At 40.5% G+C, this 115,635-nt stretch overlaps 5 protein-coding genes and 1 long non-coding RNA gene across 10 annotated transcripts; 3 read left to right on the top strand and 3 right to left on the bottom strand.

Moving 5' to 3' along the window:
* Positions 1–8,184: 8,184 nt before the first annotated feature.
* On the top strand, positions 8,185–17,053 carry LOC131109349 (glucagon-like peptide 2 receptor). 2 transcript variants are annotated; one of them, XM_058061266.1, is made up of 13 exons: positions 8,185–8,630; positions 9,945–10,041; positions 10,407–10,511; positions 10,653–10,774; positions 10,876–10,982; positions 11,644–11,800; positions 12,720–12,879; positions 13,237–13,297; positions 13,372–13,438; positions 14,012–14,100; positions 15,273–15,411; positions 15,494–15,535; positions 15,961–17,053. In XM_058061266.1, the coding sequence occupies exons 1-13, from the start codon at positions 8,538–8,540 to the stop codon at positions 16,324–16,326; spliced, it is 1,605 nt and encodes a 534-aa protein (XP_057917249.1). In that variant the 5' UTR covers positions 8,185–8,537; the 3' UTR covers positions 16,327–17,053. The 2 variants fall into 2 exon arrangements, with proteins under 2 accessions (XP_057917249.1, XP_057917250.1); XM_058061267.1 differs by having other exon boundaries at positions 14,036–14,100.
* On the bottom strand, positions 15,151–19,304 carry LOC131109354 (uncharacterized). Its single transcript, XR_009120733.1, has 3 exons — positions 19,278–19,304; positions 18,084–18,672; positions 15,151–17,185 (listed from the first exon to the last, which is right to left on the bottom strand). It is a non-coding gene; the product is annotated as an uncharacterized LOC131109354 (long non-coding RNA).
* Positions 18,085–22,765, top strand: pts (6-pyruvoyltetrahydropterin synthase). The gene is made up of 6 exons (XM_058061271.1): positions 18,085–18,296; positions 20,565–20,644; positions 21,157–21,179; positions 21,636–21,692; positions 21,899–21,969; positions 22,298–22,765. The coding sequence occupies exons 1-6, from the start codon at positions 18,217–18,219 to the stop codon at positions 22,419–22,421; spliced, it is 435 nt and encodes a 144-aa protein (XP_057917254.1). The 5' UTR covers positions 18,085–18,216; the 3' UTR covers positions 22,422–22,765.
* A 2,354-nt stretch (positions 22,766–25,119) lies between these two features.
* On the top strand, positions 25,120–56,260 carry LOC131109347 (myosin-16-like). 4 transcript variants are annotated; one of them, XM_058061262.1, is made up of 23 exons: positions 25,120–25,305; positions 29,407–29,562; positions 34,132–34,359; positions 35,307–35,393; positions 35,483–35,628; positions 37,952–38,042; positions 43,141–43,197; positions 45,665–45,751; positions 46,709–46,954; positions 47,063–47,180; positions 48,412–48,539; positions 48,662–48,858; positions 48,933–49,065; positions 49,143–49,359; positions 50,189–50,325; positions 50,417–50,520; positions 50,750–50,942; positions 51,011–51,214; positions 51,860–51,985; positions 52,063–52,233; positions 54,034–54,234; positions 55,019–55,165; positions 55,517–56,260. In XM_058061262.1, the coding sequence occupies exons 1-23, from the start codon at positions 25,237–25,239 to the stop codon at positions 55,667–55,669; spliced, it is 3,396 nt and encodes a 1,131-aa protein (XP_057917245.1). In that variant the 5' UTR covers positions 25,120–25,236; the 3' UTR covers positions 55,670–56,260. The 4 variants fall into 4 exon arrangements, with proteins under 4 accessions (XP_057917245.1, XP_057917246.1, XP_057917247.1 ...); XM_058061263.1 differs by lacking the exons at positions 25,120–25,305; positions 29,407–29,562 and adding an exon at positions 29,597–31,648; XM_058061264.1 differs by lacking the exons at positions 25,120–25,305; positions 29,407–29,562 and adding an exon at positions 31,702–32,831.
* Positions 56,261–56,925: 665 nt separating this feature from the next.
* On the bottom strand, positions 56,926–93,864 carry gas7b (growth arrest-specific 7b). Its single transcript, XM_058061268.1, has 14 exons — positions 93,509–93,864; positions 82,303–82,420; positions 75,954–76,031; positions 75,095–75,171; positions 73,217–73,270; positions 69,540–69,629; positions 67,602–67,717; positions 67,324–67,398; positions 62,551–62,629; positions 60,531–60,659; positions 60,101–60,224; positions 57,926–58,005; positions 57,530–57,628; positions 56,926–57,433 (listed from the first exon to the last, which is right to left on the bottom strand). Exons 1-14 carry the CDS (start codon positions 93,686–93,688, stop codon positions 57,320–57,322), a joined length of 1,413 nt encoding a protein of 470 aa, XP_057917251.1. The 5' UTR covers positions 93,689–93,864; the 3' UTR covers positions 56,926–57,319.
* Positions 93,865–94,074: 210 nt separating this feature from the next.
* On the bottom strand, positions 94,075–113,326 carry LOC131109346 (myosin heavy chain, fast skeletal muscle-like). Its single transcript, XM_058061261.1, has 38 exons — positions 113,007–113,326; positions 112,792–112,935; positions 111,216–111,372; positions 111,122–111,149; positions 110,925–111,039; positions 110,750–110,842; positions 109,611–109,674; positions 109,438–109,536; positions 109,260–109,363; positions 109,059–109,197; positions 107,959–108,077; positions 106,879–107,028; positions 106,629–106,799; positions 106,249–106,555; positions 106,085–106,170; positions 105,918–106,005; positions 105,001–105,118; positions 104,712–104,835; positions 104,122–104,258; positions 103,794–104,049; positions 101,983–102,225; positions 101,737–101,913; positions 101,514–101,659; positions 101,352–101,442; positions 99,904–100,293; positions 99,688–99,814; positions 99,502–99,620; positions 98,104–98,300; positions 97,846–98,029; positions 97,609–97,774; positions 97,386–97,510; positions 95,988–96,296; positions 95,710–95,913; positions 95,487–95,612; positions 95,235–95,405; positions 94,966–95,166; positions 94,758–94,889; positions 94,075–94,668 (listed from the first exon to the last, which is right to left on the bottom strand). The coding sequence occupies exons 1-38, from the start codon at positions 113,208–113,210 to the stop codon at positions 94,651–94,653; spliced, it is 5,829 nt and encodes a 1,942-aa protein (XP_057917244.1). The 5' UTR covers positions 113,211–113,326; the 3' UTR covers positions 94,075–94,650.
* Between the last annotated feature and the right edge of the window lie 2,309 nt (positions 113,327–115,635).

Consider the following 115,635-nt stretch of genomic DNA (forward strand, 5'->3'; position numbering starts at 1 on the left):
CATCTGGTATAGGCACATTCGGAAAGATGCCGCATTTGGGACTACTGACTTTTAAAAGCAGCAGCCCGTTGGTATTCATTTGGCTAAAATTAGACAGTTTTGGATCGTATGGATTGACAGGTAAAGGTCCATATATTATCAAAAAGTCAACTTCATCATCCATCATCAAACTTGATACTTTTCTTCATCTTGAGTTGTCTATATGTCTTTTTGTCCTTTCGTAACGACGTGTGATTGGTGAGCGTGAGGAGTGATGTTGGTAATTATTCCGTATATCACAGAATGCATATCTTTGTTCCACAATTGCTTCCAATTCTTTTGTTTGCAAAAATGTGTCTGTCATCTCCATCTGGTTTCCAACCTCGGTTTCATTCATTCATTTTCTACCGCTTTTTCCTCACAAGGGTCGCTGGGGTGCTGGAGCCTATCCCAGCTGTCTTTGGGCGAGAGGCGGGCCAGCCAATCATAGGTCACATATAGACAAACAACCATTCACACTCACATTCATACCTATGGACTATTTGGAGTGGCCAATTAACCTAGCATGTTTTTGGAATGTGGGAGGAAACCGGAGTACCCGGAGAAAACCCACGAATGCACGGGGAGAACATGGAAACTCCGCCGTGCAGCCAAAAAAGACCATCATACCAACACAAAAATATGGTTGTGGTAGTGTGATGGTCTGCAGCTGTTTTTGCTGTTTCAGGATCTGGAAGACCTTACTATGATAAATGGAACCATGAATTCTGCTGTCCGTAGGTCCATCCGAGGATGGAATTGAACCCCTGGTCTCCTAGCTGTGAGGTCTGCGCGCTAACCACTAGACCGCCGTGCAGCCAAAAAGACCATCATACCAACACAAAAATATGGTGGTGGTAGTCTGCAGCTGTTTTGCTGTTTCAGGACCTGGAAGACCTTGCTATGATAAATGGAACCATGAATTCTGCTGTCCGTAGGTCCATCCGAGGGTGGAATTGAACCCCGGTCTCCTAGCTGTGAGGTCTGCGCGCTAACCACTAGACCGCCGTGCCGCCCCTGTTTCATTCAATGCAGTCAAAATGACCTCATTCATGTCTGTGCTTTGCTCCTTGTCATCCATTCTCCGATTCATTTGCAGTATTCGCCCTGCATTAAAACTCATAAACAGCACCGTTAACTTCATCGCTCTGGTTCCGTCACTGCGATACAGCAGCTTGTGTAGCTTTATTATCTCAAGCTTATTTGAATTGTTTAATACGTTAATAAAAGCAAACTCAGTAAACTTGGCTGACTCCCCCCCCAGCCCCACCGCCATTTCTATTGATTTGAAAATAAACTCTGAGATACAACCCTTCCAGCCCTGCTTGACGTTAAGACGACACCACTGTCATTCTGGTCCATGTCACTGTAAAAAGCTACTGCAGCAGAGACGCTCCATAGTGACGCTCCGGTTCCATCCCTACTGTGTGTCTGGGATGCTTTTAATCATTAGCATGGAACCATCTGCTGGGGCTCTGTGTACATCGTATACGGCTACTGTTTGTGTATGTTTAGCTCAGGGCAACAGCTTTATATGATGCAGGCCTCCCTAGAAGGACACGTGTGGTCCAGCCAGACAATAACGTATTTGGCTTGTTTTATTCTAGGGGAAACTTTCTTTTATGGCCACATTAAATTTATCTTGTCTTTTTTTCATGGACAATTGAACATTTTCAATGGTAACTTCTTTGTTTTATTCACCGGGGGCCACGAAAATGCTCGGTAAGGAGAGTCTCTGCAGTGTTAGATCGATAAAAGATATTCTATTTTATTTTCAAATAAATAATAATTAATTATATATAAGTAATAAATAAATAATAAATAATAATTTTCAAATAATATTTTAATCAATTGACAGTCCTAATATTCATATACTATATTATATACCCAACCAGAAGCATCACCTGCAACTGTGCTAAGTTGTGGACTTCCCCAGACCATCACACTACCACCACCATATTTTACAGATAATATGATATTCATTCATTTATGAATTTTCTACCGCTTTTTCCTCACGAGGGTTGCGGGGGTTGCTGGAGCCTATTGCAGCTGTCTTCGGGCGAGAGGCGGGGTACACCCTGGACTGGTGGCCAGCCAATCACAGGGCACATATAGACAAACAACCATTCACACTCACATTCATACCTATGGACAATTTGGAGTCAACAATTAACCTAGCATGTTTTTGGAATGTGGGAGGAAACCCATAAATGCACAGGGAGAACATGCAAACTCCACACAGAGATGGCCGAGAGTGGAATTGAACCCTGGTCTCCTAGCTGTGAGGTCTGCGCGCTAACCACTCGAGCAGCCTCATTTTACAATAATAAGGTCAAAATGAATATAATGAGAATAAATCATAATTTTACAATGTTTTTCAATTTTACAATGTAGACATGGCCATTTCCATACTAAACTACAGTGAAAGAAATATGACGTTGACGGGCTGAAACTTGGACTTGAAGATGCATCCTTGCAGCTTTAACCGCCATTTTTTACATGGTACCCAATCACATAATCCCATTTAAAAGGTCTACCCCTAAATATGTATGAGAACAACGAGAAGTCTGGTAAATGAAAATGAAAGAGTACAGCAGAGTAAAGAGGGGTTGCATGCAGGTTGGGCTGTATTTTCACCCCCCCCCCCCCCCCCCTTTAAGAACAAATAGAGCTATTGAGCGGAGTTAAGAGGGTTGAGTCCTGTGTCACAGCCCTGTTAGGTTCCTCACCAGCCATTGTCCTTTGGCTATATTTGAAAAGTGGCTGTGCTAAGTCGGTTTGGACAAAGATGTCCACAGCTAAGACAAAATTAGCTAATAATATATATACCTATATGGGGTATACCTACTATATGGGGTATATAATGGGGTCTCGAGTCAGACAAATGACTTGTCTGCTGCTTACATGTGACTGCTGTCTACTTGAAAAGTCTGGTGTGGTCTCCATCTTTCTTGTTCTGAGTAGGCCTATATTTACCCCCCCAGTCTAATGAGTCAGACCAGGAAATACGGTGTGCAAGTCAAGGATACCTGTGTTTGTTTTGAACAAACCATTCCTGTGAATCACACTATAGCTTTGTGTGCTGAATGACTTTATTGTGAAGCCCATGCACCAACCCGGTAAGGAAGCAACTAGTTTAATAAAAAATAATCCACACTCTAGGATCTTTCTGTCATGGAATGGAATGGAATGGAATGGCCTTTATTGTCATTATACGTTGTCATTATACAACAAGATTGGAGAGCTTCTCCTTTCAGTGCAGTAGTCAAGTTAAAAGACAATTTAACAAGATATATACAAGATATCCAAATATACACATACATAATATTGCACAGGAGCATATGCAGGAGCAGACATATTGCAGATATATTAATTTTAGTGCAATGATGAATGGGTCTTGGGCAAATAATGACTGGTGTATACAGATGAGTAAAGTCGCATATGAGTGTATTGTATTGTATAGTAATAGAGGCAGTGATGGAAATATTGCACATTTGCATTATGCAAATTATGCATTTCATGTTTGGAAGAACTGGAACTGGAATAAGTATGAATTGGAATTGGGGACACCGCTTCATCCTTTTATCGTCTCACTGGTTCACGTTCCAGTTGACGTTTTTTTTTTTTCCCCAAACATCTCACAAACGTCTGGCTTCTGTACGCTTGCACCGCTCATCAACACATTTTAGAGTACGTGCTCCTTATATAGTCCTGTTTAAGAAGATACAGCCTCTCGTAAAAAAGCCATGCACCCCCCCCCCCACACAGTGCAGCAGCCATTTTTATTGCAATATAATATATTTCTGGCTTCATAATTATTCATTCATTCATTCATTTTCTACCGCTTTTCCTCACGAGGGTCGTGGGGGGTGCTGGAGCCTATCCCAGCTGTCTTCGGGCGAGAGAAGCGGGGTACACCCTGGACTGGTCGCCAGCCAATCACAGGGCACATATAGACAAACAACCATTCACACTCACATTCATACCTATGGACAATTTGGAGTCGCTAATTAACCTAGCATGTTTTTGGAATGTGGGAGGAAACCGGAGTACCCGGAGAAAACCCACGCATGCACGGGGAGAACATGCAAACTCCACACAGAGATGGCCGAGGGTGGGCAAAGACAAAATAAGAAGCCAAAAAGGTACCACTTCCACACAAAATAGGAGGAGAACTCATTCATTCTTTCATTCATTTTCATTCATTTTCTACCGTTTATCGTGGGGGGTGCTGGAGCCTATCCCAGCCGTCTTCGGGCGAGAGAAGCGGGGTACACCCTGAACTGGTAGCCAGCCAATCACAGGGCACATATAGACAAACAACCATTCACACTCACATTCATACCTATGGACAATTTGGAGTCGCCAATTAACCTAGCATGTTTTTGGAATGTGGGAGGAAACCGGAGTACCCGGAGAAAACCCACGCATGCACGGGGAGAACATGCAAACTCTACACAGAGATGGCCGAGGGTGGGGAAAGACAAAATAAGAAGCCAAAAAGTTACCACTTCCACACAAAATAGGAGGAGAACTCATTCATTCTTTCATTCATTTTCTACCGTTTATCGTGGGGGGTGCTGGAGCCTATCCCAGCCGTCTTCGGGCGAGAAGCGGGGTACACCCTGGACTGGTTGCCAGCCAATCACAGGGCACATATAGACAAACAACCATTCACACTCACATTCATACCTATGGACAATTTGGAGTCGCTAATTAACCTAGCATGTTTTTGGAATGTGGGAGGAAACCGGAGTACCCGGAGAAAACCCACGCATGCAATCTCCACACAGAGGGTGGAATTGAACCCAGGTCTCCTAGCTGTGAGGTCTGCGCGCTAACCACTCGACCGCCGTGCCGCCCGCTTCATAATTCTAAGGAGTGAAAAATGTCATAAACAGCTAACATGTTTTCCCGAAAGCGCTCACTTCCTTGAATTCTGACCACGCTGAGAGGAGATGAAACTCAGTGATTCGATTTCCTCGGGCTTCATGTGGTGCTGATGCTGTTGTTTGGTGACCAAGCGATGCGGCGCCTTGAGCTGTGTTCGTTGTTGACCCAGGCAAGATGTTCCTGAGCATCCATAGGCTCTGATAGCGGCCATCGCCTGTTTGTTTTTCCGACTGAAGGGAGCAATTATCCCAGGATCCCAGGATCTCCCCTCCATTATCACTTAGAATAAACATGTTGCATGTACGCGGTACACTCATGTACTGTAATAATTAGAACTGCAATTAAAACTACACGGGCTTGAGCAGCAATTTCAGCACTTTTGTGTTGTATTCATCAGAAAAAAAGAGGAAACGGCCCGGCTCCCCAAAAGCAGCAGTGTAGAGCCAAACAGTTTATGCATCTGCAGTACAACATGTTTAGCCTTCCACATAGCGCCGTCCAGGTCTGCTAAACACTTCCTAACACATTCGTAGAAGATGGTAAACACTTGCAGCTGCGTGAGAAGGTCCAGCTGAGCGACAAGGTGAGATACATGAGATGCGTGTGTCTCTGAGGCCGACCCCTTTGACCTTTGACTCCACTGAACTTACATGTGTTTTTGAAATGTATGTAAACCAGCATATTGTAAGAATAAAAGTGCGCTTCATAAATTCCTCTTATATTGTATAAAACTTAGACATGCAGTGTTAGACTCTTATTTATATTAGTAATAATTGATTTATCTGTAACCAATAATTTAGTTTAGAGCAGGGGTCTCAAACACGCGGCAAATTTATATATTTTATAAATATTTTATGGGAAATGCGCCTTGGATCAAGACCGTTTTGGTTTGGAACGGAGTAATGATGCTAACCAAAAAAACAAAAAAAAATTGTTACAAAGGCACCGCTGTAATGGTTAGATGCCGCCCTTCATTACAGTGCAAAAATCTTTACTGATTTTAGTGAGTCACGTAATTTTAGATCATCCTAAAGCAGGGGTCTCAAACATGCGGCCCGCAGGACACTACTTTGAGGCCCCCGCCTTGATATAAAAGTTTAATGTTAGTGCGGCCCGCGCAAGTTTGATATGGATGCTGTATGGTATCATGTACCCAGAAAAAATTATTACGTTTGATTAATGTTCATGTTAAAGGTTAAATAACTGTTAATAGTTATCCTCCCTATGCGTGTGGAAGTGGTAAGTTTTTGGCTATTTAAGTTTAAAGGAAACAACTTGAAGGCTACCGTTTAGGTCGCTAGCTCTCTAGTTTGCGAGTTAGCATGTGTCTCAAGACCCTGCAGTTGCGCAATATGTTGTAAATAAAAAGAGTATAAATGTGACTATAGTCGTGTTTTGTCATGTCTACAGGGCTCTAATAATTTTTTTTGTTTTTAATAAATGCGTTTTTTTTTGTTTGTTTTTTTAGCCCAGTCTCACCCAGACCCGAGCTCCAGTGCCCCCCCCCCCCCCCCCCCCCCCCCCCAAGTAAATTGAGTTTGAGACCCCTGGTTTAGAGTGCTGACCATATTTCATTTTAAGGTAGTACACCAACTGGAGTACTACCTTTATTTATGAGGTCAGACCCCAGAGTGGAGGAGTCACACAGCAGCCACTTTTATAGTCCATAATACAAAAACCGAAACTATCCAAAAGAAGAAAAAGCACCATAACAAAGGATCAGGAAATAAAAGCAGAGGAAAAATACAAACCAGAAGAAAATGTGGCAAGAGAGACCACCAATAAAACGGCGAAGTCGACTCTAAAGAAAGGTGGGATAGGTTCATTCGTCCAAATATACCCAAAGAAGTGCATGGTAGCTAGACCAGGCAGAAACAAGAGGCACCGAATGAAGGAACACCCGGTCATTAAAACAACATATTTACAACTTGTCTAGGGTTAGCGCCACACTTTCTTGGAAGGTCAAGTAAATCAAGACAAGTGAGGTAAGATTTGATGTTTACGGTTATCCTCTGGTATGCACGCAAGCATAAATCATTATTATGTGATATGTATATATTATGTGGGGGGGTGAAATCCATATGGCTATATACCTGTATATTGCAGCCTCTTCTGATAACGATTACAGATGACGTTACATTCTTTGGCATTAAAACTTGAATAGCACCTTCTCAGTCGGGGGGTCCCAATACGCTTTCTTCACTTAACTTCAATACACTTAGAACCCCCGTTTATTGGGAACCCCACTCCACACACCTTCCACCCTGAAGCTATGTCCGTTTCCACCTGCTTTATTGTGCATTGGTTCATCCCACGCTGCAATCCAATATACTTGATGTATGTTTTTTTCCCCGTTCACATCATCGTCTTTATTGTCTCTCATGAGAAGCCCAAATGTAGACATATGGCTCCATTACAGTGGTATATCCCTTATGGAAAAAAAATATATTGCAGTATATTGACAAATATAATAATAAATATAGTAAATATTTCCATATATGGGATCTTATGTTTATATTTTCCAATATATTGCAATATATGCATAGATCATATATGTGTATATATTGATACATATAAAAAATATCTTGCGATCAAGACCAAAAAAGGACTATATTTTTAATATATAAAATTGCATATAATTTAGGATATATAAACTCATATATTATATATTTGGATTTAATATATTTCAATATATTGAAAGCGGCAATCATTTGTATATTCTGCAATATATTGCCATATATTACATGAATATATAATATATTGTATAATATATGTACAAAAATATATTATTCCATGTATTTATAATATATAATGTATTGGAAAAATAATGTATTATAATATAATACAATATATTTAAAGTAATATATTGATAAATATATTTTCTTTTCGTAAGGGATTGTTATGCTTATAGAGCCGGAAATAACTGGATTTCAATGGTGCCTTCATGCATCACAGTTAAAGTATGATTGGTGCACATGGTCCTGGAATAAAATTAGAATATTATACCAGCGATGGAGTCTGTCACGTTCATGATATGAAGACATATGAAGAAGCTGAAGTTGGACAATAATAAATCAGTTATAGTTTTAGTTACTTTACATTCATATCCCTTTATTGGCAGACTTTCTGTGTGATGTCCAGTTACTGTGTGCAAGGGGAGGGGCTATTTCTCTTCTAGTGCAGGTGGCTTGTTCTCCTATATCGGGCTACAAGTTGGAATATTAGAATGTGCACCCCCACCCCCCACCCTGGACAACAGGGTTAGTTCCTGAATCTCCTGGGCCTTATCGTGATCGGTGAGAGGAGGACATTTGGGAGAGGCCATCTGTTGGATCTACACGCACTCTCTTCGCTCAACTGAAATGAGAAGCAGACTTGCTGTCTTCTCAGCCTGAGAAGTCCACTTGCATCGGGGGGAAGAAGATTATGGATATGGACATCTTCTTCATTCTTGGACATTTCACCATGAATGCTGCTGCAATGTCATTCAAGTGCTGCAACATCAGACTAACTGGACCTGAGGTGCTCATGGTGGCATTCCGAGGAGATGAGTGACAGTCTCGTGACTTTGGAAAGTGGGAAACTATTTGCAATGGAAACAGTTTAAATGTAACCACGCAAACGCTATGCCATCCCTGCTGTGGAGCCTGAACAGGAGGACCTGGGCTACAGCGAGAGGGAGACTCCTCGTGCTCCTTTTTATAATCTGCAACCGCCAAGTAAGTCAAATTCTGCAACTTATTGTTGCTTCTTGTTAATATTTAAAGAAAACTGAAATCCCAACTTGTAGGTGAAAAAGAAAAATATAGTCTAGTGTTTGGTCTTTTTTCCTCATTTTTAATGTTTTTTTGTATTTTTCAAATCTTCTTAAATTACATTTTCTTTTGCTTATATTTTGACTTTATTCTCAAAATTAGTATAGTTTTTCCCATTTCTGCTGTTGTTTTTTTCTTGCTAATTTTTTACTCAAAATATTATGAATTTATTTTCATAATATTTTATGAATTTTATCATGAATTTATTTTCATAATATTTTCCATGTTATTCCCAGAACGTTTTCCCCATACTAATGTGTAAAAAATATATATTTAATTTTGTTGTTGTTTATATTTCAATTTATGTTATTATTTGTTAAAATTTTATATTATACTTGTACTTTTTAATGTTATCAATTTTGAAAAGTTCAATTCCAAATGATTATTTTTTTTAGAATTTATTAATGGATAATTAATATAACAATAAATTGCTATTCATGATTAATATAACATTAGAATTGTACAATAGTTATACATTTGCATTTTGGCTTCTTTCAATGCAATTTGGCTGGAAAAACAATATAAAGTGAAAATGCCAATAATTAAAAGGGTCATGAGGTGGCAGATGCATAGTAAACGGAGGGCACTACCGCCATCTAGTGGTAACTGGTAATATTTCAACATCATCTGTATGCAGTGCTGCAGGATGGGTTGATCAATAAATGCAAAATGTCAAACGCTATTTCTATATATTTTTTAATAGTAAAAAAGTAAATGAAGTAAAAGTAGCATTTTTAAAAAGGGAATTTATTATGATACAAATGTTTAATATTATTAAAGCTTTTACATAATTTATGATGCTGCAGCACTGTAATGGAGACTCATGTTTTGTGTTGTCTGCTATTCATTTTCCTATTTACAGTGAACAAACAAAGGGTTTAGGTCATGTGGTCATTGCACCTACCTTCTCTGCCCTGTAAACCCACAGTGGCGAATCTTTAAATAAACATCAGAGCATGACGTCAAGTGAAAGCTAATCCAAATGGGTCATTTACAATGGCACAAACTGTATATCAAGTGTAATAATATTACTCTGTGCTCAAAATACACTTGACTCAAGTGTGAAAGTTGGAAATATTGTATGAAATCTTTCATTTTTCTTTTTGCTGTGGAAAGATTTGGACACCCCTCTGCAGTATCTCTGCAGGTCACATGGCAAAGATTCCCTGTATGATTCTGTTTTTTCTCTTTTTTTTTTTTTACTGCTGCACATGGAAGATAACATGCTCAATGCTCCAAAATCTTATAGCGAAGCGTACCGACTACTGGGAGGCCTGCAATACAACCCTGACATCAAGCACACTACCGACTACTGGTGAGCTTGACACTTCATAGCATGCAGTGCATTATTGCCCACTTTTAATGCAGTTCGGCGCAGGATCGGATATATCGACAGTCCGGTTATATCGATATTTTTTCCGACTCCCGACAATAACGATATAACGAGACTTTACTGTATATCTAAACAGTGTAAACACAATCATTGCAAAAATATTTCAACAATAATATTTTATCAACAGTCTTATCTTGTGGTAAAAACACGTGCAGAAATACATCGCTTTACTGCAAAAAAAAGTGAAGTATTGCAAAAAGTGTTACGGCAATTGTCTTGAAACATTCTTTATATGAATCACTCTGTGTTTATTACTGCTAATAGACAATAATGATGATGTTATGCAGGAATCTACTGCAGGGGAACCTTTGACACGTTTGTGTGCTGGCCACATTCACGTCCTGGGAATGTGTCGGTCCCCTGCCCCGCCTACTTACCGTGGATCAACAAGGGTAATGTTCAACATCACCGCATGACGTGAACGCCCCGCTGAGTATTACCACCGACTTTCCTCTCACATGAGGTGTACTGCTCTGTCATGAGTACTGATCATAAGATAACAACAGATGCTTTTTGATGGCAATTTGTCGCAGATAATTCCAGGAGGGCGCATCGAGAATGCTTGGAAAATGGGAGATGGCGACAGAAGCGGAATTCCTCCGAGCCCTGGAGGGATGACTCGGAATGTCAGGGGGACCATTACTTCAAAGATAAGGTGAGGAAGGACTAAAATGACTGATGAGGATGACCTTGTGCTGAAGGTCGCCTTGTGTTTATTCTGTTTTCTTGTTCCGTGTGTGTGTTTTTTTTGTCCAGGAAGAGCAAATGCTTCGGCAAACTGCCCTGCGGCTAATCTCCGTTATTGGCTACTCTCTGTCATTGTCTTCCCTCACGTTAGCAACGCTCCTTATGGCTATGTTGAGGTCAGTAGCGATGGGAATGGTTTAGTTTTATTTAGTTTTATTTACAATGGAGTTTTGGATGTGTTATTCCATTAACCCCTCATTCATTCTTTTCATATCTACTGCAGTACTTTTATTCATTCATTCATTTTCTACCTCTTTTTCCTCACGAGGGTCGTGGGGGTGCCTATCCCAGCTGTCTTCGGGCGAGAGGCGGGGTACACCCTGGACACAGGGCACATATAGACAAACAACCATTCACACTCACATTCATACCTATGGACAATTTGGAGTCGCTAATTAACCTAGCATGTTTTTGGAATGTGGGAGGAAACCGGAGTACCCGGAGAAAACCCACGCATGCACGGGGAGAACATGCAAACTCCACACAGAGATGGCCCAGGGTGGAATCGAACCCTGGTCCTCCTGGCTGTGAGGTCTACGCACTAACCACTCGCCCGCCGTGCCACCCTAGTACTTTTATTCGCTTGTAAATATATGTAAATACCTGTACATAAGATCTCAGGTCTCATATTCATCTTTTTGTTTTCAGCCTATGGAAAAAAAAAAGCTGTTATAGCAGGAAGCTAACCATCATCTCTCCAAATAGCAGCATTTACCTTCAGCACTGACTCCCCTGTTGCATAACAATGAATGAGTGTCTGGCTTGTGTGTTTATCAGGAAGCTCCACTGTACCAGGAACTACATCCACATGAATTTGTTTGTGTCATTCATCCTGAGAGCCGTTGCTGTCATTTCTAAGGAAATTGTACTGTACATTATGTATTCCAACCTACCCAAAGACGACCCTGGATGGAACTCCTATTCAAGTTCTACGGTACCCATCACATCTTACAGACAAAACATTATGACTGCATTTTGTTAAATTGATTTTTTTTTCTTATTATGTTTACTTGATTTTGGTAAACTTAATCCTGGTTTTCCTATTTTTGCTGTTGTTTTGGTTTTCTTGTTAATTGCTATTTTTAGAATGTGATGGTGCTAATAAAACCCTGCATTAGACGCCCCTGCATTAGACGACCTTGAATTAGATGCCCCTGAATTAGTCGCCCCTGCATCAGACGCCCCTGCATCAGACGTCCCTGCATCAGAAGCCCCTGCATCAGACACCCCTGCATTAGACGCCCTTGAATGAGACACCCTGCATTAGACGCCCCTGCATTAGACGTCCCTGAATTTGACGCCCCTGAATTTGACGCCCCTGCATTAGATGTCCCTACATCAGACACCCCTGAATTAGACGACCCTGCATCAGACGCCCCTGTATTACACACCCTTGAATTAGACGCTCCTGAATTAGACGCCCCTGAATTACACGCCCCTGAATTAGACGCCCCTACATCAGGCGCCCCTGCATCAGGCGCCCCTGAATTAGACGCCCCTGCATCAGACGCCCCTGCATCAGACGCCCCTGCATCAGGCGCTCCTGCATCAGACGCCCCTGAATTAGACGCCCCTGAATTAGACGCCCCTGAATTAGATCCCCCTGAATTAGAAGCCCCTGCATCAGGCGCCCCTGCATCAGGCGCCCCTGCATCAGACGCCCCTGCATCAGACGCCCCTGCATCAGACGCCCCTGCATCAGACGCCCCTGAATTAGAAGCCCCTGCATCAGGCACTCCTGCATCAGACACCCCTGCATCAGAAGCCCCTGTATCAGACGCCCCTGCATCAGACACCCATGACTTGAGCTGCTTTCCATGTTTTTGGCTCAACCTAAACTTTTTCCTCCACAGATAGCTCTCATGTGCAAACTCTCCAAAGTGGCCATGGAGTATTTTGTGGCCTGTAACTACTTCTGGCTGTTGGTGGAAGCTATTTTTCTGCACACGCTGCTATTCACCGCTGTGATGACCAAACGACGTCTGCTAAAGAATTACATGCTGTTAGGATGGGGTATGACCTTTTGGCTTATATTTTATTTGAAGGTTTTGAACTAGCTGTCAGTATCACTTCCTGGACCTTGCTCTTCTTTTCCTAAAGGTCATGTTCAGGCTAGTCCTTCTTTTGAATAAGATTTGTACTTTTTAATGCTGGCTGAATTTGTTGATGTTAGGCATTATGACCTTTGGACCTTGAAGTTGATTTGAGACTTTAAAGGACACTTTCACAATTTTTGGGTCATTTTCGGTATTGCAATATGACTCAATCAATGTTTCTTCAAGTAATGTTGGACCCTTCATTCCAATAACTCAATGCATGTTCAATTCCATTGTCATTGAAACTTTTATTTGTGCTGTTTTTGACTTTCAGGAACACCTCTCTTCTTTGTGACTCCATGGACGGTTGTGAAGATTTTATATGAAAACACAGAGTAAGTGCTTAGTCACCCGCTTTGTGGAAAAGCTAGAAATTCTACAAAGATTAAGAGCCAATTTTATTTCTAAGGTGCTGGTCCATTGTGAACAGATGGTTCTGGTGGATAATAAAAGGCCCCATTACGTTAGCAGTGCTGGTATGTCCTGGTTTATCTCACATATTGTGTTTACTTAATTGTTTTATTGTTGTGTGTGTGGGGTGTTTGAGGTGAGGAGGGGGTCAAAGCCAAATTAGTACCTGGATCAGTAATGCTAAAAAGAAAAATGCTATTTTAAGCATCATAAACTTGGTAATGGGATAAAAATAAACACCAATGTCAAAGGTCACATACACTTATAATGGTGAGACAATAACAAATTAACATAATGGGGTAAAAATAAATAGTAAATTTTATAAAAAATTAAATTGCATTATTTTATGGGGGTCAAAAAGTCGTAACGCCACAAACGTTATCGGTTGCGTATATCGGGAGTATTAACTCGTAATGATGAAAGTACAACGTCACATGTCGTGTTACGAAAAACCTCCAATCTGATGAGAAATGTTCAACATTTCCATGTGACTTACGTCCCACGGTGCGTGACATCAAGTTCATTTCACTGTGATTTCACACCGCGTTTAACACTTGGGTCATGTGAGTCCTTGTGATATGGAAAGCATTGGATATTCTACAAGTAGAATGTCAAAACAGCTTTAATTTGCGTTGCAGATCATTTTCTTTATATTCATCAAGATTCTGCTGCTGCTGCTGTCCAAGCTGAGGGCGCATCAGGTGAAATTTACCGACTACAGATACAGGTATGTGCTCAGAAACGGACGACAACAACTTCCCAGTTTACATTAGCGCAGGAGGGTAACCCTGAGCAGCACGGGACTTAACCTTCAAGTTTTGATCATGCACAGCCCTAATTCAAATGTCAGCCTGTTCTTGTTTTATTTTTGCCCTCTTAGTCTCGTGATAAATTATGGTGCCCGCTAGGGGACATGGAGAAAAAACATTGACGGATTAAAAAAATTATCATAATCATAAATGGTTACTTGGAGCGCCACGGTGGTCTAGTGGTTAGCGCGCAGACCTCACAGCTAGGAGACCAGGGTTCAATTCCACCCTCGGCCATCTCTGTGTGGAGTTTGCATGTTCTCCCCGTGCATGCGTGGGTTTTCTCCGGGTACTCTGGTTTCCTCCCACATTCCAAAAACATGCTAGGTTAATTGGCAACTCCAAATTGTCCATAGGTATGAATGTGAGTGTGAATGGTTGTTTGTCTATATGTGCCCTGTGATTGGCTGGCGACCAGTCCAGGGTGTACGGTAGAAAATGAATGAATGAATGAATGAATAAATGGTTACTTGGTTACTGCCGATGGTCACTGCCATTTCTTTGCAATAAAGAGCTTGTTGATCATCCGATTCCGCATTAGAGTAAACCTCGGATATATCGGACTCGGATATATCGGACTCGGATATATCGGAATTTCGCTCACAACGGACAGCTAAAAAAGAACCAATTTTTCTGTAATGCATTTCCAATAAAAATTCATTGCATATATCGGATTTTTTATAACGGATTTCGCCTATTTCGGACAAAATCTCCAGTCCCGTTCCAATGCATTTCCATTAAATTTCCCTCGCATATATCGGATGGCCGCATCGTGGCGCTCCGATTCGCCGAATCGTGACAGGCCGTTATACGACGTCATTTGCAGCGTTTGCAGCGTTACCTGCGCGTCCAGGTACATTGGAAACATAGTCAAGGAAGTGCCTTTTTATAACGGATATAAATCCGATATATGCGTAAAACTGACATTTTCCGGTATACGCATATAACGGATTTCGCTTATATCAGACAAAACCAGTGGGAACAATTGAATCCGATATATCCGAGGTTTACTGTATTTCAATCATATCCGTGTAGATATCCCAATAAGGGATTTATTGTATAAATTAAACTTGGTTGTATTCATTGTCAGCTTAGCCAGAGCAACGCTGGTGCTGATTCCACTGCTGGGAATCCATGAAGTTGTCTTCACAGTGCTCGTTGATGAATGTATGACGGGGAGCAGTCGATACGCTCGGGACTTTATCAATCTCACCATCAGTTCTTTCCAGGTAAGAATACTACAACTGATTGTATACCTGGTTGTTTTATTAGTAATTAAACCCGAGTTACAAGTCAATCTGTTCTATTCAGGGTTTCCTGGTTGGAGTGTTGTATTGCTTCGCTAACGGAGAGGTATGGTTCCATACACTAAATTACAGATTATTAAAGACACTAAACTGGTAACTAAACTGGTCAAATTTTGAAATTTGTGGAACACATCATTTTTGTGAATGTGCCATAAACACACCGCAAGCTATGTGTTAATAATAATAAACTTTCTGGAGTAATCTCTGTTGACTCTTGGATTTTCACTTAGATTCTCTTGTAGTAATTAACCATAATACCCAAAATGAGAAGTTCTGGTCAGCAATTCCGTCTTTCCACACCGTCCATGCCTTCTTTCTTCTAGTTTGTGCCTCTTTCCTGCTCTTTCTCCTGTCTGCATGAGAAAATACAGACTTCTTTCCTGCAATAAGAGTTTCTTCTCCTGGCCTTCCATGGCCTTTATTACTGCAGGAATCTTTCTATGTAAAAATGTTCTGTTTGTTTGCATTTAGGTTCAAGCTGAGCTAAAGAAGCGCTGGCAGATTTTCACGGTCACCAACAACTTCCAGTTAAGGAGCTGTTTTCAGGGTGCGCCGCTCAAGCACCTTTGGAAGTGCACTCGAGGCCACGGCTCGCAGTGCCAGCGGAGGGGATCCTGTGAGGAGGATGGGACTCCCATCAGGCTTCCTCACCTGCTTCAGGTTGCTGGCCAAGAGGGAGGTGGAGTGAATAGACTAAAAGAGGTTAAATGTCATGGCGTGAAAGGATGTGACGCAACAGGCCTCGCGCTGCTGACCCGGAAGAGCTTATCTAGCAGCGACGGGGAAATGACGCTCGGGGAGACCATGGAGGAGATTTTAGAGGAGAGCGAGTTTTGAATGCACTTGGGTTCTTTATCTATTCAAACATTTTCTACTGATTATACTGTTCAAGGTCGTGGGAGGTTGAGCCTTCCAAACTGACTTCAACTTGGACTGGTTTGTCAATCACTGGGAAAATATGGAAAGACAACCATTCAGAATCACATTTACACCGTCACTGAGTTGGGACCAATCCCACACTGCCTGAAACTGAAGTCAACCACTTGGACACCATGCAGTGACTCTGATTCAGAATCCTAATCTACTCTAATCTACTTTGTCATTTATTCACCAACACTTCTTTTTGTACATAAGCACATTTTATATTAAGTCAATTTCTTATTTTTTGTTGTAAACTGAAAGTATTTGGGTTTGACATCACCGCTACGAATGTAGGTTTTTTTCAACTATTCAAAATCAACGTGCAGTTCAAAACCCATCAACTGCATACAGTATAATTGCCTATTTCTATTCATTTGCATTTAGCATGTAAAATATAGCATTGCTGTTTTTGCAGACCATGTACTGTATACGTAAATATCCATATGCCAAAACATCTGGGTTGAAATGGTCATTATGAATACAATGTATTTGCTTTTTGGATTGTGATTATAAACAAACGCAAAGTTTTGTACAGGCTTTTCATGTTTCTATTAAGTCGTTTTTTTTCATGAATGTTGTAGCACAGTGAAAATATGAATTGTATTTGCAGTCCAGCTATGGAATATGTATGCACAAATTAAAACTAACTTCAACCTTTTCGTTCTCTGGGATGAATCTTGGCCAGAAGTCGAGGGTCTCGACCATTGAAGTGCACCAGGCAAGGAATTTCCTTCATGTCCTGAAATGTTTTGGACGGTTTATCCACCAACTGCTGCTGCAGAGGGAAGAGTGATGATGTCAGAGAGCAAACTCAGAGATTAGAACTCAGATTAAAACTCGTGAAATTAAGCATATGCTCATGAACATTTAATGCAGTTTTATGTCTACACTTTAAAGTTTAAATCTAAATATGGAGACACACACGGAGCACAGGAAGGTGTTTGCAGAGCAATACTGTCACCATGTGGTGTTCTACAGGTAGTGATGGTAGACGTACCTGTACTGAACATTACCATTACCATTACCATTCGTCATTAGCCACTGTATTTTTGGTGTTATGCTATTTATGTTAGCATCCGTTTGGTTTTTATGTAATTTATTCATTCATTCATTCATTTTCTACCGTTTTTCCTCACGGGGGTCGCAAGGGGTGCTGGAGCCTATCTCAGCTGTCTTCGGGCGAGAGGCGGGGTACACCCTGCAAAGGTCGCCAGCCAATCACAGGGCACATATAGACAAACTACCATATGTAATTTATATTTTCATTAATTGTACAGCTCATATTATACTGACACCGTAGCTCTATGGTTATCATCACTGTTCTTCTTTTGCCTTCCCTTTTTTGATTGTGATTGATTTGTTTCTAACATGGTCAACAAGTAACACTGAGGAACTTCATGTTTACTGTTATTTTTACATAATGTAGTCCAATATAGTAATATAGACTACGGAGTAACATTAAATGATAGTAAATGAATGGAATTCAGGGTACATTAAATAGTATGATTCTAATCATTCTTCTTCTTCATTCATTAGTAATGTTTGTACTGTTTCCTAAAGGGGTTAAGAGTAAAAAGCTATTTTGAAAAAGATCATTATTCTCTAGAAAGGCAACCATGAAGTTGATGATTCCCACATTGTGAGCGAGGGAACCTCATGTGCGTGTCAGATACCATGTGAGTCTATGCACGCCCCTTTCTTTAAGCCAATGGCTGGGTGAGTCATGAGAGGCCTGGAGCTCCAGCCCAAGCCTTTATTATCCGCAGCCGCTGTCTCCTGGCTCCACTATACAGTCGGCTGCCGGCCATGGCTGGATCCACCGTCGGGGAGCGCGTCGGATACATCACCCGGGTCCAGAGCTTCAGCGCCTGTCATCGTCTGCATAGGTACTGTTAGCGTCATTTTACGGTATCGATATGCGGATATTCTATGGAAAGTTTGCTGTCGCCGCTGTACTGAACATAAAAGTATTTTATCCTCGTTGTTCATCCGACGGCGGTATCAAAGACTGCACTAAAACATCGTAAACACTAACTTGCTAACTAGCTAACTAACTAACTAGCTAACTTGCTAACTAGCTAACGGACGTACGCTGAACTGTCGTTGGCGGCACCACACCGGCACTTCCTCCTCACTCTCACCGTCCCCCAGTGACCCTCGCCGGCTACGGTAAATTGCCTTCACCGCCCGGTTCTTTTGCTGCTCTCTGAACCACATGGTCCACCTTCCTGGTTCTCCTTCCTGTCCCGGATGAGACCATCCCTGCTCGAAAAAACGGCATAGATCAGCATACGTTTGGTACATATGTTGTGTTTTTGTGTTGGTATACAATACAATATATGCTGGTCTATGCTAGTTGGTTCAGCAGGGATGACTGTCATGTTGTCTGCAAACAAACAATTAGACTTTATTATGGACTACAAACGTACATTTAAATCACAAGTCAAGGAGGATCAAACAAAATATATTATTTACTTTCATTTATTCATTCATTTTCTCACTTAAGTCGTGAGTGTGCTGTAGCCTATCCCAGCTGTCTTCGGGTGAGAGGCTGTACACCCTGGACTGGTGACCAGCCAATCACAGGGCACATATAGACAAACAACCATTCACACTCACATTCATACCTATGGACAATTTGGAGTCACCAATTAACCTAGCATGTTTTTGGAATGTGGAAGGAAGCCGGAGTACTCGGAGAAAACCCATGCATGCACGGGGAGAACATGCAAACTTGCCCTATTCACTTTCATATTAATGATGAATATTTTAACCACTGAAGCCGCAGGTGTAGCTTCACTGGCAGGTGCACCGATTACAATTTTGAAAGAGCTAAGCATACAACTTCAATACAAATACAAACAAACCTTGACAAATCTAGCGGCTCCTTCTGTCATCATCGGAGACTCCTCCGGCAACCTTGATTTAAGCTAAAAGTTTATCATTGTCATTCTCCTCGTGCCAAACCAAGACGCAAGTTTATTTGTAGTTGTATACTTAATTAGGGTATGTTTACTCACTCTCCCAAGAGGTTATGTTTTTTTTTTTTTTTTTACATCATATAACATAAATAAGGGCGGTCGAGTGGTTAGCGTGCAGACCTCACAGCTAGGAGACCAGAGTTCAATCCCACCCTCGGCCATCTCTGTGTGGAGTTTTCATGTTCTCTCCGTGCATGCGTGGGTTTTCTCCGGGTACTCCGGTTTCCTCCCACATTCCAAAAACATGCTAGGTTAATTGGCGACTCCAAATTGTCCATAGGTATGAATGTGAGTGTGAATGGTTGTTTGTCTATATGTGCCCTGTGATTGGCTGGCCACCAGTCCAGGGTGTACCGCCTCTCACCCGAAGACAGCTGGGATAGGCTACAGCACACCCACGACTTAAGTGAGGATAAGCGGTAGAAAATGAATGAATGAATGAAAGTAAATAATACATTTTGTTTGATCCTCCTTGTCTATATGTGCCCTGTGATTGGCTGGCTACCAGTCCGGGGTGTACCCTGCCTCTTGCCTGAAGACGGCTGGGATAGGCTCCAGCACGCCCGCGACCCAGTGAGCATAAGCAGTAGAAAAATGAATGAATGAATAACATCAATAACACGCAAACTAGCCAATGACATCATCGAGCATCTTCTAGGACATCCTAAAGAGGAGTTGGCATCCTCAAATAAGAAAACATCGGCCGATTATGGGAATAAACCACCAGGAGCCCAAATAGCACTTATCCGTGAGGTGATGTTGTCCCCAAGCGCTTGATGACCGGGAGGATAGAAAGATAGTAAACGTGTGCAGGTGTAGCACTCGTATTGGGTGTGGTGCACACCCACAGGTGTGTTTAATTTGGCATGATGATGTAGGTAACCGAAATGAAGTACAACCCGCCGGCAGGTCTTTTTCCATGTTTTGCATTTTGTTACGATGCTGAAAATGATCAAACATGACTTCAAAACCTGAGGTACGTGCCGAAATGGGACTAAGCCGTTTTGTTACACGCCTGCCTAAAACAGGAACTTCTGGCGCTAGTGGTATTAAAGTCACTTATTAGCTTTGAGGTACGTATGTCTGAAGGGTTAGAGTTTGTTTTAATCGTTGACGTACGGCGGTGTGTTTAATCACGCCAATGTCCATCATGGTTCTTCATCTGCTTTGTAGCGTTCACCTCAGCGAAGAAGAAAATAAAGAGGTCTATGGGAAATGCAACAATCCTAACGGCCATGGACACAACTACAAAGGTTGGTGGAGTTTGCATTTCTCTTGTGGAAATGACACGTGAGTGAAAACATATAATTAATTTCACCATTTTCACAATTAATGTGAAACAGAGAGGGGGGGGGGTGTTTTTGTTCTTTAACCACAAAGCCTTGTACGGCAATAGCATTTGTAATGAAGTCTTGAACTATCTAATTTATTCCAATGGTTTCTGAAGCGACAGAATTTCAGCACTTTCTAGCAATATACCGACCATTATGGTAAGACACTGAAAACGAGATGGAGATCGCTCTTCCAGCCGCAAAGAAACGGCTCATGAAGAAGCACATTAACATTCCGGAGCGGTTTAGCCAGTCTTTGGCCCTTTTAATCCCATCGAGAGCTGAAACTTCCAGTTGCTGAGTGTCAAGCCTCAAAATTTGCAGGATTTGCTTGCCAACCAGCCTTTCTCCACCAACTAGTAAACCATCGTCACACACTTTCTTACACAAACAACGAGGCTGCATTAACTTTTTGTGTGCATTTCTGTCCGCAGTTGAGATAACCGTGCGTGGAAAGGTGAGTACCAGGCTTTGCTTTGTCTAATACCGTTAAAAACAACAAACATCCATTTTGCTTTGACTGTGGCGTCATTTTGAGCCACATTAACTAACATTTTGCGAATGTGTGTTTGTGCGCAACTAAATTAGACGACTAAATTAGATGCTGAATTAGTTCCAGACCTAACAATGATAAGTCCCTTTCCATGAAGTAGGATTCCTTATTTCTAAATGGAATGTTTTGGTAGTTGGAGCAAAGAAAACTTGTTTATGAGCTTCTAAATACAGTTTTTAACATTATTAGAGCTTTCTAAACATGACATAACACCCCTATAGTCAACTGTACACTCATTTACACATTATTGGCGCCATAAAAAGAGTAAATAGGACATTTAAGAGTTAAATATCAAGTATATATTTTGATACAAGTCTGTGCTTAACTCTTTGATGCCTGACTTTTTGTGTTTCTGCGTAGATTGATAGCATCACCGGTATGGTAATGAACCTGACGGACTTGAAGAGGTCTATAGAGGTAAGAATTTTTTTTTTTGGCTTTTTCAACAAGATTATACCTAAAGGAATGAATAAGCAAAATTGTATTATGTGTGCGAGAGGTAATCATATCCAATTCTGGTTAGAATTATTTGTTATTAATTATCTATTTAATTGGAAATCTAAAGTCAATACAATAAGATGAGAAATAAGACACTTGATTGATTGATTGATTCCCATCTACAGGAAGTCATCATGAATCCACTGGATCATAAGAACCTAGACAAGGACGTACCATACTTTGCCAATGTTGCCAGGTAGGCATATCTATATAATACAGTTGTAGTATGAAGTTTGCATTTACTCGTCATCAGTTTGGGCTTTCATGATTTATTGGAACTGTTCTTTTACATGGAAGGGAAAACATACCTAATATTTGATGATGTAATCATTACATCTTGAATGAAGAACAGTTCTAATAAATTTTATGACAAATTTATGACATTCAAGTGCTTAATGACCACAACTGTTGACATCTATGTTTTTTTTTTTTAACCTTGTGGACATATGCTCGATTTGAAATGAATTTGATCATTATTGCTACTGCTACTACTTGATGCTAACCCTTTTTTGTTCTTCCCCCAGCACCACTGAAAACCTGGCTGTTTACATATGGGACAACATGGCCAAGGCCATCGCACCAAGTAAACTCTATGAAATAAAAATTCACGAGACAGATAAGAACATTGTTATATACAGAGGAGAGTAGTAATCATATGTACGTGCTGTTCATAAACGGCTTCATGTTTCGTGGATTGAAAATAATCTTTGCCAGACCGGCACGGGTGTCTTCAGTCTGGTACTAGTTGCAGATTAACAAGATTTGTGGCCCCCCTTCTGCAGAGAAAATCCCATAAAAGACAGATCTTATTTCTTTTTTTTTATTTCCACCATGACAGTTCTATTGTCACTTTTATACTAAATATAATTTAAATAGACCAATATTAATCCTGTACAATTCATTTGTGATTAGGGATTGTTGACCCCTTTGTGTGTGTCCTTGTATAAGTATGTATTAATACTGAAAATACATCATTAAACATGTGTATATTGTCACAATTGTTATTTTCGGACCATATAACTGACCTATACATACATTGTATGGAGAGGTGCCAAATGTCACAATTACTTGCCAAAATAGACAGAAAAGAAGTTGCATAGTGTGGGATTGATACCATCATTTGCAGTATCATAACCACTGTTTATAGATTTAGCCACTAGGTGGCGACACATCCCAAAGTTAGTTTAATTCAGACATTGTTGACATGACTTTGCATCCTACTCCAGCAGACATTTTTTCAAAACTTGCCTTGGTTATAGTTTGGTTTTGAGTCTATTTTAAAAGGATGCTAACCAAGACACCACAGCATTATGTTTTGAAATATGTATTATTAATTAATATATAATAATATTTAATATAAATATTAAATCTGTTGTTAATGTCTAACTTTTTATACCTGACTGCTGTGCCCCGCCCCGCTTTTAGCCTTGTTTTTAGCTCTGAATGAATGTATGGATATTGTATTTTAATGCATTCCTCCTTGAAAAGCCCAATATCTAAAAACGAGTTGAGAATACAGTGTGTCTGTAATTCCAAATATGTACAAATATTTGGTATTACAATGAAGCTATAGTACTCAGGAGAGCTTATCAGATTTTTAATGTGATTGGCTCCATCTTAATGTGAAACTTGAAAATGAAGTCCAACTTGTTTGCATGGTACTGGCTGGTGCTGTTTTAATGACCCACTGTTAAATTTATGTTCATAAATTGCTTCTTTTTTCTTTTTTTTTTAACCACTGAGAGCAAAAGGTTACATTCTTGAACTTGCGTGCACGTATGTTGACATCCGTCCAACCTGGCAACCTACACAAGCCAGAAACTGCCGACTGATCCTTTGTCAGACAATAATCGTAGCCATAATGGACTAAAAGACAACGTTTACATGGTCAGAGTGATTAAAATGAAAATGAGTTGTTCTTTTCATACACCTGCTTAATAAAACAAGATCAGCCCCATGCTGTCAATGTTCCAATGTTGAAAGGTAAACATGATTTCCTGCTGCCTGCGGCCAACGGATGCCGCAGATGAGGGTGTGAGGTGATGACTTACTGACAGACTTGCAGCCATTGCAGACATCGTAGGCAGAAAAGCACCAAAGGGTATTTATGGAGAACAGAAAATGTTTGGGGAATCCTTCCTGAAAGATGGTCATTCTACAGGACGTTCATGTTCTTTCAGGGTTTAACAAAATAGTCACTCGGAACTCACCCCAGAGCCATTGATGAATGTGTCTAAAATTTTGATTTCAGCAAAAAAAGGTTGTTTTCCTTTCTTTAGTCAGCAGCAGCAGAACATAGGTTTCAGGAAAATATGAAAATATCACTTCTCAAAAAAAAAAAAGAACGAAAAAGCATTAACTTTGACTTTGGCACAAATTTAGCCAAACTGTATAAACAACCATGCTACAACATAACACACAAAATGGTTGGAAATTACATTTTTTACAAATAGAACCCCAAGAAGTAAAAGGTCAGTAAGGATAATTCATAATGGCGCCTACAGCGAACACAAAAACTCCTTATTTCTAAAATCACAAATACAGTACTTAAACTTGCTGATATAGTTCATCTTCAAACTAAAAGCTAAAATAATGCATAAGGCTAAAAATAACCAATTACCTAAAAACGTCATCTAATACTTCTCTACAAGAGAGGAGAAATATGATCTCAGGGAAGAACTACATTTGAAACACTTCTATGCTAGGACTACGTTTAAAAAGCCATAGCATTTCAGTATGTGGAATCAAACTATGGAATGGATTGAGTAAGGACCTCAAACAATGCACAACGATGAGCCAATTCAAGAAACAATACAAGCAGTTGATGTTTGCTAAATACAAGGATGAAGAGTCTTGAACCAGTCATGATGTGCTATATATATCACTATATTGACACTTACTATGGTACCCATTATGTCATTGGATGCTCATATCACCTCGTACTTCGGTACGTGACAAAAATAAAAAATATATGTATTAGGAAAGCAGGAAGTGAACAAATGTAACAGTTACTGATTGTAAAAGTACCAGATGGAGGGGTAGGATTTAATAAGCTTTGCTTCTTCCTCCTCCTTTTGGACATGTAGAGTGGGGGGGGTCAAAAATCAAAACCTACTTTAGGTTGTGTAGTAGCAGAGGCAGCCTGTCTGTCTGTGTTAGTTTGCATTGTGTGTGTGTGTGTGTGTTGGCTGATGAGATAAAGAGGGGAGGCCTACAAGTTGGTTCGTGTTTTCTTTTTTGCTCATCACCCTCCCTCTTGGGGTCAGACAGCAGGCGTAACACACGTAACACACACACCTTTACACCCCCCCACCCACCCACCCCCTCCCTTACAGTTTGTTCCTTCTCGCTCTGTCTATAACACACGTATTCTCTCCCACAACCCTGAGAGAGAATACACACTTCATTTCCTCCCCAAAGGCTGCTTGGGTAAGGACAGGATGGGCTCCTGGGAGCTGTGAGGATGAAGAGAGTGTGTGTGATCCAAACGGACTTCCACCAATACCGAGCCACCATCAAACCTCTGGCACATGTAAGAAACTTCCTCTTCCTCTTTGTCCCTCCTGAATGCTGGGTAAACGCTTCCACTGTGCTTTTCTGTTATTGCTGCCTGTTTTTGTGTGACTTGCATTGCTGTCATCAGACAGAAGCACTCCTCCTTGCTGTGGGCTGAAAACCTAAATGGGGGGGCGTGTCTTTGTTCAATAGGGGGCGTCAGAGAGCAGGGTCTTGTGGGTGTTTCAGTTGACCCAAGTCTCCGTCCCATATACATCGCACACAAATGCAAACAAGACATGAAAACATACAGTTGTTGTTTGCGTTTGCACTCGGAATTGAGTCACAAACAGTTTTTCAAACAAAGATTGTGTATCTATTTAGCAATAACAACCTCTCACCCTGATTTTTGCTCACTTATTGGAGGTAAAAAAAAAATTGAAGTGAAAGAATCAAGACAAAGTGCAGATTATTATTAATCGTCCCAACCACCTTGTCTCCTTTGATTCAGCTATGTCGGCTATTTCAATTAGTCCTTCCTGAGCAATAACCAATTCCCAGGAGACAATAAACTACTTGTATAATGTCAACAGTCATCTCTTCTTATAATGACTTCACAACGATGAGATTTATTATTGGACCTGACCTGCGGCCTGTCAGCAGCATGACTTTTAGAGAAATGTGACATGTGTCGGTGATCAAAGCCAGCCGGGGCGTTTTTCCTGACCCGGGGTTCAGCCAGGGGCCGGGCCTCAGCCTGCCGTTCTTTCACCTGAGGCCCATTAGTGATATATGTGCTAACAGCTAACATAAACACTACTACTATATTTATGGTGGTGCATATGATGCGTCTATGTCGGAGTACCCTTCTACACAATCATGGCTTTTCATCAAAAGCTGCAAAATACTGAGTTTGACCATAGTTTTCATGTAAAATATATATTTTGTAAATATATATCATGTAGAAATATATTTTAATATACATTTAAATGTATTTAAATTATGCTACTCTTTAAACAGAGTAGCAGAGCTTGTGGGAAGGCGGAGAGTTTATATGGCTTACAGCCGCACCCATATAAGGAAGTCTGTCCCTCTGTGACATCACAAAGGGGCAGTTTGACCACGCCTTTTCAAACCGAGCGTTCTGTGCCATCCCAAACTTTTTTGGGGGGTCACTTCCAAATCAGAAACTTTATTATGTGAAACGTTGGCATTGTTTAACACGAGAATACAACATTCTACTTACATTTATAGGCGAGAAAAGTGGAAAAAGTTTAACCCTTTAACCCCTTTAAGTGGATGCTTCCATTAAAAATTCCTTTTTTATTGTGTATTCTTCATGCACAAAGAGATTGTGCTCCAAATATGTATTTTAATTCAATCTGCAAAAGGTGAACATCGAAAAAACAAGCTGCCACTTCCTCCGTTTCTCATTTTGCATCGAGACTGATGTTGAACGCCACGCTAAATCCTGACAGGTAAACATTGTGTCCAGGCAGGCAGTTTCAGTTGTGGTTAACATACACATCCTAAATCTTATTCTGACACCATGGCAATTACCGTTGCACACGTGAGGAAGATGATGCTATATTTCCCCATCTAATTTCCCACTGACAAAAAAAAAAGAACCCACTGTCAAGGTTCCGCTAATAACAGCTTGTTTCCAAAAGTACAGCTACCACAAGCACTAACACGTTTTCCTTCCTTCTTAAACCTCTTTTAATATTGCGCTTGAAAATAAGTCCACATCTGTTTTTGCAGGGAACTTTCTTTGCTTTAGAACAGGGGTCTCAAACACGCACTAGTTTGAGGCCCCCGCCTTGATATGAAAGTTTAATGTTAGTGCGCAAGTTTGATATGGATGCTGTATGGTATCATGCACCCAGAAAAAATTATTACGTTTGATTAATGTTCATGTTAAAGGTTAAATAACTGTTAATAGTTATCCTCCCTATCCGTGTGGAAGTGGTAAGTTTTTGGCTATTTAAGTTTAAAGGAAATAACTTGAAGGCTACCGTTTAGGTCGCTAGCTCTCTAGTTTGCGAGTTAGCATGTGTCTCACCAACTATATGTGGTTAAGTTTTTATTATTTGCCGTTTTATTATTATATTTATTTATTACTGATTGATTTTCTTTATTCTTGATCTTATTTTGTGTAGAAAAATGAAGATATTTGAGAACAGTGGAATGTTTTATCAGAGCTTTTCTTGTAGAAAATCGGAACCAAAGCAAAGTTTGTTCATTTTTCTGTTTTTAATAAATGCGTTTTTTTTTTGGAAAACCTGATGCGGCCCAGCCTCGCCCAGACCTTAGCTCCAGTGGCCCCCAAGTAAATTGAGTTTGAGACCCCTGCTTTAGAAAGTGTGACAAAATTGACCAAAATTGAGTTCCCGAAGATACACAAGGGCAGCTAGACTTCCCACGTCCCAGAAATGGAGATGTGGAACCAAGGGACAGTGACTAAATTACCAGGAACCTTACTGGCTGAACAGTAGAGGGGTGCTGGGCAGGCTGAAGGAGGCACCAAGTGTATGCTTCCTGCTATGTCCATGTTTGGTCTGCTCCTTCTGTTACAGTTCAAGTGAGGCACCATGGCAGGTGGACACCAATGCAAAAAAGCAAGGAGAAGCGACCATAGTATGTAGCTCAAACTAAAGGTTAAATTCCCTCAACAACACCAAGATCAAATAAAATACAAAAAAATGCAGAGGTCCAAAAAAAAAAAAAAAAACCACCAAAAAGTCAAACATGACACACAGGACAACCAAACAAGGACTGAACATCCGTCCATCCGTCCATCCGTCCATCCATCCATCCATCCATCCATCCATCCGAAGAGAAAAGTGTACACTGTCACACAGCAGTCATTTGGTTGTGAACTGCCATGTCACAAAAGTAACAGTCAGGCTAACTTTAATAGTGCCCACCCAAGATTTGGCAACTATGTTGGCAAAGATTTACCTTTTTTTTGAGAGGGGGGGCACGTAAGCGCCTCCATGGAATCACTATCATCTCAAAGCCAAAAGCTAAAAAGCCAAAAAGCTCTGCAGCAATGTTGGATGCACAGATCGTGACACGTCATTAAATTGCTATCCAACCACGGGACATCAGACCAAAATGGACTCGTTTTATTTATGATGGAAATGTCCCAGCCTCGAGTGGAAGTACTGTGGCCAACAACTTCAGGATTGACTGCTTTAGCAGCCTGGGTCAATAGAGCGCCGTACTGAAACTTAACTCTTTGCTTCTGATAACCAGCACATACTAAATAATGGTGAATGGCAACACCAGAGCAGGGGTCTCAAACTCAATTTACTTGGGGGCCACTGGAGCTCGGGTCTGGGTGAGACTAGGCCGCATCAGGTTTACCAAAAAAAACAAAAAAACGCATTTATTAAAAACAAAAAAAAATAAAAAAAACTTTGATTTTCTACAATAAAAGCTCTGATAAAACATTCCACTATTTTCAGATATCTTATTTTTTATTTTTCTACACAAAATAAGATGAAAAATAAATAAACAAATCAAGAATAAAGAAAATCAATCAATCAGTAATAAATATAATAATAATAATAAAACACCAAATAATAAAAACTTAAGAAACCACATATAGTTGGTGGGTAGACAAATTATTTTTTTCAGATTAAAATGAACAAAGCATTATTAGAGCCCTGTAGACATGACAAAACACGACTATAGTCACATTTATACTCTTTTTATTTACAACATATTGCGCAACTGCAGGGTCTTGAGACACATGCTAACTCACAAACTAGAGAGCTAGCGACCTAAACAGTAGCCTTCAAGTTATTTCCTTTAAACTTAAATAGCCAAAAACTTACCACTTCCACATGGATAGGGAGGATAACTATTAACAGTTATTTAACCTTTAACATGAACATTAATCAAACGTAATAATTTTTTCTGGGTACATGATACCATACAGCATCCATATCAAACTTGCGCGGGCCGCACTAACATTAAACTTTCATATCAAGGCAGGGGCCGCGTGTTTGAGACCCCTGTCTTAGAACATCTTACAGCAACTTTATCTGTTCTATGTGCAAACATACAGAAAGAACCCCAATAGCGTTTATAAGAAACTGGTTGTGGTCTTCATATGTGTTTATCATTGCAGCTCATTCACACACCAGAGGAAAGCATGAAGGAAAGAGAGGAGCTGAGGATCGTTAGAGAGCAGAGTGACCGACTGGTCTTGATGGTCCGCAAGCTGGAGGAGGACAACGCTCAGCTTGAGAAGGAAAAGAGCCAAGTGGTGTCCAAATACCAAACTGTGAGTCAGCTGTCCTTCTACTTGATTTAGCTTCTCCCTTTTCTCTTCTTTCACTCACTGGGGATGAGATTGTGCTTAATAAGGGAATTTCAGCATGGTCATTATACCGACACACGTTGAGTGGATAATGATACCTTTCTCTTTGGGTTTTTATTGCTGTGTCGGCCATTTTCTGACCATTTTATTAAGACAGCATGTACTTAACACAGCCACACATCTGCAAAGAGTTTGACAGATCGGTTCCCAGAGTGACACATTTTCTGTTTCACATTAAACTTGTGCTGATTTTCTATTAAGGGGAATCCATGGGTCAAAACAGTTGGAGATTTCTCGAATTGTGATTCGAAAATTTGACTTGAATCTGATCCGCTTTGTATGGATTTATTTTTAGTAGGAAAATGCGAATGAAAGGTTTGAAATCGGTCCCAAACGTGTATAATGTTTTTCCACAAGTGATAAGACATCACAAATAAAAGGGTACCAGCAGGTGAATCTTTACCCCCCCCTCGCCCCCCCTTTTCCCGGCAGTGACTCAACTTGCCTTTGGGGTTGAAGCAGCCGTCAATAAAAGGCTCTCTTCTTTATGGAGGCACTTTGAATTGTCATGTCTTGTCATGCTTTTGCAGTCAAAGCAACCTTGTCCTTTGGCATCAAGAGCAAAAAGAGACCCTCAGACCAAAGAGTATGAAAGAAATAGCGGTAAACATTGCAGTTTTATCATAAAATCCATGAAGTCGGCACCAAGAGTAGATTGTCTTATATAAGTCAGGTTATGATGGACATCAGGGATGCTTGGAGAACCAAACTGAGTGATCTTATTGTCTGAAGAACTTGATGAGATCTTCTGACTGAATGTTAAGTATGACGCCTAAGACAGCTCCAGGCACATCTCCGTGGCTGTGCTGGATGCTCGCCCCCGCCCCGCCTCCCCCCTCCCCTGCAGCGAAGAGAAAGTGACCTATTACAGTAATAATAAACAACTAAAAACAAATATTAATATGAAGTTTGTTGTAGGTTATATTTTCATTCATTCATTCATTTACACCCTGGACTGGTGGCCAGCCAATCACAGGGCACATATAGACAAACAACCATTCACACTCACATTCATACCTATGGACAATTTGGAGTGGCCAATCAACCTAGCATGTTTTTGGAATGTGGGAAAAAAACGGAGCACCCAGAGAAAACCCACGCATGCACGGGGAGAACATGTAAACTCCACACAGAGATGGAATTGAACTCTGGTCTCCTAGCTGTGAGGTCTATGCGCTAACCACTACATCACTTTGCAGTCTCACTCATTTTTTTTACATTTTGAAGCTCTACTTTTCAGACCTAACAAAAATTTTAATTCTTCAACTGGTTATAACATTTTGCTCAGGAGTGTGTACTCCATGTACTCTATGTACTCTATGTACTCTATGTACTCTATGTACTTTAATTATGGGCTCTTCCTCAATCTTCCACATTCTAGCACTTTAACATAATATATTGCTTTTTATTTTTTCATATATAATTTCAAAACATTTACATTGTATAATAATCGAGTACTTCCCCGATAGCAAAGTGGTCCAAAGAACCAGGAAGAAAGGCAAACGAAAAGAAATAGAAGTCAACGTCTGATCCGCCCTTTGCAAAAGCACACTAGCCCTCATTGTTGTTGCCGAGTGGAATGCTGGAGCAAAGTGGGAGGCCATGTGGGTCTGTTGTCATCCCGACCGGGAGGCGGATGGACATTTTTCATCTTCGGTCCTTTCTCTTTCGGTCCTTGTGTGGTTAGGGTGTATGGGTTAATCAACATCAGTGAGGGAATTATTATGGTTCCTCTGCTAGAATCCAGAAGAAGATCAGCTGAGAGCGACAGAAGTAATTAGGCCTTTGGGATGAGGATGAGGCTACCCCACTACTGAGCAAGGCAGTGCATCAACAAGGGGAGGTTATGTCTGTAAGGTGCACTCAGCCTTGCCACTTCCTTTTTATTGATGCCGAAGAGACCAATAGGAGTCGAGCCGACCCTGGAATGGGACCAGACCCGGATGAACTGGACTGGGATGGCTTTAGCACCGCATTGGAGAACAGAATAGTAAGTGTCGCTATATTGAGTTGTTGATCTCAAATATGCAAACCAGTCATTTGCTACGATGCAATAACTGGATTGTATTCCTCGGGCGAGGGTTTGAATGCCAGGGTCTTTGCAACTTAAACTGAGGTCCATAAACCTCAGGTCCCTGGTCTCAGCTGTGACTATAGACAAGACCAATCCACCTCCAAGGAGGACCCCTAAGTACCCTACGAGGGCCTGGTGTGAAAAAAACATGAATTCAGCTCTGTACAATAATCAGGGACTGTTGTTGACCCTTGACCTACAGTATATACAGTGAAGTACTACAGCAGTAATATGCAACTGTTGTTACTTTGGTCCATGGGAGTTTTATTGCAGATACACAATACTCTTTTGGATTTAACAAAATTTTTTTAAAATAAAAATTCTATATTAATTGTAGAATGAACATGTGGAATTATGAACTTACCAAACAAATGGGAAATAACTATTTATGTCTTATATTTTAGATTATATTTGAAGTATTTTTGGTGTTCTCTCAAAGAGCATCATGAGCTTCATGTCACCTGAAATGGTTTTCACTTCCTTGTCAGGGTTCCTAAGTGGAATTACCTGCCTGATTAGCGGGGTTCGGACCATCCGTTGTGTGTGTCCAAACCTTTGTCCTATACGGTATGAAAGTTTTGGATTTATTTTAGGACAAGTCCGTATAGCAAGGCACTATTGGAAAACACTTTATGGCTTATAATGTGGCTTAAAATAGCTACCTAAAGCTACTACTAATGGTTTTAGTCGGCACCCCCTTCTATCATTTTCTAAAAATAGACATTGGTGAGCTTCCATGTAGAAAAGCCATCAGAGCACAGAAACAAGTACTTTTATGGGAAAAAAAACTGCACTTGGAAAATAGGTCACTTTGGGTACCTTTCATTGTTCCTAATACTTTGCCCGTGATGGCTACTTCAGTAGAAAGTAATACTGACCAGAGCAGACTTGACAATGAGACATTTTCACTCCTGTTATGGATGGTTGCCGCTAGACGTGAGCTTTTAGCGCAAGGCTAAACTCGTCTATCCGGTCAGCTCGTCACGTCACTCTGTTGATCTTTGTAGCTGAGCTATATTAGGGAGAGATTCCACGAACAAAGAGAAGGATTTCTTTTTGCTGCAGGGAGGAACACTCATAATTTGTTGCATATTTTGAGGTAAGACTTTTACCTCTGTTATGTCTTCCTAGAATCATGGGATGTGACCTTGGTCTTCTGCATCTTTTTATAAGTTGGCATGTCACATTTATCATATTAATAATTGTAATCTTGTAGGAATTTGTTCTGATTTTGAATTGAGGATCATCATAAGAAATAATAGAAATAAAATATGTTGCAGTGGTCAAACCGATAAAACATGAAATAGTGTATATGTAAAGTTAACTTAACTGTCATTGCCATTGTACGAGTATGACAGTAGCAGACTTGCCAACATGTACTCATTGTTCTTACTCATTTGGCTCCCCAGCATGCAGGTTGATGTCATGTTTACACGTAGAGCTGTCCCCTAAGTGTGGTATTTTTGCCCCACTACACATTTTAGGAATAAAATTCAACGTAAACAAAACAAAAACAAAATAGAGCAAAAGGCGTAATTAGATTAGGTTACATTAGATTAGATTCAACTTTATTGTTATTGCTCATGTCACAACAAAATGCAATTAGCATCCAACCAGATGTGCAATTTTATAAGTACCTTAGTAGTAAGTAAATGTAGAAAAATGGACAGATCTATGTACAAACTATAGCAGGCTGTGACTATAATACAGTGAGGATATGTACAGGGATATAAATGACTATAATATGGCTATTGCAGATTATACAGATTATAAACAGTATGCACAGCATGCATGTAACAATATATAATAACAGTAATATGTACAGTATTGCAATGAAGTGACTAGAGTATGGCTATTGCAGATTATATAAATTATAAACAGTATGATCTATGAATGCAACAAGATATAACAGTAATATGTACAATAGTGCAATGAAGTAGTGCAATGAAGTGATGGGGGGGGGGGCATAGATCAGCGGAGACAACTGTTGGGAAAAAGCTGTTCCTGAACCTGATGGTTCTTGTCCGGAAGCTCCTGTATGTAACGAAACACAAAAATCCAAAGAAAATGCATACAACACTTGGAAAAATAGATGTTCCATTGGTTTAGATTTGGCATAACTTGATTGGCTTTTAGTTTACAGATACATTTGAGTTGTTGGGAGGGGCCACATTTTTTCTACCAAAACATGGCAGAAGGAACTATGGTCAAAAACATGAACGGATGCAATTTTTGGACAGCCCTGCATATGTTTGGGTAAGTGTACTGTGTTCCCACCGTGCTGGGACAAGACAAGTGTACTTAATCTGGACTAAGATTCCTTTGTCTTAAAGGGATACTATCCTATAACACAGCCACTATCAAAGTGCTACCAATTGTCTGTGTGCACTGACTTCCAGGGGCAGGAGACTTGCCGGGTGTCGGAACAACGCTGCGTCCAGCTGGAAAACACCCAACGTGAGCTCCAACGACAACTATCAGGCTTGTCGGACCGTCTGGAGGAAGGGGAGACTCGTTCAACTCGGCTGGCTATCCACAGAGACAAGCTGGAGGCCGAGTGTGACAGCCTCAGGCAAGACCTGGACCAACTGGAGGGTGCCTTGATTGCATCCGAACGGGATAAACAGGTACGGAATGATGGGACTTCCGCCAAGGGAAAGACATTGGTACTCTTAAGTTCTACACATCATCCAAGTGTTGTTCAAAGTGAATAAGATTTGACAGAGGAGTTATTTTAGAGGAGTTATTTTAAAAAAAGTCAGTCACAGTCACCACATGAGTTACATCACCAACCATCATCAACTGCAAAATCTCCATCAAATTAAAATGGAGAAGCGGAAGAAGTAGGCGGGCTTGTTGTTGACATCATAATTACTGGAGATGACATCATCTCAACGACAAGGAAAATAAAAGACACAAGTCACAAAGACTTCACATTCGTCATCATCAACTGTAACATTGAAACATAGTTGAACCCCAGAAGCAGAAAACAAAGATCAGAGTTTTCGAGTCTTCATGGCAAAAAAGTAAACAAAAGGGAATAAAATACTGAAAAATAAAAACATCCAAAGCCCTGCCGAGAAAATTACAGCAAAGCGTAGGTGAGAAGAATAAAAAAGAGGACAAGGAAGCCTACTGAGATACGCCTGCAACTGGCAACCAGTCAAGAGAAGAAGACATACGGTAAGTCGAGCAACCATATGCATGAGGATAGTGTAGTGTATATAAATACTGTAGAACCAGCTTAGTTACTGTACCCGCTGTCCAACTCCCCAAAGTACGCAGGCACAGAGTCAAAAAGGAAGTATCCACAAACAATGTCAAAATAAGAGCCTTTACAGTGTTGAATGGAAAAATAATCACCATTTAAAATCACTATTTAAAATGTTGTCTATTTATTAGGCTCATTATAAACGAGTATCCGTTACGGATAATGCACTTCGTCTTTGTGTTCGTCTGCTAATTCGGTCACTTGGAAAACTTATCTTGAAGTACTGAACACGGTACGATACAGAAAAGTACAGTAAACAAGGCTGACAGATTATTTCTCCAAATAATTATTGACACTTTGCAGCAAGCTATGGAGGACCTCCACAGTGAAGAGGAGAAGGTGAACGTGTTAACCGAAGAGAAGACGCAGCTACAGATGCAAATAGAAGATGTAAGTACTTTGTATAATGGTAGCAATACATTTCACTTACATTTCATCATGACTTTTATTCAACGATACATTGCACGGTGTGCTTTTAGCTGGAGTATGAGCTGGAGCAGGAGCGCTATCAGCGCGAAGAGCTGGAGAAGAACAAGAGTAAAATGGAAGGTGACGGCGTATTTTCTCATGAGAACGCTGACGAAATGGAGAAGATGAGGAGTGGTCTGGAAGAGATCATCCAGAGGTCAGTTTTGAAATGGATGCATGTTGTTGAGACCTTTTTTTATGAAGGTCAACCTCCAGATATATTCATTCATTCATTCATTTTCTACCACTTTTTCCTCACGGGGGGTGCTGGAGCCTATCCCAGCTGTCTTTGGGCGAGAGGCGGGGTACACCCTGGACTGGTCGCCAGCCAATCACAGAGCCCATATAGACAAACAACCATTCACACTCACATTCATACCTATGGACAATTTGGAGTCAATATTAACCTAGCATGTTTTTGGAATGTGGGAGGAAACCGGAGTACCCGGAGAAAACCCACGCATGCACGGGGAGAACATGCAAACTCCACACAGAATTGAAGTGAAGTGGAATTGAACCTTGGTCTCCTAGCTGTGAGGTCTGCGCGCTAACCACTAGACCACCGTGCCGCCCTCCAGATATATTGAGATGCATATTTTAAACTGGGACCCACAACATCCAGAGTCTTGAGGAAAGAAGGGGCGAAACTTTGCTACCAAGGAGTTTTTGGAGTACTGCAGATACTGTTCTATTAATTTAGTCAAAAATATCTTTCCATATACTAAATATCTCATGTTATACACGTTTCTTTTGAAATTGACTTCAGGTCACGCGTGTATCATCCATCATTGAACCGAGGACTGCTGCCATCGTATTCATTTAGAAATATTTCCAAACCAGTGAACCGTGTATACTCATCCTTTTTTCTATCATGTACGTCTTCCCAAAGCAGGTTGGAAGACGTTTGGCCCTTTCAGGCGTCCTGCCCCCGACATGCACTCACTAATAACAGCAAACAGAGTCAACCACTGTAACAATTGTGATAATACGCTCTCTCTCTCTTCTCTGACACACGCAGTGCACACCAATGAACAGTATAATCTGGCTTATGATGTTTAAACCTGCAGGTCATTTTGTTAAAAGATCCTCTGTCACTCTTCTCATTAATAAAGTCCGTGAGTCACGCCGTTGCCGAGTTACAATGTTTTTCAAACAGCACATAGCTTAAGTTAATATAAAAACTGTCAATCATTTCAAATTTGTTCCATTGTATTAGCATTGCATGTTGGTCTTTGGAACATGTAGTACAGTTACTGTGTGTGAAAGAAATACACCACATGATGGTACACCTGCACAATGAGATCAAATACAAATACTATAAAATACCATCTGTTTACTTTTACATGTATATATGTAAAATATTACAAATATATGTAAGTATTGCAGCCAGCACTATTGAACACTTAAAACTGAAATGCATAAAAGTTACCTTAATGAATATTATGGGTTACCACTGACTGGCAAATAATGAATGAATTAAATAATCAAGGGCGGCACGGCGGTCGAGTGGTTAGTGCGCAGACCAGGGTTCAATTCCACCCTTTGCATGTTCTGGGTTTGCGTAGGTTTTCTCCGGGTACTCCGGTTTCATCCCACATTCCAAAAACATGCTAGGTTAATTGGCGACTCCAAATTGTCCATAGGTATGAAAGTCAGCTGGGATAGGTTCCAGCATACCCCCACCCTGGTGAGGACAACCCACATGAAAAAATGGATGACTGGTTTGGTTCTGGTTTTAGTGGTTTCAGCTGAATATTTTTTCTTCTTTAAAAGCAAACACAAGGGCTGCACGGTGGTCGAGTGGTTAGCGCGCAGACCTCACAGCTAGGAGAACAGGGTTCAATTCCACCCTCGGCCATCTCTGTGTGGAGTTTCCCGGGTATTCCGGTTTCCTCACACATTCCAAAAACATGCTAGGTTAATTGGCGACTCCAAATTGTCCATAGGTATGAATGTGAGTGTGAATGGTTGTTTGTCTATATGTGCCCTGTGATTGGCTGGCGACCAGTCCAGGGTGTAAACCCGCCTCTCGCCCGAAGACAGCTGCAGCACCCCCTGCGACCCTCGTGAGGAAAAGCGGTAGAAAATGAATGAATAAATGAAATAAAACTTTATAAAGATAATAAAAGATCCCTTTATGGCGTGTCAATCACCACACAAGTTGATCTCTATCTTACATATTGGTTTGTGTCAGGTTTATCAGTGTAGCAACATTTCTACATCACTTCCAACATGGAACAGGTCTAAACATATCACCTATCACTGTCAGGTGAAGACGGAGCCAGATTGATGCCGTGCAGCTTCTCGTTCTCCTCCATAGGGAATGTTGCTGTAGGCTTCATGTGAACTTGAAGTGGATGATTGTTGATGTCATACAAACTGGATTATTGTCTAATCTGAGCGTTTTGTTGAGGAGGACAGATTTTGCTCCTTATCAGAGCACAAGAGATGAATACTAAATATATATTTTCCCAATACAGGAAGGATGCGGAGATAAGCAGCATCATCTCCAGTCTAGAAGCTGAAGAGGCCCTCACCAACGGACTGCAGAAGAGAAGCCAAGAAATGCAGGTAAGCCATGAACACAGGTCACCATTTTATTCCCACATTCCCAAATGACAACACCAACATCAGTATGATGATAATGTTGCTCTGTACAATAATCAGGGACTGTTGGTGACCCCTTGACCTACAGTATATACAGTACAGTACTACAGCAGTAATATGCAACTGTTGTTACTTTGGTCCATGGGAATTTTATTGCAGATAAACAATACTCTTTTGGACTTAACAAACCCGGCACATGGTCCATGATAAAACACGTGGAATTATGAACTTATCAAACAAATGGGAAATTACTTAATATGTATTATATTTTAGAGCATACAATTAAGCAATACAAAGAGCATCATGAGCTTCATGTCACCTGAAATGGTTTTCACTTCCTCAGTGGAATTCCCTGCCTGATTAGCGGGGTTGGGAACATCCGTTGTGTGTGTCCAAACCTTTGTCCTGTACGGTATGAAAGTTTCGGATTTATTTTAGGGCAAGTCCGTATAGCAAGGCACTATTGGAAAACACCTTGTGGCTTATAACGTGGTTTAAAATTGCTACCTAAAGCTACTACTCAAACATCAGTATGATAATAATGGTTGATAATGGTTGATAATGATGGTTTGATTAATAAACATTTGTACATAAACGCAAATGCTGCTATGTTCATTCACAGCTATTTTGACTGGCATACTATCAATATATATTATTTCATATTTAGTGTCTGTGTGTGTGCAGACATTTGCTTATTATCTGCAGCCTCTGATTTGGGAACTGGTGTGAAAGGTTGAGTAAAAAAGGCATGTCCTCTCCAATACAGGTGCCATGATGCATTCAATGACTTCTTATGGTTTATCAGGAACAATCTCTCAATTTATGTCACGCTAGTCCTGCTTGAGGCCTAATTCATGTTTAAGGCCTAACCTGCATGTTGAATCGGTACATAGCTGAGGATCACTTTCGCCAATAGAATGCAGGTAGCTTATCGCTGCGGCTTACAGAACGGTGACGTGATGCATTCCTGTGTTTCAGCAGAGCTGCTGGGCTCTTCTCTGTGATTGGTCAAGTTATTTCACAGATCCATGCCTGTCAGAGACGGCTAGAAACACAAATGGAAAGTGATAAGGATCTACCGTCCTTAATATGGGGCATCGTGAATGGGGCCGCTGGGGGTTGAGAGGAATTTTACAATTTGTTTCTTGGTATCTTCTGAAAGTAGAATTGGAGTGTTCCATTGTAATGCTCTACCTTTGTAAGGATTTCCTGGACAAACAAAGGACTCTTAAAATCAATTCTTCTTTGAGTTTGCTTTCTTAACTAAGCCTGAGATAGATATTGATCAAATCTAACTTTTTTATAACATTTAAAAAAAAAAAACATGTCACGTCGCTTTAAGACCTTGCAGCATCTTGTGTTGGAGGTCAGTTGGTCTTTTTTGTTCTACCACATTCTTCAGCGACTCTTTAACAGAATTCATTCATTCATTTGGAAAAATCACCACAGCAATGACTGTCTTCAACTAAAGATGATGCAAATTAAAATTCCATGCTTTTCTGCATAATATTTTCATGCTCACACATGTGGTTACTCTGTGCTACTTTTCAAAGAGGTTGAAAGAATGTCAAAGGTCAAAGGCCTAATGTTTTCATGGTTGTTTCCTTACAACAATCCTGTGCTCATAGTGGTTTTATTAGGTGGTTGTAAAGCAGGTATACACTGCCAAGGTTCTAAAGGGTCATCACGGTCGGAGAACATCAAGCTCTTTTCTATTCTTTGGATGTTGGGTTTAAAACCAGGGGTTTTACTTGGGGGCCACTGGAGCTAGGGTCTGGGCGAGACTGGTCCGCATCAGGTTTTCCAAAAAAAAACAAAAATACATTTATTAAAAACAGAAAAATGAATAAACTTTGCTTTGGTTTTGATTTTCTACAAGAAAAGCTCTGATAAAACATTCCACTGTTCTCAAATATCTTAATTTTTATTTTTCTACACAAAATAAGATGAAAAATAAATAAACAAATCAAGAATAAGGAAAATCAATCAATCAGTAATACATAAATAAATATAATAATAATAAAACGGCAAATAATAAAAACTTAAGAAACCACATATAGTTGGTGGGTAGACAAATTATTTTTTTCTGATTAAAATGAACAAAGTATTATTAGAGCCCTGTAGACATGACAAAACACGACTATAGTCACATTTATACTCTTTTTATTTACAACATATTGCGCAACTGCAGGGTCTTGAGACACATGCTAACTCGCAAACTAGAGAGCTAGCGATCTAAACGGTAGCCTTCAAGTTATTTCCTTTAAACTTAAATAGCCAAAAACTTACCACTTCCACACGGATAGGGAGGATAACTATTAACAGTTATTTAACCTTTAACATGAACATTAATCAAACGTAATAATTTTTTTCTGGGTACATGATACCATACAGCATCCATATCAAACTTAACATTAAACTTTCATATCAAGGCGGGGGCCTTAAACTAGTGTCCTGCGGGCCACATTTGGCCTGTGGGCCGCGTGTTTGAGACCACTGGTTTAAACCATCCGTTTGCATTCAACTCAATTGTCAAGTGTTTAGAAGAGTATGCATTAAGTTTGGAAAATGTAATGAAGAGAACAAAAGGTACATACGTATGTACAACTATGTATTCTTTCGATGGAACATCTACAGTACTACAGTAACAGGAGTAGATCTGGTTGTCGGTCCTCCAGTTGTATGAACATGTGCGGACAGTATGGTGATCTCTTGTCTTGCTCTGCTGGAGGTCTGCAAGGCTCGGCTTAAATGACTCGGGAGCATTACTTGAAGATGTTTGGCTTGTGTTTTTCCTCTTTGATCGACCGAGGGGAATCACAGAGGATGTAACCACCCCCGCCTGCTGACGATTCCATCAGACACATGAGGCGAGACCTTTAGCTGCAGTGGGGCCACATCTGACTGTAATCCACAGCCAATTATTATGATGGCACGTTGCCAGGGAAGACGACTATGGAAGCATTGTCACTCAATGATGGGCTCTTTTTTTATTGAAATCATTCGATTTAATTGTAGCAAGTAGTCAGAATTGGATTTGTCAATGGAGTCTTCAATCTTGAACTCCGGGGGGGGTTTACCACAATGTTTATATTCAGGCTTTGGGGCGTACAAATGTAACCAGAAACAGATATGAGGAGGACGCTTTATTTTGTGTGTGTGTGTGTGTGTGTGTGTGAAGACAGGCCGTGCACGCACAAGGGGGTGTGGACAGTAAAGTGCTGGAGGGCTTTAACGAGGGTGTGTGGTTTGGGTGTGCATGCCTGTGTGTGTGTGTGTGTGTGTGTGTGTGTGAGAGAGAGAGAGAGGCAAATCGGTCAGTCAGTCAGTCAGTCAGTCAAGCTGTTCCTGCCTCACCATGGCTGTTCTCTCTGCAGAGGTCCTTCGCTGGCACGTGAGTTTCATATTTTCTTATTTTATTGCAAACATGGTGAGCATGAGGATAACTTTTTTGGGTGTCTTGGAAAACTTGTACAAATCTTTCCTTGGAGTTGTTATGTATTAGACTCACCAGTCGGCTCTCACTGTACCTTTGGGTGAAGTAGCAGAAATGTCAGACATCTCCTTGATGTGGCTGCAGAGTTTTTATTTCATTGTAATGTATTATGCTCATTATAATCCCCAGGTGCAAATGTAATGTACTTTGTATTGGTGTTGCACACCACACACACACACACATTAATGCACAAGGAGTTGTCAGAGTGACGGGGGTGTACAAAAAGTGACTGCGATCCTTGCTCAAGGGCACCTTTAACAGTAGTCCGTAAGCAGACAAGCATCTCTACAACAACTAGTTGCCATTTATTTTTGCCCTGCGGGGGGGCTCGTAATTCACTCCTATTAGCCAAACAAATTGCAGCTTGAGTTTAATGGTAGATAAAAGCAACGTGTTACAGTTGTTTGATTGCTGGTTCATTCATACGCTTTCATTGAAAACAATCATTGAGTTGATGTCATGTTCATGTCAATATTTTTACCAGTGGTGGGGGGCAGAAAGGGCAAATATGATCTCTGATGGCGTTAGTTATTTATATATGTCATATTTTACGGGTTTGTATTTGTTTAGCACATAAACACTTGCTTTCAGCAGCAGCTAGTCCATACTGCATAGTCGCAAAAAGGGCATTTACACAAATTGAATAACTTCAGGGGTGTTCAAAGTGCTGCCCGGGAGCAAGTCACAACATTATTTTACAAGAATAAAATCATAATATTATGAGGATAAATAATGTCATAATATTATGACAAGCAAAAAAAAAAAAAAAGTTGTAATTTTGGAAAAATTAGGTTGCGGAAAAAGATATATTATGAGAATAAATTTAGAATTACATTTAGAATTATGTTAAGAAAATATAAATCAAATTGTTATAAAGACTTTATGATTAAATAAACTGAAATAAAAATTGCAACTGAAACTGAAAAAAAATTGCATTATAACTATAATGTGCTGGAATATATTGGAAATAATACCGAAATAATACTATAATAATACAATATACTATATACTATAATACTATACTATAAATAATATAATGTTTTCTAGGGTTCAAAGTGTAAGGATTTCGATGAGTGTCCTTAAGGGGTTAACTTGTCTGAGATATCAAAGGTCAGAGACACTAAAACAAGTTAGTGAAGTAATCCAGTAAATTGTGCGCAAATCTTAATATAGTGATTATGATCCACAGACAGTCCCTCAATAAGAATAATGAATGGCGACCCAAGAGCAACATTCCTCAAATGTTAGAAGCGTCTTCCAGACCGGACATAGTAGACCCTGCCCTCGGTCGGAATACCAACAATGACTGTGGCTACAGACATTCCTGCTCTAAATTGCTACCTGAGGAAAAATCCAGCGGCATGCCGAATCCCAAGAGACACCAGACTGAAACGGGCTGACCACACAAGAACTGCTCTGAAATAGAAAACAATCTGCTGAGCTGAAGCCCAATTTGCTCTTTGTCAAAACAGAAGATAACGTTGAACTTCTGATGTTCTCCTTTGCATTTCAGAGAACATTCTCCTTTTTATTGCACTTAAACCCATTCCAACTGTGTCTTCTCAGGCCCGCATTGAGGAGCTGGAAGAGGAGCTGGAAGCAGAGCGAACCATCAGAGCAAAGGTATGATCAAAACGACATCACGACCACATGTGGAACATAGAGCAGATACCTTTAAGGTGTTTGTCAGGCTGCAAGGCAGATGAGTTGATGACGCTCAGGCCAGTGGCGTTGATAGCCTTTCTCGAGGTTTGCGTGGAGGTGCTACTAGTTTGGCCCAAGATGCTCTTGGAGGATACGAGAACCTGTCCATATCTAAACTGTTGAAAAGAACGACAGTAGCCCCGAGGGTGTGTGTTGTTCCTTTCTCCCCACTCCGGGTCGTCTTTCTAATGGGGATACCAGCTCCCTGAAGCCGTACAGACGATGAAAGAGGCAGGCACGGACATGCCCGTCTTTATCTGTTCCACAGCTCAAATAGAGCATATCTCCGCCAAAGATGTGCCTCACAAGGAGATACCATCAGGAGACTGACAGACAACACTATTCACCGTGGAGTCTTCTCCCACATGGATCGGCTGTCCCGTTAATACACATACAGTACACATCCTCACGGCATTGAACCACAATTCTTTTCATAGTCAAACAAAATGTTGGTTTAATTGTGAATATGTTCTGTATCGAATGATAGTTAGTTTGAATTAGTTACATTTAAATTTCATTTAAATGTTCATTCAGCCTATCCCAGCTGTCTTCGAGCAAGAGCCAATCACAGGGCACATATAGACAAACAACCATTCACACTCACATTCATACCTATGGACAATTTGGAGTCGACAATTAACCTAGCATGTTTTTGGAATGTGGGAGGAAACCGGAGTACCCGGAAAAAAACACGCATGCATGGGGAAAACATGCTAACTCCACACAGAGATGGCCGAGGGTGGAATTGAACTCGGGTCTCCTAGCTGTGAGGTCAGCGCGCTAGCCACTCGAACGCCGTACAGCACTCATTTATTCATTCATTCATTCATTCATTTTCTAACGCTTTTTCCTCACGAGGGTCGCATGGAGTGCTGGAGCCTATCCCAGCTGTCTTTGTGTGAGAGGCGGGGTACACCCTGGACTGGTCGCCAGCCAATCACAGGGCACATATAGACAAACAACCATTCACACTCACATTCATACCTATGGACAATTTGGAGTCGACAATTAACCTAGCATGTTTTTGGAATGTGGGAGGAAACCGGAGTACCCGGAAAAAAACACGCATGCATGGGGAAAACATGCTAACTCCACACAGAGATGGCCGAGGGTGGAATTGAACTCGGGTCTCCTAGCTGTGAGGTCAGCGCGCTAGCCACTCGAACGCCGTACAGCACTCATTTATTCATTCATTCATTCATTCATTTTCTAACGCTTTTTCCTCACGAGGGTCGCATGGAGTGCTGGAGCCTATCCCAGCTGTCTTTGTGTGAGAGGCGGGGTACACCCTGGACTGGTCGCCAGCCAATCACAGGGCACATATAGACAAACAACCATTCACACTCACATTCATACCTATGGACAATTTGGAGTCGCTAATTAACCTAGCATGTTTTTGGAATGTGGGAGGAAACCGAAGTACCCGGAAAAAAAACACGCATGCACGGGGAAAACATGTAAACTCCACATAGAGATGGCCGAGCGTGGAATTGAACTCGGGTCTCCTGGCTGTGAGGTCTGCGCGCTAACCACTCGACCACCGTGCACCGTGTTTATTCTAGACTTTCAATTGAATTGCATAATAACTCCTATTTTTCAAAAGACACGCCCCCCTTTGCCAGGATTGGTGGTTCCTCATTAGCATGTAAAGAGCAGCGAGTGTTGCTGTCCTTCAGGACTGTTTACCCAGAGGATAGTGATGACTGAATCCCTCACACACAGACAGGCCATAGACATAGACGGGGGGCCTTAAGGGGTGGTACAGCCCAAAAAAAAAGGACCCATGGGTGATCATCTGTTTTCACTCCTTTTCTGAATGTTTACTGACATTACGGACGTTATGGAGCTTGAAGTTCTGAAAATCTACTGTCTTGAAACCAGCTGTAAAATATCACTTTAAACACAGGAGAGCTTTTAACTAGAGAGTGCTAGTTGTTTGTGCAAGTAATGGCCCGAGACCATAAACTCTCTCCATGTGTGCTGTGTGATGTACTTGTACATGTTAGAGCATGTAAAGGATACCTTCCACTACTTGGCCTGGGAGTAGACGCACTGACAAAAACATCTGTATTTGTGTAAGTTGGCATATTTGTGTCATTAGTTCATTGACAAAATGTTGTTTTTGTTTGTAAGTGAAATGGAATATTCTTAGTTATAACTGTCTGTTTCATAAGAGCAGATTGTTCATGGAAAGCATCTCTACCTAAGAGACTTAGACCATGGATTTGAACAAAATAATCCAAGTTGGTCATCACACCTTGGAGTCAAGCACTCCCACATCACACAATTGCTGAGTCGGACGTTGGCTCCATAAGTCAGCTTTGAGTTTGAGGATGTGATGAGGACAATGTTGTGTGGAGTGTCATTTCTTTTCTTGTCATTTCAGGTCGAGAAGCAGAGAGCAGATCTAAGCAGAGAGCTGGAAGATCTCACAGATCGACTGGAGGAAGCAGGAGGGGTCACCGCTTCTCAGGTAAAATCATCTCATTTTTATTACAGTCAAGGTCGGAGTTGAATTTGGAATCTCGGTTCCCATAATGGAAATATAAATTGTGACAAAAAAGTTTATTTACAGTGCATGATATTTGAAGTACTAGTCCATCATATTGTACCCGGCAAGGCAAACTAAATATTGTCTGTGAATGCATCCATTCTTGCTATTACTTTATCAGCTGAGTAAAACACTGAGTGCTAAGTATTTGCATCAAATGTATTTTCCTATGAACATTAATCATTAGCCTTGGACTTTTTGAAGGTATATCTGTGTAATACTTTGTTTTTATACTCAGTATAGTTACTCCAGACCCCATTCACTGTGCAATACTAAGGGCTCTAAATGCAATATACTAAGTTCTATGTGAAGTATTTCCATAATGCCTCATATTAACTCTCTAACAGGATCTCAGTGTATAGACTGGTCATATATCTCATCTCGTTTCATATTATCTACATACTGTATTGTATATAACTCTGGGGAAAACTGTTGATTTTTGTTAATACTTGGGTTGTTTATATTGTTTATTTTTCTATATTGTGTATTTTGTACTGCTTAACTGACTCTGTACTCTTGCTGTTGTGCAATGCAAATTTCCCAACTGAGGGACGAATAAAGGCATATAATCTTAATCTTAATCTTATTTCTTAGTTCTGTAGTTGGTCACCCTGGAGTCCATTAAGGATATCCGGCCATCAGCAGTCCATCTGTATGATCGAATGAATGAACCCTATTTTTATGATTTCAAAAAACATGTATATGTGCTCTTATTTTCCAAGTCAAACATTATGGCACCACATGCAAAAGAATGCCTTGCTCAAAAGAAGCGACAAATGCACAGCATTTCCCATAACAGCAGGAAGGAGCACTAAGTGACAGTGATTGGCTACATCGCTACTGGTAATAAAACAACTTCTACTTATGTTTGATCAACAGATGGAGGTGAACAAGAAGCGAGAAGCAGAGCTCCAGCGTCTGAGGCGAGACCTGGAGGAGTCGTCAGTCCAGTCGGAGGCGCTGGCCGCCACCTTGAGAAAACGTCACGGCGACGTCATGGCAGAGCTCAGTGAGCAGTGTGAGGCTCTGCAGAGGACCAGGGCCAAGTTGGAGAAAGAGAAGCAGAACTTGAGAATGGAAGTAGACGACCTCGCCACTTCTCTAGACAGCCTGCAGAAAGCCAAGGTTTGGATGTTGGGGGGACATGGAGAAAGTGTTTCCACCACTTAACCTAAGCCATGTGTCTTTGTGACAAATGAATGTCACATGTTGGTTTTTCATGCGCTGCTGCAGATGTCCTCGGATGGCCAGATGAAGAAATTGGAAGAGCAGCTCTGCGAGTCTAACAGGCGAGGAGATGACTTGCAGAGGACGCTCACTGAGCTCACTGTGATCAGGAACAGACTCACGGGTACACCAACATTTTTTATTCCTATTATGACGAATTCTAGAATAGCTGGCATGCTATTTTTTAATACAAATAATAATCCCACAAGGGAACTAGTCAATATTTTTACCAGTGGTGGGGGGCAGAAAGGGCAAATATGACCTCTGATGGTGTTAGTTATTTATATCTATGTCATATTTTACGGGTTTGTATTTGTTTAGCACATAAACTCTTGCTTTCAGCAGCAGCTAGTCTATCCTGCATAGTTCCACATGTCCAAAAGGAGTAGGAAGAAGCAAAGCTTATTAAATCCTACCCCTCCATCTGGTACTTTTACAATCAGTAACTGTTACATTTGTTCACTTCCTGCTTTCCCAATATAGTTTAGTTTTTTTTTAATTTAATTTAATTTAATTTAGTCTATCCTGCATAGTCGCAAAAAGGGCATTTTACACAAATTCTATAACTTGGGGGTGTTAAAAGTGCCGCCCGGGAGCCAGTCACAACATTATTTTACAAGAATAAAATAATAAATAATTAAGAATAAAATAAAAAGAATAAAAATTATGAGGATAAATAATGTCATAATATTATGACAAGCAAAAAAAAACCCCAAAAAGGCAAACAGTTGCCACATTTTTTTTTTTTTTAGTTCATAAACCCAAACATTTTAGTATATCAGAGCTTTAATATTTGGAGTTGATATTAGATATACTTTTTAAATTTTGGCCTGAAAAGAGACATTTTTTTTCGCATTCTCTCTGCCATGAAAAGTAAATACAAATTATTTTAAGTAGGTTACAGAAATCTGCAAAAAAGTTCATATTAATTAAAAAATTTAAATTAACTGAAAAAACAGATAATGCAACTGGCAACCCACATTTATAAGTAGAACTTTTAAGAAATTTTTAAGTTAACTATAATTATACCAATTAATTATTTAAGTTAAAGATTTAAGTTGTATGTAAAGTAGGTTAAGTTAATCTTAATTAATATAGCCATAGTTCAATTTAATCAAAAAATATTAGTTAAAAGTACTCAACATGTTAAATGAACTTGACATAATTAAGTTATTAGAACTTTTTAAAGAACTTTGAGTATGCATAACTTCATTTATTGAAGTACTTTGAACATGGGGATTTACAGTGTGGTCTCTAATTTGACGTCCGCTTCTTGTTCTTGATCCCGCCCTGTTATAACCTGCTGTTGGAAACATTTCCGATTTTCTGATTCCGAACGTCTGTGTTCCCTTTAGCTGATAATACAGACCTGAATCGACGGTTGGAGGAGTCCGAGAGCAAATCCAGCCAGCTAAGCCGCACCAAGACCCTCCTCCAATCTCAACAGGAGGACCTGAAGAAACAGCTGGATGAGGAGGTCAAAGTTAGTGTTCCCAGTCCAGAGATACAAAACTGAAAATGTGAAAATAAAAGGAAATGAAGTATTTAACGTGGCGCTATGACAAGTGAAAGAAATACCAACACGCGCTATCCCGTGGTTGCCAGTGTAAGCAGGCCGTCGGCGGAAGTCTCAGCTCAGTGCGGCAGGAGTGTGAGGTGCTCAAGGAGCAGCTGGAGGAGGAGCAGGAGAGCAAGCAGGAACTCCAGAGGCTCATCTCCAAACTCAATAGCGAGGTGACACACTGGAAGACAAAATACGAGGCGGACGCCATTCAGTATGCTGATGAGCTGGAGGAAACCAAGTAGGTCAAAGTGGATCCTGCCAGTCCTGGTCGTTGAAGGGAGAGCAGGGGTTCAACTGATGCTTGTGCTGCAGGAAGAAGCTGGTGTTACGGCTCCAAGAGGCTGAGGAGGCAGTGGAAGCTACCCAGGCCAAGTGCTCATCTCTGGATAAAACCAAACAGAGGCTCCAGGGGGAGGTGGAGGAGCTGTGCATAGACCTGGAGAAGGTAAAGCAGGGGGTCCTCCAGCCTCATAAAACCTGTGACTGTGGAAATTAAACATTGAGTATGTTCTCTCTTCTAAGGCCAGAAGTTGTGGACAAGCGCTGGATAAGAAGCAGCGGGTCCTGGAGAAGCAGCTGGGAGACTGGAAGCAAAAGTGTGAGGAACTGGTAGCTGAGGTGGAGGGTTGCCAAAAGGAGAGTAGACAACACACTGACGAGCTGTTTAAGGTCAAGACGGTTCATGAAGAGTCTCTGGAGCAACTGGAGGCTCTAAGAAAGGAGAACAAGACTTACAAAGGTACACCATATTCATTCACTCAGTTTAAGAACCGCCGAGAAATTGCAGGAATTTGGTAATGGTAATGGTAATGGTTTTATTTCATTTGAACATGCATCAGATTACAATTGAGTGCATCCCATAATCAGTTCACAGTTCCACATGTCCAAAAGGAGTAGGAAGAAGCAAAGCTTATTAAATCCTACCCCTCCATCTGGTACTTTTACAATCAGTAACTGTTACATTTGTTCACTTCCTGCTTTCCTAATATAGTTTAGTTTTTTTTTCATTAAATTAAATTAAATTAAATTAAAAAGTCACAACATAATAATATAGTTTAGTTTTTTTTTTCATTAAATTAAGTGAAATTAAAAAAAAAACTAAACTATATTAGGAAAGCAGGAAGTGAACAAATGTAACAGTTACTGATTGTAAAAGTACCAGACGGAGGGGTAAATTTAATTTAATTTAATTTAATTTAATTCAATTTAATTTAATTTAATTTAAAAAAAAAAACTAAACTATATTAGGAAAGCAGGAAGTGAACAAATGTAACAGTTACTGATTGTAAAAGTACCAGATGGAGGGGTAATTTAATTTAATTTAATTTAATTTAAAAAAATTAAACTATATTAGGAAAGCAGGAAGTGAACAAATGTAACAGTTACTGATTGTAAAAGTACCAGATGCAGGGGTAATTTAATTTAATTTAATTTAATTTAATTTAATTTAATTTAATTTAATTTAATTTAATTTAATTTAATTTAATTTAATTTAATTTAATTTAATTTAATTTAATTTAATTTAATTTAATTTTTTTGTCACGTACCGAACACGTACTGTTTTGCAGAGGAGATCGTTGACCTGACAGACCAGCTCTCGGATGGAGGTAAGAATGTCCACGAACTCCAGAAAGCAAAGAAGAAGATCGAGATGGAAAAAGAAGAGTTGCAGGCGTCCTTGGAAGAGACCGAAGGAGCTCTGGAGGTATGACCATACGGAAGTGGAAATGATCACCTTCACATTGTTCCTCCACGTCATGTCACAGTTTTTGCATTGCAAATGTCTTCCCGTTTAGGCTGAGGAGACCAAAGTGCTGAGGCTGCAGCTGGAGTTGTCCCAAGCCAAAGGAGATCTGGAGCGCAGACTTCAGGAGAAAGAAGAAGAGACTGAAGCTGCTCGGTAACCTCCTGTGTGGATACGTATCTTCTCACATCTGTGGCACTACCACTCCCACTTATTCTCTTCACATTTCTGCTTTTAATTTCACCTTTTATTTCCTCTTCCTTTATTGAATCTACTACAGAGGTAAGACCTGCCTCATCCAGCCTCTTCTTCTTTACTGAACAACTCGGCTGCCATTTTATGCAACTTTCACCTCACTGCTCTCCATCTTTTGCTTCTTTGTCAGAAAAAGCCATCAAAGAGCGTTGGAGTCCCTGCAGGCCACTTTAGATGTGGAGATTAAAGGTCGAGGAGAGGGACTGAAGCTCAAGAAGAAACTGGAGTCTGATGTTGCCGAACTGGAGCTCCAAGTGGAACTTCTTACCAAAAGCAACAACGAGTTCAGCAAAAGCAGCAAAAAGACTCAGCAGCAGATCAAGGTTTGATGCCAGCGTGCTATTTAATCCGCTGCTTCCAAAGAGACACCTACACGATATCTATGCTTCAGGAGCTACAGGCTCAGCTGGAGGAGGAAGTGAAGGGCAGCGAGGAGCGCAAGGAGGAGTTGGCGGCTTTAGAGCGACGTTGTGCTCTGCTGGTCGCCGACGGTGAACAGACTCGCTCCGCCTTGGAGAGCACGGAGAGGACTCGCAAAGCCTTGGAGATGGAGCTTCAGGATGCCAATGAAAAATACAACGACCTGAACAATCAGGTGACTTTTGGTCTTCTGCTCGTCGTTGTGTGCTTCCAGGGTGCGCGAAAGAACCGAAAATTCATTCATTCATTCATTTTCTAACGCTTATCCTCACGAGGGTCGCGAGGGATGCTGGAGCCTATCCCAGCTGTCTTCAGACAAGAGGCGGGGTACACCCTGAACTGGTGGCCAGCCAATCACAGGGCACATATAGACAAACAACCATTCACACTCACATTCATACCTATGGACAATTTGGAGTCGCTAATTAACCTAGCATGTTTTTTGGAATGTGGGAGGAAACCGGAGTACCCGGAGAAAACCCACGCATGCATGGGGAGAACATGCAAACTCCACACAGAGATGGCCGAGGGTGGAATTGAACTCGGGTCTCCTAGCTGTGAGGTCTGCTCGCTAACCACTCGTCCACCGCGCGAGTTATGAAATGATAATCAACACCTAAACGTTATTCTCCAGCAAATTTCTGCTGATTATACAATTTTTGCTCTTTTTTTTTTACTAGTTATTAAAATGATATTTTCACAATGGGACAATAAAAATGTCACAAATGACCTTGAGCGCTGAGGACACTCCTGCTATAGCACTTCCTGTTTGACATGACCTAGTCGATACAAAAGTTTACGTCTTACATCTGACTTTTAGTTCCAGTCGGCTCTGAGTGGAAGGAGGAAACTAGAAGTGGATCTCCAAGCTCTGCAGCAGGAGCACGAGGAGCTCCAAGGAGAGATGAGAGGATCTGCGGAGAAGTCCAAGAAGACCAACTGTGAGGTAACACGCAATCCCACACAAAACTACAGGAAGTCATGCTGACATGAAGTTATCAAAAAGCTCTCCAATGTGTGCAGTTGGCCAGAGTGGGGGAGGAGCTCCGCCTGGAGCAGGAGCACGTGATCCATCTGGAGAGGGTGAAGAAAGGTCTCGAGGCCCAGGTGAAAGATATGAGCAGCAAGCTGGATGAAGCTGAGCAGATGGCTCTTAAAGGGGGCAAGAAAATCATCCAGAAGCTGGAGGCAAAGGTAACCAACACTCTTAGCTTCCGCCAATCAACCACTTATTGATCCATGTGTTCTTCTACAACACCTTCAAGATCTTCATGGTGGAGAGGCACATTGACCTTTCTCCAGTAACCAGTCTGGTTCTAAGCCCTAATTTTGAATTGACTTCCAGGAAGCATCGTACAAGCGGGCGAAAATTGATTTTTGGAAAATATCATTCATGTGGTTCAGTCCTAAATTCTGGTTCCTCCACTAAAAGCTGACATTGATCGAAAACCCAGAACCGTTCCGCACACGATGGTCCTTCCAAAAAAGAGAGAAAAAAACAGATGTGCCGATTCAGTACTTTTATGCCAGGCTGGTAAGGAAATGCCTCTGATGGAATGATTTTGGATTTTGTGGTGTCGTTCCGAAAGTGGAGATGGGAGAATTAGTTGCAGAAGCAATCAATGTGTCCTTTTGCTTATTGGGTGTAAAACAGGGGTCTCAAACTCAATTTACTTGGGGGGCCACTGGAGCTCGGGTCTGGGTGAGACTGGGCCGCATCAGGTTTTCAAAAAAAAAAAAAAACCCAAAAACGCATTTATTAAAAACAAAAACATTAAAAAAAACTTCGCTTTGGTTCCAATTTTCTACAGTAAAAGCTCTGATAAAACATTCCACTGTTCTCAAATATCTTAATTTTTATTTTTCTACACAAAATAGGATGAAAAATAAATAAACAAATCAAGAATAAAGAAAATCAATCAATCAGTAATAAATAAATAAATATAATAATAATAAAACGGCAAATAATAAAAACTTAAGAAACCACATATAGTTGGTGGGTAGACAAATTATTTTTTTCACATTAAAATGAACAAAGCATTATTAGAGCCCTGTAGACATGACAAAACACGACTATAGTCACATTTATACTTTTTTATTTACAACATATTGCGCAACTGCAGGGTTTTGAGCCACATGCTAACTCGCAAACTAGAGAGCTAGCGACCTAAACGGTAGCCTTCAAGTTATTTCCTTTAAACTTAAATAGCCAAAAACTTACCACTTCCACACGGATAGGGAGGATAACTATTAAGAGTTATTTAACCTTTAACATGAACATTAATCAAACGTAATAATTTTTTCTGGGTACATGATACCATACAGCAGGGGGCCCCAAACTTTTTCCAGTGAGGGCCACATGACTTTTCTTTCCTCTGAAGGGGGGCCAGGGTCAGGGTCGTATGTTTGTTTATGTTCTATGACTGGGGCAAAGTGTGGTTGTAGTCACGTCACAATAGGTTACCATTTCCAGTTCTATGACAGAAAAATGTACATGCTTTATTGTTCAGGGGGCCGGGTCAAATGCGGAAGTGGGCCATGTCCGGCCCCCGGGCCTTAGTTTGGGGACCACTGCCATACAGCATCCATATCAAACTTGCGCGGACCGCACTAACATTAAACTTTCATATCAAGGCAGGGGCCTCAAACTAGTGTCCTGCGGGCTACATTTGGCCCGCGGGCCGCGTGTTTGAGACCCCTGCTGTAAACCTTAAATGTCCCCTGTTATGCAACATGTGGCTTTTTTAGTGATGTTTTGACAATATTATACGATCGTCCAAGCCAACTTTGTGTATCCACGCACCCACTTCACTTTGGTAAAACATAAAAACAGACTTCACTACACGTCTTAAAATTGTAGAAACATGAAGCTCTGACCACTAATTACTGTTACTCCTGCCTTTTTGGAGGCGGGAGATGATCAGAACAAACAAAATAGTTTTTTTCATGTATTGTAAAAACTATGTAAAATTCAAAATGATGTGATCCGTGCAGGTGAAGGAGCTCGAGCTCGAACTGGAGGCGGAGCAGAAGCGACACGCGGAGACGGTGAAAACTCTGAGAAAGAACGAGCGCCGCCTCAAGGAGCTGCTCTTCCAGTCTGAGGAGGACCAGAAAAACCAGCAGCGAATGCAGGAGCTGGTGGAGAGGCTGCAGAACAAGATGAAGGCTTACAAGAGACAAGTGGAGGAGGCCGTATGTGTTCTCTTTTCTACCCCTCTATTTTATATTCTCTTTATCACGTGACTATTATTATTATTAATATCATTTCCAGTGTATTAGCCGCTACTTTTTTTCTTAGACCTTAAACGGAGGTGTGGCTAATTTATAGCCAAGTTCTAATCTTGTGACATCAGTCCACAGTCTCACTCATAGTGTCATCTTAAAAAGAATATTCGATTGATCACACAGAAAAGGTAATATTAACATGGTAATGCTAACATGTACTAATACGAGTTCAATATAAACAACTCTTAAATGTTTCTATATATATGTTTCAGTGCCCCAATTGATGCATTGCTAAGATGCAATGCATTGCTAATGCTAATGCTAATGTTAATGCTAATACTAATGCTAATGCTAATGCTAATACTAATACTAATACTAATTGCTAATGCAATTAATGCATTGCTAAGATTAATTGGGGCACTGCAATGACGTCAGCCTCCCTCTGGGCTCCTTTGGCTCCCTTTAGTGGACAGAGGCAGCATTACAGCACCATGTCTATGCTGCCTTTTCGATGAAATGTATTTTGTTTGAACCCCCGGTTTTAAACTCATATTAGTACATGTTTGTATATCCATTGTTGTATACCATTTTGAGTGTTAAATTGCTGTGTGATAGGTTCAATGCACTTTGCAGATGACAAAGTGAGTCAGACTATTATATTAAATTTCTGTTTTTTTCCCGCTAAATTTAATGGATGCACGGAACGTAGGCTAATATTATGTTTCTGTTACTCTTATATATAATACCGCAGGAGGAACAAGCTAACATGAACTTAGCTAAGTACAGAAAAACGGTCCATGAGTTGGATGATGCTGAAGAAAGAGCAGACATTGCTGAGTCGGCGCTCACTAAGATAAGGACCAAGAACAGAGGAAGCTTCAGCAAGGGATACTCCTCTGTAAGTATGAACTACTACTTGTTGTACTACTACAGTATTCGCTCCACCAGAGTGGGAATATGTCATATTAATAGGTTACCAGAGACAGTATACTATTTTTTTCACGTATAAAACCTTGCCAGGTACCTTAATAAAATGTTGTACGGTTTTGAACCTGAGGTAAGAATAAAGTTAACGTTATTTCAGAATGATTATTCCAGTATTATTATTATTATGATTTCATAGGTATGGTATCGTGTATTTATTTGTAGCCGTTGTAGCATATTTTACTCCACTTGAAATCGAACATGATTTATTGGGATTACAAACATATGAATATGAAAATGACGGACGTTTGTGGTGCCCCTGCAGGGTTACAGCACGCCGTACCCGAGCCTGGCGCGGTCACCCAGCTCCGTGGGCTCGGAGGGCCGAGGAGAGAAGATCCTCAGCGACGACCACGAATCCGTCAGCTCCCTCATCCCGGCTTATCTCAACTCACTTAAGAAGCTTATGATTGACTAATTTTCTGATGTGACGCCATTTTGCCCGCTTAGTGACGTGAGAAAATTAAATCTAGCGTGTGTAGAGAGAGATTAGTGGAATTGAATAGTGGGATTTTTTTACTTCACATTATAAACATGAGTGTTTTTTTCAGAGCCACGCGCTTCCTCTTACACAATACCTGCGGCATATATTTGTACTACCGCGTAATACCGCGTTTCTTCGATTAGTGGTCTCCACTCTAATATACGTAAGTCACTGCACCGCGTCAATCTGAATACATAAGACGAGTAAACACCCTCTGCAGTTGAGTAAATAGACTCCCATGACTACTAGATGAGATTGAAAAGTAGCACTTCACATCAGCTGGGAATTATTTATCACATATGTTGTTTATGATTATTATTATTATTTTTTTTAATTTACATTCACTTATTTCAATAATGTAATAACATGCTACTGACCATGTCTGGATAACCAGGTTCATTATTATTATTATTATTATTATGTGTTTGACAATGAAACCTATTGGCCAGTGTATGTATTATTTGCCTCAATCAAAGTCATGGCTGGTAAGCAGCCCTTCATAATAAAAGCTCAACACTTGTGTTATTTAGGGCAACCTTTCTTGATTTTAAGAAAGGTTGACAGAGCTGTTTTACTGTTTGATGTTTGTCAACATGTTTTTTCTTGTCTTGCTGGTGTTTTTCAGTAGAATTCATGACCCGGACCATGACACTACCACCACCATATTTTACTGTCGGTGTGATGTTTTTTATGAAATGTAGCGTTACTTTTATAGCATCAAGGGATCATTAAGGTGTTGCCTTAATGTTGTTTTTGTGGTTAGCGCGCAGACCTCACAGCTAGGAGACCAGGGTTCAATTCCACCCTCGGCCATCTCTGTGTGGAGTTTGCGTGGGTTTTCTCCGGGTACTCCGGTTTCCTCCCACATTCCAAAAACATGCTAGGTTAATTGGCGACTCCAAATTGTCCATAGGTATGAATGTGAGTGTGAATGGTTGTTTGTCTATATGTGCCCTGTGATTGGCTGGCCACCAGTCCAGGGTGTAAACCCGCCTCTCACCTGAAGACAGCTGGGATAGGCTCCAGCACCCCCGCGACCCTCATGAGGAAAAAGCGGTAGAAAATGAATGAATATTTCAATTACTTTGATGATCTGAAACACTTAAGCATGCAAAAAAACTAAGAAATCAGGAATCAGTCGCTGGTCGGCTTTAACAAGGCTTTTCTCCAAATAACATCAAGATCAAAACTGCTTTCAACACTTTTATGGTTAGTTACTGCAGTCATAGCCACATGTGTACCTGTACAGTGAAATATGCCAGTACACAGTAGTACAACACTTTTTCATAATGATGCATTTTGCTGAGCAGCATTTGTTAAAATGGTTTTGTGTCTGAAGTCCCATGAGCAGAGAACGTCCACAGAGAGCAAAAGCAGATGTACACTGCAGCATGACATTGGGCGGCTCCACATAGACGAGTCAAATGTCCCAGTGTCCAAGTGATGTTCACATTGTCGAACGATCACACCAACACTTCAGTCATGAGTGGATCGCTGCTGCTGTTGGACTCATACATCACACACAGATCCATGTCTGCTGTCTTCAAGTCGGTGTGCAAGGTCTGAATGCCCGTCCTGTATAGTTTATATCTCTATGTCCACAGGCCGGATGTCCCCGGTCTTATTCGCTTGCACCCACAGCGCTCTGTCCTTGGTCGGGTCCACGCAATGCAGTCGCTGGTCCACCGGCTCCATCGTCTGATCAAACACAGACAGCAGTTATTCATTCATACAGTATGCCACGTCATTGGGGTCACCATCAGGGTCTGAGCTGGAATACTTGAATGTACTTACGCTTTGATTGAACATGTCTGTCTCGTGCCGTAAGGTGGTGTACTGACACAGGTGCTGCCGGATCATCTCCACCCGCTCCACCTCTAGTCGCTCTAACTCCTGCATAGCACACAATCACTCAGACTCATTCATAAAGACGTTTACTGGGCCCCTTTTCATTTTGGATCAATAAGCATGAGAATGTCACATTTTTATACACTCAATGGGGACAATAGGTCTTTAAAAATCCCAAGATTGTTGACACGGTCATTACAAATACTTATTATGGTGGTAGCCATCTGCAGTGGTGTATAACTATGTATAATATATGATAATGAGAACTGATGCAAAAAATTCAATTGACCTTAAGGGAACATATTTTCTGTCCACAAAGTAATAAGACATCCGGTAACTCACCAAACTGGTGGTAACCATCTCCTCAAACCATTTGGACTGGGACTGGTTGTACAGATCCACACAGCGCATTAGATCATCTCCTGTTTCAACAACAAAAACCGTCAATTTTTTTTATATTCATATAATAAACTTTAAAAAAAAAATTGTTTTTATTTATTTGGGCAAATACACAAAACACCACAGTGCATCTCCCACACCAATCAAAATACAACTCTCCAATATTTACATCTGTATTCAGCTGTTATTATTATCATTGCAATATTATTATTATTATTATTATCATTATTGTTCATCTTGCAATAATGCAAGATGCAATAATCTTTATCATTATTACCATAATTAATATTACCAACAATATTAACAATATTTGGATTTTTTTGTTTTTTTTTTAATTATTTGATTTTACAGACTTCATTGCTTCTCGTAGAGTGCTGTATCATTCCATCTGTTATTTTCTGAAATCCGCAGTATTTGTGCTTTTATTTTCAATTTATTAATCCACTTTTTTGTGACATTTACATATCATTTTCTGGATTGCATGTGTCTAATCTTGTGCATTAAAACTTGTATTTGTACTTCAAACTTGTATTTGAATGTCATACGTTCCACTTATAAACATTGTGAGTTCTCTGTACATGAATATTCTATGTATTAAACCGCAGCAATGTGATGCATGTCCACTAGATGGAGACAGAATACAAGCCTTGTAGAAGTGATATGAATTTACCAAACACTGATAGGTTAATGGGGGGGGGGCTTGGTGGAAAATGGTTTGGCCTTGACCGAAACAGGAAGGTTCTGTTGCTATTTAACTACAAGATTAGCAAACAAATGTGACTTTTGAATGAGTTACTGTGACCAAGAGAAACCGCTTCTAAAAAAAAAGGAAGTAGGAACAAAATGCTTCAATGGGCGAAACACTTAAAAGATGTTGGGCAACAGTGAGTAAGTAAATGACGTGTGTAATGTAATGAGAGCATGATGGGATAAGGAGTCTTTGTTATGGACCATACAGAGACTTGTTTTGGCATCATGGTTCTCTCTGCTTCCATGGATGTCTGGCCAACAGACGCCATAAGCAGCATCAACAACTGCTGCTGTTTTTTCGCCTCGGTTGCATAAGCGCCACACAGGAGGGGTGAGCGAGTTTTGTGGGCGCAAAGAAAACAACACTCACCCCGTTTGTCCGCGTACACAGAGAGGAGGCTTGACACTTGTGTGTGACAGCATGTGATGGAGTCGTGACACATGGCGGAGAGAGCTGACATCTGCTTTTTGTTTGAGGGACAAACTATTCAAAGCACCTTAAAAAAATTAAATTAAATTAAATAATAAATAATTTAATTTAATTTAATTTAATTTAATTTAATTTAATTTAATTTAATTTAATTTAATTTAATTTAATTTAATTTAATTTAATTTAATTTAATTTAATTTAATTTAATTTAATTTAATGACTGCCATGTAAAGGTGAGTGTACCTTTTAATTTATTTTCATTTCATTTCATTTAAATTCAATTCAATTCATTTAAATTCAATTCCAATTCCAATTCCATTCATTGTCGGCCTGCTAAAAAGACCACTTTGCCATGACAGTCCAGTTTTTTAATAGTGAATAGTTGTGAATAGTTTGTCCCTGAAACAAAAAGCAGATGTCAGCTCTCTCCGCCATGTGTCACGACTCCATAAAGATTATAAATTAAATTAAATAATAAATAATTTAATTTAATTTAATTTAATTTAATTTAATTTAATTTAATTTAATTTAATTTAATTTAATTTAATTTAATTTAATTTAATTTAATTTAATTTAATTTAATTTAATTTAATTTAATTTAATTTAATTTAATTTAATTTTTAAATTTAATTTTTAAATGTAATTTTTAAATGTAATGCTTAAATGTAATGCTTAAATGTAATGCTTTAATTTAATTTAATTAAAAAAAAACTAAACTATAGTAGGAAAGTAGGAAGTGAACAAATGTAACAGTTACTGATTGTAAAAGTACCAGATGGAGGGGTAGGATTTAATAAGCTTTGCTTCTTCCTACTCCTTTTGGACATGTGGAACTGTGAACTGATTATGGGATGCACTCAATTGTAATCTGATGCATGTTCAAATGAAATAAAACCATTACCATAGTGACATTGAACTATGGTACTCTTGACTCTGACCTGCTTGTGTGGATTTCCTTCGAGCTTTCTTGATGTCTTCCTCTATCTTGTTACTGAGTTTGATTTCCAGCTGCTGAGTTTTCAGCTCCAACTCCTTCTGCCTGTCAGCCAGAGCTTTACGGGCCTGAGAATGATAACATATGTATTTATTTCAACATGTGTTTAAACGTGTCGCATATGCAGAGCAAGAAGCAATGATATTTTGAAGTTTTCTGGTCTGCTGGTCTGCTTGATCCACTTCCTGTTTGTGTTTGTCTGCACTAGTGAGAGAGTTAGATGCTACAAATCTCGTCTACTCTACAGCGGTAAAATGACAAATGATGCAAGATGAGGACAACTTGTAATGGCCAGGATGCTAACCACAATGTACAAAAGTAAAAGCTGCCATTCTGTTGCTAGGAGACGACGGCCATGTAAAAGGTGAGCGTACCTTTTCCACCAAAGCGTAGCGACCAACCAGCTGCTTGCGTAAGTCTGCGACATGATGGTCGAGTCTTTTCATCTCCTTCTTAAAGTTCTCCCTGAAGCTCAGCAAAGGCTTTTCCACTTCACTCTGGAGCTGAAAAAAAAACAGACGTCTACATTTTATATATATATGAAATTATATATATATATATTATATATATATTATAGATATTCATTCATTCATTCATTCATTTTCTACCGCTTTTCCTCACGAGGGTCGCGGGGGTGCTGGAGCCTATCCCAGCTGTCTTTAGGCGAGAGGCGGGGTACACCCTGGACTGGTCACCAGCCAATCACAGGGCACATATAGACAAACAACCATTCACACTCACATTCATACCTATGGACAATTTGGAAATGTGGAATTGAACCCTGGTCTCTTAGCTGCGAGGTCTGCACGCTAACCACTCGTCCACCGTGCAGCCCTAGATGAAAATTATGAAATTATATTCAACACCTGAACGTTATTTTCCAGCAAATTTCTGCTGATTGTACAATTTTTGCTATTTTTTTACTAGTTAAAAAAAAATAAATATATATATATATATATATTTATTTTATTTTTTTTTATACACATTATCGCCAAGGGGGGTTCATGAGATGGCTATTCTACCAAAGAGCTGACTAATTTTAAGATTTTCTCAAGTAAAAAGTACACAAAAAGGCAGGATCATGAATGCTGAATGGTGAATATTTATCCATGTAACACTTTATGTATTATAATTAGGGATATTCCCATCAGGGTTTTATATTTATATATCATCCATGAGTGATATTGTCCGATAACGATAACAATCCTTTACCTATGCAGTATAAATGTTGAAATGTAGTACTGGCTATTTATACAGGCTTTTAATACACTCACACATTGACTTGCTAAAGGGATTTGTGAAATCTGACTACATCACTTCATCATTCTTCATTCCTTTGCACCATAAACATCTCATGCTGCAGGAGAGCAATGAGACTGAAGTTAAAAATCGAGATCGAATCGAGCAAATGAGCTTAAAGCGAACCGTGGACTGTCAACGAGAATTAGGAAACCTAACCCGGACCTTTTTAAATACTGAACCAGCTGTTAAAAATAACGCTTTGCAGAACTGCAACCTTCCTCGTTTCCTAGTCGTTTCATATCCAAAACCCCCGTTTACATCAAGCTTCTGTATATTAAAGGATATATCACATCAATTGTGTTCTCCACGTGCATGCGTGGGTTTTCTCCGGGTACTCCGGTTTCCTCCCACATTCCAAAAAAAACATGCTAGGTTAATTGGCCACTCCAAATTGTCCATAGGTATGAATGTGAGTGTGAATGGTTGTTTGTCTATATGTGCCCTGTGATTGGCTGGCGACCAGTCCAGGGTGTACGCCGCCTCTCGCCGAAAGACAGCTGGGATAGGCTCCAGCACCCCCGCGACCCTCGTGAGGAAAAAGCGGTAGAAATTAAATTAAATTAAATTAAATTAAATTAAATTAAATTAAATTAAATTAAATTAAATTAAATTAAATTAAATTAAATTAAATTAAATTAAATTAAATTAAATTAAATTAAATTAAATTAAATTAAATTAAATTAAATTAAATTAAATTAAATTAAATTAAATTAAATTAAATTAAATTAAATTACTGTGAACTGTGAAGCGTACAGCCAGGATAAGGCCCGACAGGAACCTGCCTCCGCTTCCGTAACGCAAACGTAACAACATCCACTTCCTGTAGCAATAGCTTCGCCTGGGATTGTTTTGGCATGCTGACACAAATGCATTTGGACCGCCACAAATTAATTAGGCACTACTTCTTGCCCCTTGCTTATCAACACATTATGGATTTATTACAAACCGCTACCAGGGCCCTCAGAAACCAACTTCAGAGCTAAAGCCGCCATCTTAAATAGCGTAAATTCTACAGTACATCACGTTTTTCATTATTTCATCACAATGTCACAACACATCGATGTGTGGCTGTTTCAAAACGGTGAGACTTACTTTGGAGGAGAACTTCAAGTGAACTTCCGCTTCATCAGCAAGACTCTTCTTCAACTGGGCCCAAGCATCCCCGAGAGTCCTACGAGGAGAAAAAGACCACACAGATATTTGAGTCAACACCATGAACCGGGAACTCCGGAGAACTGGAGGTCCAAATGTACGTAGTTCAGCGGATAATTAGGATGGATTGGACATGTGATGCGTTCAAGACAGACGGCTCTGCTAATACGAGCAGGGGCCGTTTCACCCAGGAGGGCTTGTATTGTCTCAAACTTCAGTGTTAAGTCAACTAATGCATGTTATGGAAGAAGTGTAGCATCCTTCAGCGGGACTGGAAACGTGTGCGCGCAGACCTCACAGCTAAGAGACCAGGGTTCAATTCCACCCTCTGTGTGGAGTTTGCATGTTCTCCCCGTGCATACTCCGTGTTTCCTCCCACATTCCAAAAAAACATGCTAGGTTAATTAGCGACTCCAAATTGTCCATAGGTATGAATGTGAGTGTGAATGGTTGTTTGACTATATGTGCCCTGTGATTGGCTGGCCACCAGTCCAGGGTGTACCCCGCCTCTCACCCAAAGACAGCTGGGATAGGCTCCAGGAAAAGCGGTAGAAAATGAATGAATGAATGAATGTTTGAAGAAGCGGGCGGCATGGCGGTCTAGTGGTTAGCGCGCAGACCTCACAGCTAGGAGACAAGGGTTCAATTCCACCCTCGGCTATCTCTGTGTGGAGTTTGCATGTTCTCCCTGTGCATGCGTGGGTTTTCTCCGGGTACTCCGGTTTCCTCCCACATTCCAAAAACATGCTAGGTTAATTGGCGACTCCAAATTGTCCATAGGTATGAATGTGAGTGTGAATGGTTGTTTGTCTATATGTGCCCTGTGATTGGCTGGCCACCAGTCCAGGGTGTACCCCGCCTCTCGCCCTGAAGACAGCTGGGATAGGCTCCAGCACCCCCCGCGACCCTCGTGAGGAATAGCGGTAGAAAATGAATGAATGAATGAATGTTTTAAGAAGCGGGCGGCACGGCGGTCTAGTGGTTAGCGCGCAGACCTCACAGCTAGGAGACCAGGGTTCAATTCCACACTCGGCTATCTCTGTGTGGAGTTTGCATGTTCTCCCCGTGCATGCGTGGGTTTTCTCCGGGTACTCCGGTTTCCTCCCACATTCCAAAAACATGCTAGGTTAATTGGCGACTCCAAATTGTCCATAGGTATGAATGTGAGTGTGAATGGTTGTTTGTCTTCATCTCCGATGCCATCTACTCTGCTATTAACTTTGTGTCCATTAATCATATTTCATTTATGCCCTTCATAAATGCATGAATATATAGTGCATGATTGGGGCAGTAAAGTGCTCACATGCCGTGTGGTCACATCTCGAGCGAACAAATGGTAAATTCAGGAAAAAACTGGTGCTGGGCTGGAGCCACTCGGGTAGCAGATCCTAAGCAACAAAACAGCAATTGTCTTGCCTGACAACAGAGTGGGCCTTGGGGTGGGGGGGGCATAATGGAAGGATTGTACTGCACTTTTTGGAGTGTGGGCTGACTGACCCGGCTGGTATAATTCAATTCTATATGGGACCATTTCATCCCACTGCAAATATTGGAAGTCTATGCATGCAAACAACACATGGATGAGGGTGCATCTCTTGATGTGCTCTTTGCAACGTCTGTGGAAAAAAAAAAAACACAAAACCTCTTGCAGTAGTAAACGATTTGATGCAAATCCAGATGAAATTCTAGCCTGCGCTATTCATTATTCAGACCCCCACACAGGACAGTCCTTAATGCACGGCCATACATCCTGCATGGACCATACAGTCCTTCATTACATGCACATCCTGTCTTGCAGCCCTGCATGATGAATATGAGGAACCATAGCCAATATGATATTTCTAACTAGTTCCACTGAAAGGTGGGGGGGGGTACTGAATACCTTCAATATACTCCCATGAAAGGTTTTTGGAAATCAAACCCCATTTGCACTTTTCTTCCTGAAGAATGAGAGCCTATAATTTCCCGCATTGACTATCACATTTTATGAACTGTGGCTGCCAAGGAAACGCTCTCGTATGTCTGATTTCATGTCGTTGAAAATGAAGCGTATTCCATGCCCATTCCAGATTAGAAGCCCAGAAGAGGACACATGACATGGACCCAAATTTACAAAAACCAGTCAGGTAGAACCGATTGTGTCAACAGTAACATTTGTCACATGTCCTAGAAGTAAAGGATGTACCAAATCAGCATCCAACTGGTGTCCTGCATCCACCGACCAAACCCTAACCAGGCCATATAATCTACTCAATCTCATCATCATGGGGTGGGGGGGGTTTATGCAATTTTCATAGTACGTTTATTATCATTCATAATAGTGATGCCATACTTCATTCAACACTGAATAAATGGTACTTTAGTACAACGTCAAGGCGTTCAGTGTACACGTTGTATAACTACCTTGAAACCGACTCAACACAGTGCTTAATGAGTGAGTACAACAAGAAAAAAGATTAAAATCAGGCTTTTAACTAATATTTTTAAACTTTTCTTATGTTTTTATATTTTTTAGTCCTATTTTATGCTTTTAGTTTTTAGCTTTTAACTCCAGTATTTCTCCACACTGGGGGCTGTGTCGGGTCTGCTGAGGGGGTGCCATGCTTGGCCGGATGGGGGTTCCTCCCTTTAATGTGGGGGTCCGCCCGTCTGTCGGAGTCGGGGGGGCTCGGGTGCTGGTCCCCCGATGGCACGACCTGCGACTCCTCCCAGTGTGGACGCCCCTAAAGGTGGCGTTTCCTTGATCATCAGTGCCATGCCATGTCTCACTACTGTGTGTGATTGTGTGTGTGGGTGGGTGTGGGTGGGTGGGTGTGTGTCTAGTATGGAGGGTGGGAGGGAGGGGCTTTCTTAGTATTTGTTTTTCCTTTTAATACAAATAAAGTTGATTTGATTTGATTAAAAAAGTCCAAATTGGGCCCAGGGTGTCAATCCCAGCACCTCCCAACTCTCTTGGCATCGAGTTGACTAGAGTGCCCAAAGGAGCTGATATGCAAGGGGGTTTGTGGCGTACTGTAATATCTGATATTCTTCATTGAATAGCTCATGATGCAATAGCAGAGGTACAGTATGTCCTCTTTTACTTTGACAGTCGACATTATCTTGATAATGATGAGTTTATTACCAGTTGGCCATGTTGGCAGCCCCAATTAACATCCCAGCTCAGTCTGTCTGCCCTAAAATGACCCTGAGATTCCTGGTCCCGCTGCTTCCATGTTCTTTTGTCCCCTCGGAGAACCAGAAACAACGCAGCCCTCAGCGTGATATCCCACTGCTGTCAGGACCGCAGGAAGGAAACTTCTTTGGAAGACATTTTCTTGGCCAATAGATTTCCCTCCACACCAATAAAGCACAGATTTGACATCTTGCCCCATCGACTCAATTCATAGATCTCAATTCATAGTTAAGTGATTCTTCAGAAGAGGGATTCAATCAAGGAGTGGGTTACTGACAGGTCTTCCTGACCCGGACTCCCACTCCTTGATGGCAAGCCTTTGCAACACAAGTGGTTACTGCCATGAAAAGCCCCAAGACGTGTTTGACCTGGAATTGAATTTTCTGGCTTCTGATGCGGTTTGAGTGGCATGAGAAAGAGCTGTGTGAAAGGAAGGAGCAGGAAACCGAAACAGGAGCATAACGTCCAACATCTAAGACCCACTTCTGCCTTTGCGTTGTTTTGTAGCAATGGCCGCTGTCCGAGTTCAATGTCTCCATGTGAACCATGGGTGTCCACGACTATTCGAGCGAGGGCCACGTTGATGTTTTGTAAAGCAACACATGTATGCTAAGGAAATATAAATATTCTTAAAAACTTTGTAGAAAAACATTGTAAAATTATGATTTATTCTCATTATATTCATTTTGACTTCATTATTGTAAAATGAGGCTGCACGGCGGGCGAGTGGTTAGCGCGCAGACCTCACAGCTAGGAGACCAGGGTTCAATTCCACTTTCGGCCATCTCTGTGTGGAGTTTGTGACAGTCCTGATGGCTTCCAACCTTACCGGCATGACAAGGAGATCCTTGTGCAGGGGCGTCAAACGGCAGAAATTCAAAAACCCAATTTTTGAATTGATTAACAAGACTGGTGAAGCTCTCATTAGAGATGTTTTAGTTTTATTTGTATTTTGTCTGTTCAATTCCACCCTCGGCCATCTCTGTTTGGAGTTTGCATGTTCTTCCCGTACATGCGTGGGTTTTCTCCGGGTACTCCGGTTTCCTCCCACATTCCAAAAACATGCTAGGTTAATTGGCGACTCCAATTTGTCCATAGATTGTGAGTGTGAATGGTTGTTTGTCTATATGTGCCCTGTGATTGGTTGGCCACCAGTTCAGGGTGTACCCCGCTTCTTTCCCCAAGACAGCTGGGATAGGCTCCAGCACCCCCCGTGACCCTTGTGAGGATAAGCGGTAGAAAATGAATGAATATTGTAAAATGACTACTACTAATTGTATTTTTTTCCTTGTTAAATTGTATTTATCAAATGTGCGGTAGGCCAATAAACAAACAAAACAAAGCCACATGCTGCAAATGACAATATGATGACTATTAATACTAAAAAAACGCTGCCAAAAAGGCACCCAATAGACATCCCATGTACACCAGGTCTCCTATGTATAACAGCTGTTATTCAAGGGTGGGCTCTACAGTACTATCTAAGCATTTGTACTTTATTTTCTTGTTTTAAAACGTACTCAGAGGAGGTCACTCACCCTTCTTCCTGGCTCGCTAGAGGGATCTGGGAAAGCTTGGAAAGATTCTTGGCGTATTCCTCCTCTATTTTTATCCTGAGAAGGGAAGTAAAGCGTTTCATTATTTCACAGCTTTTGCACAACACTACCCATGACTGTGTGCATTTCCTATATTGTGCAACACAGTGAAGCACCACAGAAAGGGGAAACCACTGTACAGTTGTCATGGTAACCTCAGAATACAACAGTAAACCCCCCCCCCCAAATGGGTAAAATGTGGTGGATGAAAAAGGCGATACCTCTCTCGGATAAAGTCGGCCATTTCTTTCTGCATCTGTTTCCCTTTGAATTGCTTCTGTAGTAAGACTTCGAAGCCGGTGATGTAGCCATTGCACTGGGGGTCCTTCTTATCGGTCTAAAGGATCAACACAGCAAACACACAAGAAAAGCGTTCGTCAAACACTTGGCGGCAATCATGAGAATGTCACACCTCGGGCCGTGGTAGTGTGTGCAAATAGGGGGCAGTGTCCCAACAAACCCACTTTCAGGCCTCACAGACGGTTAAAGGCTTCTTTGGTAAGCTAATTACAGTTATGGAAATAATTATTTGTTGTATTGTATTTGATCTTGCCCTCCGATTGGCTGGCGACTAGTCCAGGGTGGACCCCGTCTCTCACCCAAAGAAGTATCCATATCATAGTTTAGTTGACTAACATGCTAAACTAAAGGGCGATGTGATACACTACAATGTACTTAGCATTGTATTACATCACTTATCATTATTACAAGTCCAGCATCTAGATGGATCAAAATCATCGAATCAAATTACTTTAACTTGACATTTGTTTTAAATTATGAATGCATTAAATCAATGTCAAATTGCACAGAACATGAAGTTGATAAAAATAGAAGTTTAAGATACTCTTAGCATGCAGGCCACGGTGTGTTGTCAGCTCCATGTTCATGGCTGCAGAGTGTTTGCACAACACATCACACATGGAAGAGATTACGCGGCAGGGAATGGCGACTTCCACACACAGAGAGGCACTTGGGGCCACCTGGAACTTTACTGTCCTGCTAGATTGATGCCATCTATTATCCTGCTAAGGCTCTTGGATATATTCCGTGAATGTCCACGCTGGTTCTCAGCATGCATCATAGTCAGGACTATGAAGTTGAGGTGAAACAATATAAGGCAAGGATATGGTATTATTTAGTGATGTAGTGTGGTGACTGGTTTCTTTAGGCCTAACTTTAGGGCGAACTTTAGGCCTAACTAAGCCTTGCTGGTCAAACAAAAACAAAAAGCTGCGTAAAAGTGGAATACTCAACAAATGAATTGCTAACATGATGTTTTTTTGCTCCTTAAGGTAGCATCATATTACATCAGAAAGCTGGGAAAATAAGCTTCAGTTAACAACCTAGTCCGTCTTAAGGCTTAAGTCCAAGTTCTGCAGGTTCTCAAGTTCATCTTAAAATGTTTTCTTCCTCCTCTGACACATTGCTGCAATCTTCGCTATAATCGCTGTGGTCATCTTCTGCCTCGTACACTGTCCTGTTCGTTTACCTGACTGCCGGAATTGCGCTCAACTGCAAGAGCAGTTCATTCATTTTCAAAAATCAAATAATTACAAATAATATACAACATATTTAAGCAGCTCAGCAATGTTATATTGTTTGCCTCTACTGCTTTGTTTTTGCTTTTCCTTTGCAGAACCTAGCAATGAGACACACCGGCAGCCACTCCCCAATAAGTGATGATCAAAAGCACACCGGCTGCGGCAGGAAGTCGCCATATTGTTCCTTCCTCCACCACTTGTGTCCATTATAATTGAATATTTTGTATTTATTTTGGTAGATTGCAGGATATTAAAGTCAATACAAAGGGGTAGGCATTTATAAGCTTTTGCTTCAGCCTACTCCTTTTGGGCTTGTGATCAGATAGTTGAATACAGATGTAAATAATGGAGAGTTGTATTTTGATTGGTGTGGGAGATGCACTGTGGCGTTTCGTGTATTTGCCCAAATTAAAAAAAAAAATAAAAAAAAATTCCATCACTTATTCTTATTCTACTAAATTCCTCTGCAGTTCCAGGCACCAGCATTGGACTAACGCGTTCTGCATGAGTTCTACATTGAACATCTATTTGCCTCACAAACTTCAGTTATACTGCTTCAGTAATTCAGCAACCATCATTGTCCACAAAAGATGCTCTCAAACAGGAGGGTACACTCACCCAAAAGTAGTCACAGTAACTCCATTCGTTTGGTTTAAGCAGCTGCTGTTCTGGCATGGAGGCCGGCAGAGGAAAAGTCACACAATTAATCTGGAGAGAGAGAGAGAGCGAGAAGGAGAGAGAGCGAGTGTCACAAAGAGGGCAAGATGAATGTGCATTTTATACGAATGCAACTTGGGAAAAAGTTGAGACAGTTGCTAAAATGCTAATTACAAAAGAAAGCTTTTCTTTTATTCACATTCCTTCCTGCTTGGTAAGGCATTCTCAAAATAGACCAGGGGAAACCGAGGGACTGGCAGTTAAAATGAAAGAATTCCATAAATCATGTGATTTGTGCCAAAAGGTAAGAATATAATAATAATAATAATAATAATAATACAATTTATTTGTATGGCGCTTTTCAGAGTACTCAAAGATGCTTTACAAGCATGCCTTGTAAACGATGCATTAAAATACAATATCCATACATTCATTCAGAGCTAAAACAAGGCTAAAAGGGGGGCGAAAAAGGGGGGCGGGGCGCCACAGTCAGATATAAAAAGTTAGACATTAAAAAACAAATTTAAACATGTGGGTTTTGAGTTGTTTTTTGAAGATGGGAAGGTCAGGGCAAGCATGGAGTGAATGTTGCAAAGAGTTCCAGAGAGTGGGGGCAGTGATGGAGTAGGCTCTGTCTCCCCAGGTTGGGAGCTTGGTCTTACAGGGGAGTGCCAGGAGGTTGGAGTCTGAGGAGCGAAGTGGATGAAGAAGGTCTGTGAGGTACGGGGGGGTCAGATTATGGAGAGCTTTGTAGGTGATGAGAAGGACTTTGAAATGGATACGTTGGGGAACAGGAAGCCAGTGGAGGTTTTTAAGGACAGGGGTGATGTGTTCACGGGAGCGGGTGGAGGTGAGGAGGCGGGCAGCTGAGTTCTGAATATATTTTCTGAATATATTGTAGTTTGTTGAGGGTTTTGGATGTTGTACTGTAAAGAATACTGTTGCAGTAGTCCATTCTGGATGTGATAAACAGAGAATGAAAGTGATGGACGGAGACGGGCTATGGCGTCGTTTTAGCAACTAAAAGTAGCAGGATAGGACGGAGCGAGACTTACAGACAAGGGCCCAGAAAAGGGCCCAACTGTAGGTCCGCGGAAATTCAGGGCAGCACGAAAAACCATGATACACCCGGAGATGTACTTTATCCATTTGCAGTGTCTGCATTTCCGGGTGTCGTATCAACAAAATCCATTGCTTCTTGTTGGGCGAGCGAGGCAGATTCATTTCATTCATGGTCTTTTTCAAATGTGTAAGGACCATTAAATGAATTAAACAGGTAGTTTGACCCACCTGGCCTAAATACATACAAACACACATCCACCGTGCCAACCACAATACTTCCACTTTGTTGCTCTGACAATGTACTTTGGTCGGTATAGTGAACATTCCATTCTCTATGCACTCTGTCCTTGGAGAACGTAAAAGGCCTTTTGTGGCTCTCAGTCTCTGAGGATTCATCACTCAACCTTCTACCACAACACTTCAACCTCTACTTTGAACAATTAGAACACAGAACACAGGTAGACAAGGCTCCTGCAAAAGAAAACACAGTATGTGATCTATAGCACGGAAGGAGACAAGAATGATTGACAGTCACGGTTGTGTCATAACACTTAAGAGTCAGGGCCTTGTAGTCAGAGTATCCGATTCCCATCGAGTCAGATTTGGCTGGAGATACTCGAACTCATCACACGTCTGCATCAGAGCACTCATATCCACCTCACGTAGCTAAATGAGGTAACTAAAGCAGCAGTATAGATCTGTTATATACATTGTGTATTTATTATCAGGGATACTCCCATCAGGGTTTGATGCTGTCGATTCCCAGGTGTCACGGTATATATATGTAAATATATACCCAAATAGATCATTACTAATATAATGAATCGTTAATTAATACAAAGGAAGACCAAGTCCAAAGCAAACGGGCTGCAATCTCGCGTGAATCTCGCCCAAGCCCAGCACGGTACAAACGGCTGAGTGTGAGTCCGCCCTCAGTCAGCGGGCTGACCACATGGAGTTTGTCTGATGCATATGTTGACTTTCAGCCAAAGGCCTGCTGATTTACTGCTATGTCTGTTACATCAAAGGATGCTCTGCCTCAGATTTGTAGCTTCAGTCCAGGCTCCGCTCCTTGTTTTCCAAGGCATGATCTCGTTTTAAGCAGGAGGCAGTTAATAACGGGACACTGATGTCATATTCTATGAAGCCGTGTCGGTCATCTCTTTCATATCCTTAGGTTTGAAACTTGATATGTGAAATAACAACCATATCAGGGTCAACTTGGCCCGTTTCCCTCATCCCGGCTTCTTTCATGGCGCCGATTATAACCAAGTGCTATCAATACCATCGCCCCGGTTGCTATGGGAGCACAGACGTGCATTTAAATGATCATCTAGATAAGAAGCACAGGAAGGAGAACTGTATAACCTCACCACAGTGGAAAAATCCTCTGCATTGAATGATGCCACTATGGATGCTTGTTAACTGGAAAATGCATGAAGTTGAGGTACCATATACCCTATACCATATACCATATACCATAAACCCTATATCCTATAACCTATACCCTATATCCTATACCCTATACCATATACCTTATACCATAAACTCTATACCCTATATTCTATACCCGACCCTATACCAGACCCTATACCATAAACCCTATACCCTATGTCCTATAACATATACCATATACCCTATATCCTATACCATATACCATAAACCCTATACCCTATACCATAAACCCTATACCACATACCATAAGCCCTATACCATATACCATAAATCCTATACCCTATATCCTATACCCAACCCTATACCATAAACCCTATACCCTATATCCTATACCGTATACCCTATATCCTATACCATATACCCTATACCGTATACCCTATATCCTATACCATATACCATAAACCCTATACCCTATATCCTATACCGTATACCCTATATCCTATACCGTACACCCTATATCCTATACCATATACCATAAACCCTATACCATAAACCCTATACCCTATACCATAAACCCTATACCACATACCATAAGCCCTATACCTTATACCATAAACTATATACCCTATATCCTATACCCTATACCATAAACCCTATACCCTATACCATAAACCTTATACCACATACCATAATCCCTATACCATATACAATATACCATAAACTTTACACCCTATACCCTATACCATAAACCCTATACCCGATACCATATACCGATACCATATACCATAAACTCTATACCCTAGATCCTATACCCTATACCATATACCATAAACCCTATACCCTATACCATAAGCCCTATACCATATACCCTATATCCTATATCATAAACCCTATACCCTATACCATATAGCCTATACCATATACGTATAATGACTTTCTATATCAGCCCAAATGTTACGTTTTAAAGATGCTCATGCAGATGTTTTGGATTCTACATCTGCTGTCGTGGAGTACAGATGTATTTGTTCGGAAGGGGAAAAAAAAGCTCCCAACAGGACTGCTTGAATTCCTTTACAAAGAATGTGAAATGAAATGAAACATCGTCTCCTCCTGCTATTCCAGTTGACCTTTCACATCTCCTGGAGAGACCAAGAGAGTTCATAGAAGGAGTTCCCACTCACCGTCACTGTGGTTTCCTTGTTCTGTTTCCTGGTGGGAGATGTGGATCCAGGGCACTGTAGAGAGAGGAAGGACAGTCCGTCAACCCCCCCATCTTCCATGTCAGCCATGATTGCAACGCATGTACACGCTGTCACGCTCACACAGACACACACACACAAACACACACACACACAAACACAGCTAGCGGTGAGCTCTGTTCACGTCTGTCTGGTGTTCTCGCTGCTCCCGTGTACTCGACATGCATATGTGTGTGTGGGCGAGTGTGTGTGTGTGTTTTGGGACAGTGTGGAGCAGAGAAAAGCTTTTTCATGTTATGTGTTCGCGTGTTAATATAGTTTTTGTTTTCTATTCCATATAGATAGTCATATACTGTCGTCCCTTTGCAGTTCAAATTTCGCAGCTTCTCTCATTTGTTTTTTCCAAAAATATATTAAGTACCAAATAATGCTGATTTGTGGTTGAATACGGCATAATATTAATCAAAACATATGCATAATTAAGCAAAACTTTTGCCCTAAATGAAGCACTGTCAAGAATACAAATGGCTAAATGAAGTCAAATAGAAACATAAGGCATTCAAAAGACGCGTTCAAAGACATTGACGTAGGGTGACCGAGGGTGGAATTGACCTCGGGCCTCCTGGCTGTGAGGCCTGCGTGCTAACCACTCGTCCACCATGTAGCCATATCATATGCAAATATCTAACTGAAATTAATATTAAAATTACATTTTTTGGACATGCATTATTTATATAAATGAATTATATAAATGAATCTGACTGAAGGGCTGAATCTGGTTCGCAGGCTTTAAGTTTTAAACCTATGCTCGATATGATGTAGCATCAATAACTTCAACAATCCATAATGCACAATAAATAAGGTGAACCCTTCAGTACATGGCTAATAGCAAACACAAACAGGAAAACCCAAATACAATAATTATACTACTACGATAACGCATCATTTCCCATCTGGCCACACTGCTTATAGACAAAACTTGAACTCTGTGGAAGTAAGTAAGATCCAAAATCATGACTAGGTTTCATCGTGCAAATATTCAATTAAAAAAAACACAAACCAGAAAACTGTTTTTGTTGTTTCAATGGGTGTGGCGTGTTGGAAGGGAGTAAAATGAAGCGACAACATGAACCAAAGTGGTGGGCGGATCTTATATGGCCCCTGCCGCGTTAATTAGGAACACGGGACCAGATATTGTAGGAGGGATTCATCTGCTTTAATTGCCATCAGCAGCTCTGTGAGGCGAGGAAGGTGGGGGGGGGGGGTTAATGTGGAAACACATTACCAATCATTATCTTCATCTAATATGATTTCATCATAATCATAAACTGTTTAAAATGTGTCATGGAGAGAAATAGTGAGATATAAAAAATAAAATAATTATTAGAAATACAAATAATAATAAATAATAAAAAAAATAATAAATAACAAATAAAATAAAAATAATTAATAATAAAATAATAAAAATAAAATAATAAAATAATAATAAAATAATAAAAATAAAATAATAAATAATAATAAAATAATAAAAATAAAATAATAAATAAAAATAAAATAATAAAAATAAAATAAAAATAAAATAATAAAAATACAATTATAAATAATACAGCACTCAACATCCACTGGTGGTTGTGTCCCCCCCAGAAAAAAAAGGAGTGAAGAATAACACATGCTAGTTGGCGGTGATGCTCTTACATCCTTTTTTTGGCTTCCAAAAATGAAGTCAAGTCCAGTTCATATTAGGTTTATCAGGTATTAGGTTCAGCACAGTTCCACTATTTAGTTGTTTTGCTCTGAAACACTGAAATGTGACAAACGTGCAAATATAAGTCATCAGGAAGGGGCCAAAGACGTTCTCACCTGTGGCTCTACGCTGCTTTTCCTGTTGTGAGGATGATCCAAAAGATGCGAGGGACTCCCACCATTCAATCCATTCACTGTGGAGACGAGAAACGTTTATGTCAGTTTAATCTTCTTCTTTTTAAATTCCAAAATTCTTGGAATTGCAATGTAGTCCAAATATCCACCCTGTTATGGGACATTTTCATCTTCATTCATAAGTGTAGTTCTATTCATGAGTTGTGTTTGGTATTTATTTGGTTCCGAAATGAATATCATACGATTTATGAACAAATCTAAATTAGGGTTGGGTGATATATTTTATATATACCGCTACACCGGTATAGATTCTTCCAATTCATGAAAATGACTTATACCGGTATAAATGCTAAACATAAACAAACCAAGTGGACTGTGAACCGCTTTATGTATAAAATGAATAAATGCTGTCATTATGTGTATAAATATTTACTGGGCAGACCACTTAATGGTGGCACAAAATCATTCTAAACACCGAACAACCCTCTCAAGACCTAAACAGGTTGAATTTTCACTACCAGTCCTGGTTTCTAAGCTGATACAGATGCGTCTTTCAACAGTGGAGTGGGAACCATGTTACAGTCCTCTCAGGGTCTCTGTGTTAATCAGCCTTCAGGGGAACAGAGGAGGGAGGGGGGCAAAAGACTGACAGAGGAGCCCTTAGTTCTACAAGATAAAATTTGTTCCAGGAAGCGTCTGTTTCTATGTGTGTGTGTGTGTTTGTGTGTTGTGCATGAGAGGGTGCTTTGTGCCACTGTGGAATTTTACTACAATTCATCCCCCCGGGGTCACAAAAAGATGTGGAAGCTGCAAGGATATAAAATGCATAGGAGCTCTATACCTGCTTGGAGGCTGCTCTTGTGTCGCAAGGAGGATTTCGGAGTCCCGGGTGCACTGGAGGGTCTCTCCCATGTTGTTTCTAACGGAGAGTAAACAAGAAGAACAATCACATTATGACAACAATAATATAAGACGACTCACTTTTTAACATATAACATACGTATGTATTCCTATTTGGCTGCTGCTGTTTAAGACCCAGCATAAAACATTTCTAACACGGTTCCTGGTCACTCGTTTCCCATGTGGCCCCCTTTTGGCTCAGCTCTGTGTGGGGCTGTTGAACAGGAGACAGCTGAGCCAAGCCGATCAGCTCCAATGATACGCATGGAGCACAGAGAACCGGTTGCCTAAAAGCCTCTTTAAAAGCTTCTATTTTCTCTCTGGGCTTATCATGAACAAATCAATACTGTGGAAAAACAGCCATTCAAAGCAGAATAATAGCTATACTTTACTTATAGTGCAGCAAAAGTATCATTTTATAGTGACTATTTGGATTCTTTGAGAGGAAGCTCTCAAACACAATTTTGAAATCAAATTGATTTTTTGCTGATTTTTAAAAATCTGCTGGAATGAAAGAAGTTGTCTTGCAAGAATGGTTCCCTATGAAGTACATATTCATCTCAGAGTACATTGTCTTCAGGTAACTGCAGTAGCGTTTTAGGTTTGTATGTTTATTTAACTGCATCACAAAATAATGCAGGTGTGGTATGTTTACTGTCCCGCAAATTCACACTAAACAATATTGTCAACATTTTTGGAGACCAAATAAACCACTAATGTTATGATAATATATAATAATACATAATGATGTATCATAATGCAACATTTCCTTTAATATTTCATCTTACACTCTGTAAAGTTGTGGAATTAGGGTAGGTCATTTGTACTGTCTAACATTTGCAGCATTTCTTGAAATGCTGGCTTTTCAACAGTATTAAAGAGCAGCATTTCTTCTGTGGTGACTTTCTGTGACTTTAGGTTTGTATGTTTATTTAACTGCATCACAAAATAATGCAGGTGTGGTATGTTTACTGTCCCACAAATTCACACTAAACAATATTGTCAACATTTTTGGAGACCAAATAAACCACTAATGTTATGATAATATATAATAATACAACATTTCCTTTAATATTTAATCTTACACTCTGTAAAGTTGTGGAATTAGGGTAGGCCATTTGTGATTGTGTGTGTTTTCGCACAGGTTATTTGTACTGTCTAACATTTGCAACATTTCTTGAAATGCTGGCTTTTCAACAGTATTAAAGAGCAGCATTTCTTCTGTGGTGACTTTCGGTTTGTATGTTTATTTAACTGTATCACAAAATAATGCAGGTGTGGTATGTGTATTGTCCCACAAATTCACACTAAACAATATTGTCAACATTTTTGGAGACCAAATAAACCACTAATGTTATGATATATAATAATACATAATGATGTATCATAATGATGCAACATTTCCTTTAATATTTCATCTTACACTCTGTAAAGTTGTGGAATTAGGGTAGGCCATTTGTGATTGTGTGTGTTTTCTCACAGGTTATTTGGTACTGTCTAACATTTGCAGCATTTCTTGAAATGCTGGCTTTTCAACAGTATTAAAGAGCAGCATTTCTTCTGTGGTGACTTTCTGTGAAGGCACAAATGTTTCATACCAGATGCCGTCATCAAAAGAGCCACATCTGGCTCCCGATACGTCGGTTGCCTACCTCTGCTATATGCATTGTACCATTTACTTATGAGTTATCAGTTGAGTGATTTATCAGTTATTAAGTGGTTATTGGGATTTCATTCATTGCTTCAATAAACTGTGTATGCAGCAGCACTAGGAGCTAATCTCATCAGCTGCCTCATCAGCAATCAAATGAAGTCAAAAACATGTCAATCATTCTAAATTGCCTTAATAGGCTTAATGGTGGCTCACACAACCCAGTTCCTTCCATCCGCTCTTTTGAGACCTAACACAAGTCTTAATTATGTGAATTCTCCATATCACTGACAGCATGCCGTGCCTAAAAAAAAACACATCTGCATTTTTCAGTGACAACATCAAGTAAAGCATCGAGCAGCAACTCAGCTGTGGGTATGAGATCCACCAACACATTTATGTCAGGATGCAGATTCCCAGAGGAAAATGGAAGTGTCCCAGTTTGGTTTGACATGGCTATATTTTATTAATAACCATCTGACATTTGTCCCTCATTCATTAGCCACCTCCTGTTCCAGTAGAACATTCTCATTGCTCCATTTTGCAACACGGGAAATATATTGACGTCTCATTGAGGAAAACAATATAACCAGGGTTTTCAGTTTATATGTTATTTTTGTTCATATGCTGTGATGGAACTACTATTACGGTAAACATATGAAAAATATAATGTACTACACCCACATACAATAAATTACATGAAGAAATCGTATAAAATCTCAATTTAAATCTAATACTGACTAGTACTTGATGTTAAAATGTAAAGATAATAATAAAGATCATAATAATAAGTAATGGGCGGCACGGTGGTCGAGTGGTTAGCGCGCAGACCTCACAGCTAGGAGACCAGATTTTTGAAAAATTGTCCATAGGTATGAATGTGAGTGTGAATGGTTGTTTGTCTATATGTGCCCTGTGATTGGCTGGCCACCAGTACCCCGCCTCTCGCCCGAAGACAGCCGGGATAGGCTCCAGCACCCGTGGGACCCTCGTGAGGATAAGCGGCACAAAATGAATGAATGAATAATAATAGTAATAATGATGATGATGATACAGCCCACTGTACTTCCCTCTTTTTGTCTTTGTCTATTTACGTCTGGGCTGTCCGTCTGTCCTTTTGATAGATACAATAAAAAAAAAAAACAATTGACAGTATAACCAAACATAGATCTTTACTCGGGGCAGACGAGGTGCATGCCTGGGGAGCGGTGAGGCGTGCAGGCATGTTGTGGGGTAAAAACCTGTTCCTGTTGGCAGGCCTGTTGGTCACCCTCTGGGAGGGGAAGGATATGACGTGTTTATTTTTACTTACGTAAGTCCCGTATTAAATTTAATATTTCCCCATTGATAATTCTCGAAATTCCAAACTGAATTTAATGATTTTTTTAGTGTCTTGAAAACCAAAAGTTGTATTTAAGACTTGTTTTAAGGATTCGAGGGATCCGAGAAGTATTTGCTGACGCACCCCACTGACCAGATGGGATGACGGGATACTGACATGGCTGAAACAAACTACAGCACCCGGCACCCAGCAAAGCAGGAAGGAAAAACCTACGAAACACAAGCCAGGACACAAGGACAAGCTGACCTCGCCCACGCATGGAGCTCCGTTACTATGGCAATGAAACACACACACACACACACACACACACACGACATAAAAAGTCACACAGGACGGTATGCGGCATATCACACTGTCCTGATAAGGGGCCAGCGTAGATAACAGACATGCTATAAATACGGATTGTTTCAGTAAAATGTAATCGGATAAGCGTTGCTCATTTTAAAAGAGGCCACACCTGAAGTGATGTCATCCCCAAGAATGCGTGTAAAAACGAAGAAGAGGGAATCCTAGAGGTTTTCTGGGCCATCGGAGTGCTGTTATACGCACGCTACACCACGGCAACCAGTGTCCAGCTCTTTATGAGCCCCATATACTGTAAATGAGACGTTGTGGATACGGTTATAACTAACCCCAATGGTATCGTTGTCAGGACCGTCATCAAGATCAGCATATGTTGTTTGGTTGGAAATTAATAAACATTAAACACAATCATATTGGACCATTTTGTATTATTAAGATGGGTCTTTTGTGTGTTTTATAGTTTTTCTTGAAATATGCTGGGCTGCACGCTAACTTCATGTAGGTGATCTCCAAAGAAGCCAGTTTTGTCGGTATCATTGATCAAGTGAAGCTTAGATGTAAAAAACAGATTAATCAGCAATTAATTCATCAGCAAGCCTGTCATGCAAGGTAAAAAATGTTTTTTTTACTGTGCACTTTTTGACACCAAATTTATTTGAGGGTACTCGGCACAACTTGGAAGTTGATGCAACACCCCCTGACATTTGCAGAGGCGCGGGGGCGCGCATTGCGGCATCATAACCTTCTCCATCATGCAGCATAGTTTGTCAAAAGGAGGAACTCTGCTGCTACGAGCTTGCCCACCAAACGTCCTGGCTGCAAACCTTCATTCACAGCGTCCAGACTGGTTTGGTGGGCATGAAAGGGGTGGCTACATCAAGGGAGGGGGGCTTTTTGAATGTGAACGTCATTGATGTACAGAAGAAGACACCTCGTCATCATAAAGTTCACCAGCATCGCTGCTGAAGATGGGAAGTTAGCTGAAAGAATGACACAACTTTGAGTAAAGCAAAACATTCCTGTCACCCCCCCACTGGAAAGATGATCAAAGGCATACTAGATGGGAAATTGGTTTCTCTCTTGGTGTGACAGCCAGTCCCCAACGGTGGCCACACGTGGAGGATGTACCGTAAAATCAACTGTTTATTATTATTATTGTATTTCCTCTTTAAGAGCTTCTCAGTGGTGCGTTGTGGTGTCCATGATTTGAAACATGAATAGAAAGGCTGAATTTCAATGAAGCAGAATGAAATCTTCAGGGTTAATGTTACGTAACAAAAGGTGTCTAGGGCAGAAATGGGGCATAACAAAAGTGTTGGAAAAAAAAAATACCGGGCAAGGGAAAGGTAGCACACTAGAAGGTTAATGTAAATAAAGTATTCAATTCCAGGAGTAACAGAAAACAATCCCCACAAAACTGGGGACGGAAACAAAAGCAATTCTCAACACCAGTATGCAAAAAAAACAAAAATTGCTGACAGCGAACGGCACAGAGCGAACGTCACAGAGCGAACGTCACAGAGCGAACGTCACAGAGCGAACGTCACAGAGCGAACGGCACAGAGCGAACGGCACACAGCGAACGGCACACAGCGAACGGCACACAGCGAACGGCACACAGCGAACGGCACACAGCGAACGGCACACAGCGAACGGCACACAGCAAACGGCACACAGCAAACGGCACACAGCAAACGGCACACAGCAAACGGCACACAGCAAACGGCACACAGCAAACGGCACACAGCAAACGGCACACAGCAAACGGCACACAGCAAACGGCACACAGCAAACGGCACACAGCAAACGGCACACAGCAAACGGCACACAGCATGGACACCTGATCACCCACACAGCAACACTTCCAGGAGAGAAGCATGACAGAAAGAGAGAAGCTAGAGAGCACTGCTTCCTGTCTGCCTCCTGTATCCCAACTCCACCTGATTGGCAATCAGGCACACCTGGGATGGACCTTCCAGGTGTGTCACTACTCTGCAGAGAAAATGGGGGGGGGGGGGGGGGGGGGGGGAACACACAAAAGCCTCCCACACACTACGGAACATAACAGTTACTTTATTAACTAACTAACTTTATTACTAACCAAAGGCAGTCGTGTTCTCTGGAGCAGAGTAGAGAGAGCAGCCATTTAAAAAGCTATTGTCTGTTTACCCGCAATACCAAACAAGATGTTTCCAAGGGAACTGTCACACACCAGAAGCAGTGAGATACGCAAGAACATCCTCAACAGCCAAGTCATCCACTGCTTGTGTAATATTATAGCGTCTACACTTGCATGCCTTGCACCTCGGCATTGTCCCGCAATTTACCGTGGCAACATGTCTCAATGGTAAGTAGCTGTAGCATTTGGAATATTACCAATTTTCTTTGCACACTGGCACCTGTTAGCAATCACCTTAGCCATTGGCACGCAAAATCGCGCACCACTGCAGAGACCAAGTGTGTTCAAGTGTCATCCAGCCAATCGCAACAACTGAACAACACAACCATCTCGAGAATACCTCAAACACAGTATGCGGTACACAAACAAGACGCACATCTTTTATGAGAGCCGCAAAGGCTCACAACTCACCAACACGAGTTATTAGAACCATTCGTCACCTTCCACAGTGAGTTCACTCAGGGACAGTAAAAAGCAGGAAATGTTGGCGGAACAGAGGAGGGCATTAAGATGCTTCACTGTGTGTGTGTGTGTGTGTGTGTGTGTGTGTGTGTGTGTGTGTGTGTGTGTGTGCGCTTGGATACAGTGTTGATAGACAAGAAGAATCAGTGGAGTGTCAATGTTACTAAGGTGTTCAATTGACTTGTTATCATTTCAAGTGCAATTGGAGAAAAAGGCAAAATTCAATTGTCCAGTATTTTCCCAAATCATCAAGATATTTTCTTGCAAAATTTACACAATCTTTTTGTATCTTTTGCACATATATATATATTATATACGTTAAATATCCCCTAAAGTGTTTCTTGTTGGCTTACCATTGCTTGTGGTATTGACATAGTAGTGGCGGCCTTGTGGAGACATGTAGCATTTCCAATGAGGAGGCAGAGGATCTCTTAGGTCCTCCACAGAAAGCTGACTCAGCGATGCTGTTCTCTAGCAATGAAGAATAAAGAACAACGTCAGAGGGGAAAAACACCAACAAACATATTATAAGTATTCAGACAGTACAAGTAAGTATTTCCCAAGTAACATCACAGCCAGCATCTCTGCATAGAACTTGACAAACACACAACAAAAGGAGCAAACTACGTACATCTGCAGATGATTAGCAGGAATACAGCTATTGAAAGAAAGAGGCTTTTGTTGCTTTAATTGTTGATCACTACAAAGATGCTGTGTGGGACCAGAATGTAGTCACTGGTCTAATTCCTGAGTCGTACAACTAAAACAACAACAAATAAACAACAGGAGTTGACTCTCCGCATGGAGACGGTACATGTAGGATGTTTTCATGTATTTGGACACACAATTAGTGACTGTAACTTGCCTTTTGGTAATGGTAATGGTTTTATTTCATTTGAACATGCATCAGATTACAATTGAGTGCATCCCATAATAAGTTCACAGTTCCACATGTCCAAAAGGAGTAGGAAGAAGCAAAGCTTATTAAATCCAACCCCTCCATCTGGTACTTTTACAATCAGTAACTGTTACATTTGTTCACTTCCTGCTTTCCTAATATAGTTGAAGTTGTTTTTTAAGTTCATATCCAAGCAGAAGCTGTAGTAATTCTACATTAGATCATGGACGTTCATGGACTTTTCATGTCTTTGCAAGGGAATAAGCAGGGGATCAAATAATTATTTCACCCACTGTAAATAAAAATGTACAAAAACATGTGGAGTGGGAAGTGTAACGTCCCGTACTGGGTGTGCCAATACTGTATTTTCTGGACTATTAGTCGCTCCGAAGTATAAATCGCACAAGGCCAAAAATTATTAGGTAGTAAAAAACATACATAAGTCGCACTGGAGTATAAGTTTTTATAAGCATTTTTTGCGGGTAATTTATTTGACAAACTACTTGACCAAAACAGACATTTTCATATATAAGTTGCTCTGGAGTACAAGTCACAGGAACAGCCAACCTATGAAAAAAAGTGCCACTTAGAGTCCAGAAAATACAGTACTTGATTTACTTTGCCCTACTAGTGTGCTACCTTTCCCTTTTTATACTTTTGTTATACCCCTTCTTGCCTTAGACAACTTTGGGATACAACAGGAAGGGATGCCAACTCTTGGAGCCACCTTAAACTCAGCATATGCAACATTAAATAATGCACCAATCCAGATGGTTAACCTTCTATAGCCCAGACTGCCTTTGGCTCCACATTCACAGCATGCCAGAAGAGCCCTTGGCAGACAACAACAAGAGCTCATCCATGCAGGCTGCAAAGACTGAGGAGCGACCACAACAATTGCGGCTGCTGTCAGCAAGCACTGCATGCATTCGCATTCTTCACTAGAACATTCCATGTTGCTGTAGTCACTACAAAAATGCAAAAAAAGAGTGGGATTAAATTATGGACTCATGATATGTGGCTTAATAAAGTTTATATCACTGAGAGTTGTAGAATATCCATATTATTATGAACTCAATTAATTTTTTTAAAATCAACAGTGTATCGGTACCATTACAGCTAATGCTGGACTGCTATGATAAATCACACTATTTGGAATCGAACCATGAGTAGAAACCTGGCACTTCTCACACATTTTGCCTTTTCGTATTGGGCTTATTCCACTTGACCTATATTGTCTAAAAACGTGCCAATAAGATCACCAGTAGCAGACTCCTCGTATGGCGAACCGTGAACACGGACCCACAAGAGCACTATAGCCAAGCTGTGTTGTGGCTAGAATGAACTCCCATAAATTATTTATACAACGAAAAAGAAAAAGAAATGAGTGACGTGCGTGTGGTGGAACAATAAGTAGTCATGTAGTCATTTGCTGACAAACTGTCCACAGTTGACGTGCAAGTCCAAGACAAGTCTGGTCCAGTCAAGTCCTAAGTCATAGACGTGAAGTCCTTGCAAGTCATAAGCACCGTTTAGTGTTGACCATTTTAACACTGGAACAGCCAATTCTATTTGACAGGTACAATGAATGCATTTCGAATTTATTATTATTTAAGATAAAAAAGACCAATGTGACAAGACTTAGTCACAGACAAAGAATGCTGGGAAAAACTTCAGGATTTATGTAATCTGCACATTTGTTGTTTGCTCTTGAAGCTGATTTGGCTTAAATAGATGCATTCAATACACCAGCTTCTGTGGGAAATGTCTTATCTGGCTGGAAATGACATATAACGATCACGTTACTTGAATATTTTCAACATTTTACTCAACACATTCACTGAAATAGTATCATAGTAATACTATCTGTCAAGTTATCAGACTAAAGTCTGAGTCCAAGTCAATCTTTGATGCCAATCGAGTCTAAAGTCATCAAACTGGGTGAGACACACCCAACATTACGGTACATAAATGGCTTATTTAGTGTTACAGTAAACCTCGGATATATCGGACTCGGATATATCGGAAATTCGCTCACAACGGACAGATAAAAAAGAACCGATTTTTCTGTAATGCATTTCCAATAAAAATTCATTGCATATATCGGATTTTTTATAACGGATTTTGCCTATTTCGGACAAAATCTCCAGTCCCGTTCCAATGCATTTCCATTAAATTTCCCTCGCATATATCGGATGGCCGCATCGTGGCGCTCCGATTCGCCGAATCGTGACAGGCCACTATACGACGTCATTTGCAGCGTTTGCAGCGTTGCCTGCGCGTCCAGGTACATTGGAAACATAGTCAAGGAAGTGCCTTTTTATAACGGATAAAATCCGATTTACGCATATACCGGATATAAATCCGATATATGCGTAAAACGGACATTTTCCAGTGTACGCATATAACGGATTTCGCTTATATCGGACAAAACCAGTGGGAACAATTGAATCAATTGAAAGGTTTACTGTATTATATCAAGGATAGTGGGTGATACAAGTGGAAAAGTGACTACAGGTGCGCTAGTTCATGTCTAAAAATCATGCCTTGTCGAAATTCACTTATCACAGCCAGGTTTGGAACCAATTAACCGCAATAAAAGAGGGATTACTATAATAGTGACGCGTTCAAATTCTCTGAATAGGACTAGCAACTTTAGCAACAGCTAAAGGTTTTCCAGGCTTTGCAGTGACTAATGCATTGGTCAGCAGCTTAGCAACGTTTGTGCACAGACTTTGGGTGATTGTCCTGAAGAGGTGAGTCATCTTGTTGCAAATGTCACCGTCTGCAATTCCATATTTATTTTTCTATTTAAAGCTGATCACCCACTCGATGGCTTGGGATAAGGAAATGAATATGAAGCGTCTGTGATCCATGGTTCCCACAGACCCAGAAGCTGAACAATTGGGACATGTGCATGTTTGTGTGTGTGTGTGTGTTGTCCTGGATGTCACTTCTAAGAAAAACTAAATCTGACCTCTGGTCATTCTCAGTGGAAACATCTGGACTTGGAAAGACGAGCGTGTTAAGGGAGGTTAAGGTCTGTCAGAACAGCTGCTCACTTTTCGGCAAGAGATCCTGAGTGGATACACGAGCGACACAGATGCCATCAAAAGGTCTGGGAGCGCTACAGTATATGGACTTCTTAATGTAGCAGCAAAACGACATTCTTAAATGTCAGTCCGATACAAATTCAAAGCTAAAACTAGCAATCCGTGATGCATTGTATCCCACTGGGTAACCTCCGATTGTTTTCAGATACTGGATTCTATCCCGGCTGACTTTGGACGACACACGAGGTACAGTCAGTACTGCGTGATATAATTCATCACTTTGTCGACCAGAAGAAATAACACAAAGAAAATTTGCGGCTTTACTTGACAAAAACGTTCAGTCAGCTGAGAAACACTTGCAATACAATGATGTCATGCAAAAAAGGGTGCAGGAAAAATATGATTAAACACCCCCGGCAGGAGGACTTTCATTATCAGTGGAGACCTGCCAACATGGATGAATTGGCCCAACTCAGCATGCACTTCATATGTGCTTCAAATGTTATGCGGAAGTTGGTAAATGACAAAAACCAACAATGTTGCCACACAGCACAGAGACTGTGTTGCTTTTTTTTGTTCATTTTCAAGTTATCTTGTTTTTACGTCCTCCCAGCCGTGGGAACACAAGCCTGACAGGCAACATCCAATCTGCGCATAGTTTGATTCCACATACTGAAATACTATGGCTTTTTAACGTAGTCCTGGCCTTTTTGGGTGGATGTTTATTCCATTGGAGTTGAACAGCTGCAGCCCATGTTCATATCAATCAGAAGATGTAGTAATTCTACATTAGATCATGGACTTTCATGGACTCTTCGTGTATTTGCAAGGGAATAAACAGGGGATCAAATAATCATTTCACCCACTGTAAATAAAAATGTAGAAAAACATGAACACCTTAGGAGTGGGAAGTGTAACGTCCCATAGTGGGTGTGCCAATACCGTATTTTCTGGACTATAAGTCGCTCCGAAGTATAAATTGCACAAGGCCAAAAATTATTACGTAGAAAAAACATACATAAGTCGCACTGGAGTATAAGTTTTTATAAGCATTTTTTGCGGGTAATTTATTAGACAAACTACTTGACCAAAACAGACATTACATCCTCTTGGAAGGCATTTTATTTTAACAATAAAATAGAGAACAGGCTGAATAGGTGTAAGCTATGCTAACACAATGGTTATTCAGCTAAACAAAAATAAACATGAACAGAAAAGGTGTCCAGTGTTTATGTAACGTAAACACTTTTTTCCATATATAAGTTGCTCTGGAGTATAAGTCACAGGAACAGCCAACCTATGAAAAAAAGTGCCGCTTATAGTCCAGAAAATACGGTACTTGATTTACTTTGACCTACTAGTGTGCTACCTTTTTACACTTTTGTTAGAAAAAACATAGCTATGCTAACACAATGGTTATTCAGCTACACAAAAATAAACATGCTAATGCTAATGCTAATGGTACTGCTTGATAGAAATGGGACTTTGTGTTTGTTACTGGTCTTTTCACTGGTTTACAGGTTGTACTTATTCATAGTATAATAAAGTTTCTTGTTATTATTAGTATTTTGTGACATTAGCTTCACTTTCTACAGTGGACTGCATTGACTTTGGTGGTTCAGAGGCTTCTTCATTCCAAGTACCATCACATTACAGCTTGGTCGATGTAACAACCAAGAGAAAACAAGCTTACACTCTCACACAAACTCCCACGCGACCTCTCAAGGGAGTCAGAACTCTATGTCATCAACGGTGATATCAGCTGGCCCCTGTGGAGAATGTACTGTAACCCCTCCCTGGAGCAGATCTCCCTTTGGGATCACTCAGCAGGCGTTTGGACCTCATGTGACAAAAAAAACAGCCAGAGAGAAATTCCTCACCCGTACACCGAGTACACTGAGTGGTCTAGACAGATAAATGTATTCAAGATATGACAGGAAGTAGTCGATGTGAGTGCAGAAGAAGAAGAAATTAACCGATAATCACAACTTGGAAGGAGAAAGATCAACAAGGGTTTCAGACCTTCTCTTTATTTTAGAGATATGTTTGGCTTTGGGGAAAAGTGGGAGGCGGCTGAGAATTCCCATGCACACTCTCAGACACTGACGCTTACACATATGCTCAGACTAAGTATTGTCTGCCTGGGATCAGCGTGGGGCTTAACAGCTGACGATGACTGTTTTGTCCGTCAGGAAGAAAAGTTTGTTTCTACTTTAGTAATCAGCGTAGAAGATTTAGTTTCAGCAAAATATCAGTTCTCAGCAAAAAAAAGGAGAAAAAGCTTCTTGGGAGAAGGTACATTTCAGGAATCACTTTCCCTTTGACACAAATGTAGCCGCATACAGCCTGAATATCTTCATAAAACTATGAACTGTTTACAATTTTCATATGTGGAACTGAGTGGAGTTTGCAAGTCCAGGGTGTACCCCGCCTCTCGCCCGAAGACAGCTGGGATAGGCTCCAGCAACCTCCAGAACCCTTGTCAGTAGCGGTATTTGTATATTTGGAACTGAACTGGGTTGAGGAGACCAGGGTTCAATTCCACCCTCGGGCATCTCTGTGTGGAGTTTGCATGTTCTCCCCATGCATGCGTGGGTTTTCTCCGGGTACTCCGGTTTCCTCCCACATTCCAAAAACATGCTAGGTTAATAGGCGACTCCAAATTGTCCATAGGTATGAATGTGAGTGTGAATGGTTGTTTGTCTGTATGTGCCCTGTGATTGGCTGGCGACCAGTCCAGGGTGTACAGCTGGGACAGGCTCCAGCACGCCCTGCGACCCTTATGAGTAAAAGCGGTAGAAAATGAATGAATGAATGAACTGGGTTGCGTGCGTGAAAATGCGTAACCTTCTACATGCTACACTCCTCCACGGTGTTCCACTTCCTCCTGCCTGTGGAGCGTTTAATACATGGGAAAGAGGCATGCCGAGCTCTTATCAAATGCACTTCTGCCAGCCTGTGGCCATTTTTACGACTGATAACAACTTATCTGATCCATTTCCAATGAAACATTTCCACAGTTTGGGTTATCGCTTGTCCTTAAAAGTTGACGGTGGATCCGGCAGCCAAACCAGCTGAAAAGCTGATCCTTATCTCACGTTCAGTAGCTAGGCAACTGTAGAAACATACAGGAAAGACTTGACTCACCAGTCAGGTCTCAGTCATTTGATGTCAGCCTAACCTGCGCTACCAATAATTCCCGAATTTACAAAGCAGTCGTTCAAAATAAAACATTCATAAAAATACATTCCAAATAATGCATCCAATGGAAAACATCTGAAAGCCTGAGGTTCTTTTAAAGGTATGATTTCCAAGGTGGTGGAGTTTTGTTCCTACAGTGTCCAAAGGAAAACATTATTAGAATTCGACGACACAAAGAAAGCAATCCAGGTTACCGTTTCCAATAGACTACACATTTCTGCAATGGCCTAGTGAAGCAAGGATACAAAATACTGACCAAGGCCATGTACTTGTTTTGGTCATAATCCATTGGTATCTTGGGGAACAAAATGGTAAAACCAGGCCAAATGAAAATAACTGTAATTACGCTGACTGAGCTAATGTTTTTCAAGACACAACTCAAAATAGCAACACTGACGGTCTTAAAATAGGCTCTTTTACCTCAAAACCCCCAAAATTGGTAGCTTAAATATCTCCCAATTCAAAGGTTTCTGAGTCCGACCCCAGCACAACACACTTGTTTCAGTTAGAAGCAGTGGTGGGACCATGCACAGCGTCTCGTTCCAAGCCCCCCCAGTGCAGTGGCAAAACTTCAACCTCTTCTGCGTAAAGTCGAAAGGGGGCGGTGTGTCGCAGCCAAACAGCTGATGTATCGATGTGATGACAAGAAATGTATTTCGGTATGACGTAAGCAAAGGGGGGTGTTTTTTTTTTTTTTTCGGCTATCCAAGGGAAGCACCTGGCTGTCTGCTGTCTGCTCTACAGCGAAGATCTGACCCCAGGAATTCCACTAAAGCCTCTGCTAGAAGCCCACTCCTCACTCTATGGTTTCATAATAAACACAGCTGACACTCCGCCGGGAGAAGCAATTTGGGAGACAAAGTGGCTCAACATAACAACTCGTTGCAAATTGCGTTAGTTCCCCTGGCAACACAACAGTGTAATGACAGGCTGTCATTCACACGAGACAAAAATACATGATGCCAAGAGTGAGTATTAATATCATTGAAAACCAACATTACAGGATTTTCTTTAATTCTTGGCATCCAAAGAAGGTCACAGTTGGTTTGTTGCGGTAAACTAAAGCCACATGAAGGAGTTTAGTGGTTGATGGTGGTTGATGCTTGTATTAAGACACCTACCGGGGAGGTCTGTAGTCTATGACTGTACCAACCTGCTGTGTAACAGGAGCCTAAAACTGTAAAGCTAGAAACGAGTATGTCATAATTTCAATGAATGTAACTCGCCTGTCTTGGTGGTCTCAAACAGGAAATGATGTTTAATCCAACATGTTCCGTCTTAGCAACTCATTCGTTTCCTCTTCAACGATTGGGAAATAGACTTTCAAGCCTGAAAGCTATGCCAGTCACATAAAAACTATACAGCAAAAAAAAAAAGTTTTACAGAACGTTTATTTGACATTTTTGAGCAGTCATATTTTTTTTATTCCTTAGTCATCCATGAAATTAGAGCTGCAATGAGTAATCACTATAACATATTTTCACTATATGCGTTACATTAACGCCAAGTTTGGACTTTTAGCAAAAACAATCAGACTGCACTTCTGGAATAACAAACAAAAAACAGATTGTGTACATATATTTATACTGTTATTCTGTATATTTTGTATTTTTCATTCTTTTTTAATAGATGTGTCTGCACCTACTATACCAAAACAAATCCCTAGTATGTGTTTGATCATACCTGGCAATAAACCTTTTCTGATTCTGATTTCTGATTCAATGATTACTGTGTTAATCTTCTGGAATTAAACTGTAAGCAAGTGTTGATGTGTGAGAAATAGTTTGGAGCGATGTAACAGGCAGCAACAGGTTCTGAAGGACATGAATGAGTCATTTGTCACATAAAGCCACAATACTGATGATGGTGATTGCAGAGCTTTGCAAATATTATAGTAAGAAGATAAGAGTATCTCTCGACCTCTCTTGGACTGAGGAACGAAACCGTGTTACCATCTAGGTGCCTACATCTGTGACAGTGAAAGAGGATCTTTTTCAATATTTTTCCCATAATGATGAAATAAATATATGGTTTCACTTTTGTAAACGGTCATTGCCTCTGTATCACAGATCAAATCTATTTTAACAACACTAATAACATAAAGTAGAGTGGAATCATTAGTCTTTCTAGTCTTTCTATTTCTTTAACCTGGGTTCTGCTAGTGTCATAAAATAAACCAACCATGTATTTCCTCCCATGTCTGACATACGTTTACATTAGGGTGCATCAAAAGACACAATTATTGAATTTTGATATGGCTGGGTACTAAAAGTGTTCCAATATATGTAGAAACAACACATACAAAATATTTTTCCGATACATGATTATTTAGGGGTCCCACCATACATCTGTTTTTGTGGAATAAAGTGATGAACAGTTCAATGGTCGCCATGGAGATTTGAGGTCAGCAAAGACTGCAGCTCAAGAACTCTAAGGTGATATTTATGTTTTTGTTGGTATTTATACTCCTATTATGTACATAATACTAGCAAATTTGTGGTTTTGTCTTTGTAATTTGAATGATTTGTAGTCATATTTATAGGTATTTAGTGCTCATTGCCTCTACTGCAGCTAACATTAGCTAGCTACAGTTTGCTAATGACAGTTAGCTAATAGCTGAGCTAGCATAACATCAACAAGAGTAATATAGAGTAGACAGTATTACTGATGCTTCATATTTATTGAGAGTAGTACTGTAGTACTACATAATGTGATATACACTTGTCCATTTATTATTTTAGGCACACAACAACTAGTTCCTTTCAGGCTAGCAGTCGCAGCTTGGTCTTTGGTCTGGGCCCCCTTTGATAACCCTATAGAAAATGATGCTGTATAGAAGTTCATTGTACTCAACATTTCCACGTCAACTTTTTGGCAATTAGACTAGAAATTGCACATTTTCCGAAATTTTACAAAAGTTTATGTGTGAGGTGGCACCCCTAAATCTCAATGGATTTCCTCAAAACTTTGCAAAAGATATTTTTATTAGAAAAAAATGGAATGCCAGCCAAATTGATATTATGAATTAAAAATTTCCCATTCAAATTTGATGCACCCTAGTGTACATGTTAAAGCTTTTATAAAGTCCCAGCATATGGGATTGGTGCAAAAGCTCTCCTCACCGCAGGGACTTACTCCGACAATCACATGCATATGAGTTGGAACACATCCGTTTATAAATCCATTGAGAAAAAGCTTCCATATGGTACAAAGTAGCACTGAACATTTTTCCCCATTCCAGAGATATTTTTAGGTAGCTCCCATTCAAAGAACGTAAGGTGGGTGAGTCATTAGAATGTGGATTTGAACTCAAACGTCACAAATATCCAACAACGGTTTCAGTCAGGCTACTGTGAAACTGCAGAGATTGTGATAAGTCACGCTGGACATCAGATAATCATGTTGTGTTTGATTAAGGCGGTTTTGCTTCTGGCTGGCAAAAACATCCATGAACCTGTTTTTACTTAACACCGACACCGTCTCTACTGTGTAGTGAGAGTACGGAATGGGTGGAAAAGATGCTAGAAGAGCGGAGATTTGCCCTGGAAAAAAAGAGGAATGAAGATTAGCCGCAACAAGACGGAGTATAGCGGCACGGTGGTCGAGTGGTTAGCGCGCAGACCTCAGGGCTAGGAGACCAGGGTTCAATTCCACCCTCGGCTATCTCTGCGTGGAGTTTGCATGTTCTCCCTGTGCAAGCGTGGGTTTTCCCCGGGTACTCCGGTTTCCTCCCACATTCCAAAAACATGCTAGGTTAATTGGTGACTCCAAATTGTCCATAGGTATGAATGTGAGTGTGAATGGTTGTTTGTCTATATGTGCCCTGTGATTGGCTGGCGAGCAGTCCAGGGTGTACCCCGCCTCTCGCCCGAAGACAGCTGGAGTAGGCTCCAGCACCCCCCGCGACCTAGAAAATGAATGAATGAAGACGGAGTATATGTGTGAGAATGAGAGGGTCCCAAGTGGAAGAGTGAGGTTACAGGGAGAAGAGCTAAAGAAGGTGGAGAATTTTTAGTACTTGGGGTCCAAAACCACAAAGATTGTGAAAAGGAGGTGAAGAAGCGTGTGCAAAAAAGACAGGAAGCAGAACTGGAAGTCGCAGAGATGAGGATGCTGAGGTTCTCATTGGGAGTGACCAGGATGGATAGGATCAGGAACGAATACATCAGAGTGAAATTTCATATTAGAGGCCTTGGAGATAAAGTCTCCAGAGGCCAGACGGAGATGATTGGGACGTGTCCAGAGGAGAGATAGCGAATATATTGGTAGAAGGATGCTGCGTTTAGCTAGGAAGCGTATAGGAAGACCAACTATGAGTTTTAGAATGACAATCCTTGAGGTAGTCAATAGTCAACAAAAGTGACAAACCACTGTATGCTTTGTATTTCCACAAACATAACATCTTACCTCCAGCACCTGTACATAACTTGAGGGGAACCATCCTCTGGATCCATCTTTTTCTCCTTCCCACCAGCCTCCAGGCAGAGACTGCACCACCTTGATAATCTCCCCGGCATCGAAGCTCAGCCCCTGCTGGTGCTGCTCCGCACTGAAAGGGTACAAACTTTTGCAATACGATCCAGACATCGCTAGCCAAAACTTGTCAACAAAGTCAGCCAACGCGTTGGTGATGGCGACGGTATAAATCCGCCCCCTCGTAGCAAAATAAAAATGAAAGGTTTTTTTAAAGTAGTTGTGAAGGTTCTCTGGAGGACTACTGCCAGTACGCCCCTCGCGGTTCTGCTCCTCCAGTGGCTGCACTCCCGTTTGAGGGCGTCAAGACGTGTGAAGGCAGGGGAGTCACACCGGAAATCCGGAGCCACTTCAAAACAAAAGTTTTTTGTTTTGGTTCCGAAGACTAAACACTCACTGGGGACAGCATTGGAAATACAGTAAAGTTCACCATAATTCAGGAAAGGGAACAGAGGGCAGTATATTTTAATTTAATTTTTACTTTTACCGTATAATAATGACAGCATCAAAACAGCACAACACATCAATTTTATTTAAAGTTGACCATTTACTGCATAGTTTTCGTATTCAATATAGTATATAACATTTGTACTACTGTATGCTCCTCATACTGTATGTGTAACCAGTAACATTATCATTAAATCATCAAGTCAGATAATATGTAATTTCATGTTCAATATGAAGTGATTTCTAATAGTTTTTCTTCTGTTAGTTCTACTTGACGGTTGAAAGCAATGTAATTATTTCAATACTACCACTAGAGGGCGCAATTTACCAACAGAGGGAGCCTTGAGTCAGGAAGAAAAGCTGTTAAACAATATGGAAACCAAACTAACATAAACATAAATGTTGATGTGGTGAGTGCTGAACATTAATAAAGAGATTTTTTTTTTATGAATAGACAATATGGTCCACAGCAAGAACCGTTACTGTATATGGACATATGTATCTATAGCCATCTACGCCACAACACTTGAATCCACCACACTTCCACAGCAAAACAATCCGGTATGTTGAAGATGTTATTTGGATTGTGGTTGCAGAACCACGGAGGATCTTCTAGATGTCATTAAGTTCTACTCAGATTCAGCAGCCTGGGCCAGGAAAGACAGACAGGAAATAAATTATTATTATTATTAATTGTGAACAGGAAGGATGAAGTTGAACAAATCCTATAAATTACCTTTCCAAACTCTCTACTTTTGGTTCTCATCTTATTGACCTGAGACTCAGCCATGTCTGCTCGCTCTTGGGCCTCCTCCAGTTCATGTTGGACCTTCCTAAATTTGGCAAGATAAACATTGGCCTGCTCCTCCTGGAGAAAAATAATTCAGTTATTCAGATATAATCTCATTTTTTATGTTCTGTTCTGTCTCAAATAAAAAGTTTACCACTTCGTCATTCTGCCGCTTGTATGCTTTGACTTTAAGTTGCAGCTTATCAACAAGATCCTGCAGTCTCAAAACCGTCTTCTTGTCTTCTTCTGTCTGATACGTCAGCTCTCTGACCCGCCGCTCATATTTACGAATTCCCTTCACCGCATCGGCCGCTCTTCTCTGCTCAGTCTCCATTTCGCCCTCAAGTTCACGCACCTGAAACAAATATCACATAATCTTTCCTCTCTGTGGACTTTCCAGACTCATGAGAACCGGATCAGTACCCTGGTCTCCATTTTCTGGAGCTGTTTCTTGCCCCCCTTCAATGCAAGACTCTCAGCTTCATCGAGACGATGCTGAAGGTCCTTCACTGAGGATTCCAGGTTTTTCTTCATTCTCTCCAGGTGGCTGCTGGTGTCTTGTTCTTTCTTGAGTTCCTCAGCCATCATGGCTGCCTGCGTTTGACACCGCATGACAAGAGAAGGTTTTATCGTGAGAACTGACAGCAAAAGACGGCATGTGATATTTATATTTACATCAGTGATTGCTTTCTTTGCTTTTTCTTCAGCGTTGCGAGCTTCTTGGACCGCATCCTCCAGCTCACCCTGCAGCTGGCTAACATCTGCGTCCAGCTTCTTCTTGGAGTTGAGAAGACTGGTGCTCTATATTGATTGTAAGCAAATCAAAGGAAATGAGTACTATGAACAGCATGATGAAAAAGTGAAGCGTTCCTGGTACTTCTTCATCCGTGCTCCTCACCTGAGAGTGGAAGAGCCCAGCTCTCTCGCAGGCATCAGCCAGTTCCTGTTCGGCTAGTTTGCGGCTTCTGTCCGACTGTTCCAGTGCAGCTCTTAGCTCCTCCACTTCTGCCTGCATCAAGACGTTCCTGCGCTCCATCATGGCCCCCTGCTCCTTCAGGTCCTCCTGGTTCCTCAATGCATTATCCAGGTGAAGAGTTTGCTCCTGAAGAAGAGACAAACCGAGTTGATGACGGCGTGGAATAAGTGAGAATTCCATTTGGATTCAAGTTGTTTCACTTTGAGGTGGCCTTGCATGCTCCTGAGCTGCTTCTGCGCCTCGGAGGCCTGTCTGTTAGCATGGCTCAACTGCATCTCCATCTCATTAAGGTCGGTGTCCATCTTCTTCCTGATTCGCAGGGCGTCGTTCTTGCTGCGAACTTCCGCATCCAAAGTGGACTGCATGGTCTCCATCATGCGCTGGTGGTTGCGTTTCATCTGGTCAATCTCCTCGTCCTTGTCAGCCAGCCGGCGCTCCACCTCTCCCTTGACTTGAGTGAGTTCCAGCTGGATACGCAGGATTTTGGATTCCTCGTGTTCCAGAGAAGCCTGGAAGACGGATGGGAATTGATGATTGATGTTGTCATTTGAGACAAGCGTGGCAAGCTAGTCCGTATGAACATTATTAGTTATTTTCTCAACTAGGTGCTTTGTAGTAAGATAGTAAGGTGACTATAGGGGTGTTATTTCATACCTAGCAGGCTCTAATAATGTTATAACCTGTATTTACTCCCCTGAGTCACTATATTGATGAGCAGAAGGGTTCTAACTGTTCATTTACGGGAGCTCTGTTACAAAAACGTGGCCCGCGGGCCAAATGTGGCCCGCAGGACACTAGTTTGAGGCCCCCGCCTTGATATGAAAGTTTAATTTTAGTGCGGCCCGCGCAAGTTTGATATGGATGCTGTATGGTATCATGTACCCAGAAAAAATTATTACGTTTGATTAATGTTCATGTTAAAGGTTAAATAACTGTTAATAGTTATCCTCCCTATCCGTGTGGAAGTGGTAAGTTTTTGGCTATTTAAGTTTAAAGGAAATAACTTGAAGGTTACCGTTTAGGTCGCTAGCTTTCTAGTTTGCGAGTTAGCATGTGTCTCAAGACCCTGCAGTTGCGCAATATGTTGTAAATAAAAAGAGTATAAATGTGACTATAGTCGTGTTTTGTCATGTCTACAGGGCTCTAATAATGCTTTGTTCATTTTAATCTGAAAAAAATAATTTGTCTACCCACCAACTATATGTGGTTTCTTAATTTTTAATTATTTGCTGTTTTATTATTATTATTATATTTATTTATTACTGATTGATTGATCTTTATTCTTGATTTGTTTATTTATTTTTCATCTTATTTTGTGTAGAAAAATAAAAAGTAAGATATTTGAGAACAGTGGAATGATTTATCAGAGCTTTTCTTGTAGAAAATTTTTTGTTTTTTTTTTTTAATAAATGCGTTTTTTTTTTTGTTTGTTTCTTTAGGAAAACCTGATGCGGTCCAGTCTCACCCAGACCCTAGCTCCAGTGGCCCCCAGGTAAATTGAGTTGGAGACCCCTGATTTAAGGGAACTGTCATTTTAGTGATGAAATATTGAAATATTGAAATATTGAATATTTTAATTCTATATTCCTTTGCGTTACCTCAGCTTCCTCCAAAGCAGTCTGGATCTCAGTCTTCTCGCTTTCTGAATGTTTCTTTGTCTTCTCCAACTCGTTAATGGCTTTACCATTCTCACCAAGCTGATCAGTCAGGTCGGAGATCTCCTCTGCAAGTCCAGTTTCATCATCAGATGTGCATGTTTAATAATAATAATAATAATAAATTTAATCTCAAAGGATTGGTGATTTACAGGAACCTACGTACGTTGTAAGTTCTTATTCTCTCGTTTGAGGACTTCAAGGTGCTCCAAAGCTTCTTCATAAGAGTTCTTTATTTTGAAGAGTTCTGTGCTGAGGGAACGACACTCCTTCTGCGAGCCTTCCAGCTCAGCCTGGCTCTCTTCATACTTCTGTTTTGACTCGGACAGAATCTAAAAACGTGATTTGGGTTGCGTCATTCTCCAAACCTCTGCTGTTTATCCGTGGAGTCCGTCTTTCTGACCTTATCAAAGTTTCGCTGCTTTTTATCCAGAACAGCTGCTTGCATATTGGCTCTTTCCACATCAGCCATGAGGTCCTCCACCTCCCCTTGGAGCCTCTGCTTTGTCTTCTCCAGTGTGGAACATTTGGCATTCACGGCCTCAACGGCTTCTTCTGCGTCTTGTAAACGTTGAGTCAGTTTTTTCCTGACCAATACAAATGAAAGGAATCAGGCACGACGGTCAATAGCCTAAAAACTTCCTTGAAAACGAACACCAACTTTGCTTCTTCCAGCTCGTCGTTACGTTGAATGGCGTCGGTCTCGTATTTGGTCCTCCACTGAGCTATCTCACTGTTGGCTTTAGACATGGCTCTCTGAAGCTCAGCCTTGGCCTCCTGCTCCTCCTCAAACTGCTCACGGAGCAGATCGCAGTCATGCCGTGCAGACTGCAGAGCGTGGGCAATGGCACTCTTAGCCTGGCGGGGAATCAAACAATAATGTCATCCGTCTGGGCTTGTTTGATAGTAATACTTACTAATAAGTACTAATACTAATAAGTTTTTATGGTAATGGTAATGGTAATGGTAATGGTAATGGTAATGGTAATGGTAATGGTTTTATTTCATTTGAACATGCATCAGATTACAATTGAGACGTATTAGATGACATTTTTAGGAAATTGGTTATTTTTAGCCTAATGCATTATTTTAGTTTTTATTTTAGTTTTTTTTTAATTATTTTTAGTTTGAAGATGAACTATATCAGCAAGTTGAAGTATTTGTGATTTTAGAAATAAGGAGTTAGTATGTTCTCTGTAGGCGCCATTATGAATTATCCTTACTGACCTTTTTTGCAGTACATTTACATCGAGTGAAGATTGCTTTTATAGTTATTAGCCCATATTTCCACACAATAAGGAAGATATGGTGGAACCAGAGAGCAATAAAGAGTGTGGAGTGATTTAATGATTGAGAACAAATTTTGCTTTGTTCAATATTGAAATATTTCCGACCACCTTATGTTGTATATTTGTAATATGAGTGTTCCAGCTAATATTTTCATCTATTGTGATCCCCAGAAATGTATTTTCCTTCAATCTTTCAATGTCTACACTGTCTATTTGTATTTGCTGGTGCGTGTCCTTTCTGTTGTTAGCAAACAGCATGATTTTAGTTTTATTTAGGTTCAAGGACAATCTATTATCATCAAAGCATCTTTTTAGTGTGACCATTTCTTCTCTGACCTTTCTAATGATTCCGTCTGTAATCCCTCTGGAACAAAAAGCAGTGGTATCATCCGCAAATAATACCAGCTTTATGTCTTTTGTGACTTTGGAGATATCATTGATGTCCCAGTATTGACCCCTGGGGTACTCCGCACTTAATATATGAACTTGCAGATGTGTATTCTCCTAAATTTTCCTTGACTTTGACTTCAAACACAATTTGGGGGAAAATGTCACAGAATTTGCATAAGTTGATCTTGCAAGATGTCATCTCAGTGAGCAACTAAAGGTTTAATTCCAGAAATGTCATCTCATTGGTCATCAAGTCTAATCCCCGATCATCATCACGTTGACACGCGCTATGATGTCCGTTTTTGTATATTACTTCCACAAAAGTGCTATGACCTTCTACTGTCCTCTAAAAGAGAAGACTGAACCGTGAAGTCACAAACCTTTGTTTCCTCTTCAACGTGCCGTTTGAGTTCCTCAATTTGCTGAGCGGAAGCCAGCTTGGCCCGTGACATTTGGGAAAGGATTGCTTCTTTCTCCTCCAGAAGACGAGAAAACTCACCTGATCGACAGGTAACGTTGTAAATACAAACAATAAAGGTCATTTTGACAAGATTCTATGACTTTACCGTTTTCATTCTGAAGTCGTGCCCTTTGGCCATTTAATTCGGTGATCAAACGCGAGTCTTCATCATGTTTGGTCTTGTATTCACTCAGCTGGTCCTCCATTGAGTGACACAGCTTCTCATACTGGATCTATATTCGGGGATGAAAAAACTATTGATTACTTCATGAACGCATACTTTACATGTACATCATGTAGTTGTTATACGATCCCAGATTACCTTGGCTTTGACTGCAACCTCCACATTACCAGACATGTCATCAATCTCCATCTTGTACTCGCTCTTCTCCTTCTCCAGCTTCTGTTTGATGCGCTGCAGGTTGTCGATGTGCTCGCCCAGCTCGGCCACACTGTCCGCGTGTTTCTTCCTCAAGGAGGCAGCGATGGCCTCGTGGTGGAGGGTAGACTCCTCGAGGTCTCGTCGCAGTTTCTGAAATTCCACCTCTCGCTTCTTGTTCATCTCGATCTGAGCTGCCGTCGCCCCTCCGGCCTCCTCCAGCCTCTCGCTGATCTCCTCAAGTTCCCTTGACAGTTCACACCTCTGCTTCTCCACCTTGGCTCGGGCAACGTGCTCCGCTTCGATCTCCTCTTCCAGGTCTTCAATGCGGGCCTGTGGGAAAAAACGGTTCAAAATAATCCGAAAGTACTGCTGTCACTGGTTACGCTGTATGAAGTAGTATTTGGGTAGCGAATGCATAGCAGTGAAACCCTCACAAGAGTACCAAGAGTACCAAGAGTACCCAGTATCACGAGTACCCAGTACCAAGAGTACCAAAAGTACCAAAAGTACCAAAAATACCAAGAGCACCAAGAGTACCAAGAGTACCAAGAGTACCAAGAGTACCAAGAGTACCCAGTACCAAGAGTACCCCGAGTACCAAGAGTACTCAGTACCAAGAGTACCAAGAGTACCCCGAGTACCAAGAGCACCCAGTACCAAGAGTACCCAGTACCAAGAGTACCCCAAGTACCAAGAGTACTCGGTACCAAGAGTACCCAGTACCAAAAGTACCAACAGTACCAAGAATACCAAGAGTACCCAGTACCAAGAATACCATAAGTACCAAGAGTACCCCGAGTACCAAGAGTACCCAGTACCAAGAGTATCCCGAGTACCAAGAGTACTCAGTACCAAGAGTACCCAGTACCAAAAGTACCAACAGTACCAAGAATACCAAGAGTACCCAGTACCAAGAATACCATAAGTACCAAGTACCAAGAGTACCAAGAGTACCCAGTACCAAGAGTACTAAGAGTACCCGGTACCAAAAGTACCAAGAATACCATAAGTACCAAGTACCAAGAGTACCAAGAGTACCAAGTACCAAGAGCACCAATAGTACAAAGAGTACCAAGTACCAAGAGTACCGAGTACCAAGAATACCAACAGTACCAAGAGAACAAGAGTACCAAGAGTACCCAGTACCAAGAGTACAAAGAGTACCAAGAGTACCAACAGTACCAACAGTACCAAGAGAACAAGAGTACCAAGAGTACCAAGAGTACCAAGAGTACCCAGTAGAAAGTATGAATGACACATGAGTCATGCTAACCTCAAGTCGTGGCCTAACCCACAACAAGCTAAACCTCAACTTTGAACCCAAGACATCACTTCCTGTCCTCCACACAGAACACCTTCACAAGTGTTCTTCATGATTTGGGCATTACCTGCAGCTCCTTGACCTTCTTCTGAGACTGACCAGCCACACTCTGCTCATCTTCAATTTTGGATGTAAGTTGACTTAATTCAAAGTCTTTCCTGAAAAGACCAAAAGTATTGAAGTGGTATATTTATAAGCAGCTGACTTGAAATATTTCATCAGTTCATACTTTTTAAGGTTCTCCTCCAGCTGTTGTTTGTCATTTTCCAAATCCATGATGGCTTCTTGGGCTAGTTTAAAATCTCCTTCTATCTTCCTCTTGGACCTTTCCACATCCATGCGGTTCTTTTTCTCCTGTTCCAGAGAACCTTCAAGCTAACCAAGAGATACTTTTTCAGTCATCATTGCGTGGATTTGGACGCCATGTAAAGACCTTTGACCCCTTGACATACATCATCAACTTGTTGCTCCAGCTTGACTTTGGCTTTACTCAGAGAGTTGACTTTGTCTTCCTCTGCTTGAAGATCCTCCAGGGTCTGCTGATGTGCTTGATGCAGGGCGGATTTCTCCTTGGATAGCATGGCAATGGTGTCATCCAGAGTAGACATCTCTTCCGTCAGATTCTTCACCTGAGGGACCGTTTCAAATTAAATGGCTGCTTTTTCAGTGGGCCATAAATCAAACCAGTAGACTCAAACCTTGTTTTCTGTGGAGTGTTTTTCCTTTTCGACTTTAACCAAGGTGAGCTCTAAGTCGTCAATGTCTCGCTTCAGTTCCGAACATTCGTCTTCCAGCTTCCTCCTCTTGGCGGTGAGCTCAGCGTTCACTTCCTCCTCATCCTCCAGTCTTTCTCTGAGTTCTTTGGTTTTGGCTTCCAGTACGATCTTGTTCTTTATGAGTCCCTCACATCTCTCCTCCGCGTCTGCCAGACTTTCACTTTCCTAGATCACACCCAAAAAGCAACAATGATACCAATATGCAAATGCAAAAACAAATGTATTTATCCAAATATTTAATATCTTAATTCATAAAGGATGTCTGTCTAGGCTAATTGCCTTTCATGCATTGATGGCCTTTGACAAGACACAAAGCCAATTCAATACATTACCAATGATTCCAATTTAAACAGGCTTACTTTCCACTAAAATATATAAGCACAGACTAAAGTCAAACCTCAGTTTTCGAAATATCGTGTAAATATGATATACCTTCCACCCCGTGAAGAAGACATTCCGGTATTTGGAAGGTTTTATGTCAGATGTAAGCATGGCTTTGAGGGGATGTATGTAATGATTAGCATGCTAGTACCGTATGGGTGACATCATGATCCCTCAGTGGTGCCGCTTTAATGACTGACGTCTGTTCACTGTTTTTCTATCTGCGATTAATTGTTATTAATTACAAGTTAACCATGGAGAACATGCGGTTAATCAGGTTTATTTGGTTTCACTTCGTTTGCAAACCTTTATTTGTGATGTCAGTCATATTTCGTGAGATGAGTTGAATGATATTTCAGTGATGGACAGTTTACTTTACCAATGTCTACATATAATTTCTTTAATAGATTGAGGTTAATTTATTTTTAAGCTGTTTAATAAACAAAAATCTGAAAAACGCAAACATATGATCCAGTCTCATTTTCATAGGTTTATTTAAAAGTGTGAAATCTTTCAAAGGTACACTTATTATGGATAGAAACGTTTTTCTATCTGTGATTAATTGTGATTAATTACAAAGTTAGCCATGGACAACATGCAGTTAATCAGGTTTATTTGGTTTCACTTCGTTTGCAAACCTTTATTTGTGATGTCAGTCATATTTTGTGAGATGATTTGAATGATATTTCAGTGATGGACAGTTTACTTTACCAATGTCTACTTATAATTTTTTTAATAGATTGAGGTCAATTTAGTTTTAAGCTTTTTAATGAACAAAAATCTGAAAAACACAAACATATGATCCAGTCGAATTTGTATAGGTTTATTTAAAAGTGTGAAATCTTTCAAAGGTACACTTATTATGGAATGGAATGGCCTTTATTGTCATTATACAAGATGTACAACGAGATGGAAAGAAACGTTTTTCTATCTGTGATTAATTGTGATTAATTACAAGTTAACCATGGAGAACATGCGGTTAATCAGGTTTATTTGGTTTCACTTCGTTTGCAAACCTTTATTTGTGATGTCAGTCATATTTTGTGAGATGATTTGTACGACATTTCAGTGATGGACAGTTTACTTTACCAATGTCTACTTATACATTTTTTTATAGATTGAGGTTAATTTAGTTTTAAGCTGTTTAATAAACAAAAATCTGATGGATAAAAAAGTTTTTCTATCTGCGACTAATTGTGATTAATTACAAGTTAACCATGGATTAAAATGCAGTTAATCAGGTTTACATTTTTTTAATCGATTGACAGCCCTAAGTATTGTTTTCTATGTTCTAAGCAAGCACAACCGAACGTGACGCGGCCGTAGCTGCAATGTACAATGTTTCTACTCACAGTTTGGATCTGCAGACACAAGTCGTTCTTCTCTTGAAGAAGGGAAACCATTTTGGCCTCGAGCTCCTTTTTCTTGGCCTCGGCTTTGGCTAAATCCTCTTTGCACTTTGCAAATTCTTCCTTCATGATGGCCATTTCCTTCTCGGTTTCAGCGCTTCGCAACAGCGGCTTGATCTTGAAGTAAAGCTTCATCCAGGGCCAGTGTTTCACATTCATGAAGGAGCGAATGTTGTACTGGATGGTGTAAATGCATTCTCTACAAAAATCATGGAATTAATGCATTTGTGCAGCAGCATTAATAAAAGCACGCAGTTTGAATTCTCCCTACCTCCTTGCCATCATTTGCATAAAATCCTTCCTCCGTAGGAAACCACGACACAAAGCTTGAGTGATGGTGATGAGAGAGGCAAGTCGTTCATCCCTCATTTCTTCTAAAAGACCCAAAAGTCCTGCTTTAAAGAACACCTGCAGGAGCCCGGAACATATACAAAAACATATATAAAACATATATAATACATATGCCGTATTTTCCGGACTATAAGACATACTTTTTTTCATAGGTTGGCTGTTCCTGGGACTTATACTCCAGAGCGCCTTATAAATGAAACAACTGTTTATGTTATATAAACACTGGACACCTTTTCTGTTTATGTTTATTTTTGTGTAGCTGAATAACCATTAGCATGTTAGCATATCTTACACCTATTCAGACTGTTTTCTATTCTTTTATTGTTAGAACTTGCCTTCCAAGAGGACGTAATGTTTTGGTCAAGTTGTTTGTCAAATAAATTGCCTGCAAAAAATGCGACTTTTTCTCCGGAGTGACTTATAGTCCAGAAAATACACTATAATACATCCATAAAAACCCGATCCACAAGCCACCAGCTACGGTGTCTTCGCCTGACTGGGATGCAGCACCTTTGTATGGCCAAATCTGTACTGTATGTGATCCACATCAATAGATCCTAAGAGTTTCTCAGCAGCCTTCTTGTTGTCAATGAATTGACCTTCAGGGATCACGCTGGCATTCAGCACTTTGTACCTACAGAAAAATACAATTTGACATTTCATTTCAGCACATCCTCTAAAAGAACCAGGATCCATGGATGCTTCACAGTTTGACCATACAATAACCAGGAACATATTTTTGTCAATATTTTCCTAGAAAAATAAATCTTCGGAGGAAAAGCGAGGTACCACGACTTACCTTTGCTTGAAATCTCCATACAAGATCCTACTGGGGAACCCTTTCCTGCAGATCCTGATTCCCTCCAGAACACCGTTACAGCGTAGTTGGTGTATGACCAGATGATGCTCCATGATTCCTAAATGACACAGTCACAGTTTATACAAATTATAGGCATGTTGCCTTCACTGACACTGTTGCTGTACAATCAGAGCGGTCACAATCCGTCCGTCCATCGAGCAAGTCACCATGATATCGATTGTGATACATAGGGCACATAGATCATTGGGACCCCCCCCCATTAAGGACATAGCAAACACCCGCTGCGTATCAAGAGCCCGTCGGATCTACTCTGACCCCACACCCCCCCAACATGGACTGGGGAGAAGGATCTGCATCATCCGCTGTAGAACAACCAGGTTTAGAGACAGCTACTTCCCCCTGGCCATCAGACTGCTCAATGCCAAATAAGCCCCTCTACCTGCCCACACGCACAACCAAAGCTTTAAATTATTGTTATTTATTCTAAATTATTTGTACAAATTACTGTTTACTCTGTACATTGTTCATATTTGATGTCATCTATTTATTCTCCACCTTATTTTTTATTTTTATTTTTTATTTTTTATTTATTTTTTTTTATTTTATTTTTTGTTTTTTTTTTTGTTTTTTTTTTGTATTTTTTGTATTTATTTATTTATTTATTTTAAAAAAATCATAATTTTTTTTTATTATTACACGGGAGCCAGGTTACATTTCGTTGGCAATTTCACTGCCTTGTTATTGTGCAATGACTATATTATTATTATAGATATTATTATTATATGGATTATTATGTCTATGTCTATAGCGCATGATATCACCACACAGTCCATGTAGCCGAAGGATAAAGAAAAATTAGATATTGCATATTCACCGAATAACGGAAACTGAATTACCTGGAGTTTTAGTTTCATTTGGAATGAGACACCGAACAAAATGTGGATGGGTGCTCCTCAGATTTGTCATGAGCTTCCCAAGGTTTTCCTGTTGGAGATGAAAAAAAAAAAATGACCGCCATTATAAGTTTTCATTCTAAATATTGTAAAATTTCTAAAAATGTTACCCTAAAGAGAGCTGAAACCGTCTGGAAGGATGAGCCCTTCTTTTTGGCAGCTTTCTTTGCAGCAACTCCAGATCCGCCACTGTTGTCTGATAACCAAGGTCTTACGGTAAACGTTCTACAACCAAAGCACATCACCAGAAACTCTTCCTAATTCAAGGCCTTACCATCTGATGAAGAATAACTGCAGTAGAGAAATGCCAGTAGTTTAAGTCCTGCTTTCTGGTAGAGCTGAACTACAGTTTCATTGAGCGGGTCCTTGTTCTTGTCTAACCAACCCGTGATGCTGTAGTCCACGGTCCCAGCGTAGTGCACCAGGGAGAAGTGAGCCTCGGCTTTTCCTTTGACAGGCTTGGGCTTCTGGAAGTTGTTGGATTTTCCAAGATGTTGGTCATATAGTTTGTTTTTGAAGGTGGTGTCTGACGCTTTGGGGAACATGCATTCCTCTTCCAGGATGGAAAAGATTCCCATAGGCTGTGGAGAACATTGGTTTTAATGTACAATGGTGGTGATTTATTGAAAATGTTAGCTAATATTTGGAACCCACCTTTTCAATGAGTTCTATACAAGCAGCCAGATCCATCCCAAAATCAATGAACTCCCACTCGATGCCCTCCTTCTTGTACTCCTCTTGCTCCAACACAAACATATGATGATTGAAAAACTGTTGCAGTTTCTCGTTGGTGAAGTTGATACACAGCTGCTCCAGACTATTGTACTGAAAAACACAAGTATTGGACTTGAACTTACAAGGACTCCGTTCTGAGTCCGAGAAATGTTACCATTGACGTACGTACGTCAAAGATTTCAAATCCAGCGATATCCAAGACTCCGATGAAGAACTGACGTGGTTGCTTGGTGTCCAGCATCTGATTGATGCGGATGACCATCCACAGAAACATCTTCTCGTAGACGGATTTGGCCAAAGCACCAATGGAATTGTAGACCTGCACAATGATATTCCACAGCGTGACCAAATATTGGACAGCGGCGCTCCTCTGAATGCTCAGAGACACTGTGATGTCACAACGACCCAGGCTTCCTGATATGGGCATGCCCGGGACAAGATGAGTGAGACCAATGTCTTAGTGTTACTAGGAGGTTTGGCACTGGAATATCGATTGCTCGTTGGGGCAGATTGCTTGGTGATACAAGCTCCAAAATTGGCACACTTGTGCAATAGAACCTACTTTTTCAAAAAAGTACGATATCCAACTTCAAATACAAAAATGGTGGCCATTTTTCAAGATGGCCACCATTCGTATTTGCACTAAAATAATGACAAAATAATGTAATTGTGATCATCTTCATTCATTCATTCATTCATTTTCTACCGCTTTTCCTCACGAGGGTCGCGGGGGTGCTGGAGCCTATCCCAGCTGTCTTCGGGCGGCGAGGCGGGGGAACACCCTGGACTGGTTGCCAGCAAATCACAGGGCACATATAGACAAACAACCATTCACACTCACATTCATACCTATGGACAATTTGGAGTCGCCAATTAACCTAGCATGTTTTTGGAATGTGGGAGGAAACCGGAGTACCCGGAAAAAACCCACGCATGCACGGGGAGAACCGTGGCCGAGGGTGGAATTGAACCCTGGTCTCCTAGCTGTGAGGTCTGTGCGCTAACCACTCGACCACCGTGCCGCCATTATTGGCTTTAATAAATTATAACACATTCATTTGGTATTCTGACCATAAAAATATTGTGTTTATTTGAGTTCTACTTCAACAAGTACATTTTTTTGGTCAAATTTGCTCTGGTGGCCATCTTGAAAATTGGCAGCCATATTACATTTTATGTTGGATATTGTACTTCTCTGCCCCACTATGCATTGGAATGGCTGAAGCTTTGATTGACAACATAAATGTACCTGTTGCAGAGTCTGTCCTTTGGTTACATACTCATTTCCAACTTTGACTCGGGGGTAACAAAGTGCTTTCAGGAGATCCGCAGAGTTGAGACCCATCAGATAAGCTGCTTTGTCAGCCACTGATTTTATTTTAAACAAAAAACAAAGAAAGCTATAATTAGACTTGATTTCTTACATGCTCCAATGTAGTGTTTTTCAACCTTTTTTGAGCCATGGCACGTTTTTTTTACATTGGAAAACATCACTAAGTCTATAGGAGGAACGAGCTAGTTGTTGCCACATGCACCGATATTACATTTCTCTTTCCGAATGACTTTTCCGGAAACAATGGTATCCATGGAAAGGAATATTTCAATCTCTTGTCTACATGCGTCGCTATAATCAACCATAATAGTCAATAGGACATGCCCAGTAAAACGTAAACACCAACATCACATGATACCGACTTCGCTGAGTTGTTCTTTCACTTGTTGGAATAATTCCGTATTGCCAGTTTTTCATTTTGTCCGGTCTTGAAATTTAGTTTGGAGCTGCGTCTTACGTCATATCTGAGCATGTGATATGATCCATTTAACCAGGAAAGATTCAAATTCAAGCTTGCTAATATTTATTAATTCAACTCGGTACATGTTTTATATAGATATATATTTTCTTTTGACTTATGGACATATGAATGGCGTTAGATTCTGTTCCACAGATGGCGCTAACGCACACGAAAGCTGGATAAAGTACAGAAGAAGAAAAACACACACTGACAACTTTCCGTTTGAGCGGCGACAAGAGACCTCAATCGGATTGGGGAAAGGAATATTCCACAACTGTTAATCCGATTATATATTCATTGGGATTGGCACTATTCTTTCGGAATGAGGCGTATACAAAAGGTTAAATTCTTTCAGTTTGAGCAAATAAACCAAATGCAATTGGAATATTTGGGTCCACGTATACGTGGATTTTGACATATTTGCAAATGATGATTAAAAAATGTTAATTATAAAAAAGTGATATTGGATAATTCCTCACGGTACACCGGACAATTTCTCAAGGCATGGCTCCATGTAACAGAATCATAAGAGAACATTTCCAAGAGTCCCACCTACCTTCTGTCCCATCTGGCTCTGCCTGCTCCTCTCTCTGCTTCTGCTTGAATTTCATGTTCCCATAATGCATCACAGCGCCAGTTAGTTTGTAAATACCGATGCGCTCCTCTGCAGTGAATCCAAGGACATCAATGGCACTCTGAAAGACAGAATATATTAAAATATTTGCATGTTGATAAGACATTTTCTTATTTTTCTTACATCTGTCGCCATGAGCTCGTCACTATCGTCAATGCTGGCAACGCTGATCTCCCCCTGGCTGACAAAGGGGTAGTCGTAGGGGTTGGTGGTAATGAGGAGAGTCTCTGCAAAGAGAATTGAAATGACGTGTAACGACTTCATATTAAATATTGACTTAATGATTGACATGCCAAGTCACCTATGAGCTCAGGCTTCTTATTGGACATGATCTGGTAGAAAATATGGTAGCTCCTCTCTGCGGCCAGCTGGAACGTAACTCTGGATTTTTCCAACAAGTCTACCAAAATGTGAGGTCATCATAATTAAAAGCTGGAGAACAATTGCATATGGCTCATTTTGATTCAAACTCACAAGTTTCTATATCAGCAGAGGCCAGTTTCCCAGTTGTTCCGAAGTGGATTCTTATGAATTTGCCCTGAGAGATTAAAAAAAATATGTTTTTATTATGATGAATATAAAAAAAATATTAAAAAAAATCTTTTTTCTTTCACAACATATGTCAAGAGACTTTATGAGGAGCATGATCTTCCTCTAGTCCTACAGGAACCACTACAGCAGGGGTCTCAAATATGCGGCCCGCGGGCCAAATGTGGCCCGCAGGACACTACTTTGAGGCCCCCGCCTTGATATGAAAGTTTAATGTTAGTGCGGCCGGCGCAAGTTTGATATGGATGCTGTATGGTATCATGTACCCAGAAAAAATTATTACGTTTGATTAATGTTCATGTTAAAGGTTAAATAACTGTTAATAGTTATCCTCCCTATCCGTGTGGAAGTGGTAATTTTTGGCTTCTTTTTTTTTAAATTTAAAGGAAATAACTTGGAGGCTACCGTTTAGGTCGCTAGCTCTCTAGTTTGCGAGTTAGCATGTCTCAAGACCCTGCAGTTGCGCAATATGTTGTAAATAAAAAGAGTATAAATGTGACTATAGTCGTGTTTTGTCATGTCTACAGGGCTCTAATAATGCTTTGTTCATTTTAATCTGAAAAAAATAATTTGTCTACCCACCAACTATATGTGGTTTCTTAAGTTTTTATTATTTGCTGTTTTATTATTATTATTATATTTATTTATTACTGATTGATTGATTTTCTTTATTCTTGATTTGTTTATTTTTCATCTTATTTTGCGCAGAAAAATAAAAATTAAGATATTTGAGAACAGTGGAATGTTCTATGCATTTTTTTGTTTTTGTTTTTTTTTTGGAAAACCTGATGTGGCCCAGTCTCACCCAGACCCGAGCTCCAGTGGCCCCCAAGTAAATAGAGACCCCTGCACTACAGGAACCACTTCAGGAACCACTACATCTTTGTGTTTCTTGGTGGCAACAGCATGTTGTTTGCTTAGTGAAAATGACACAACTGATTTCCACAAAAACGACCAATCAGAAGGTCATGTTATTGGCAGAGGTCATTGTGGTTCTTTTTACAAAAGCAGAATTTTGCCGTAGCTCTTGTACTGCATCTCATGAAATAAGACCAATCACTCACAAAACGTGACGAGTTGTCATTTCTGACCGTCTTGGCATTTCCAAAAGCTTCAAGCAAAGGGTTGGCAGAGATGATCTGGTCCTCCAGATTACCCTCCAAATAGAAATGATCAATAAAAGTGATCAATACATGCATTTAAGATGATATAATGTATAAAGTATAATAGTAATATTACCTGCAGCTTGCCCGTGGAAGCAGCATCTTTCTTTTTGTCCCCAGAGCCTGCAATTGTTGCAAAGTACTGGATGACACGCTTAGTGTTGACAGTCTTTCCTGCACCGGATTCTCCACTACCGGACAGGAAAAATCATTTGTTGCTGCAGTGTTCTTTTTATGAAACATAAAATGAGTTTGAAGGAAGCTGTAACGTACGTGATAAGAATGGACTGGTTTTCTCTATCTGGAAGAAACAGCGACATAGTTAGAACGGAGCCAAAGGAGGAGACATACTGGAGTTACTGTTTACCAGTGAGCATGAATTGATAGGCGTTGTCAGATATGGAGAAGATGTGTGGGGGGGCCTCTTGGCGCTTCTTGCCCCTGTAGGCCACCACCACTTCCTGGTTGTACACTGGGAGCCACTTGTAAGGATTCACAGTGACACAGAAGAGACCGGAGTAGGTCTGAAATCACATAATGGGTCAGATTCTGAAACTTTTTTTTGTTTGATTTGTTCTTAAACTCCACTTTACACCATTTTTCCCCACTTTGAGTTACACTATCTATTCATTTTAGACATAGATATTTTATTTCTATTTTATTTCTGGGGCATATAGTCAAGTAAACTATATTATGGAAAGCAGGAAGTGAACAAATGTAACAGTTACTGATTGTAAAAGTACCAGATGGAGGGGTAGGATTAAAAAGCCATAGCATTTCAGTATGTGGAATCAAACTATGGAATGGATTGAGTAAGGACCTCAAACAATGCACAACGATGAGCCAATTCAAGAAACAATACAAGCAGTTGATGTTTGCTAAATACAAGGATGAAGAGTCTTGAACCAGTCATGATGTGCTATATATATCACTATATTGACACTTACTATGGTACCCATTATGTCATATCACCTTGTAATTCGGGAAAGGACAAAAAATAAAAAAATGTAAAAAATGTAAAAAATTTTAAAAACACTAAAACAAAATTATAAAAATTAAAAAAATTAATAAAAGAAATTAATAAATAAAATAAATTTGCTAAATACAAGGATGAAGAGTCTTGAACCAGTCATGATGTGCTATATATATATCACTATATTGACACTTACCTACATACTTCGGTACGAGGTACTTCGATACAAGGTGCATTATTTAAAAAATAAATAAATAAAAAAAAACTATTATTGAAAGCAGGAAGTGAACAAATGTAACAGTTACTGATTGTAAAAGCACCAGATGGAGGGGTAGGATTTAATAAGCTTTGCTTCTTCCTACTCCTTTTGGACATGTGGAACTGTGAACTGATTATGAGATGCATTCAATTGTAATCTGATGCATGTTCAAATGAAATGAAACCATCACCATTACCAAGTATTATGTATGTCAGAGATTGCTCCACTATTCAGCCATTAGTCGTAGTCGGACAGAAAGCCATCCGTGCTCATCGGAAAAGTATGATGGTTTTCCTCACTATAGGGTCGGCCCCTTGGTGGCCCAATACTAGTTAAACTATTTATCCTGTTAGTGGGAAGTTGGAAACCCACGCTGGCTGCCATGAATCAGAATGCCCTTTATTGTCATTTTCCATAAAGTAGAATGAAATTGCAGCAGCTCCATTTTCAGTGCAATATATAGAAATTAGAAATTAAAAGAATAAATAATAATAAATAACGAAGGGTCTACATTGTAGAGGACGATTGGTTGCATTGGTTACATGGTCTTGTTGACGGAGATGATGGCTCGAGGTTTTCAGCCTAGTCCTAGTACTACCCCCCGTTTGTCAATTTTTTTTTTTTTACTTAAAAAAATATTCTCAAACATTTGGACTGATCTGATACTAATTTGTAGTAATATCAGTATTGTCTAAACATGCCTTTACTCACGTAAATCATCCATGCTGCATAGCGCTCTTTGAGGTTATACAACACCGCCGCTTCATTGAGGTGTGTCATCATGGCCATGTCCTCAATTTTGTCAAACTTGGGCGGGTTCATGGGGAAGACTTCGTCATCCGTCACTGTTACCACCTGCAAAGACAACAAAGACGAGGAACAGGCGATATAATATGAAGCTGACTCTTCCAAGTGATACTCCTTACCTTTCCGGCGTCGGTTTTAACGGTCACCTTCCCCTTCTCTTTGCTCTGTATGGTTCCTTTGACAAACAGCTCCTTGGGATCCACCACATATACACACGTTTTGGCGTCAAAGGGCCGGTTTTGGGCCTCGATCCGCTCCCGCTCGGGTCGTCTTAAGTAAGGGGCGGCTTCCCCAAACACGGACATTTCAGCATCTGTACTCATCTTTGCAGTTCACTCTAAAGGCACAGTACACATCAGAGCGAATATTGTTTTTGAACAATTATCTGAACGACTGCTAACGGCTAACAAGGTACATCATAAGAAGAAAACAATAAACCAACAGACCGACATCCTTACCAGCAGTAAGTCTGAGCCCAAAAATGTGGACTGCGTTAGCGCTTAAGGCTTTTTATATAAGGTCTCCTCAGCAATTGAGGCAAAGCAAACACCTATATTTAGGACAAAGCCTCAAATGAATGTTGGGGTGGGGGTGACTTTGGTGTGGGATATGATGGGCATGTCACCGAGCTTTTGTTATAAACCCAAGGAATGGAGCGATTGGGCTTAGGGCATAAAAAAAAAAACAAATATAGGATGTTGACTCTTGGAACAATTAAGGCACGGATGATTGAACCTCGGTAACGAGCATAACACATAAGGCCTCTTAATGATTAACCATGAAATAACGGAATATATCATGACTGGGATGACTGGGATGACTGGTTTGGTGTTGATATTCATCAACATCACTTAAAGGACGTTTGGCATGGTGCTCCACGGAATTTGGTCTGATTTGAGATATTATACTGATATAAATGCATATGACCTTGTGACTGGTGTGGCTGGTGTATAAATAAAAGAATTACCCACAAATCCCTCTGTTGAATCTCCCTGCAGGATGCTTGTTGAGATAAGAAGGAGTAGGAAGAAGCACAGCTTATTAAATCCTACCCCTCCATCTGGTACTTTTACCATCAGTAACTGTTACATTTGTTCACTTCCTGCTTTCCTAATATAGTTTGGGTTTTTAAATGAAATAAAATAAAATAAAATAAAATAAAATAAAATAAAATAAAATAAAATAAAATAAAATAAAATAAAATAAAATAAAATAAAATAAAATAAAATAAAATAAAATAAAATAAAATTAAATTAAATTAAATTAAATTAAATTAAATTAAATTAAATTAAATTAAATTACATTTTTTGTCACGTACCGAAGTACGAGGTGATATGAGCATCCAATGACATAATGGGTACCATAGTAAGTGTCAATATAGTGATATATATAGCACATCATGACTGGTTCAAGACTCTTCATCCTTGTATTTAGCAAACATCAACTGCTTGTATTGTTTCTTGAATTGGCTCATCGTTGTGCATTGTTTGAGGTCCTTACTCAATCCATTCCATAGTTTGATTCCAAATACTGAAATGCTATGGCTTTTTAACGTAGTCCTAGCATAGAAGTGTTTCAAATGTAGTTCTTTCCTGATATCATATTTCTCCTCTCTTGTAGAGAAGTATTAGATGACTTTTTTAGGTAATTGGTTATTTTTAGCCTTATGCATTATTTTAGCTGTTTGAAGATGAACTATATCAGCAAGTTGAAGTATTTGTGATTTTAGAAATAAGGAGTTTTTGTGTTCTCTGTAGGCGCCATTATGAATTATCCTTACTGACCTTTTTTGCAGTACATTTCACGAGTGAAGATTGCTTTTATAGTTATTAGCCCATGTTTCCACACAATATTATCTATCAGTCTTTAATATTTTGTAGAACCTTTTGGAAACTGGTCCTGTATTCTTTGTCCCAAGTGCTGTGGCCATTTCTTTTATGTTTAATAAATACATTTATGTAAAAAAAAAATACATAATGTCAGCATAAGACGGCCTTCCATACGGTTTGATCGAACTTACTCGCTTTAAAAGGCCTTGTCAGCGCCATGTGAGGAAACTCACCAACAGGCAGGCGATGAACCTTCATCTTGCATAGTTTCCATCTTCGCTACGGGGTACTTTAGGGACTCAATCAAGTCAGATATTCTTAGGGACCGTCCTCAAGGGGACAGTGCTGCCCAATGCAAGGCAGTGTGACACTAAGGGGATTAGCACCGCAGCCACAAATCACTTTCCCTTGTTTTAACAGGTGTGTGTGTGTGTTTCTATTGATTGGAATGGTTTTGAACGCCCGCCTCCTCGTGAGTCTTAGAAATCCAGGCTGAATGCAACGGATTGCAATCAGAGTTCATTGTAATCTGTAATGTAACAGATGGCTAAATCTCACGGCTTATGAGTAAATGTCAAGTCCAGTTCAAGTTGTCTAAATAAGGAGGTGCTAAGCGGAGGTCCGAGTCTATTTTCTGTCTGAGATTGCGTTTTATCACAACAATAGTTCCTCCTCGTGCTTCTTTATTTTTGCTAGAATGAAACTATTATTTTAATAATCCAACTATTACATTCCATGTTCCAAGTTATCATATTGTGTCTGCAGGAGGGGTGTCCAAAGTGTGGCCCGATTTGAGGTTTGTCACTGTTGATGCACTACACTGCTGATGACCACTTTGACTACAGCGACATTGTTATTATTCATTCATTCGTTTTCTAACGCTTTTTCCTCACGAGGGTTGCGGGGGGTGCTGGAGCCT

This window comes from Doryrhamphus excisus, chromosome 22, assembly GCF_030265055.1.
Source record: "Doryrhamphus excisus isolate RoL2022-K1 chromosome 22, RoL_Dexc_1.0, whole genome shotgun sequence".
Lineage (NCBI taxonomy): Eukaryota > Metazoa > Chordata > Actinopteri > Syngnathiformes > Syngnathidae > Doryrhamphus > Doryrhamphus excisus.

Coding starts and splice junctions, on each gene's coding strand:
- LOC131109346 (XM_058061261.1), bottom strand. CDS start 113,210: ATGAGTACAGATGCTGAAATGTCCGTGTTTGGGGAAGCCGCCCCTTAC. Junction 104,259..104,711: donor ACAGATTTGGCCATACAAAG/GTGCTGCATCCC, acceptor GGGCTCCTGCAG/GTGTTCTTTAAAGCAGGACT. Junction 94,890..94,965: donor AGCGGCAGAATGACGAAGTG/GTAAACTTTTTA, acceptor ATTTTTCTCCAG/GAGGAGCAGGCCAATGTTTA.
- gas7b (XM_058061268.1), bottom strand. CDS start 93,688: ATGTCTGGATCGTATTGCAAAAGTTTGTACCCTTTCAGTGCGGAGCAG. Junction 75,172..75,953: donor CAAGAGCAGCCTCCAAGCAG/GTATAGAGCTCC, acceptor TCGTCTCCACAG/TGAATGGATTGAATGGTGGG. Junction 60,660..62,550: donor ACTTGAAGTTCTCCTCCAAA/GTAAGTCTCACC, acceptor TTTTTTTTTCAG/CTCCAGAGTGAAGTGGAAAA.
- LOC131109349 (XM_058061266.1), top strand. CDS start 8,538: ATGCCATCCCTGCTGTGGAGCCTGAACAGGAGGACCTGGGCTACAGCG. Junction 8,631..9,944: donor TTATAATCTGCAACCGCCAA/GTAAGTCAAATT, acceptor TGCACATGGAAG/ATAACATGCTCAATGCTCCA. Junction 12,880..13,236: donor TTACATGCTGTTAGGATGGG/GTATGACCTTTT, acceptor TTTGACTTTCAG/GAACACCTCTCTTCTTTGTG.
- pts (XM_058061271.1), top strand. CDS start 18,217: ATGGCTGGATCCACCGTCGGGGAGCGCGTCGGATACATCACCCGGGTC. Junction 20,645..21,156: donor CCATGGACACAACTACAAAG/GTTGGTGGAGTT, acceptor TTCTGTCCGCAG/TTGAGATAACCGTGCGTGGA. Junction 21,693..21,898: donor ACTTGAAGAGGTCTATAGAG/GTAAGAATTTTT, acceptor TCCCATCTACAG/GAAGTCATCATGAATCCACT.
- LOC131109347 (XM_058061262.1), top strand. CDS start 25,237: ATGAAGAGAGTGTGTGTGATCCAAACGGACTTCCACCAATACCGAGCC. Junction 46,955..47,062: donor ACAGCCTGCAGAAAGCCAAG/GTTTGGATGTTG, acceptor GCGCTGCTGCAG/ATGTCCTCGGATGGCCAGAT. Junction 51,986..52,062: donor CCAAGAAGACCAACTGTGAG/GTAACACGCAAT, acceptor CAATGTGTGCAG/TTGGCCAGAGTGGGGGAGGA.